We start from the raw sequence: 121896 nt of genomic DNA, 5'->3' as shown, positions 1-121896 counted from the left end.
ATATTTTATGTTAATGTTTGAGTGTATGTAAATATAATACCAGTCCATTGACATTTATACACCGCAACATGTAAAGCTGATTGTCAATATTGCCGCCACATAGAAGAAAGCGCATCTCTCGCATATCCTCTATTAAATGCCAGAGGAACATGCCATATATCTTGTGGAACAAATAACATTTCCTTGTTAAGGCAATGAGAAAACAAAAACAAAAAAATGCTTTAAAATGGAGGAAAATATTGCGCATACGCCTCGTTATACTCGTGTTGGTATATTAAGCGTTAAGTAACAGAGAGAACGGAACTGTATTTTGTGTTTACATTAACAAAAGAGAAATGTAATGGAGAGTGAGTGGCCCAAACACATACCGAATGTTATTTTTTGTTGTTGTTTTTTTTTTCTTAAGTATTATGATGGCAAGCTAATGTATAAGCTAGTCAGTATACTCGGTGAGCAGCTGATTATTATACCAGTAGTGTATGCATGGGATGCTGTTGGGTGGGATGCGCATTGTGTGAGAATTTGTTGGCGTAGGTTAGGGGTTTGGGGTAGTGTTAAAATGGCGATAGCAATGACTGCTGCCGCTAATGTTAAAGTTCGGGAGAGCCATGATGAGGTAACGGGATAACAAGTATTTGTTTGGTATAAATAGCATAGATATTTGGGCGGAGCGCGTACTAATATTTGAAGATTGCGACGGAGCATAGCTGTGCAAGGCAAGCGAGCGAGAAAATTGAAAACAAAATATCAAAATAAATTAAAAGAAAAAATGTGAATAATATGATAAGAAAAAAAGTGTCAGAAGTTTATTGAAGAAACGTGCAATATTTTTTTGTTTTTAGTGCCAAAAAATTTGTAAAGGCAAAAAGTGTAGCAGAAATTGGTTGAGAGATGCGGCTTTTTAAGTTCAAAGATAATAACAAAATACAAAAATAAATAATACTACCAGGCAGTATAAATGTAAAAGCCTTAACTGGAAGAAAATTCTTGAGCAGTCAGCTGTATATACTGCGCCTTAAAATAGGCAACTACTAAGGATTAGCTACACAAAACAAAAACAAAAAAAAAAAACAAAGCGCCTTTTATAAATACACACACGCAGTGTACACACTTGCTTTTGAATGTAATCAGCATGGAGGGCTATCAGGACATGAGCGAGTTGGAAAAGTCGGTAAATGCTGCATTAAGTTATTGACACTGCTACGGCTTATTCAAAATTTATAAATACTTGCTGACCTACTTCTCAACCGCTTCAATGCGATTTACTAATATACAGTCTTATGCTCTTTTATTTCTTTTTTTTTTGACACACTCACACAATGAACATAATTTCATGCTTTCTTACTTACTTTCACAAAACCTACAATCCGTGCCGCTTAAATATTTAATGCCGTCATTGTTGTTGCGACAAAAATCTACACATACACTCGTACACATATCTTTTCACATCTACCTTCATATTCACTCACCCCCACCCCATACTCTCCTGCTCTCCACATACTTTCAATAACACGAAAAGGTCGCTCACGCGGGTACCCAACTCTATACGGTGGCGCACAAATTGCACGAAGTCGAAACGACATTGGACCACACCAGCAGCCTAGACGATGTGGATGGCGTTTGTGTCATGGAACTGCTTGAGTCAATGGAAGAGGTCAAGGCAGAATATCATCATCTGGTGCAGAATTTACGTGAGGTGCACCAGTTGCAGCGTGACGTCACCACATCGATACGCTTTCAAATGCGTAGCATGCAGCAGACATTCGAATCGCTTAAGAAACGCATCGAGTTGCGTGTCACACAGAATTAAGTTGGAAAACCAATTTTGATGACTATTGAAGTGCTGAATTCACGCTGAATACGTAAGGCAAAAAATTAGGGACATAAATATGTAATATTTTGGTAAATTTAAGATAATATGTTAGACAGGCATTGCCGCTGAATAAGATAATTTAGGAAAAATATAATTGTTTTTATTTATACTCACGAATCAGTAGCATCGGTAATTCTTTCGCAGAAAAGGAGGCTGAATAAGGTATTTAGTTTCTTATATTCCTAAAGTTGTTTCACAAGTCATGAAATGTGCTTTCTTCATTAGAAAAAACTCTTTCTTAGCATAAAAAAGGCGCTGAATTAGCGCTGAATACGATAATTTTGACATATTTCTGATTTGTGTTATCTATAAACATAAGACATTAAATATACTTTAAGTCATATGTACATAAATAGGTATTTCTGATCTAGAAAATAGTCTAAAACCTATATAAAAACGTTTTATTAAAACCAAGTAAAAAATTAATGCCTAATTATCCATAAGAAATTGTTAAGAAACCAAGGTATCAAAAATTATTATATATCAGATATGATTTGTGCATATTTATTTTTTATTTTATTTCATGCCAGAAATTTGTTGAATTGTTCCCAAAAAACCAAAAATTAAATCAACTAGGATTTCTTTCTTTTTTAATTAAAAATTTGTGAGTATTTATAATTTGCTGAATTTTCTTAATGAACAGTTTTTGAGTATATCTAATTTTTCAAATCATTATAGCACGTGGTAGAGCCCAACGACTAATATTTGTTTTATATTTGTTTTTATTGATGTTTTTAAGAGCTGAATTTGAGCTGAATTGAGTTGCGTGAAGATAACCAAAATGAACAGAATATTGAATAATATTATATTTGCTCTTATTGACGATTTTACAAGCTGAATATGCACTGAATGCAGTTTCATGAAGGCAAAAATTATGATTTATATTTAAGTTGGCAGTTGTATTCAAATTGTACTTATGATTAAGCCCGATTGCTAAAAACTAAGTAGCTGAATTGAGCTGAATTAATGTTCATGGAGTTAAAAATAATCGATCGAAGGATGTACAATTTGTGGTTTTATATTTGTTTTTATTGATAATTTCGAAAGCTGAAAAAGGACTGAATAAAGTTTAGTGGAGATAAAAACAATCAACCGAACGTTGCACAATTTTTGATTTTAATTCCATTTTAAGTTAATCGATGGTTTCACGAGCTGAATATGCGCTGAAATGAGTCAAATGAACGCTAAATAACCACTTTAAACACGCATTTCTTACACAAAAGTAAACAATTTAAATTTTTTCTCGAAGTTGAAAACTGTCTGCCAAAGAACTCCTCTAATTTAAAATTTGGTTTTATACTAATCCAGCGCTGAATGTGCTATCGAGTGTTGTAAGGCTAAATATACTTTTAAAAACTATTTTTTATCGAATAAAAAAACAAATAAAAATTTAATGTGAAAGGCGTTTATGCATTGAAGTTTTTTTTTTGAAATTTGCATTTTATTTTTTGAAAAAAAAAAACTGCTGAATAGTACTAATGAGTACTCTTAACTTGCACTAATTTTATATTTGATTTAATTTTTTTCTTTTTTTTTCATATTTTATAGATTAACGCTTTTCAAGTCTCGCAGGGTCATATTTCAACGTCACTGAATCCATGTAAAATTAACATGCTTTCTCATATATGTATGTACATATCTATGTATTGTACACACTTAGATTTCCGAGCAAAGTTGCAGACGTCATTCCAAGCAGAACAAATGTTAGAACACTGCATATTTAGTTCCACCAGAATTGGCTAATTTTTCTTTTGTACCAAATATAACATACGACACATAAACACTTACTATGAACACTACTACTTATATAAGAAAATAAAAGTAAACGGTTAATTAATGCGTGTCGCCCATTTTAAGGAGAGTTAATAGTTATTGCTTTGAAACGTTAGGTATGTTATGCTGAGAAATCGAGAACAAAATTGCTTGCAATTTCTCAATTGAATTAGGTACTGATATGGTGCTGTTAAAATGAATCTCATGTAAGAAGCGTAAGGAGAAGTTAACATACAGAATCACATATAAAAGAAACTGTTCAAATCCCGAATAGTTGTTGCTCTTAGTGTAAAGTGAAAAAGCGCAACGAGGCATTAGCATACAGAGCCGCATACATGTGCAGCTGTTCAAATCAAAAATAGTTGTTGCTCTTAGTGCAAAGTGGAAAGGCATTAATTAATAAAATGGATTCCATAAGCGAATTGCTAAATTAGGAGAGTTATTTTGTTGAATAACTTGCAAGACTAGAGTATAACTGTTTTCAGGAATCGTAAGATCGACCGATGACCGTATGATATGATCGATCGTATGATATGACCGATCGATTTGACCTTGATATTTTTCTGCCAATGTTAATATTATTAGAATTGTGAACTGATGGGAACATAAAACTATGGTACATTTGTATGACACATTAAAAACAACTCGAGTTTAAGTAGAAAGGTATGTTCGCTTACCTTGAAGGAGAAATTTGTATATCGTCCCCTTAGTATTAAAATAGCCTATAAATTTTTTGATGTTTTGAGAAAATGAATTTCAAACTTTTTGTCGAAAGTAGCTCTCCCTCAAATCTCGCTATGTCTGTAAATATTTATTATTTTTTGACTGACGTTTTGACCCACTTTGTGGAACTAGAATTTGACAAAATGTTGACCACATATGAAATCGACGATGGAGAATCCAAAAATTCAATAAAAAAATAATAGCCTATGAGCACATAGGCTATTGTTATACTAAGGGGACGATATACTGTATCGTTTTGCTTTTCAATCCGAATACTCGTAGTATGCAAAACTAGCCAGAATACAAATCAGCAATACTTTTGCAGCATTTTACTTAATTTTTTGAGCATTTCGTGCAAATCACAATAAATTAAACTATGAAAGTATGAAAATCAGTTGATTTCGAAACTTCAAAACTGCGTAATTTTTTTCAATTAAACCTACTTATATCTGAGTTCACAATTGTTAGGAGGAACAGAGCACGGAAATATTTCGATTTTTGAAAAAATAAGAACTTTGAAGCATGTCTTATAATTCGATTTAACAGGCTGTACGCACGAAAAAATGTGTCGTTACCTTGCTCATTTGTCGTTACCTTGCTCATTGCCGTTACCTTGAATGAACTGCAAGCGAAAGCGCGGAACGAACGACAAAGCAAACAAAGCAAACGAACGGGAACGTTCGACATCTTGCTCTCTCCTACTTAAGTGAGCGTATATGTATATGTATATGCGCATATGTACATATATAAATTCACGTATTTGTATTTGCATATGCCTTCTTATTGATTATTATTAATTTGATTTACTTGAAGAATTTAAAATAAAACCAAGTTTGTTAATAATACCTGTTTTTTTAATGTTATTATTATTTTTTGACGTGATAACGTCTTATAATTCTATGTACCCGGCTGCACGCACCAAAAAATGCGTCGTTACCTTGCTTGAACAGCATGTTATGTTATGTTATGATATGTTATGTTATGTTATGTTATGTTATGTTATGTTATGTTATGTTATGTTATGTTATGTTATGTTATGTTATGTTATGTTATGTTATGTTATGTTATGTTATGTTATGTTATGTTATGTTATGTTATGTTATGTTATGTTATGTTATGTTATGTTATGTTATGTTATGTTATGTTATGTTATGTTATGTTATGTTATGTTATGTTATGTTATGTTATGTTATGTTATGTTATGTTATGTTATGTTATGTTATGTTATGTTATGTTATGTCTATATCCATACAAAATATCTATCAAACAAATAAAATTAAAATTTTCTTTTGAAAAATGCAACCATTCAATCAGTATTTTCTTATGACGTTATCACGTTAAACTATCGTTAGTAAACCGACTTTACAGACAACCTCTCTTTTTATTTAGTATTTGTGTTAAACACATTTTGATCCAATAAGTCATATATTGGGTAATAAAAACCGAGACTTTTAAATTTGTGTAAGTGCTTAGAAAAATTAAACGATTTATTTGAAATAAGTAGAAAACAAGGAAATTTAAAGGACTTAGTCACTTACCACTTAAACTGCGCACTCTATATTTTTATAAAAAATTAACGTATAAAATATTTAATAAAATAATAATAATAATTAAATTTAATTAAGTAAAATAATAATAATAATTAAATAGATATAAAATATTAAAAGAAAAAAAAAACAAATAGAAAAGAAAAAAAATTTTATTATAATATATAAATAGAAAAATACAAAAACTTAAATAAACAAAATAAAATGATATAAAATAAGACCAAAATAAATCGAAATAAAAAAGAATTATGTATTTTAAACATGACTAAAAATTCAAAACTAATAGAAATACAAAAATTAAATAAAACAAAATAAAATTATATAAAATAGTAAATAAAAAAAATTTTAATATAAAATTTATATATAAAATCGTTTGGCGAAAAATTCAAAATTGAAATAAATATATAGAAAAATTAAATAAAACAAAATAAAATGATATAAAATAACAAAAAAAGTAAAAATAGAAAAAATTAAGTTTTTTAATATTTTTATTAAAATTTATATATTTTTTAATAGTTTGTTTTTAGTTTAAAATAGCAAAATTGAAATAAAAAAATACAAAAATTAAATAAAACAAAATAAAATGATAGCTTGATAAAAATTCAAAATTTTAAAATTTCAAATTCAAAATTTAAATAAAATACAAAAATTAAACAAAATGATTTAAAATAATAAAAAATTATGTATTTAAAATAGTTTTACCATAAAAAAATTTTTTTTTCAAGAAAGTTGACGAACAAAATATTATATAAAAAATAGTATATATAAAATAAAAAACTAAATATAATAGTAAAAAACAAGAATATTAAATTTTAAGAAGATGAAAGAAAAATAAATAAAATAAAATGGAATAAAAAAAATTTTACAATAATTTTTAAATTTATAAAAATAAAACAAGATTAAGTTAAATAAAGTAAAATAAAAAATGCAAAATCATCATCATCATTGTTTGCTGGAAAACCCTGGTCGAGTCTTCGCCTGCTGCAGCATATTCCACCAATTGTTCTGGTTTCGTGCCTGCGTCATCCCCCGAAATCCCAAAGAAACTTACGTTTTCATCTACCGGGGCCTGCGGCGATCGACACCTTCTTCTATGTCTGTGTTACTTTTTAAAGAGTATCTAAAGAGTATTTGTTCGGGTGGGTAAACGGTATCAGCCCGTAATATGTGACCTGCCCAACTCAGTCTGTTGATCATTTTTGAGGTTATTACGAGTACGGGTTGCACATACAGATTGCCGAGTTCATGATGGTAGTGCTTCCGCCATTCGCCTTTATCACATAACGTGCCCAAGATTTTTCACAAAACTCTCCTTTCAAATATTAGCAGCTTCTGTTTATCCGCATCTTTGAGTAATTAGGTTTCTCTACCGTGAAGCGGTTTGGGAATAATAATTGAGGGGAACCGTAAAATCTTCGTTCTCCTCTTTAGAAGCTGGCTCTATAAGTGATTGAACAAAGAGAAATAGCAGCGACTCGCCATAACTATTTTATTAGAAATTTCTGTAGGTACTTAAATTCCTTCACTATTTCCATCCATAACCGCCGATTTTGAGTATTTAATCCACATTCTGCCTGACATAGTTCGAAGAATTTGAAAAAAAAGTACTTCAGTTGTGGCTTCATTTGTTTCTAAGCCCATATTTTTGCTGCTCTTTGTATACTCTCGAAGGCTTCTCTCAAATTGGGCAGCGAATATGTAATAATGCAAAATAGATCAAATAAATTAAAAGATAAGAAAATAAAATTAAATAAATATTAATTAATAAACAAATTAAATAAATATTAATTAATAAACAAATTAAATAAATATTAATCAAGAAAGTACTGAGCGGGGATTTGCTAATTGTTGTAAAATTAAAAAGTTTTGACGTGATAACGTCTTATAATTCGATTTAGCCGGCTGCACGCACGAAAAACTGTGTCGTTATCTTGCTCATGCGTCGTTACCTTGCTTGAACTGCAAGCGAGAGCGCGGAAGGAACGACAAAGAGCACAATCGGCCCCCGTATTCGGCAACGTTCGACATCTGGCTCTCTCCTACTTGAGTGAGCATATGTGTATATATGTATGTATATACGCATATGTATATAAATTCACATATTTGTATTTGCATATGCCTTCTTCCTGTGTGCATGGTAATGAACCATTTCTCTGTTGAGAATAGGACGATGATAGGAAAAGTAGGAAGTGAAAGGGAGTGTTTCGAGTGTAATGTGTCTTGAAAAAAGCAAATCGATGATGTTGTCTCTTAGTGTTGTTGACTAATTAACGGCTGGTGCACAATCGAAATTGAACATATCTTTCATGAATTTGATAAATGTTTCGCAATTTTTCACGTTTGTGTAAATGTAACTTGACCTATTCCATTGCAATTCCATTTACCTTCTTCTCTATATCCATACAAAATATCTATCAAACAAATAAAATTCAAATTTTATTTTGAAAAATGCAACTATTCCATCAGTATTTTCTTATGACGTTGTCACGTTAAACTATCGTCAGTAAACCGACTTTACAGACAACCTCTTTTTTTTAATATTATAATAGGTCTATGAATAAGTTCGTGCGGTTTTTTTTCGAAATTTGAATTTCGGATCATTCCCATGGCTTTTAAACGTTTGGAAATGGTTGATTGATCAACTCCCAAAGTTTTTGCAACCTCTTCTTGCGTTTGAGCCGGATCTTGATCGAGCAATTCCTCCAATTCGGTATCCATGAACTTTGGCGGCGCGGCCAAAATCACCACTTTTAAAGCGTGCAAACCACTTCTGGCATGTTCGCTCAGCTAGAGCATGCTCACCATAAACTTCCACCAAGATACGATGACTTTCGGCTGCTTTTTTCTTCATATTAAAGAATTCCCCGCAAAAACACATTATTTGGCACGAAACTCGACATTTTCAAGTGTGGTAAAAATATTGTTGTTTACGCTTCAAATAAAAAACTTATACTGACGTTTGTGCCTTACGACAGTAGCTCTCCAATGAATGTTTGGAAATGTGGATCGATGGAATAATAATCAAGTTACGCCATCTGTTGTAAAACCGCACGAACTTATCTATTAATATATTTTATAACACAAATCTTCTATAATTTTTTTGAGAATGCTGCTGAAGCGACAGCTCTTGGCCAGATGTAAGCACATAAATGCGGTTCATTTCGGTAATATAATTCCACTGTGCTGGGAAGATCTACTAGAAATCAATATTTTTAGCAGATCAAAATTATTTACAAATTTTTTGAAAATAACCTTTATTTTCAGTTTAATGTAAGTGTATAAAATTTGCCTATTTACCTTTGCAGGAAAAACATTTTTATTTAAAATATATAATTTATAATGGAATAGGTATGTTCATGTACAAATTATCCAGTAACTTAATTTCCGAGAATTCTCTCTCAAAGAGAAAAAACTCAAAAAAAGTACGTGGACGCAGAACCACTAACAACTTGCAAGCTTTACGAACAGCTGATTAAATTGTTGGTAGGAAAAATCACAAAAACTAAAATTTTTTGCATTTTAGCTACCTCATTAAATTAAAAAATAATAATAAAGCAAATAAAATGCAAAATGGCGAGGTTCGATATCATATGATTTCATATGATTTGTGCACAATAATTTGTTCCATTTCATCATCGCTGTCAGATGAAGAACATTCCGCTAGTAATTGCATTGTTGTAGCAATCATATCATTTCGCTTTTTTTATTTCGCGTTTATTTTTACTTTGAGATCAGCTGTTTCTCACTCTCAAACTCTTACTAGTAAACATTTATCCAGTAAAAACTTGCAATCCCCTCAATGCCATTTTGCTCTCTCACTTTCCCCTACTTTGCAAGTTTTTTGGGTACATGAACACCAAAACGTGATAATTTGTACCAAACTATTTGCTTCATGAACAGACCTAATATAATTTAATTATAGTTAAAATATTTTCATTTTCGATATTTTATTTTCAGCTAAATTTATTAATTAAAAAACGAGTGCTATTTGAGAATTAAAAAGAATTAAATTAGAGAAAAAAATTGTAATACGCTAAAATTACTAAAGAATTTCCTTTCACAACTCGCAGGAAAATCAAAGAAGAAAAGTGAAGGGGTTTCAAAACGCAATTAATGTACATACAGAACTAATATTTTGATTTGCCTATAGAAACGAAAATCGATTGGTATAAATAAGACTAAATATACAAACTGGAAAAAAAACCAATTATAGATTAAACAGTATACAGTAAAATAAAATATTTAAAAACTCCCAAAATGGTACTTAATTTTATTTAATAGGCACTTAATGTAAGAGAAAATGTAATAATGCATAAAATGTAGAGTAAATTATTCTAAAACTACCTAAAAGGCAATTTCAATAAAACTCACACAAATTTCAACAAAACTAAAACCGAAAAGAGTAAGCCTCAAATTTGTTATATACATACATGTGTATGTGTATATATGTTAATGAGTAGGTATATATGCGTGTTCATGTATGTATGCATGTAAATTCGTTAATTTCATAGGCTACGGAACAAACGGGACAGTTGTTTTTGGGTTGTTGTTGGGTTTTCTAATAGGGAAGGATTAATGTTGAAACGTTTTTGGCGGCCATGTTGTTTTGGCGACATCTGCCAAATCTGTTATTTATTGGTCACTCTATTCATATCACAATTTAACAGCATATGTAAATGATAAAACGTATGAGAGATTTAGGTATGTTCATGAAGCAAATAGTTTGTTATAAATTATCACGTTTAGGTGTTCATGTAGCCAAAAAACATGCAAAGTAGGGGAAAGTGAGAGAGCAAAATGGCATTTCATTTTGAGGGGAAGTTGCAAGTTTTTACTGGATATATGTTTACTTGTAAGAGTTTGAGAGTGAGAAACAGCTGATCTCAAAGTAAAAATAAACGCGAAATAAAAAAAGCGAAATGATATGATTGCTACAACAATGAAATTACTAGCGGAATGTTCTTCATCTGACAGCGATGATGAAATGGAACAAATTATTGTGGACAAAATGAAATCATATGATTCTGAAGCTCGTTATTTTTCATTTTATTTGCTTAATTTTTTATTTTTAATCTAATACTAGGTAGCTCAAGTGAAAAAATTTTAATTTTTGTGATTTTTCCTACCAACAATTTAATCAGCTGTTCATAAAACTTGCAAATTGTTACTGGTTCTGCGTTCATGTAATTTGCTTTTTTGATATTTTTCTCTTTAAGAGGGAATTCTCGGAAATTAAGTTACTGGCAAGTTACTGGATAACTTACACATGAATTGACCACTGAGCTCGTTTGACTTTTTATTGTAGGGTTTTCCCCACCCGAGGTTTATGACTTGAAAGTAAACATAACCTAAAACTTAACTCAAATTCTGTTTGCTTTATGCAGTAAAGTAATTAAATATTTGACTGATCGGGTCTTTGCGACCATGCAAGGCCACGACATAAATTTGAACGAGTTCACATAAAATTGTAGTAATAATAATTGTGAAGCTTTTAAAAGTGTTTGCAGGTTTGATATGCGGGAAAATAAAGTAATCGATTTGGGTACAAATATATAAAGCACGTGTAATTTGATTGAATTTATTTAAGGGGTTACATACGTCCAACAGCGCCGAAAATGCGCTAAAAGAAAAACTGTTTTTAGAAGGCGTAACACCAGAAATAAATATTAAAAAATTTTATACATTGTTTATTAGTACTTAAACTTAACTTTAAACTTATAAAAAATGTATTTTAATATTTCTTTACAAAAAATAGTATAAAAAAAATCACGTAACCCAAAAGACAATGAAAAAAAAGTTGCTCAACGGTCAGCATCATTTCTCCTTGAGATGTTGATGGATCTGTAAAAAGTGAAACAATTCTTGTAAAATAAAGTTGTAGTTATAGTCTGTTGAGCTGAATTTTTGAATATCAAAAAATTTTGCAATTTACGGCATTTAAAAAAAAAGTATGCGTGTTACGTCCTAAATGTCATATTTTAATTATGTTTATAAATTTTTTTAATAAAAATATCAAAAATCAAATCTATAGAGAAAACACTTTCAAATTAAAAAAAAAACAACGCATAAAAGAATATTACAATCTGTATGAGTTATCATGCAGACCGTGCCGGAAAAAGTAGTTTCGAGAAAAAACGAGTTTGAAGTTTAAGGTATAGGAGCGCGCGGACCGCTCTCTACCTAGTTAATGGGCTGTAGAACCTATAATATTGGGAATTTCCGCATGAAAATTCCACAGTATATTCTTAAGATACTATAATTTCGAAATATCGATAATAGATTTTGTGAAAATTCTGTACGTATGTAACCCCTTAATAGAGAAAAAAGAGAGTAGAAAGATGATCAAATTGATGGCCAACAAAAAGTGCTGTCAACTGAACCAACATTTAGCTACATTTATTTAAGAGCTAATTACAAAGATTTCTTATTAGGCGCGAACAATAATAATAAATTAATTTCGTTAATACTTTAAACACCTCATTTGGAAAACCCTGTACAAATATATACATATGTATACGGGCGTGTGTGAGTAGTTAATCTTTTAGACGGTTGCCTGTTTTCTTGGACTATCAGAAAAATGTAAGATGTGTGGTATATTCCAACAAAGAGGGAGAGCGGCACGTGGCTGCAGGTAAGCGAACGACTGCTTTAGGATACTTACATAGACATATGCACATACATATTTATGTGTGTCTTAGAGAGTTATGTGTGCCGCAGTCTCAGACTTTCTGCTTGGAGCCCATGTCCTGACAAAGAAATGATGTGCCATATACACACATAAGCATGCATGAATACAAATACATACATAATACAAACTGCAAAAACAACTGAATCATTTGAATTATTCTACTACCTGGTGCAATATTGTCCCAAATGCCTTGCACGGATTTACGAATTCAACCAGATTTTTATAGCATTGCCCCTCTTTCTTTGTGTTTTGTACTTTGCATATGTATGCATATATGTATGTATGTACATGCGCATGTATGAGTATTTCGCTATTATAAATCGCAAATATCAAGAGCATACAGATGTGCTACACTCTCTTTTCTTTGATAACACAAAATTCAAAATATAATAAAATAGTTTAAAATATATGTACATTTTATCAAAATATATTTTTTTAATAAATAATATTATACTTTATGTGCACATTTGCGACAGAACGGCCAGTCTACCTTACATCCACAGTTCTGGCGCCACTGTAGAGCAAACATTTTGAAAGCCATAGTTAGTAAACAGCTGCCAGCCAGCGCCACCTGATTGAAGCCTAAAAGTTTAGTTGATATATGTAAGTCGAAACTGATATTAGGTTACCGAAGCTCTAATCAATAATTGTACATTATTTTGTATTCCATGTTAGCCAAAATAGTTAATTTTGGAAAAGCACGCTGCATAGGTGTATTGCATATTTGCGTATATTTTCCTTATCACACTTCCAAAACAGCTGGCAACGTTGCATTTCATTACGTTCCCCACACGCACTGGAAGTTTGCAAATTTCATTAAGGCCCACCAGAGCTAACGTTTGTGAAATTAAACCGGAAAGTAGTTTTATATAGTTTATAAATTGAATAAATCGCATAAATAATTTGTGAAAATTGTGTATTGCTGCAAATTTGTTTAACAAACGAATTCTAGCATTCTGAGTGCTCCTTTTCGGCAGGTAAGTTGTTATAGAACTGCTTTGTTAGTGTACATCGACAATGCTGCGCCGCTGTAATAAGCGTCGCTGCCGGCAGCAACACTTTTTCCTGCTTCTAGTTCCAAGTGTGCCGATTTGCACCAAAGCAATTTGCACTCTGTTTCGCAGTATCTCCACAAAATTTACTTCGTATCTGCACATAAATTTTATGTACTTTTAATGAATTTTCATTTTGCAGGAGCAGAATAGAGTGGCAAAAATCGAAATTTACCTGCACTGTGCATGAAAACGGCACGTACACATCTGTAAAAGCATACACTCAAACCGGAGCAGCTGCATTTCGTATCGGCAAGAGAAAATCTCTTGTCTACTTTGCGCCTGTTCCTCTTCCAGCAAGGGTCGCCGCTGCAACAACAAAAGCTATTGCAATAAGTTTCTTAACTCCAATTGCAAACTCGCGCAGCAAGTCAGCCAGTCAGCCAGTGTGAAGAGTTTGCAGCTGTAAACGCCGGGTAGTTACATATTTCGTATACATACACCTATTTGCCGGTTGTGGTACGTTGCGAGACGTCCTCTGCCTGCAAATTGTACGTCTGCTGTGCATAACCATCAGGGTTTTCATTATTGTGCGTTTTCGTTCAGTCTCTGAGCGCACATTCAGCAGTCATCATCGCACCGCATCACCAGCACGGAACGTAGATATTTTAAATTTCTAAAAAAAAGTTTTTTTTGTATGCACTACAGCTACCGCCCGTCGTGTTAGGAATTGTGGCCTTAGCCAAATTTAACGCCAACTCCATCATCATTGATAACGAGTAACTGCTTAACTGGAATTTTAGTCCCACTGAGGAGTTATTGCATCGTTCGCCAGCCGTTTGGCATCCACAAATCGCTTTCGGTTCAGTTTGGTTTGTGTGTGTGTGTGTGCATGTGTGTGCATTTTCGTCTGCCTATACGCGCCCGTGTACGATAGTTGTGCCTTGCCGTTTTTGTAGCTGTCGTGATCTTTGTCGTTGTCGTGTCCGTTGCCGGTTCCCGTGCCCGTGTATTCAGTCGGTATAGTCGCTATTATTGCTGTATTGGTGTATCTCTGGTCTCCGGAATTCACTGATTCGCATTTTCGTTTTGCAAATTTGCTGCTGTTTTTGCCACACATTTGCAAAAAAAAAAAAAAAAACAAGAAGCAACGTAAAAACCGAAACTCAACTTCGATCTACTACGCCAAGAGTAACTTCGTCATTGTGCAGCGAGAAGAGTAACGAAAATTTTAAAACATACATTGCCGGTTGCGAACGTCGTTGTTGGGTGTCTATACCATCATCAAATTTATAGTGGTGGCAAGAGCGAGCTAGCCAGCGCCACATTCACATTTACAGCCATCGCAGCCACAGCAGGAATACGACATATTGCGAAATTTAGTAATTTTTTTTTCATATTGAAAAAGGGGCAGCTAAAGCTAACGACGCACACCTAACTGAATTAACTCTCAGACAGTTTGTTGCATTCCAGTTTTCGTTTGGATACTAAGTATTAAATAGATGGTGAATATGGAAAACGCCGAGGAAGTCATGCAAATTCTGGAGCGTTTTACGCGTCTCAAGCAAAAGGAGATACCTAAAGAGCTGGATGATTACTTGCAGTATGTGGCGAAAACAGGCGACACAGTCTTCAAATGGGCAAGTCTGAAGTATTTATTCCGCGAGAAACTGCTGAATGTAATCAAGCATTTCCACGATACGTCGCCTCGTGTAGATGGTAAGTACTGCAATAACTAATAAGCACTTACAGTTTTCCTAGTACAATGGATATAATGAATAAATAAAGTTGGTAATGGTGGTGGTTGAAATTTATTGCCATGCCTGTAATTACTCTTTCTTTTTATGCTGGATACTTACTAACCGGCTTTTTAACCTTATACCCGTACAATACATGACGGTTGCTTCATTTCGAATTGCACCACACTCCTAAAATTACGGTGAAGTAAAATTTTCGTGTCACATTTTTTTGTTCGTATTTTTTATTCTTTACGCCCGTCGCCAAGTTGCAGCGACGAAAATTGTCTGCGTAAAAATGTTGTTTCTGTGTTGATGTAGGCAACTTTCTCCTTGATAAATTCCATAGTTGAAAGAAGAAAGCAAGCGATTTGCAACAAAAAATGCAACGCAGACAGCTAGGTAGAAGTGTGGGGAGTTGTGATATACATACACATCTACGTTTATTTAAATACTCGTATGTACATATGAAATGGAAATATTTCTGCTTTTGCAAAGTGGTAAACTAATTTCGTAGAAAATTGTTTAAGGGGGGACCCTCATTTATCGGGTCAAAAAATCGATTTTTTGGAAATAATTTTAATCTATTCTACAACTATTTAAGAATATACTTTCAAAATTTCAAGTCGATATCTGTATTTTTGAAGGAGTGACAAAATTTTTAACAGGACGCGACGGGTGGCCTGATCGCCTGTATCCAAAACTTTAAACGCGTTTTTCTCGAAACATCATTTTTCGATTTTGTGTACACAATTGAGAACGCTGTATTGAACCAATCAGGCTTTACAATAGCTCATTTTAAAGATAATTAAATTGTTTTCAATGTGACATTAAGTGTTTTTTTTTAAAAAAAGATTTTCATATTTTTTTGTAATTTTAAAGTCAATTTTTATGCATGAAAAATCACTTTTAACATAAAACTGGGTAAAAAATATCAATTTCGACATTTTTTTTTTAAATCAAAATGTCACATCGAAGGTATTATCCTAAAGTTTTAAAAAAAATTTGGTTTTTTTATTTCAGAAAAAAATTCAGAGCGCTAGAATGTACACAGATAGAATGAGGTGCCATGGACGAGGTGTATATTTCCATACTTAAAATGTTTTTTTTCTTCTCCGAAAATTTTTGTAGAGAGTCAAGACATTTATTAAAGTACTTTATGAATTACAAAACGTTTGAAGTTATTTTACCTGAGAAAAAAATTCCCAAAAATGATGCATTTTTCGACCGTCTAAATGAGGGTCCCCCCTTAAAAATGCAATGTTTAATTATTGTATAGTATTGAAAAAGAAGATGAATATCTACATACCTACATACATATATTATATAGGTACATACATTTACATATGTATACATGCATTTATATAACTTTTTTTTTCAAAAATTAATTTTTCAAATAAAATAATTAAACTCTATTTATATTTGTCTTGACCCATAAATGGCTACTTTACGTTCCCATAACAGTCGTTTCGACCCTCAGTTATAACCATCCAAGAACAGTCAATCCAACAGCATTCCCCGATAGGGGTATGGTATTAAAAAAAAAAAATAAAAATAACGGTTCCAGTGGTGACATTAAATCTATAACTTCACACCAAATTAGCGATATTTTGGCCTTCAACGTTTTGTTCGGCTATCATTTTCTAGCTGAATAAAGCGCTGAATGCTACAACAACACCCAGAATGCAAAATAAAAGTTTAATAAATAAATTAAATAAGTAAAGTGCATATTTAAAAGTGGTGTTATCAAATTTGGCCTCTTTTCGTTGTTTAGTCTCTCTCTCTCTCTCATACACTGACAACGTAAGTGCCGTCTAGCATTTCTGCGCATTTTTAATTTCGCACAGCCACAAAAATGCTGTATAAAAAATGCGGCGTTGTTGTTGTCAGCAAAACAGCAAAAATTAATTGCAAACAATTAAAAAAAGTTATCAAGGTCGTGCGTCAAGTAGTGATATTTTATTGGCAGAGGCACTCATGATGTGCAATTATTGCTGTGATACCTAAATGAAATTTTTCGAATTCAAAAAATGATTTTTTTTATTATGATTTTAAATTGCATTAAAAAATTAAAGTAATCACGAATTATATAATAAAAACTTTAAATGAATACAAAAGAGGTTAATTTAAAATTAATTAAAAGTGAAACAATTAATTGTAAATAGAAAAAAATGGACGGCATGACAAGCTTTCTAAAGCTTGTAAGCCGCCTATTGCTACATCCTGTTTTAATATAAAATCAACTTCTATCTTTTTGCTAGTGTCACCAAGCACTAAAGTTACATTTTTTTTTTTGCTCTTCTTTCTCTTCAACGACACCACTTGTTGACTTCTTCAACTGGTGGTACCTGCTCATGAAATCTTTAATTTATTTGTATTTAATGGCTCTTTTATTCTATGCGAATATCAACCAAACAAAACTCGAAACCTGCTCGCGTAAAAATAATAAAACCAAATTAAATTAATTAAAAAGAAAAGAACCAAGAAAGGGAGTGCAAAATATAAATATGCAGACATTTTTTTACATGTGTACTTGATTTGCGCTATATAGACTAAATTGAAGATATGTTTGCACACATGCATTTGTATATGTACATATGTACATACGTACATGACATGTATTTTGTTGTTTGTTTTTTACCAAATTTAGTGGGATGGTGGCTTGGCATGAAGAAATCTAGGTGTATAGCGCGTGCGAGCTATAATCTCTCTGCATATAAGCATACACACATATACATATGTAGTGTGCATGTGTACACTCCATGCGCATAGATACGGTTGTACACACCTACACGCATATATGCACAAGTTAATACTCTTTTTTGAGTTAACACCATCACTCAATTGTTTGTGCGATTTTTTGCGAAAACAGCAGCAAAAAAGGGGGGCGAAAAATTCAATTGTTATTCATCGTGCGGAAACCTTACTCCCATTGCACAAATTCTTACTTCCATGAATTATTATTTTGCTTTATTTATTTGGTTTATATTTGCTTAATTTCAACTTTAGCGTGCACATTTTTATTGGTTAGGCAATACAGGTATTAAGTATTATATGTTTTTTCGGCTATCTAATTTTGTAGCTATGCCACAAATGAAATTCTTTTGTAATTTTCGCCGTGCTTACTCGCAAGATAATAATTTACTACTACTGACTAATCGCTGAAAAGGCTTTCCTGTGCGTCACAAATGCTTTAGATAAAACAAATAATACGCCTTCATATGATAAATAGTATATTTTGGCAATTTTTTTACTAATGGGTACGTTTTTTTCGTTTGCTGGCAGAGCGTTATAACTGTAAATAAAGTAGAAAAGTAAATAAATTAAAATAAATGCATTTTTTAAACAGAAAAATAGCAGCTAACCACTTAGGCATACTCATTTTCAAATTTTTTTTTTGTTTTTGTTTTGGTTTTTTGTTTTTGGATTATGGCACTCTTGCAACAAATGAGCGATTTGCATTCTTATTCAATTCTTATTCTTATATACCATAGTGCTGCCATACTGCGTTAGAGTAGATTAATAGATTAAAAATAATAATCGAGAACTCGGCTCACAATTAAGGGGTAACACCACTGAAATTTCAAAAAAATGATTTTTTTTTATAAGCTTAAAAAATTCTTTGAACCTTTTAAAATACAGAACAAAAAGTTTTATACGTTACCGCAGTTTATTTCATAAATATTTGAAGCTTTTAACCAAGCGTTAGTGACTGCTACCTAACGACTTCTCCAAATTTCCGTACTTCAAATGCGTTTTTCTTAAAACACGTTTTCTGAAATTGGCACGCAGCATAACTCAAGCAATTTTTAATATTTTTAATCAGGTTTTTCACTAAGTCTGTATAATAACCTTCTTAAGAGAAGAGCGTAGGGGTTTTTCGATAGATTAATTTAAACGATTGTTATAATAATTTAAATGACGTTTTTTTAGTCCAAAATAGAGTTTTTTCCTTCAAATGCTTGCTAATTCCACAAAAATAAATATTTTTTAAATCCCCTACGTGTTTCTCTAGCTATTTTTATCTAGATTAAGAAAAAAAATGTTTCTTTGTTCCAGATTAAAATTTGCACCCTCTGTGCTGCGTGCCGCGGAGCTCCTTCAAGAGAAACCACATTACAAAAATGTCTCCAATGCCGCCATTTTGTAAAATTTTTCGATCAAACTTTGTAGTTTTGTATTTTAGTATATAAGTAATAACTTCTCAAATCAGAGTGATTCCTTTCCCTTTCCTTCTGTACAAAAAAATTCTTTAAAAATCGTGTTTATTTTACGCGTGTACAGTGGTGTTACCCCTTAAGAGAGGCTTCTCATGGTAAAATGAATTCAGAAAGTGTGACCCAGATCAGACCATTAGGTGGGGTGTCAGTGAATTTGAAAGAATCAACTGATTGGCTGACAAACTGGAGTCACGCAGCGGTTTATTTACGAAAAAATTGAGATTGTGTTAGTGATATATGAAAAACATCAACACTACGTCACTTCATTTCCGACTGAACAACGACAGATTGGACGAGTGTGTGAATACATTTGAAATGACCGTTCAAAATTCGGCTGCCGAATCCTTCGTAACGTGGTCGCCGAAGTTGCCCTTACAATTTTCTTTTTTTACCATAGTTAATGGCCCAACCTTGTAAATCCATCATCCTTGGGTCTCACCTATAAATATGTATTCATCATGGATTGGTCAATCCTGATAATATATCATCCTCTGCGGACACCAAAATCTAAGCTACACTTTTTGTAATCAACTGTCCAATATTCAAAAGAATCAGATATGGGTGTTTGGGGAATAACTTTTTAGAATCAAGAGAAATAATTGACGCATTAGATGGGGAAAGTCTAGTTAAGTTCAGATTTGGTTGTTTAGATTACAAGATGTAAGTTAATATGCAAAATGTAATAAATATAAATACCAAAATTGTTCTTTTTGTAACTTCTTTTAATTCGTTCTCTGTAAATTGCTAACCCTCTGGGTATTTTAGTGTTGTAATAAAATTCAAATTTTTTTTAGTTTACCAACACACGACCTTTGAGTCAATGTCCTATGTTCTTTAATTGAGTTATTTGCAGTGTTTAAAGTGTATAAATATTTTTGTTTTCATAAGGAACACTATCTATCTATCTATTATCCGTGGAAGCCTTTGAATAAAATTTGTGAACGTAACTATGGTGAATCTCTGAAAACAAACCTCGTAACCTAAAAATGTTACAATGAAGCATATGTGAGCTTCTTATTTTTTTACACTTAAAATTTAAAGTGTCATCATGGGGTTTTTAACGCATGCCTTAAATCTTTAAGAACACAAATTTTCATGTCTGAGACAAGGTAGTTTCCTATAAAAGAAATTTTCTATTATTTTCCTTACTCGAAATAAATGTCGCCTCATCGACAAATATTGTGGAACAACATCAAGACGCACTCCACAAATTGGAGCAGCAGCTCGGTCAAATACCCAAAAACGAAACACCTCTGCGAATAGGCTTCATGTTTCATATGAAAAATTCAATCTTCCACAATTTTTATTTTTGCATTTTGAATTTTAATATATATTTAACACTCGTATATAATAAATTTCCGCTATTGAACTTGTGGGCGCAGATAAACTAAAAACAGCTGGACAAAGCTCTACTTCTTCTTCTTGATTGGCAGACATCGCTTACCCTCACGCCTGCTACGTTTTTTCACCTTCGTTGTAGTGCTACTGAAGAATGTATCGAATTTTCTCCATTTTTCACGCCATTTTGAAACAACAAACAAATTGCTACACATAACTGGTTTCACCATACGCAAATCTGACAGAATTTTTTTTTAAGCGGAAATCCACCTTTAAATTGTGGATAGTGTGAGATGATGCAATTTAAATATAATACGTGAGATATGGCTCACTAAAGTATCCAGCGAAAACCTTCAGAGCTATAGGAAAATAAGAAATGAGGAGAGTATCCAAGCAATAAAACTCTCAGAAACCTTATTTTAAAAACAAAAATCAAAAAAAAAATCCCTTTAAGGTAATATATGTTAACTTTTTTTTAACCGGTATGTTGATATGAAGCTCAATTAGAGACAAATTTGCACAACTAAATTAATACCTCGATTGTTTTGTTTTTAATAGATATGCAGAAAAACGCGCCAATTGTCGTAGTCCTACGACGAAGTGCCGTTACAATTATGGTGAAAAGATTTTTAAATTTTTTTTTGGCAAATGAAAGCTTGGCTTAAGTGTTCAATTGTATTCAATTGTAATAAAAAGACTCGTCTACTGGAAATTGTACATTTTGCCGCTAGGCCCTTCTGGCGGTTAAGTTATATTAGCTTTAGAGTTCGAATTTTTTTTGTGTTTTTTGTTTTTTTTTTGTGGAATGTTTTTTGGTATTTTTTTGGAATTGCTTTTTTTTTGTGTTTGATTTGACGTTTTTTTGGTGGAGTCGGTACTTTTTCTGTTTTGGTTTGATTTAGTATTTTTTTATTTTTTTTTTATTTGGTTTTTTTTTTGTATGATTTGGTATTTGTTTTTTTGTTTGGTCTGGTATTTGCTTTAGTATTTGTTTTTGGATTTTTTTTTTTGGTATTTTGTTTTTTTTTTTGGTATTATTGTTTTTTTTTGGTATTTGTGTTTTTTTTTTTGTTAGTTTGTGTTTTTTTTGGGTCGGATTTGACTTTTTCTTGGTGAAGTTGGTATTTTTTCTGTTTTTGTTTGGTGTTGTTTCATTTGGTATTTTTGTGTCAGATTCTGTATTTCTTTTGTTTGGTCTGGTATTTTTTTTGTTTTGATTTAGTATTTTTTTTTTTAATTTGAGTTTTAATAATTTATCTTTTATTCGTTTCTGTTTTTTTTTGTTTGGAATTTTTATTAATTTTTTTATTTGTTTCATGTTTATAATTTTTTTTTTTGTTTTTTTTTATTTCTTATAATTTTTCGTTTTTTTATTTATTATTATTTTTTGTTTTTTTATTTATTATTGTATTATTTTTTTTTTGTTTTTTTATTTATTATTATTTTTTGTTTTTGTTTTTTTATTTATTTATTTTTTTTTTTGGTTTATTATTTATTATTTTTTTTTTGTTTTTTTATTTATTATTATTATTATTTTTTTTTTGTTTTTTATTTATTATTTTTTGTTTTGTTTTTTTATTTATTACAATATTATGTTTTTTTTTTTTTGTTTTTTACTCGTTTGGAACTCTCCTAAATATTTTTCATCACTGCTGCATGCAAATAAAAATAAACTCGGACGTGTTGTACTATATCTTTATCCATTGAAATTAGTCCGCAAAAATTCACCAATATTAAGGTGTGTTTTTTGCTATTGTAAAAACAGGCTGATAAATTAACAAAATTTGCTTGAGCTTCCGAATCAAGAATCATCCTACACTTTTCACTTTCAGTATAGCTCCGGCGCGTCAGAAAGTATAAAAGTAGGAAACACGATTTTGGGCTTTAAATGCAGTTATGTATCTACTATCTTCAGATATTAATTAAATTGTTTTTATAAGATCGTAACAACATCTTAAAGTATAACTCTTCACTTTCTAAAGCTATTTTGATGCATAAAACAATTTTTATTTGTCTCCCAACTTTCGCATATCAATTTCTTCAAAATTTTGGATCAGGGAGTTGTGTTTGGAGGCAAAGAAAATGTTTATGTTAGTTAAGTTTAATTCCCTTGGATGGGAATTTGCGTTTTCCAAAAACAGTAGGATTTTTCGTTTCTGAGCTTAGAGTAACTTCGGGTATTGTGATATGGGAGGGTAATGTGATATACCCGCTTATTTTCTGAACTATACATGTTTCAACAAGACATTTTTGTTGAAAATATGCATAGCGGAGAAAAACCGCTGCAGCAAAATACATGCTGACGAATGCTTCGTTTGATCTCATTGCGAAAAATTTCATTGAGTGATGCGGTCGTAATAATTTAAGTGCGTACTTTGCAAACCGATTGGTTAGAATTTAACACAAATTTTTTTAAAAGAATATTTACTTTTCCATTAACGCGAGTCTATTTGGCTATAGGTCAAGTAAGTTTTTAATAAAAACTAGCGGACCCGACAGACTTCGTTCTGTCAAATAGATTTTGAATGTGGCAGTTTATTTTTTTTTTTTTTTTGTTTTGTCGGGACAACTAGCAAGTGCAGCACTCAGACATTAATTAAGTCCATTGTACTACACTTGGATTCCCTTTTAATTTTCTTTAAATCTACCCGATCTCCGAAGAAATCTGAGTAGATCTTGTGGGTGCCAAGGAGCCAAGATGGTCGCTTCTTAACACATCAGTGCCAAAGACCTCAAACCTGATTCGAGCGAAGGCGGGGCAGAGACACAGGAAGTGGTCCGCCGTCTCATCCTCCTCTTCACAAGCTGGGCAGAGTGCACTGTCTGAGATGCCCAACCTTTCCATGTGCTTCGCCCACAGAAAGTGGCCCGTCATCAGTCCAACCAGCCGTCTGCACTCCCCTCTGCTTAATGACGGAAGGGTTTGCGACAGTCGATCGGACATGACAGGTAACATCAGTTTAGTCCATCTGCCGCCTCTCTCAGCCTGCCCAGCTCGCTTGTGGGTGGTAGTTACCCATTTGCTAACCGTGGCTGTGATGGCCGCAGAAGAGCAGTTTATACTTCGACCTTTACTCTGCTGACCCTCACACACCGCCTTATCATCATGGTGACGGTTCTGTTCAGGAGAATTGAAGAAAAGGGTCAGCTCGGGTGACCTAAGTATCTTCGCTTTCACGAACTTTGGCCACCGTTTTGGGACCCACTAAAAACCCCGACTGGGATGTTTGCCAGAGGGCTTCAAACTAAGAGGGGAACTTAAGGTTCAAACCTGATTGAAAAATAATCTAAAGAGATAGTGGGGAGCTAAAGGTGGCAAATATTTATAAAGTGGGTGCTTCAATGAAAAAACATAGAGATAATTAATTATTTATTGTATTATTATTATTATTAACATAGGGTTAATAACCGATATAATAAAGAATAATGAAATAAAACGTGTATAAGTATTTTCAGTAATCGCTTTATTGTAAATCATGCGTTGTTGAGTTATGCGCTTATCAACACATTTTGCGATTCATTTTTATATTTTAGAAGATGAAGCGGAATTTTTAAAAACAAATTCAATTTGAAAAAGTTAAATTCGGCTAATGTGATATAGCCTTTGTCGCCTAATGTGATATAGCCTTTGTCGCCTAATGTGATATACCATATTACATTAAATGTACAACTCATTGGCACCAAAAAAAAAAAATGATGTATCATACTTTGCTATGTTTTGTTAGGTCATGCCCAAGGAAGGCGATATTCGAAAGTGCGATGCCGAAAGTATGAGGAAAGCCTTTTTAGCTGTTAGAGGAGAAAAGATGGGCATACTCTTGGCTTCAAAAACATTTTGTGTGCCATTTGCAACATTGCAAAGAGCCGCTCGCAGTGACCGATCTATAGACGATATTTTGAACACGCCATTAGGACATAAACCCGTATTTAAACCAGATTTAGAAATGGAATCAGTAAACTATGTTAAGGATGTGGAGTCGCGGTTTTGGGCACTCACTTCCAGTGATATCCGCACTCTCGCGTTTCAAATAGCGAAGCGCAACCATATTGACAACCCCTTTTCTTGATGCACGGGTAAGGATTGGTTATATGGCTTTCTAAAAAGGCACAAGTCTGAAATAAGCCGACGAAGTGCGACAGGAACCTCAATGGCTAGGGTTAAAGGATTTAATGTGGAAAGTGTTAACAAATTGTATAGCTTATTGGAGAACGAGTACGAAAAGTATAATTTCGCTCCAACGCGAATATGGAACGTGGACGAGACCGGATGGATTGTCTATTGTTCAAAGTAGACAGCCAAAAATTTTGGCAGCGAAAGGAAAAAGGCAAATTGGATGTATGACATCAGCGGAAAGAGGATCGCTCATTATCGTGGTGAACTGTATGAGTGCAGGGGTGGCTTTTGTTTCACCCTTTTTTATTTTTCCCAGAAAAAAACCTTCTTCACTGTTAATGAGACATGTACCTCCCGGCTCCGATTTTTCTTGCCATATATCGGGCTGTATATTATACAAATACCAATAATCACTAAATGGTTTGATCATTTCCTACGGTTTACAAATCCTTCAAAAGAAAACCCAGTGCTGCTCATTTCAGACGGCCACTATAGTCATACGCGAAATACTGAGGTTCTTGACAAAGCTCATCTAAATGGTGTTGTAATTATATCTTTACCACCGCATTATACCCACAAGATGCAACCTCTCGATAAATCGTTTATGCGGCCGCTTTAAACGTATTATAATGACGAAGTAAGAAGACATATGAGAGTTGAGTTGAGTTGTTCCCAAAAGCATATATTAAGGTTCAAACAGCTCAGATAGCAATAAATGGGTTTAAGTGTACTGGAATTTATCCTTTTAATAAGCATATATTCCAAGAAGCCGACTTCATCGCTGAAAGAGAAGATCGATTTCAAGAAGAAGCTTCTATGCAAGCAAACTTAGAAGAACCGATCGCCAGTACTAGTAGCGCAGCTATGAGCAAATTTATAACACCTTGGGAGATCTCACCACCGCCGAAAATAAAACAGCCTAAACGATCTGCTGCGACGGTATTAACAACTTCGCCATACAAAGCATCTTTGGAGGAGAGTATAAGAAATGTCGAGAAGCGAAGGAATAAGAAACTTAAATCCCGTAGCGGTAAGAAGCGTAGAAAGCCAAATAGGGAAAGTTCTTCGAGCGAATCTAAAGAAAGTTTGCAGCTGCCGAGTTCAGATGAAGACCCTTGGATAGAGGCTCCACCTAGTAATGACACGGTGTGTGCTTTTTGTAATAAGGTATTTTAGATTGACGAAGGCAACCCAACATAGCTATCGTGTCTACAATGCGATTTAGTTTGGGCACACAATAAATGCCTCCCTAAACGGCAAGCTATTTTTGTATGCGAGTCTTGTAAGCCATCCTAGAAAATAAGAGCTCAAGATCTCTTCAAAATTTACTTATCTATCTATGTATTTTATTTGAAGTTTTTGTTCATTTAGCTAAAGAATTTTCATAAATTATTTAAAGATATAGGTACATCTGTACATATGAATAAAATATTTGTTTTTGTTTGAAGTTCTGAATAATAGATGAAACTATAAAGAAATTTCATGGGTCCTACTTTTGTACATGTTTGTTTGGGGCTTAACTCTTCCAGGAATATAGGCGTGTAATGTGATACTACAGGGTGAACGATATGAAGTGTTACCTATTCAAAACACCATAACTTTTTTGTGTGAAATTAGTTTTTATTGATTTCAAAGGCAAAATTGTTCAAAAATGATACCAACATATATTTACTTTAGCTCGATATGACCACCTTTTGCCTTGATTAGAGCCTTCAAACGGTCAAAAAATGAGTTGCATGCTGCACGAATGTGATCTTGAGGTATTTTGGGCCATTCTCGTATAATCGCTTTTTTCAGCGCATCCATACTGGCATATTTTTTAGTCCTCACCTTGCTCTCTAAAATGGACCAGATGGAATAGTCCATCGGATCTCCGTCTGGCGAATTCGAAAGCCAACGTGTGGACGAAATGAAGTGTGGAACATGATTTTTTAACCATTCTTGGTTCACACGAGCTTTATGAGACGGTGCCGAGTCCTGTTGGAACGTCCATGGTCTACGACCGAAACGTTTGCGTGTTCACGGCTCTAAAGCAGCTTCTAAAAAATTTTCCCGATAATAAGTCGCATTCACTTTGACACGAGGCTCGATAAAAACGATTGGAGAGCGTCCATCAGCGGTCACTGCGGCCCAAACCATTACTTGCGATGGGAAATTGCTTCGAGTGGCCATACGTAGGCTCGAATTCTCGTATGAGCGTTCGGTCAAGTAAACACGATCGTTTTGAGTGTTTATGAACTGCTCAATTGGGAAATTTTTTTCATCAGAAAAGACAACGTTCGTGTAAGCGCAACAACTCCTTTGCGCGAAAGAGCACCGAACTTTTTTTGCTGGGGTGAAAGATCGTCTGCTTTTTGGAACTTGTAGGCCTTGACCTTGAGCTTATTTTTCAATATGCGTCGAATGCTGTCTTGCGATATTTTCAGTTCTTTGGCCATTTTTTTTACACTTCGACGTGGATTTCGCTCAAGTCGAGCCTTCACTTTCCGAACCATTTCTGGCGTTGTTGCGGTTCTTTTTGGTCCACCTCCATAGCGTTTTGCAATGCTACCAGTATCATTGTAACGTTTTATAGTGCAATACACAAACATTTTATTCACTTTGAGGTGACTGAGCTCACGAACAATAGCTGGTTGTGATTTTCCAGCCAAATATAACGCAATTATACTATTACGTTTGAATTCCATCACAGAAAAAAAAATTCAACAAAAATGACGCAAATGCTTTTGATGGCTTATAAACAATATATTGAACTGTCATTAGAACAATTTTGACGTTGATGTCATGAGCTGTTTTACAGATACAAGCAGTTTGAAGTTGGTAACACTTCATATCGTTCACCCTGTATATATCACTTTACCCGAATAGACTATATCACATTATCCGCCAAATTTTACAAACCTCCCTTTTCGATTATTTTTGATTTCAGTAGAAAATCTGCCGGTTGGCTGAAAATAGAATACTCCAAATTCAAAATTAGCTACACAATACATCAATACACTGTATTTAGCAATAATAAGTTAATAAAAGTTTAAAATTATGGAGTAATAGCAGAAAAAGGATTACCCGAAGTTACTTTACAAATTTATTTCTTTCTTTCCTTTAAAAATGGTTTGAAACATAGTTGTTGTTGTAACAGTTGACTACACAGCTTGAAAAATAGAGTTCGTGTCTGGTTATTGAGACGATATTTATAGTGAGATGTTAATGGAAACATGCATCTGTGAATTTGCCCGGTTATAAGGGCCATCCGTAATGAGGAATTTTATTGTGCTTAATTTCGGACCCAGTAGGTAATAAACCTGGGGCAATGTGTGATATGGCTATTTGTTCCAAATTTTAATTGGCCTGTATACTTATTAGTGGAAAATACGTTTTCTGTCTTTTATTTACAAAATGTCTTTTACAGGTATCTTAAAAAATTATATTTTTTGGCCCCATTTTTTGCATGTAACATTTTTTTTACTTTTAATATAAAAAAGTTTCATACACATTTTTATAATTGTACATATTTTTCTACTTGCCAATACTTCTTTTTTTTTTAAATTAATCTCAGCTAAAAACAATTAAATAATGAGAGTGTAATACAACATTTAAACATTTTAAATCTTCTAAAGTGCGCATTCCGAATCATTAAAGGTATTTAACCTTTTTCGATTATTTTTTTTTACTCTTCATTAAATGAACACTTGTTGACATGCAATTATTTTCAATCTTTTTCGCACCTATTAAGTCATTACAAATGAACTATGTATAATTTTCTATAATGGTTTATTTCGCTTTTAACTGAATTGTTAAAGTAAATAAAAAAAATCTTAATTCTATACCAACAAAAATCTAATTTGCGGTATTCCACAGAATTTCGTATACATATGCATACATACTTATGCGCACAAGCACATACGCACATACATACATTTGCCAAATATTGTGAATCATGATTCATGAATATTTCACGAATTCGGTGTGTGAAAATTCCCAACTGAACAGAAGGTAGGACGTAAACTTTTAGCGAGCGTTTTGACTTCTGCGAGAGAGAGAGAAGAGTGTGAAGTGCGGCTTGTTTTGGAGCTCGATGCGTCTTTACGTATTCAAAATAAAGTGAAAAATCTATTGAATTTAAAATTAAAGAAAACAAATATATGCACATATAGGGTGGGCCATGTAAAATTTGCTTTTTGAATCGGTTTAAAAAAAAAACTAATCAATATTTTTTCAAACTTTTTTTTTTTATTTTGAAGATTGAACATTGTCATTTATGAATGAAAAATAATATCGTTCAAATGACTCAATGACGATCAACTCAATTTTTAAGCACATTTTCGATTGTGTGCGCTCCAATTTCATGAATGGCAACTTCGATTTCGTGTTTTTTGTTTCGTCTCTGGATGGTTCGCATAGCCCACAAAAAATAGTCAAACGGGCTTAAATGACAGCTCCGAGCCGGCCAATTGATATCGGAATTTCGGCTGATTATTCGGTTTTCAAAAACGGTAGCCAAAAGTTCGAGTGTAACTTTGGCAGTGTGATAAGTTGCACCGTCCTGTTAAAACCAAATGTCGTCCATGTCATCCTCTACAATTTTTGGAAACAACTCGTTGAGCATGTCACGGTAACGCTCGCCATTTACTGTAACCGCGGCTCCTCGCTCATTTTCGAAAAAAAGGCCCGATGATGCCGCCAGGCCAAAAACCGCACCAAACAGTGACTCGTTGTGGATGCATTTGCTTCTCTACAGTAACATGTGGATTTTCTGAGCCCCAAATCCGACAATTTTGCTTATTGACGTAGCCACAGATGTGAAAATCAGAAAAGAAGAAGAAGACTCACCACTTTGGAAAAAGGTTTTCAATATTTCCCAATTTTGTTCAAGCGTGTAGCGTCCCATTTCGTAAATGTCAAACCTTTAAGTAAATTACGAACACATTTGACATGTCATTTCTGTTACCATTCTCAAAAAAGTAGGGGGTTCAAAAAGCAAACGCTATATGGCCCACCCTGTAGTTACATATGTATTTCAAAATCAGAAATCGGAAATTTTGATTTCTAAAGGGATATTACTTTTTTAATTCAAAAACGCCTCTCCGGCAAGAATTCATTAAGTCTTGATATCTCATTTGCAATTAACAGTTCTTTGCCTTTTTTCGACTTATTTCATTCAATACCCAAATTATTCTGTACTTAAGTACATATTTTATTTACCAAAAAATTCTGGCTGGCTTTAAGGATGCAATGCCAATGAAAAACTCATTAATAATAATAATAAAAAAATGTTTCACTTCAAATACTTTTTAAGAAAACTTTGAATTTTTTTTTGTTTTTAGACACAGTTCTTGAAGTACACAATAATAGCAGCGGTAAATACTTGAAAGTTTTGACAATTTTTTTTATTAAAATATATGTAGTTTATGCTACAACAAATTCAAGGCGTATTCATTAAAGATGGCGGTACTAGATCAACAACAATGTTTTGTAGGTTTGTATTGGTCAAAGCAAAGAATTGGCGAAGTAGAAAGCAAGGAATGAATTCGCCTTGTTTGATTCTGGGCTGACAACCACATGGACACGGCGAAACAAAAAAAAAATGGCCATATAAAATTTTATACTTTATTTTCAAATATAAAAAATTCAACAAATTTTCAACTTTTTATCGGGATATATTTGAAAGTTTTGACTATTTATTTATTTTTCAATTTATTTTTTTGTTTTATAAAAATATATGTAGTTTATAGTTTAACAAAGGTTAAAATGCAAATTTTATAGAAAATTATAAAAAATTCAACAATTTTTTATCAAAATTTTCAACTTTTTAATAAGAATTTTCTAAATAAAAAAATGATCAAAAATCAATTCTTGAGCCACTTCAAACTGGTACAACATTATATGATACCATAATTGAATGGGCTACAAAACTGCAAGCCCAGAATTTTTCTAAAAATTGTTTTTTTTTTTAATTTGTTGAATTTTATTTGTCTACTGTTTGAAAGTTGGAGTTACACTGTTCTTGTTGTAGTATGAACTATATTAAAAAAAAATTAAAATAAAATAAATAAGAAAAATAAATACAAAATAAATAAAATTAAATTTGAAAAAATATTAAAACCGAGAAAAATTAAATAAAAATAAAAAATTGAACAAAAAATAAAAAATGAAATAAAAAATAACGAAAAATTAAATGGAAAAAATACAATAAACAAAAATGAAAAAAAAGTAAATAAATAAATAATAAAATAAAAAAATAAATAAGAAATTAAAAAATTAACGAAAAATTAAAAAATTAATGAAAAAATAAAAAGAATTACGGAAAAGAAATTAAAAATAAAATAAATAAAATTAAAAAAATAAAATGAAAAAAAAAAAAATGAAAAAAAAAATTAAATAAAAAGTAAGAAAAATTAAATAAAAAGTAAGAACAAATTAGACCAGTCAAATCTGGCCATCCTACAATCTGAAACAGACAAAAACCCTTATAAGTCTTTCGAAACACGAACTAAGGCATATAATATCTCTTATCACCGGCCACTGCCTTTTGGGCACTCACGCACGTCGGCTCGGGGTTCCTCAAAACGACCTGTGCAGATACTGCGAGGACGAAGATGAGGAAGTATCGAGCAGACATTTGCTGTGCAGTTGTCCCGGTCTAGCCAGAAGTCGACTCGCTCTTCTAGGCTCTCCAACAATTGACAATCTTTCAGTACTCTCGAACCTGAAAATCGAATCTCTCATCAAATTTTCGAAACGAATTAATATCTTTGACCAAAATCTACAATAAAAATCTCGGTTAGGTGGGGAAGTCATATAACATAATGAGCTCTAGGGCAACACAACGGACCCAACTTGCGGTCTATGTGGCACTCCGATGCGGGGTCACCCTTAAACCAACCAACCAAGAAAAAATTAATTAAAAAGTAGGAAAAAATTAAATTAAAAAAAAAAATGGAATAAAAAATAAAATCAAACATAAAATAAATAAAAAATAGATATAAAATATATAAAAAATAAATAAATATGAAATAAAAAAATTAAATAAATTTAAATAAAATGTAACACAAAATTAAATAAGAAATAAAAAAATAAATACAAAAAAAAAACATTAAATAAAAAAATGAAATACAAAAGACAAATTAGATAAAAAATTAAATAAAAAATAAAAAAAATTAAAAAGATTAAAATAAAAAATTAAGTAAAAAATAAGTGAGAAAATAACAAAAAAGTCAAATAAAAAAAAATTAAAAAATTTATAATAATAAAAAAAAATAAAATAAATAGTTAAAACTTTGCTATTTGCCGCGCTGCTATATTTTAAACACCGGTGTATAATGAAAAAAAAATAAATTAAAAAATTATTGAAGAAATTTTCAGAAGACCTTGCAAAAATGTTAAAATTTTCTGAATGTTAGTTACATTGAATGTTATGAATTTTTAGAATCAGTTCTGGGATTGCCCTTAAAAAGTTTAAGAAGTAAACGATTTAACCCTCAAAACAGGAAAAAGAATCAGAAATTAAAAATTAAAGCGCGAATTCCGCATTTTCAAAGATCTAGGTCAGGTTAGATTAGAGGGACTGGTCTTAAAAATAATTCACTCCGTGCATGTTGTTGTAAACGCCGAAAACATTCGCCATATGTTTTAATAGTCCAGTCAAAAGAGACGAAAAAAATAGCCAACTTCGTAATTTTAGGAGTATGCGAGTTTATGGTTTTATTATGTAAAACCCATCACTGTGAACTTAAATTTGAGTTTTCGGGGTCGGGGTCGGGGGTTGTGTCCCGCGGCCGCCATCTTGGAAATAAGGGTGCAACTGGTTTTTTGCGATTATCTCGTGAATTTCGAAAGTTACGAAAATTTTGTAAAATACTTTTTTGTAGATAATAATATTATCTACAACTTTCATTCAAAACGTTTTATTGTAAAATTAATAATAAAAAAGTTATAAACAAAATTACGCGAAAAATTAAGGGATGCATTGTTTTAAAGCGTAATATCTTTTTTTTATTGATTTTACGGAAAATATACATCAGAGCTTTTTTATAGAGCATTCTTTTGTGAACATTTTTGTCTAAAAGTTTTTTCTGCTATCTTTATTTAGTCGTATGATTTTGAGCTGCTAAGCGGAGCAACCAATACATTAGCGAAGCGCGTACATGATTACACAGGCCGACAAAATTTAACCAACATTCAGACCCAGAAACCAGACTATATATTTCCAAAGGTTTATGATGCGCTAAATCCAAATCCTGCCTCAGAATTGCTCTATCAGCTCTGGTTTTCGAGATATCCTAACCTAAAAGTGCAAAAAACACCATTTTTGCCCATATTTGAGGTTATGTAGCCTTGCAGATGTTTTCTTTCACCAAAATTAAAGGATGGCATCTTTAAATACAATCCTTCTTTTTTCAAATGGCGTTTTGTTTGCTCAAATATCATTTTTTTTCGCAGAGATATCGCATTTTGAAATTTTCATGTTTCGAAATTTTCCTACACCTGAAAATCGATTAAGATAACATAGACATGATATAGTCGCTTACTAATTTTCTTGGGTTTGAGGGCCTGAAATATATGGATTAATAGTATGTAAATTTGGAGTTTGTGGGAAAGCCTGCTCGCGGTATGATAGGGGTGGTTTCTAGGGGTTAGGGCTGTGTGTGACTCGGTACCCAAAGGTTAGATAGTGTAGGGATGTGGTGAGTCAGGACACTTATGGTGTGAGACAAAATTTTAAGAAAAATAAGACTCAATTCAAGAAAATTAGTAATCGAATATATCATGTCTATGTTATCTTAATCGATTTTCAGGTGTAGGAAAATTTCGAAACATGAAAATTTCAAAATGCGATATCTCTGCGAAAAAAAAATGATATTTGAGCAAACAAAACGCCATTTGAAAAAATAAGGATTGTATTTAAAGATGCCATCCTTTAATTTTGGTGAAAGAAAACATCTGCAAGGATACATAACCTCAAATATGGGCAAAAACGGTGTTTTTTGCACTTTTAGGTTAGGATATCTCGAAAACCAGAGCTGATAGAGCAATTCTGAGGCAGGATTTGGATTTAGCGCATCATAAACCTTTGGAAATATATAGTCTGGTTTCTGGGTCTGAATGTTGGTTAAATTTTGTCGGCCTGTGTAATCATGTACGCGCTTCGCTAATGTATTGGTTGCTCCGCTTAGCAGCTCAAAATCATACGACTAAATAAAGATAGCGGAAAAAACTTTTAGACAAAAATGTTCACAAAAGAATGCTCTATAAAAAAGCTCTGATGTATATTTTCCATAAAATCAATAAAAAAAAGATATTACGCTTTAAAACAATGCATCCCTTAATTTTTCGCGTAATTTTGTTTATAACTTTTTTATTATTAATTTTACAATAAAACGTTTTGAATGAAAGTTGTAGATAATATTATTATCTACAAAAAAGTATTTTACAAAATTTTCGTAACTTTCGAAATTCACGAGATAATCGCAAAAAACCAGTTGCACCCTTATTTCCAAGATGGCGGCCGCGGGACACAACCCCCGACCCCGACCCCGAAAACTCAAACTTAAGTTCACAGTGATGGGCTTTACATAATAAAACCATAAACTCGCATACTCCTAAAATTACGAAGTTAAATCCTCTTTTGACTGGACTATAAGAAGTGCTGCTTAAGTGGCTGTCCTTAGTCGGATATACAGGGTTGGCCATATTAAACTGACCCATTGAGTAACCCTATAACTTTTTACTGTAATTTGAAATCTAAGGTTTACGTCAACAAGCCAAAGACACTAGGCGCACTTAAGGCCAATATCCGACGGGAAATAGCCGCCATATCGGCCGAGACGCTGGCCAAAACTATGGAAAACGCCGAAAAACGGGCACATTACGCTATATGAGCTAAGGGCGACCACTTGCGCGATATCATATTCAAAAAGTGATGTAAACGAATCTCCTTGAACTAAATTAAATGTTTTTCACAATGAAACACAAAAAAATGTTTCTTTTTCCATATTTTTTTAATAATCACATGGGTCAGTTTAATATGGCCAACCCTGTATATAAATTCGAATTCATGGCTGCTGTACTGTCGTGAAAAAAATTTGTTCCACAACCGTCATGGAAGCAGCAGCATCGGTTCGGAATACACCTAAAATACTCCATGACGTGACTGATCTGAGTATATATTTTTCGATTTTAAAATGGAAAACTCTCAATAGTATATGCCCATTTCACGATGTACAAAATGCAGAGGACAACATCAGACCGTTAACCGGCTCTCAGTGGTTTTGCAGGAAACAGTTTGTATGCTGACGTAACCGGCGTTATTACAGTTTTTTGTTGACGAAAATCCTGAGATTGTGTTGGTGATATACAAAGAAGATCAACGCAGCACCCACTCATATTTCTTCGTTGTCGTCTGAACAACGATTGATTGGATGAGTATGTGAATAAGAGTGAAATGAACGGGTGAAATTCTGCTGCCGAGCCCCAATGGCGTGGCAGTCGAAGATACTCTCACTATTTTGCTGCGGAGAGTAATTTATCATCTTTGTATACAACTGGTATACTTTTTGCATGCCCGCTGGAACTTTATTTCTATAACGTATCTGGTCTTAATAGTCTTACATTACCGATATGTCTTATGGTCTGGTCTTATCGATAATAATACTTGATAGATTTGTAGTAGTTGCAATTCTGAAATATATTTTGGGGAAATCTGCGGAACATAATTAAAATGTGTCGGTGTCTCTCCTTTAAAAAAAACATTTTGTCTTCTATTTGACCTCGATGCGAACACTTCTCGGGGGCTTTGTAATGACTTTACAATAACAAAACGGCAGTTATTGTTCAGACAACTTGGAGATTGTTGGTTAGTAATCTTTCATGTTTCAAGTCTCTGCATGCAGTTCATATTTCGCTAGCATTGGATACGAAGATATTCAATAATATCCTCCGGTTTATTATTAGATCGAGTAGTTTCAAATAAGTCTCAGAGTGCAATGGACAGTTTGCAGCCTGAGTGGCATTTTCTACAATTCTTGCTTGTGGTTGTTGCAACATTAACAGCTGCCCGTCGTCATATTTCACCACTTGGTTCATCTCCTTCTTGATTACTTTACGGTTAATATTTCCACTAGCTTCATACACCATAAATCACAATGTCAAGTCCTGCTTCCATCATCTCTGAAAATTTTTAACTGGAAAAAATCAAAAAAGCCCAGTTACCATAAAAATAATAAAAAGAAACTAAGTACATACAATAAAATTAAAAAAAAAAAAAAAAAAACAAAGTAATAAAACTCAAAGCTAAGTGAGTACAATGAAAGAAACCCATAAAAGCAAAGTAGCAGCAAAGACTTTTAGTTGGCAAATTCCAAGTTTTTCAAGTCTGAATTCAAAGTCGTCCCATACCAGAGTCAGTGCTCGTAGTCGGCTCGTTTAAATGCGTTCATTCGCATCTTTTGTTAAACTTCAATTACTTATATATATTTTTTTTTTGTTAATTTTCATTTACACATTTTACCTTTTCTACTGCTCCTGCTTTTTGCTTTTTACTGCTGTTGAAAGCGCGACGGCTTAAAAATGCCAGAAGTTAAATGCTTAGCTAGTGAGCAAAATGAAAATTATAATAAAACGAGAACCGAAAATATAAAGAATCTTTGTTGAAAACGACTGCGCAGCAAGCAAAAAATAATAAGGAATAGGAATATGGAGGTGAAGTGAACTTTTTTCTGCTTTTGCTAAATTTTCTGCTTTGATCGTCAGCAACACTAATACAAATGGCAAAAAACTGGGTACTATTTTTAGGTCTTAATGCCAACAAGAACAACAAGAACACAACAGTACTCAACAAAAATAATAATCAAATAAAAAATATATACGACTGCATTAACCAAGCGCAGCAACTACAACACAAGCAGTAGTCAGCAGCCAGTAGCAGTCGTAGTGGTCGTTGTGAGGAGGCGCTTTCTCATACCAGCAGGCTCGCTTAGACGGACATTCGTAGAATACAAAGGATGATCAAATATAAGTTTTTGTTTGAAGAAAAGAAATTAATGAAAGAAAAAATAATTATTTTAAGAAATAAATTAGCAGAAATATTTTTTTTTTTCGGATTTGGCGGTATGGCAGCTTTTTGTTCTTGGCTCCTCCCAGGATTTCTAATTGACTGACAAATGCAAACATACGACCTCTCACGGAAAAACGAATGATGTACTGGATTATTGGTCACATGACCCGCCCCTCATAACATTTTCTGTTAGGAGCTGTAAAGAAGAGGAAGAGGTAGAGTGTATTTACCACTTTCTGTGTGAATGCTCGCACTTCAAAGAATGCGGTTCAGATTTCAGTGAGAAGACTCTTTGAAAATTTGGACACTCCAGCCACAGACTCGCTGAAGGGGCTCATTGATATCGCCAAAAACTCGGGATAGTTTAAGGAAATGTAAGAATAGTATTACGGTCGCCGTAGCCGAATGGTTGGCACGTGACTACCATTCGGGAGTGTGTAGGTGCGTATCTCCGTGCATGAAACAGCAAAATGTTAGAAAGAGTTTTTTTCTAGTAGCGGTCACCCCTCGACAGGGAATAGCAAACCTCCGAGCATATTTCTGTCATGAAAAAGCTCCCCTCGATTTAACTCTATTTAACTCTTTTTCGGTGCTATTTTAACTGTGGTGAATTTTTCAACCCAACTTAATCCTGCAAAAATGAGCGTTCAATCTTAGTTTACCTGGAAAGAAGAACTTGTTGAACTGAAAAACAGGCCCTAAATCTAACCTAAAAGAGCAAACAGTTTTTTTGGACTGAAATCGATTTCCTTATGTGTGGCTGGCAGTCGCAGTTGGCTTTGTAATCCTTTAAATCAAATTTTCCTTTCTTCGTTTCTGACCCTTCCTCATGCATAACTTGGTCCATTAAGCCTCAAAATCATGTCTAAAATATTAGCATAAAATCCATCCTTCAGTACATTTCACAAAAGAACATTTTAAATATAAAATTAAATAGCTCCTAAGTGGCTTATTGACATCGCCGAGACGGCTAAAAACATAATTATTTATACACTTATGACTAAACACAGTTTTTATTTGGACCACCCTGTATACATCGTCATATGTATGTTTAAGTATGCATGCATACAGCGATAACCACCGTGGACATTAAAAGCCAACAAGCGCAACAACAACAACAACAATTACGAAGCACATGCTCTGCATAGACTGCTTAATGAAAAAAAAGGCAAAAGCAGTAGGCAATCGCAGCACAGAAAAAAAAAACAGTGGGGTGGTAATACTACGGATTCATGCTCAGCAGGCCGATTGCCGGCTCTCAGCCACTGGAGTTGTGCTTGGTCTCGTTAGTTTTTGTTTTTTCTACTAAATTTTACCTTATCATTGTTGTTGTTCTTGCTGCTTGGTCTGCGAGCCTTACTTTGCTAACGTCGCCATGCGCCTTAATGGATTTGCACTTTTTTTGGTTCGCTGCTGCTGTTGCTGCGTTGCCAGTGATTTGATTGTTGGTATTGCTGCTGGTTGTTGTTGTTATAAGTTGACGTTTAGATTTTGCCGGTTTTCATTTTCAACTTAAATTGACTGAGCAAAGTAAATATGTAGGTAACTACTCGCAAGGTACATGGCTACGTACATATGCATATGTATGTACATACATCTTTATTTATGGATGTGTGAATGTATGTCTTTCCCATTGTATTTACGTGCTTCTCCTCCTTGAATGATTTTTCTTTTTGTTATAGTCATTGCAACTGTTGTTATAATTGGTACCGCTGCTGCTGCCGCCGCCGCTTTGACAGCCATTGTTGTTGGATTTATTTTTTGCTCTTCTTTTTTGAAAATTTTCGGTTACCGGCCTTTTAATGGATTTTGTGTGCCTTCAAACACACACATATGCGCAGCACCATGAGAACAATGCATGTATGTGCATGTTTATATGTGAATACCCCAATTTAACAGCAGCACAGGAATAAATGGCCAACAATGCGGCCGTCTCCTCAGACGTTTTGTACTCTACATATGGTATATATATAACATATATAATTTGATATTGTTGTTGTTGTTTTAATAATTATTTCTTTGCAACAGCCTTTATTGTTGGTGCATCTGAGCTCAAGCATAGCTTTTCTCACACTCTGGCGCATAGCAACAACAACATAATACTATTAAATGCATACACAGTGAAGTAAGCAAATATTGCTGTGTTTGTATTTACGTGGCGTAGATGTTGTCTGACGACAAGTACATACATATGTACATAAGTTATTACGTGCTTGCAGCTGGCCAAAACCGGCTGGAACTTCAATTTGTTTTGTTCATTTTGTGCCCTTAATCTCCCCATCTTCGCATGCATTTGTATGCCGAGTTGTATTCTCTTTTCGCAATGACACTCAATTCAGAAAAAATTGGAGGTGAGAGAATACCTAAAAGAGATGTAGATTTCTTTGAACTTTTCATAAAAATGAAGGAATTTGAAAATGTCGATGAATTAGTGTAACTCAAAATTAAATTTTTAATCATATCAATATGTAGGAGGTATGGCTATGAAATAACGTGACTGATGGTATATGTATAATATTTCATTTTGTTTTGATTGCATATTGACATATTTGTACATACATGCGCCGACCCATGGGAATTCTCCATGGTTTGAAATGGTCTTAAAAATCTTCTCAAATCAGCTCCTTTAGTTTAGTTGTTGGAACAGCATAAAAAATTCCCCAAAGACTTTTCGTTCGAAAAAATTGTAGATTCGAAACAAACAGTGGGGTAGAGTCACAAAATCGAAATTTTTGAAGTGAAAATTTCTTTAGAATCGTTGGGAGTGATTTGAGAAAAAGTGAAACGAAAAAAGCGACACTCTTGGCTACGAATATTACATATAAACGTAGCGACGAACTAAATAACTTTTAGGCCAGCGCCGACAGCATGGCGCGATAGCCGAGCGGCTAGCAATGTGAGCTTCCGATCCAAAATTCTTGGTTCGAATCACAAGAAAAAAAAATTTTTTTGTACAGTTATTTTATTTTATTTTATGATATGTTTATGAGGAGCTTTTTTTCATGGCAGAAATACACTCGGTGTTTTGCCATTGCCTGCTGAGGGGTGAGCGCTATTAGAAAAATAGTTTTCCTTAATTTTGATGTTTTCACCGAGATTCGAACTGACGTTCTCTCTGTGAATTCTGAATAGTAGTCACGCACCAACCCATTCGGCTACGGCGTTTGTTTAATTTTACTGATGCAAAAATGAGGAAAAATATATGAATAAAGTTTGCTTACTGTTTACACATTTTCCAAAGGTGACGGAGAACCAAAAAAAAGTCGATTTTCAAAAAAATACGAGTGCATATGTGTAATTGTGTTAGAGTTTCGGTCACGCCCCAGCAAAACCTGCGTGCATATGTGTTTGTAACATTCAAAAAAATGTAATTGTGTTAGAGTTTCGGTCACGCAGGTTTTGCTGGGGACGCTCATAATAGCAACCGCGTGTGTATTTTTATATTCGTAAATATTTTCATTTTTAAATATTTACCGCAATTATGCCGAAAAATAATACAGAAAAGTGTTGTGAATATCGACAGAAAAAAAATCAATAAATAGCATCACGGAATTCATTCACGAAAATTTAATAAAGTATACACCAGAAGTATCGCGGATACTTCGAAAAGATTACAATAAAGTTCCAATGATTTTAAGTGGCGATTTTAACGTAAATTTTGCATTGGACACAGCGGTTCCTTTAATTGACGTTCTCAATACAACATTCAATTTAAAAATGTGTAACAATCGCACTGAATCGACAACACGATCAAAAACAACAATTGACGCGGTATTTCAAAGACATGTTGACAACATCGAAACCAAAGCATTTGTATCATATTTTATATATCATAAGCCACTCGTATCATTTGTTGAAATTGAAAACATTGAGGATGAATAATAATAAAATGAAGAAAATAAAAGATGAACTTTATAGCAATATTATAATGAACCTATAATTATCCCGCTCCTAATGCTGCCTTCGTCTCATTCTCTCTCAGTTTGTTTTACGGAAGGTTTCACTTCTATCGCGTCTAACCGTTAGACTGGTATTTTTTTTTTCTTCACTCATCTTATAGTAAATCATTTGAAGAATGTTGTGTCAAAATTTTAAGTGGATCGGAGCAGAACTCTCAAAGTTATAGCCTTTGTAGGCACTCTACCTCGAATGCGGAGCATCGATAGATGCTTGGCAATTCCCAATGGCTCGGCTGTCGGCGTCATTTTTTCAAACGCGTTTTTCCCGAAACGACTTCTTAAAAGTCGGTGCCAATCACAACTCCGAAACTATTCAACCGATTCTTTTCAAATTTGGCACACGTTTTCTAAATCAAAAAAGTGTTTTTTTTTAGCAAATACAGGCTGTATTTTTGCGAAAGTTTAAAAAATTTATTACAAATTTATAGGCAATATTTTTACTAAAACACAAAATAGACTAAAAAGTAAGCTGAAAAAAATGTTTATAATAATGAATAAAAAGAAAATAATTAAAATTTCTTTAAATACAAATAAAATAATTCTATTAGTAGACTGAAAAAAATACATAATTAAAATTACAAACAAAAATATGCATCTATTGTAAACTTATTTTGAATTCTCTGATTTTGGTTAACAAAAAAAACTAAGAAATAGAAAATAAAATATTTAAATTTTTTAAATAGGTACAAATAAAATAATTTTTTAGTAGACTGTCAAATTACATAGTTAAATTAGAACAAAAGTGCGCTTTGTATTTTGAGTTCTTTAATTTTTGTTAACAAAAAATTAAACAAATCAAAGCATTAGGGAAAGATGTATCTTTTTTACTTGATTTTTTTTATTTTTAGAAAGAAAATACGTAAAAGAAATAGAGCCATTTTAGTTTTCTTACTTAAATTTAATCTTATCATTAAAAAAATAGATGTATGTTTTATTAAAATTTTTCCTTTAATACTATAAAACAAATATTGGTTAATACTGATGCGGGTAAAAGTATGACGATTTCTTGCTTACTTTAATTTAGAACAAAGAATTTTAATTGATTTTTAAATGTTTGCTTTACTCTTCCCACTTCGTGCGAATTTGTTTTTATTCTAGTGAAAAGGCTCAGGAATTCTATAGGTCTACTGTTTTTTTTTTTCTGTTTTTTGTGTGTCTAATTTCCGATGTATTTTTGTATTGCTGAATACGATTATGGGGTTTATGCCCATCACGGCATGGCTTAGAGAAAAAGCCCCATCACATGTTCTCCCGGGTATTTTACCTAACCCTCATTTTCTCAAAAACATGACGCACTAGACTTTAACCTATGCTAATGTACTGGCAAAGACGTTGATTCCTAAAGCATTCTCAATGGAGGCTCAAATTGAAAAGACTTCATATTTAAGGGCTTTAAATATTTATCAAGGCTTTGGGCAAAAAAATATTTGAATAAAGATTTCTCACATGGCGAATAAATTGAGCTTTACTAACCCAGCTGATAAAATCTTTCTTACTTTAAAGTATCCTTTAATGTTTTTCTTAAACTTTACGGCAAAGTGTCAAGGGCATATTAACTAACCTTCAAAAATATCGGTCCGAGACGTGAACAATTTTCTGAGAGAATCAAAATGTGTTTATCGGCATATTAAAGTGAGCTGTAACGTTAGAGATTAATTGAAAAAACATTTCAAGTATTATAAATTTCTTCCATATTGCAGAAATATTTTTTATGTTTTTTAGCCGTGAAACTGTATAGGCTCGGCCTCACTTCAGTATAAAACAATACGCTTGAATCATGTGGTAAATTTGTAATAGCAAACAAATAAAAAAACAAAAAACAACTAGAAAACAGCATTTAAAACTACTATCTTTTTGAACTTTGCACAATTGTTGCATGCATCTATGTAAAATTAAATAAAGTAAGAAGACACAGCAAAGCAGAAACTAGAAATAACGAAACCACTTAAAATCAGCACACTTATACGCCTCCAGCCACCAGTCATCATACATTTACATGAACTTACGTACAAATGTATAGTAGGTATGACTGGTCATTAAAAAAACAATATAAATAAAAATAATAAATACATATAGTAAAACAAAAGAAATATAATAAAATTTGCATGGAATTGCACGACGGCGCTATGAGTATCAACATCATTGCAAAAACGAGCTACAAGAACGAGACAAATTCATTCTTCATGCTCTATTATAATAAACGCCATGTAGGCGCTCTCACAAACCAAACATACCCGTATCCATACTCATACTCATATTTATTGTCATATATATATGTGCATTTGTTGTTGCCACATTTACCGGCTGCCTATGTGACGTGCTACCAATTGATGCTTATCGTCGGCGTTGTTGCTGCTGCTGCTGCTGGTTGCCTTGCCGGCAGTGTGCGCTCATTTGCTCTCGAGTATTTCCCCCTTCTGTGAGTGTCGTTTGCTTATTCGTGCTCTATGCGAATATATGTATGCATGCCCATGCTGCCAAAAACAATGCAAAACAAAAAAAAAAAAAAGCACCCAGCAGCCAGTCAACACACCGAACAAAGTTCCATCCATCCGGTCTGCTATCATTTAAGCTTTCATTTTATATGTCTCTCTGGCACCTTTTTGTTTTGTCATAACAGTCTTCTTGGCTAACTGGCTGACTGACTGGTTGGTTGGCTGCCGTTTAGTGCGTCTCGTCATTCGTTTTTTGCATGTGTTCGTTTTAATTTTGCGCATTTGCCGGTTTTGGTTTTTGGTGTTCGCTTCGGTTAAATACCTCGTGCACACGCGCAACGTTATGCCTTAAATCGCTCACTTCGAGTACAATAACCCCCCTGAGGCGTTTTTTTTTGTTGTACATACATGAAAATATGTATATAACTCAACAACATGAGATTTTATAGTAACTCTTTGGGTATCGGTTGACGCTTTTTGTCTTTTTTTTCAGGCTTTAATAATGGTTGTTGTTGTTGTAATTTTTGTACACACATGTTTGTGGTTTTATGCGATGTTCTTTCAGCTGTTCTTAATGGCATTCACTCCAGATCGACCAACCAACCAACCAACCTTTGATTTGTATTGGTGTGAGTGCTCTTACTATGGGTTGTGTGTTTGTGTGTATTTGCATTTAATCAGCTTTGACAAGAGCGAATTTTTTTTCAAGCTCACTCATTCTTTACTTCCTTCTCCTTTATTTATATTTTCATTTATGAAGTACAATCGAATTTATATCTTTTGTGCTTTTCTTTTAAGTAAGCGAGCGCTACTATTTATAAAAATAATGAATTAAAATTTCTCTCTCTTTTATTTTGCAGAGATTCCTCATTATCCGAACGTTGATCCTTTTAATTATGAGAGCATGAAATCGTCGCTGCTGGAGCGTCTGGAATTATTCAATGCTGCTCCATTTACCATTCAACGTTTGTGCGAGCTTTTGATTGATCCGCGTAAACAATACAGTCGTATTGATAAATTTATGCGCGCTCTCGAAAAGAACATTTTAGGTGAGTGTTCGTTTGACGTAAAAAAAAAAAAAAAATTAAATATTGAGTTGAGTGTAGTGTATAAATATTGGTGACTTGAATAAGTTATCTCGGTTTCGCGATAAGTGAAGTTCGTTTAGTCTTTTTCATAAGGCAACACAGCGGCTGACTTTGCTACGCAACTTCTGCGCGGATATATTATATTTGTATTTCTATTTTTTTTAAGTGTAAAAATTGCCTAAATTCGTGGTAAAAGAAATATTTTCTGGTGAGTTAGGTTAAGATGTTTGACACACTCGGAAGGACAAGAGAAAACCTTTTCTGTTTGTTTGTTCCTTATTGTCATTGTTTCTCAGTTCTCATGAAAGTATAGTAATTTTAAATAGTGAAGAGTGTCAAATAACCGATTTACAGCCAATCTCGTAGAGCGCCAGAAAAAATGTGCTTTTCAGGGCGTAAAGTACGTCCTTATTGCATCACTTGAAAAAGAGAAATCGACGGAATTAGTTAAAAAAAGAAAAACCATACTCTCTTAAACCGACGATGCGACTTTAGGAAAATTAAAATTGGATTTTTAAAATTTGTTGGCTCAAAGTAATTGTAATTTATTTCACTAAAAATCGTTAATTTTTCTATTCTAAAAGAAATGTACTACAAATTCCAAGTGAGCAACAAATTCACCACAAATATGTTTAAAACAAATTTATATAACGATCGGTTGGGCCGTTCGGTGATTTGTTACTCACCGGCTTCGGAAATATTGTTCAGTTAAAAATGCGCTGAAAGTGCTGAGAAACCTTCGGTTAACTCTACAATTCTCAAGCCACCCTTAGTTGAAAAAAAAAATTTGTCTGTTATTTTCTTTGTTCTTTGAATTCTTATTTAATGGTCAAAAGCAAATAAGAAAAAGTTTCTTTTTTTTTGGGAATTTAAAAAGTTATATTGTTTGTTTTAAAATAACTTTCATGACGTAAATAAAGGAAATAAGTGAAGTAAGTTTTGGCAAATTCGTCATCGAAAAAGTTTTACATACACACAAATACTACTTTTTTAGTAATATTTATTTAATATTTCCGGTCTTGGGCACTTTTAGTCTTGTCAGGCGCCATCTAGCGTTTCCATTGGAAAACTTGACACATTTTACCGTACATGAACTCAGAGCATTTTGATGTGTGCGCCACATTAGTGTTGTTTACAGTGGCTTTGAAAATATTTCTGGGCAAATAAATGGAACTAAACCGTGAACATTTTTGTAGGATTATTTTTCACCATTTTGGACATGGATTAGCCGGGCTAGAATACTTCGATGAACTGAAATCACTACACGGTTAGCAAGCACCATTCTTTAGCACCGTGAAAAGCTGGTACTATGAATTTTCTCGTGGTCGTTGTTCGCTCACTGATGAATTCCAGGAAGGTCGTTCAAAACCAGTTGTTTGTTGTGGCAGAAAATATCGGGGAAATATTTGAGTAAGACTCTTATGTCAATTGGGGCATTAGATTGATAGCAGCAATAAGATTTTATATGGTCACCTTGTGCTGATAAAAGTGTGTTCGTATTGTATCGCACACAAACGGAAACGCGACTGAACAAACTGCTACGAAACTTTGTTCGAACGAATGCAAAAGTGTATTGGTATTGGAGAATATTTTGAAAATCGATAAAATCGTTTTCGACCGCCAATGTTCATTTTTCCATTGCTAGGGCAGAAATACTATATAAATACCTACCTACGTACAATGGAAATAATCTTTCAAATAAATTTGGGCACCACTTTTTTTTATTGGAATTTAATGGGTATTTTTTCATTCATTGGGTAAAGGAACTTAGACTTTCATGAAATTTTGACAGATTAATTTTGAAATGTTGATCTACTTTTTGAAAGTGGCTGCTAAGAATTATATAAGCAGACACACATGGATCCGACAACGCTGGGACAGTAACTATCTTGCTCGATAACTTTGTTGTTGCTTTTACATGGACTTTTTTCGTCAAGTTAGTCGAGCAGAGAAGTTGCAAATAGAAGAGGTCTTATTTTTTAAAAGAGGTGACACATACAGATCTTCGGAGGATTTATTGCCGTAGATACTGGCTTAGATGATATAAAAATAAAATTATTTTGATGTTAAAAGTAAAGAAGCTAAAATTTCATAACGAGCAAATAAAAGCAATGTTGTTTTTGTTTTTATAACACCGATGTAAATTGCGCGTAACTTTTTTTTGAATATGCAGATCTTGGCCGAGTCAAAAGCCAAGGTCGTTATAGTAGACCCGAAAGTGGGGAAAACGAGAGCTTACGTATGGATTCAGAAGGCATTGTTTTACACGATTAAAATTTTTTCATATTCAAAGAAATAATCTGCTAAAGTTTAAAAACAATGTAATAAAAGCTTTGATTGATGGAGACCTTTGCTCGGATGCAAGCGGCAGTGGGGTAGGAAGTGTTTTACACAAAAAAAAACAATATTTAAGAATGGAAGATAATCGGAAGCGGAAGAAAATAAATACATTTTCAGGTTTATAAAGTACAACCGCATGTCCCAAAATTGCACAAAATTACCCGAGCATACTCTAATTGGGAAGACAAATGCCACCCAACTTATTTATCGGCAGTTTTTACTTCCGTTTACTGCTTCTTTTGACCGTCGTTACAAAATCTGGCTAGGTAGCATTATAACCTCAATATAGCAATATAACCTCGAAAAATTAGTCGTTCTTCCAATATAACCTCAAAAAATTAGTCGTTCCTTCAACATAACCTTAAAAAAGGCTGGCGAACAGTAAAGCTCTCAATTAAATAGCCGTAGATTTTTTTTTTATTTTTTTTTTATTTGGTAATGCATTGATTTCTATGGGGAATAAAAACGGAGAGAACTTAATCAAGTCCCCAATAGATACATTTTTTATTCAGCGAACTATATTATACTTCATTTTAGAAAAAAAAAATTTTGAGTTTAATTTATTTTCAATTTATTTTATTTGTTTGTGTATATTTCTTTTTTATGAAGAAAGTTGAAATTTAAATTTTTATTTCTTGCTTTTGCTTAGTTGACATTTAGTTATTTAATTTTATAGTTTTTACCATATTTTATTTTGGATTATTTCAATTAAAAAAAATAAGTTAATTTCATTTCAATTTACTTTATTTGTTTGTTTGTACTTCTTTTTTATGAAGAAAGTTGCATTTATTTTATTGTTTTATTTTTTTTTTTTAATAAATTTTTATTTTTTGTTTTTGCTTAGTTGACCTTTAGTTATTTAATTTTATAGTTTTTACTAATATATATTTTATTTTGGATTATTTCAATTAATTTTATTTTTATATTTTAGTTTAGTTTATTTTATTTTATTTGATTTTATCTTATTTAATACATTTTTTGTATTATAGTATTATATATTATTATTAAAAAAAAATTAAGTTAATTTAATTTCAATTTACTTTATTTGTTTTTTTGTCACTCTTTTTTGTTATATTTTATTTTATTTACTTTTCATATATTTACATTTTTATTTTTAGCTTTCTTTGTTGGCATTTTTATTCATTTAATTTTATAGGTTTTATTATAATATATTTTATTTTGGTTTATTTCAATTAATTTTATTTAATACATTTTTTGTATTATTTAAAAAAATTTAGTTTAATTTAAAAAAAATTTGGTTAATTTATTTTCAATTTACTTTATTTGTTTGTTTATACTTCTTTTTTGTTACACTTTATTTTATTTACTTTTAATATTATATATTTAAATTTTTATTTTTAGCTTTTTTTGTTGACATTTTTATTTATTTAATTTTATAGTTTTTATTATATTTAATTTAATTTTATAGTTTGTAATATATTTTATTTTAGTTTAATTCAATTAATTTTATTTTTATTTTTTAGTTTATTTTATTTAATCAATTTGTTGTATTTTATTAATTAAGTTATTTAAATTTATTTTTTTTTTTTAATTTTTATGTTTTTATTTTATTTTATTTTTTTAAATTTATCTTTCTTACTCCTTTATTTTTATTTTGGTTTATTTTTTTCACTTTATTTTAATTTATTTTATTTTGTATTTTATTAATATTTTGTATTGTGTTGTGTTTAATTTTTTTTTATTTTGACTTACTTTTTTTAATTTTATTATAATTTTTGTTTTAATTCATCTATCTTACTCTAGTTTTCATTTTGTTTTAATTTTTTACTTTATTTAATTTTGTATTTGTATCTTGTACTTTATTTTATTTATTTTTTTATATCACGAATTTTCAATATTTTATGTAGTTTTATTTCGTTTTACTTTCTTTTATTTTATTTTAATTTACTCGTATTTATATTTGCTTTTTACTTTTTTTCTACATTTGCTTCTTTTGCTTCTTCCTACTTTACATCAAATACTCAACAATGGTCTGCTTTTCTCTTCTATTTTATGAAATCCAGTAGTGAGCACCATCGAACCTGGCCGTAAACGCACTGAGAGTGAAAACGGTGATTCATTGGACTCGGTTGTTAACGGCGATTTATCCTTGGATGTCAATGTCGATATCGACATGGAGAATGAGTCGATGTTCAATATGGAGGGGCAAAACGGTAACGGTACTGGCAATGGCAATGGTACAGCAGCAGTAGCTGAGGGCGAGAAGTCACCAGAGTCTTCTGAGTCTAAGTCTGACAAGCCCGTTGTGACTGAGACGGTTGCCACCAAGCATGCCACAACCGATGATGACATTCTGCCGAATCCGAAGAAGGCTAAGCTGGATTTGGATGCGAAAGAAGAAAAAGTTGCCGAAAAGACTGAAGAAGAACAAAGTAGCTCGAAAGTGGCACAAGATGACGACAAATCGAAGATTGTCGATGGTAAGACCAAGGAAAGTGATAAAGTTGATGGTGAGCCGAAAGCAGAGGTGGTTAAGGCAGCCGTAGAGGATGCTGAAATGACGGAAATAGAGAGCAAAGAAGAAGAGTTGAAGGAAAAGAACGAAGAACCTAAGAAGGAAGAACAGGATGAAAAGAAAAAAGCTGTGCATAAGACGGACGAGAAAGAAATCAAGAAGAGCGTGGAGCAGGAGATTGAAGCTAAAGCGGAGCCTGAAACCAACAATAAGGAAGAAGTTGATGGCAAAGCTGAAGTCGAAGCAACTAATTCAAATGAGAAAACCGCTACCGAAGAAGTTGAAGCTGATAAGGTGAAAGAAGCAGCAGCAACGCCTGATTCTAAGTCGAAGGCAGCTGAAGACGAAGAGAAGATTATTGAAAAGCAAGAGATTGAGAAGGGCGAAAAGGAAGTGATTGTGGCAGCTGCCACTCCCACAAGCACTGAGTCTCTTGAAAAATCAGCTGAGCCCGAAGTCGAGAAAGTAGCTGTAACGCCAGAAGTTGCTGACGAACCGGTTGTTAGTGGTAGTGACAAAGACAGTGCTAAACCCACAGATAAAGTTGAAAAGGAGCCGGCGCCTGTTAAGGCAGATGAGACTGATACTGAAGCTAAGGCAGAAGTTTCTACAAGCACACCCGAAGAGGAAGAAGTTGCGCCACAGACAACGACTGCCGAGGCCGAAGCAGTCGCTGCTGAAAAGAAAGAGCCAGTTGATGAGCCAAAGCCCGCAGCTGAAGCCGCAGACGCCACTGCCACGACAACAAAAGAATCCGAAAAGACTGAGAGCACTGCTGAAGCCGCTGCAGAAGAAGTGGAAAAGAAGGTAGAAGAGAAAGCAGCTGCGATTGCTACAACTACAACCAACGAGGCAGAAGCTGTGATCACTGAGAAGTCCACTGCTGATGCCACCAGTAAACCCGCTGAAGAAGAAACGGTGAAAGCTGTCGCTTCACCTGCTAAAAACGAAACTCCCGCGGCTGATGAAGGTAATGCCGAACCTGCTAAAGCCGCCACTGATACCGCTAGCGAAAGTGAAGTTCCAACCACCACCGAAGCTGTACAGAGCTCAATTGCTGATAGTGCAACCGCAGCTGAGGACACCAACGCTACCGCTCCAGCTACAACTCCAATTCCGCCAACAACCGCGGACTCAGCTGAAGCCATTGCTGCAGTTCCTGTTGCTACACCGACGCCAACGCCAACGCCAACACCCACCCCAACACCGACCCTAGCACTCAACGATCAGCCAATGGAGGATGTGCCGATCGAAGAGGCCCAACCTGCGGTCAATGAAGTTGTTATGGCCGAGACAAATGCTGCCACTGAAATGGCCACTGATGCCAATGAGCCACCACCACCGTCCAAGGACGAACCGGCCGGAATGGAGGTGGACGACACCAGTCAAGAGGCAATGGATCAGTAATTTAGTGGCAACACAACAGACTACACAATAATATTTTCCACACGCATACAATACGACAAAAAAATATTTAATTGTGAAAGACGTCGACGTCAATGATGGCGCGACGCAAAGCGATTCTTCATACTTAACACTTTTTTGAATATGTAGCGTGTTTTTAGGCGCATAAGCAAAATTTACATGAATATGTACGAAATTAATGTAAGTTAATTTAAACTATGAAGAAGAAGAAATAATAATAATTAAAACTTAAAATATGAAAGAAATACAAAAACAAAATAAATATGGTTGGCAAGTAAAAACTAAATACACATACATATACATTAAACAATAAGCAGTGAAATGTGACGTACCGTACCATATGACGAGTGTATGCAACTCTCGCCATGGACGGTAAGCAGCACGAATTTGCTTTTAATTTAAAAGTATTGAGTTGGTATTAAAAATTGTTCATTTTATCTATTTTATTTGTTTAAACAAAGTGAGCCAACAATAGTAAATAAATAATTGAAAAATGCAAAAAGTAAAATAAATTTCTTAATTTTTTAACTTAGTGGTGCAACCGACACCGTTTTGAAAACGATTTCTTTTTATTTGCATTGCTTTGAATGAGAAACGTGCTAGCGGATATGTGAGAAAAGAACAGAGAAAAATAGTTTTTTGCTGAGGGTAAGGCGTGTTTATATGTATGTACGTATGTATGTTCATAACATTCAAATGTCAAATTCTTTGCTGTTGGTCTTTGGAGAGGGTTAAGATTATCTTTTGTTGTTGGAATAACGGCCATACTAAGCCCTCTTTCGGTTGGTAATCCACTTAATGTTGGTATCGAAGTCAATTAACATTAACGGTTGGTAATAGCAACTTGCCGCTTCGACTGACTGGGTAAGACAACAAATAGTGGGTAAGACATCACTGCGTTATGTACAAGCGATTGTGCCCATTTACACGAGGAGACATCTGGAAGGGAAACATTTTGTTCGGGGGTGAAGGACGGCCGCGGAAGAGAGAAGGGAATTTGTCTCCTGTACTGGCGACACGCTTTGCTCTTCTTATTCGTATTTCCAAATTATTTCGGTGGCAGGGTTAAACCTCTAAAATAGCAGTCTTCAGTCGAGTAAACGGCGAATCACTGCGCTATGTACAACCGATTGTCTTGGTAATGGGGTTTTGTTATTGAGTAGCGTCGTAATATTACAGATATTGAGGAACTTTTGAACCTCTAAAATTTTTTGTTGTTAGTTTTTCATTTTTTTTTGTGGGTTTAATGAATAAAAATTGCCTACGCCAAATTCGCGCAGCTAAAATTTGCTTAAATGACATAATAATAATTCTATGGCTCTTACAAGCATAAACAACTTCGTGCGATCTCCGATTATATTTTGTTTATGGCTTACAATTTCGATATTTTCAAAATATGGCGATAGTTTTTGTGCTCATCTGTATGAAAATGTAATTTTTAGGCTTAACAGCATTTTATTTTTCGGAGGTAATCACAAATTGAACCAATTCTTTTTTGTTTTTTTGGCCCTGAGGTTGGGTTAAAAATGCCTTCGCACCATATAGTAACCGTCGCTACTACGCGTGTGGTGATTCCACTAAAAATATCCCTCCTCTTCTCCTGGATCATTCCCTCCACCCCGGGATTGCTTTCGCATTGCTTCGAGGTAGAGGGCCAAGACGGCGTCCTAAGAAGGACACTACTTACTTACCCTGCATCCAGGGTCGCCTGTTTTGAGAAACCTATGCTCAATTCTCTTCAGCATAAGTTTCCATTTCACGCTTCTTTCTTCGGATAATATCCTCCACGAAATTTGCGACGTCGTTTCATTTTTCGTCGTCTATCATCATTTTCTGGATTATTTCTTCAGGTGTAAATGCACCAATAGCTCGTTGCAGAGCTTTTCTCTCTAGGTTCCACTTCTCGCATTTAAGGAATGGGAATGAAAGTCCTTGACCGATTTTATGTATATTCAGCTCATACTGGATTGAGTTGGGAAAATTTTAACTAAAAAAAAAAATAAAATAAATAACTGCTCTTTTAGTAGTGTTCGTTTTGATGTTGTTCCACATGTGGAGAGGGACCTACAGTTTAAAGCCGACTCCGAACGGCAAATTTATGAGGAGCTTTTTCATGGCAGAAATACACTCGGAGGAATTTTAACTGCTTCTCTTAAAAACCATCTAATGCTTCAAGGCGGCGTGAGCTCTGCATTTGCAGTTTGTGAAATTACTAATAATCAAATCGCAAAAGAAAGAAGCTTAAATTTCGGCACTGACAGTTTGATTATGACGGTTGTTTATGACGGATAGTCTCAATAATGCGTTCAGTGCTGTTTATGGCGAGAATGAAGTTCAAAGAGCTGGTTTCCTTATTTATTACTTTTCTTTTCTCAATATTTTATTATCAACGGAATTACCTTCTATGAACACTTCCAGCAAATATAACGAATAACTCGAACTACAAAACGCGTTGTCAACCTTTTCTCACGCCTAGCATTTCTTGCACAATTCTCAAGCATAAAGTTTTATATATTTTTGTTTTTGTATTCTGCTGACTTCCAATCGACGAAAGTTCCATATACGTACATATATAAAATAAAAATGCTTATAATAAATTGTGCCGGAGAATTACTCGAAATACAGTGATGCAACAAATTAAAAACCACATTATATAAAGTTTTTATATATTAATTACATATATAAATAAATAAACAACAAGTAGCGTTTTTATTATTTTTAATATCCATACCATTACAATTACAATTACTATTTACTATTACGTTAATATATATTTACTATTACGAATATATTAATAAATAGTTTTGTTTTGTGAAAGCAGGCCAATTTTCAAAAATGAAAAATAATTTGTTGGTGGATACACTAAAATATTTAAAAATAACGCTAAACAGCATTTTATACAGCGAATTAATAATTGTGAAGAAAAATGGGTTTCACCTGTATATCTAAAACAAAAACTAAAATATTTTCATTATCCTTAATTTATAAATTGTAAGAGCGCATGAAACGATTATTTTACCATATAAAGTATCTGAAATACGTTTCAATGAGGGATATTTTTAAGCCACTATTCATTTAGCAAAAAAAAACAAAAAAACCACATTTTTAATAAATTGCGAATAAAAACTCGAAAAAATACAATTTTTAAGTTTTCTGCACGAAGTTGAAAATGAATTAAAGCAACTACAGCGTTGAATCACTACATTAAAGTAATATAGTTAATTGTTGTTGTTCTCATAAGTTAAAGCATGCGCCGGCAACTCACTTATTTGAGAGCCATAACAGCATCTGGATATAATTTCTCTCACGGCAGTAAAGTAATATAGTCAATTGTTGTTGTTCTCATAAGTTAAAGCATGCGCCGGCAACTCGCTTATTTGAGAGCCATAACAGCATCTGGATATAATTTCTCACGGCAGTCGGATTTATGATACCGGTACGATGCGAAATTGTAACCAAAAAGAGCGCAATCGTCGTGAATGTGTGATGAAAATTTTATAATTTACAATAACAACAACAATAATAATTTCAGGCGCCCAGTTACGGTACCCGTGATACTATGTCAAAACTTTTGTTGCTCAAGCGTCTTAATTCGACGAGGATGTTTTTTTTTTTTCAATACGAAAGATAAAACGCAAAGTAAGTTAGAAAATAATGCAATTAAAAGCATCTGCCTTGATTTTCATGCAAGCATATAAACTTTGAGAATTTGAAACGATTAAGGGGGAGCCTGGTTTATAAGGTAAAAAAAAATAAATTTTTTTTTTTCGTTTTAAGCGATTCCTAATATATTTCAGAATATTCACACAAAGTTACAGAGCCTAATTCTCAATATTTCCGTAGATACAAAGCCAAAGGTAGGCGAGCGTTAGGTAGTTACGCTGTGACCGGACAGCTATAGTACGAGTACAAACTTTATCTTCTTTTCTCGACTTTTCATTTTTATGATTTCTTTGAATTGGCGTACATGAATAAAAAAAAATAATGAACCTTTTGAAATGAATCATAGCTTGTTCCCTTCAGTATTAAATTCTCTTCTATTTGAACTAACAAAGTACAGTAGAAGCCCGATAAGTGCACTACCGATAACTGCAATTTCGCGGAAAGTACAATTCGATTTTGAGTCCATAGAAAACTCGAAAAGAGCAATAAAAAATTGCATTTTCGGCCGCAAAAGAATTCTTGTTCGAAGAAATTTTTTGCTTAAGGGGTAACACCACTGTACACGCGTAAAATAAACACGATTTATAAAAAAAGAATTTTTTTGTACAGAAGGAAAGGGAAAGGAATCACTCTGATTTGAGAAGTTATTACTTATATACTAAAATACAAAACTACAAAGTTTGATCGAAAAATTTTACAAAATGGCGGCATTGGAGACATTTTTGTAATGTGGTTTCTCTTGAAGGAGTTCCGCGGCACGCAGTACAGAGGGTGCAAATTTTAATCTGGAACAAAGAAACATTTTTTTTCTTAATCTAGATAAGAATAGCTAGAGAAACACGTAGGGGATTTAAAAAATATTTATTTTTGTGGAATTAGCAAGCATTTGAAGGAAAAAACTCTATTTTGGACTAAAAAAACGGCATTTAAATAATTATAACAATCGTTTAAATTAATCTATCGAAAATCCCCTACGCTCTTCTCTTAAGAAGGTTATTATACAGACGTAGTGAAAAACCTGACTACAAATATTTAAAATTGTTTGAGTTATGCTGCGTGCCAATTTCAGAAAACGTGTTTTGAGAAAAACGCGTTTAAAGTTTGGAAATTTGGAGAAGTCGTTAGGTAGCAGTCACTAACGCTTGGTTAAAAGCTTAAAATATTTATGAAATAAACTTCGGTAACGTATAAAACTTTTTGTTCTGTATTTTAAAAGGTTCAAAGAATTTTTTAAGCTTATAAAAAAAAATCAATTTTTTTTAATTCCTACAGTGGTGTTACCCCTTAATACGGCAATGTATTTGCGTTCATCACGCGCGAAGACACAGCTTTATAGCTATGCACAGTTATGGTTCTCGGAATTATTGCGACCAAAAACACTGTTCTCACGCTTTGTGATTTTTGATTTTTACAAATAACTGTAAAATTGTAGCGCTTATATCATAAAATATGGCATCGAATCGTTTGTGACATTCAACACGCGTCAGTTTCAAGCTGGTTCTTGAGAGTAAAACAATCGTTCGGAGTTTGAATCAATTTTTTTGCTTTCATCAAATAAAATCATGGGAAAAGTGAAAAAGAATCTACATTTTGTTACATTGAAAGAAAGAGATGAGATTCTCCAAAAAATTGAAAAAGGCGTTAAACAACGAGATCTTGCATTCGAATACAAAGTTGATTGGGCAACGATTTGCCGAATAAAAAAACAATCCCGTTCATTAAAAGAAAATGCATACAATTCATTTTCACTTGGAAATAAACGGAAAACTTTGCGGTTTGGCAATCATCCAGAGCTCGAGAAGCGTTTGTACCAGTTTTTCATGAATCAGCGGCGACGAAATGCTCCTGTTTCTAGCTTGATAATGAAAAGCAAAGCATTAAAAATATTTGATGAAATAAAAAAGGATGGACACAATTCAATGCAAGTGATGGATGGTTTTCGCGATTCAAGAAACGCTTCGGACTTCGCTATTTGACTGTGACTGGTGAATCATTACCTTTTGATCCAGAAGCTATTGAGCCATTTAAGGAAAAATTGACGGCGAAAATCGCTGAAAAAGGATATGTAACATCACAAATATATAATGCTGATGAAACGGGGCTCTTTTGGAAACTTTTGCCAAATAAAACCTACGTTTCGAACGATGAAAAGAGTGCTCCAGGCAACAAAGTTTCAAAAAATCGAATCAGTGTTCTTTTGTGTGCAAATGGTGATGGCAGCCACAAAATAAAACCATTAACGATCGGCAAATCTATGAATCCGCGTTGTTTTAAAAAATTTCGTCTACCAGTGAATTATGATATTAGGTGATAGGATATTTTCAAAAAGTGGTTCTTTGATAATTTCGTCGAAGAAGTGAAAAAATTCGCCAAAGAAAATGATGTTCCACCCAAAGCATTACTCTTGCTGGATCAAGCCCCATCTCATCCGCCCGAAGAAGAATTAGTTTGTGGTGAGATCGAAGTGATGTATTTTCCGGCCAATTGCACAGCGAATTTACAGCCAATGGATCAAGGTGTTACTAACTTGACGAAAATTCAATACAAAACATTGCTAATGGAAACCATAATTAGTGAAAAAGATTCTTCATTACATGAACTATTGAAGAAAATTGATTTGAAAACCGCCGTGATCATGTTGAGCCAAGCATGGGGGAAATTGCTCCCTGAAACGATCGCTAAATGCTGGAAAAGCGTATTGGGTACAAGCCCAACAGTTGACGCGATTATTGAATCTAATTCAGACGATATGCCATTGGATATCGAAATTGACGGCCCCCTTCTTGTTGGAGGATTACAACGGTTAAATGAGATGGTCGAAAACTATGTGGGTGAAACAGACACAGATGAAATCCGCAATTGGGTTTTGGAATTAGGAATAGATGAAGGTGATAGTGAAGCCAATGAACCCGAAGATACTACTCAAGAAGAAACAACCGAAAAAGTCCAGCATGAATCGATTTTTGGCTGTGTCAATACAATTTTGAAATGGGGTAAACAGAACGATGTACTGTCATTCAATCAGATCGCTTGTTTGCATGATATCCGATCAAAAGCACTTAAAAAGTGTTACGAGAAAACGCAATCGAAAATAACAAAGTTTTTCTAAAAAAAATAATTGAATTTTGGAGCACACACTCATATTAATTTCAATAAATATGTGTTCATTTTTCTTGAATATCGATCTTTTGAGCTCATTAATTGCATTGAATAGAGTTAAAATATTTTTCCCTAGGTATTCCTCGATCCACAGGACAAATTCGCAAAAGTGCAATTTTTCGCTAAGTGCAATCATTGCTGAAATTTTCCAATTGTACTTATCGGGCTTATACTGTAGATAAAAAAATTTTTTAAAGATTTGTATACCAAGTTGAAGTGAATTTTTTTTTATAGAAAGGCATTTTTTTCTTTAAAACCTCCAAAAAGTTGAAATGTTGGAATTTCTCTCAGTTTTCTTAGTTCATCTAGAATAAAAAATCATGATAATTAGAAATCCATTTGAATTTTTTGCTTTAGATAATAATTACGAGCTGTTTCTGTACGCCAGTTGGAAACTCCAGCGTTGCAGCGCTCTACTAATTTCTATGTTAAACATTTTTTTCAATTTATTTTAACCAGTACAAAAATTTGTTATACTTTTTAAATGTTCATTAAAAGATAGAAAAAACTTTGCAGTGCTAAATTAATTTTTTCCTTAAAAAAAAAATCGCAAAGAAATGCAATTTTTAGACCTCATAAACCAGGATCCCCCCTTAACATATCTCGATTATTGTTTGAAATAGTGAATTTACAAGGCTTTTTAGCCGAAATATTTGTGTTTTTATTTATTCATGCAATTATTAACTATTGAAAAATAAATGCATATTAAATGGTGTTTGGTTCATGTCTTTTCAAGGTGTTTAACCTTTCAAAGGTGTTTAGTTCCAGCCTCTGCTCCAACCTTTGGTTTGACTGGCTGACTGTTTAGTGCTTCAATTTAATTGTGCGAACACTTTGATTTTTGAAGTGAAAACTTCTTTAGAATCGTTGGGAGTGATTTGAGAAAAAGTGAAACGAAAAAAGCGACCAGTTTCGCTACGAAGCGTTATATTATATGTTGATATAAACGTAGCGACGAAATAAATAAAAATAACTTTTATTTTTTCTTGTGATTCGAACCAAGGATTTTGGATCGGAAGCTCACATTGCTAGTCGCTCAGCTACCGCGCCATGCTGTCGGCGCTGGCCTAAAAGTTATTTAGTTATGAAGCGTTATATTATATGTTGATATAAACGTAGCAACTTAGCAAACCAAAGCATTTGTATCATATTTTATCTATCATAAGCCACTCGTATCATTTGTTGAAATTGAAAACATTGAGGATGAATAATAATAAAATGAAGAAAATAAAATATGAACTTTATAGCAATATTATAATGAACCTATAATTATCCCGCCCCTAATGCTGCTTTCGTCTCATTCTCTCTCAGTTTGTTTTACGGAAGGTTTCACTTCTATCGCGTCTAACCGTTAGACTGGTATTTTTTATTTAATTTTATCTTTGCATTTGTGAGAATGCAGAAGGTTGCGCATATTTCGCCTCTGCTATTCGGTTGTTAGTGAATTTGACAGAATCAGCTGTTGAGCAGACGAAAGCTTTGCTTAGCTTTGACTTTGTTTGCAAACAACTTTTTTCCGGGATGCACGGAATGCAGAGGTGTGGCCAACATAAGACTGTTAACCAGGGTCTCAGTAAAGAATCAGTTGATTGGGTGACGTCAACGGGGTCATGATAGCGGTTTGTTAACGAAAAAACTGAAATTGGGTTGGTGATATATGAAAAAATTTTACAGTGACTTCGGCTGCTGAGTGCCCAGTGACAACCAATTTTGCCTCGGAAGGCTAAACCTGGTAATCTATCGTGCTTGTGAATACGTGTGAAATGAGCGGGCCGAGTCCCCGGTGACGTGGCAGCCGTAGTTACTCTTACAATTTTGCTTCGGTTGGCCAAATCTGGTATTCTATCTATGCTCCTTTCTTGTATCTCCCTATTTACATTAACCTAACCTAACTTTTGATATTTTTGTTTACCAAAATTGACTATTCCTGATAATCTATCTATTCTTTTGACTCCCTTGTTTACATTAACCTAACCTAACTTTTGATATTTTTGTTTACCAAAGTTGACTATTCCTGATAATCTATCTATTCCTTGCCTCTCTTGTTTCCATTAACCTAACCCAACTTTTCAAAGTTGATCACGTTCTCTAAGCTCTCTCATACACATCTCATCTACAGTTACATCACAGCAAAGTTACGCTCATTTTTTCCACTTCTTCTGCATAATCTTTGTATTCTATCGTTCTTACCCATTTATAATAATAGTTTGGGGGAAAAATCCATTATTTTTGCTTAAGGGGTTAGGGGTAGTCAGAGGCCCGAAAAAATGATGATTTTCACGAATTTTTTTTTGCTACTTAATTAATTTATTTAACAAAAATAAAAACATAGCATAAAAACATCATGTTTTAACTTGACTTCACCAAAATTTCAAAAAAAAAAATTAATAATTGCAAAAGTTATCGCTGTTTGTGTGAAGCCCGTTTCTCCAGAAGTCCCTTGCGGTGAACATCACAAGTCCTTGCAGATTCATCTAAAACCAATCGGACAAGAAAAATTAGTTTTATTAATAGATAATCTTGTGCCTGATCGAAGCTTTTTTTTTTTTTTTCAAAATGAACAAAATGGCGGCCTCAGAAAATTTTTTCCAGATTTTAGAAGAAAAAACCAACAGTTAATTGTTAAAAAAAAATCGAAATTTTTGAAAAAAAAATCCTTCTATCAGGCACAAGTTTTTTATGTTTTTCAAAAGCTGTATAAATTTTATTGAAATCTACGTAGCGGTTTTTAAGTTACAGTGTTCACCAGTTTGAAAAACATAGTTTTGAGAAAAACGCATTTAAAGTTTTGCTATCGGCTCCGGAGCGGCCGAGCGCCCTTTGTTAATTGTTGAATAACTTGAAAAGTATTTGTCGGATTCACTTCAAATTTTTACACAATATTTTTAAAACATTATACTTTAAGAAAATGCAAAAAAAAAATCGATTTTTTGAAAATTCTGACTACCCCTAACCCCTTAAAATTATTGCGCAAATGGTTTAAAACTGTTTTATGGTCGATTCATATTTTATTCTTTGCTTGAAAACTTCGCGTAAATGAGTCAATGACTTACATTTAACCAAAATATATGCACTTTTGTTTGTAATTGAATTCGTTAAGCCGATGAATACTTATAAATATTTTTTTTATTCATAAATATATATATATTTTTTTTGAAAGCAGGCCAACTTTAAAAAATGAAAAATAATTCGTTGGTGGAGACTTTTTTAATATTTTTTTTTATTAAAAAATTAGGATAAAACGATAAATAAATTTTTAATACATCAAATTTTGTCTTCGTATTTAAAAACTAGGATAAGTTCGCGCCGCATATATTTATATTAAAAACACTAACGCATAATCCAATAAAATTTAGTAATAGTTTTATCATATACATACATATATGACGAGCAAAATTTAAAAGAGTGTAACAAAAACTATCAAATTCAAAATGCAGTGATTTAAAAAATCCAGAACAAAAACTTAAGAAAACGAATTATGCATTGATAATAAGTAATACATGTAATTAATAACCGTACCGAAAAAAAATTATATGGTGTTTTATTTATTATTGCACTGGTTTTTTTTTTTGCGCAATGTCTTCAAATAATTTTTTTATGCACTCACAGATGTATTTGCATTTCGACTACTTGTCCAATTGAGTGGTTTTTGTTGTTATACCAGCACTTTGTCCCCAAACTGGCTGCTTATTCATCAACCCTATGGAACAGCTCCAGCCTAAGTTGTAAAATTGTAGGAACCGTTCGAAGTTTTCATGCCAGAAATACACTCGGAGGTTTGCCATTGCCTGCCGAGGGGCGACCGCTATTAGAAAAAACGTTTTCTATCATTTTGGTGTTTTACGGAGATTTGAACCTACGCGCTTCTGAATGGTAATCACACATCCACTATTCGACTACTGCGACCGCAAATGCGTTTTTTAATTCTTAGACGATAGATAAAGTCTGTTAAATGTGGGGTATGCTAAATGAGGTGCTTGTATAAAGCAAAGTCAAAGCAAAATAAACAACGTAAAATACTTTTATGTTGGCGAAATACTTAGGCTAGCTTGGTATTTTTTTAATAGTCGATTTGATTACAGAACTACCTATGCTATTACTAGAGTGTTTACAAACACGGCTACAACTTTTTAACTTTGCGAAATTTAGAAAGTATTTATAAACTAATACAATATGCAAAATCTATATTACAACAGGTAACGTTGTGCGGGCTCATCGGCGCATACCGCCGCGTCCGAAATATTTTGAAGCAGGCCCATGCGTTGCATCTGGCGGTGGATGGAATATCGCGGTTGGATGATACGATTGTACATTCGAAATAACAGGAATTGTTCTTGCCGCCGGCAAAGGAGGCTGCTCTTGTGAATGCGGCGGCATTGCTGGCCATTGCTGTGGCGCTCGCTGCAGTGGGTGTGCTCGCATTGCTGGTCCTTGATGCAATCGATGATGTGGCGGTTGAGATGGGTGCCTTATATGCGTCTGCCTTAGCGCAGGGGGTTGTGGTGGTGGTGCTGCTGATTCCTGCAACATCATCATACGATCTCTGCGCGGATCGCGTGGAATATTTGGTCGCATTGACACTATTTGTGTTGGTTCTTGGGGGTGTGGCGCAAATGCCGAGGGTAGTTGTGAACATTTATAAATATCCATCATGCGTTGTCGCAGGCGATACATGTCCATAGCATTTGCGCCAGATGCGGGCGCAGGTTCGCTTAAGAGCTCGGCAAAATCACTTAAAGCCATTAATTGGCTTTCATTTAAGCTCTTGATTTGCTGCATTAGTGGCAGATCATCGTAACTGTTGTTGGCCGTTAAAGCAGCTCCTGCGGTCTGTGTGGCGATGCTGTTGCAAACTGGAATAGTTTGTACGGCTATGTCATGACCGGTTTTGCGACGCGCTTCTGCTGGTTCCAATACCGTAACGTTATGCGTTTGCGTGGAGACTGTAATGAGAAATGTGGGTTGTGGTTCTATTATTGCATTAGATTGCTGCTCCAAGTTTTCTCTTTCGATCTTTTGTAACCCCATTGGCAATTTGGCTGTTTGCAATTTCTCTTCTAGCGCATGCGCATCGAAACCTAAGATTTTCGCCACCTTCGCCGCATTTTTGGGCATTTCTTGTAGACCCCATTCGCGCAGATTAAACTGATTAGCATGCGAGTTGAATTTGTAAAGAACATTGTTGACATTGTGTAATGGCGAGCGATTCTCATGTATCTGCTGCGTAATATGCGAGTTGCTTTTGGGAAGTTTGAGCACAGTGGTCGTATAGAGAAATGGTGAGAGAAGTGCACTATTTTGCTTGTTTGCCTTCTTGAACTCCTCGATTGCGGCGATTGCTCGCTGCTTTGCTGAAATATGGAAGTGTATATAACAAGTTAAGAAGTGCTATATTGAAATTCTGGCTCAGCGCTTACCATGTTCAATTTTATCTTTTGGCAGCATGAAACTTTCAGCGGGGACAGTAGACTTCTCAATACTATTTTCTACTACAAAGACATAAAAATTATATTACACATATATACCAAATGCTTTTTGCTTTAATTTTGCTTACACTTAATGCGTTTGAAACCCAGTGGCGCCGCGAGGTCAATTATAAGCTCGTTCCTATTGTTTTTGATACGTCGCTGGAAGAGTTCTTTTTCATGCACTGGCAAGCACATATCCGAAGACTCGTCGATAGCAGTATCTGGAGAATTTGGTATTGGAAATGTTGCGAATTCAGACTTGACACGAATCGTACCGCACGATTTTTGTCGCATGTCTCTTTTGGCAGCTTCTGCACTAGTTTCCGGTTTTTCTGGATCTGAATTTGCAATGCCCATAGGGCCAAGCCGTGTCCAAATTGATTGCGCTGAATCGTGGGGAAAGAGAGAGCCACTGCGCTGCGGACTTGCTCGAGCCTCTAAAGGTTCATTTTTAATGTGTGTGCGCATTAGCTGCTGATCGGGACTCCTATTGCGACTTTGTATAAGCTGTGAGTGTGTTGTTGGACTTCTGCTGTGACTACGCGAATTGTTTTTCTTACGTTTATGACCACTTTCCTTGGGCTCCACCTCCTCGTCACTATGCGGGTGTGTACGTTTACGTGATTTCTTCTTTTTCTTTTTATGCTTTTTATGAGCTTTATTCGAAAACTGCTCAATAGATTCCAATTTTTGCAGTTCTTTGAGACGTTCTGAGTACTTTATCTCCAGGCCATGGTTTACTACGTCTTCTACACGCTCTGCTGCATGATCGACCAGTAAATCATCAAAGAAATTTTCTGGAATGGGTGCGGATTGTGTCACTTCCGAAACCGTGGGGTTATCAAGCGGTTCACTTTTTATTACAGGCGCATTTGTTTCTTTTCGTGCTGCTTCTGGCTCAGGAGATGTAGCAGTTGCTTGTAGAGCCGCTGCTGTAATATTGTCAGCATCTTGTAATAAGTCATCAAAAAAATTATCTGGTAAAACTTCATCGAGTTCTTGTTCAACGGCATCTGTATTTTTGTTTTCACTTAACACAGTCGGCGCGCTTTGTTCCGACGAATTCTGTGCAATCGTTTCGTTGTTTGCTGTTGCTTGGTTAGAAGACTGAATTGTACTGCCTTCTGAAGCCAAAATTGTACCTACAGGTTTTGATTTGTTTGTGGTTATCAGATCGCCTTGTGGGGGAAGTTCTGCACTGCCACCAAGCGTTTCTTTGCCCGCCTCTGTATTTTTATTTTCCTCAACCACAGCCCTTATGCTGTACATCGTCGCATCTTGTGTTGCCGACTGGTTCTTAGTTGATGCTTGGTTAGATGGCGGCATTGTATAGTCCTCTACAGTGGCAGTTTTATCCACAGGCTCTGATTTGATTCTGATTACCGCCTCGCCCTGTTGAATAGGTTGTGCCGGGCTACCGTCAGTTTCCTCATTTAAGCGGTTCTTATGTTTCTGTTTTGGAACCAAATCTACTTTCACTGCACTATCATCTTCTAATCTTTCCTGCTTAATTCGAATGTTTGGATCCAGTAGCACATTTTGGGTTGTTGGTGTTATAGATGCATTAGCTCGTAGTGACTCTGTGGCTGACGAGCATACTGCACCGCTGGCAGTTGCTTGAGTCTCATTTGTATTGCTTTCAATACCTCGTGTTGGAGTTGTGCTACTCGACAAATTCACATTCGATGTAACTTGAGAAGGCTCAGTTGTTGTCGTTGCACATGCAGTCAAATTATGCCCCGGTTCTTCTTTGATTAAAGGTGGAAGTATAATAGGTCTGTGAGGCAATTCCTTTATTTGTGAACAATACGAACTTGACTCAGTATTTGAAGAGTCCAATGCCTGCATTTCTCGCTCCAACGGATCTATAACGTCGTTGTTTTCCATTATTATAAATATAAAATTTTTTTTTCGGCGCGTACCAATAAGCGAAAACAATTCTGCTAAAATCGGTGTTATAAAGTGCTACAACAATATGTAAACAGGGTGACATGCAAAAAAATTGCTGATTATGGTAAATCAATTTGTAGCCATTCTAATTGGTCGTCTCCGCCTAGTTTTTAATCTCGTTTGCGTTCTATTTTATTTTTTCGAGTTTTGTTGACTGGGAATTTACCGGGGACTTTTTTATTTGTAACTTGGCGTCTAGCAAGAAGGTTCATGGCCAGCGCACTATTGCAGTGTGGGATGACGCTACAGTACAGGTTGTTGCCGCAATGAAAGATGACATGAAATGACGTTCCCACGGCAGTCGGTGCTACGTTACCGGAACGACCCGGGTTTAAGTTCGGCCAAGGACTGTCACTTCAGAAGCATTCCCCATATATGTACGGGGAATGTTTATGTTGCTACAACAACAGCATGACACGAAATGAAATAGCTGTCAAACTATAAAAATGAAAGTTCGCTTAGCGCGAAGTATATACTTTCCACTTTTAACCGACTTCACTTGTCAAACTATAAAAATGAAAGTTCGCTTAGCGCGAACTATATATATACTTTCCACTTTTAACCGACTTAACTTTCGACATCTCCGTTGCTTCATCAAGTCAGCGAGCATCTAAGAAGTTAAATGTTGACGATAAGCGCTAAAAAACGATGTTCAATGCCTTATGCCCATACAACTTATTCCGAGCATCCTACAATAATATTTTGTAACTTATTTTAAACAATTGGGATACCCTAATTGTATGGTATGTTTTATTAGAAATGCAGCAAATGCCTTACTACATGCTGCTTAAGTTTAACCGCCCTGTATCAGTTAACAGTTTGAGATGCGTTGTACATACTTGCCCTGTCAGCTGTTTTTGATTTTGTAAACAACATTAATGCTGCATTATTTGAGTCCATAAGTTAGATAAAAAAAAAACCAACAAAGACCGCCAATTGATGAAATACTGAATATTAGGGAAATATATATAGGGATTCATTACTAAAATGGAAAGTGAAGAGAAAAGTGAAGCAGTTATCAGCAATAACACAGAGTGTGCACTACCATGCTCCAAACAAGATATAACAACTGTCGTAGGTGATACTGGTTCCTCTGCCATTGAGGCGGCTGTTTCTGGCGCCGAGGCTTCGTCAAAGGATGAAGCAGCTGGATTTCAAAATGATGATGCCGAACTAGCTAATATAATGACTGCCGAGGAATATTTACAGCGAAAAGATGTTCAAATGCTCGCATATGAAAGGCAAATGTTTCTGGATATAGTGAATTCGGATGGTCTAATTGTTTGCGCAAAGTGAGTAAGAGCCTATGTCTGATTTTCAAGTAGTATTTTTAACTTGAATTCTATATTTTCTTAATTCTTCAGGGGTTTGCATTACGATCGCGTGCTTACAAATGTACTGAGGGTTTACAGTGATCCAGGCAACTTAATTCTGGTAATAAATTTTTCTGATTGGGAAGAGCTATATTACAAGTCGAAATTGGACAAGAAATATGTACACGAAGTAGCTACCACTGCCACAGAACGGTAAGTGCCATAGCATTATTCCGCAAGTCCTTCAATTGATAATTAATTACCGAAATTAGAGAACGCGTGTACTTGGAAGGTGGCATACAGTTTATAAGTACACGCATTTTAGTTGTGGATATGTTAAAAAAACGTATACCTATCGAGTTGATCACCGGTATTGTAGTTATGCGCGCCCACACTATTATCGAATCCTGCCAGGAAGCATTTGCGCTGCGGCTCTATCGAATGAGTAATAAAACTGGCTTCATTAAAGCATTTTCCAGCAGCGCTGAAGCATTTACAATCGGATATGGGCATATAGAGCGTACTATGCGTAACCTATTTGTTAAACAACTCTTCATTTGGCCACGTTTTCATGCCATCGTACAGCAGTCACTTAAACCCTATGAGGCCCAAACAGTAGAGCTGCATGTGCCAATGTCGACGAAAATGACGCTGATACAAACACATCTTCTGGATATAATGAATTATTTGGTGCGCGAAATAAAGCGTATTAATCGTCTTGTCGATTTGGATGAGATTACTGTTGAGAATTGCATTACTAAAAAGTTTCACAAAATTTTGCAAGCCCAGCTGGATTGTATTTGGCATCAATTGAACTCACAAACGAAACTGATTGTAGCAGATTTAAAAATCTTACGCAATCTAATGATGTAAGTAGTTGCGCAGGAAGATTGTGTTTTTTGTTTTCAAATATATTTGTAAACATTTTAGTTCGACAATATATAATGATGCTGTGGCCGCTTATGCGCTAACTAAACGCTACCGCACCACAGAGTATGCGTTAAGCAACTCAGGGTGGACACTGCTAGACTCAGCCGAGCAGATTTTCAAATTATCAAAAGAACGTGTCTACAATGCGCAAGGCGGTATGCGAATTTACAAATCTTTCAAATTTAAATTTAAACAATTCCTTTCATACAGAGTTCGATCCGGAACCTTGCCCGAAATGGAAATACTTGGTCGAAATACTCAAAGTTGAAATTCCGGGTGATATGAAACGTTCACATCCCGATTGCTTGGTGCCCCCAAAAGTGCTTATCCTCTGCCAAGACACACGCACTTGTTTCCAATTACGCCAGTTTCTCACACAAGGCGGTGAACGCTATCTGCTATACGCGGCCATGCAGCATGAAATACCAATTGGAAAGTTAGCTGATAACTATGACAAAGTGGAGAATGTCAAAGAAATTGAAAAGGTTTTAACACAACTACAGAATTCGGCTGCTGCCAATAAAATCAATACACAAAAGTGCAGTGGCACACAGAAAAGTAGGATTGAGGCCAGTAGCGATCACTCAGAAATGACAGACATTGATGCGAGCGTAACCAATGACGAACTGACACAGTTATTGATTGGCTCTGATGGCGAAGAACAGCACGCACCAACGTATTTTCAAGAAAGTTATATGTTGACAATGACACAACTGGGCGATGCCAATGATACATTGCCCACATTCGCTGAGCTTGACGCTGATGCAGATGTTAGTGGTGGTGGTGCTGCGGCGATTAATGTGAACACTTCAATTTTTGAGCCTTTTCCAGAGGTATTTTGTTTTTTTGTGCGCACTTTTGCTTCAATATTTGTATTTCTATTTGTTTGTGTGCTTGCAGCTGGAGAACTTGGATATGACTGCCGCTGTAGCTGCACGCAACCAACCTCTCATCTGCATACAAACATTCAAGACAGAGCGTGAAGGCGCTATGGCGCTGGATCGTACACTAGATGAAATACAGCCACAGTATGTGATTATGTATCATTGTAATGTGACGGCCATAAGACAATTAGAGATATTCGAAGCTAGTCAGCGGCGTGCTGCCAAAGATCGTATGCGTGTATTTTTCTTGTTGCATGCGCGTACCGTCGAAGAGCAATCTTATTTGACGAGCTTGCGCCGTGAAAAGCAGGCGTTCGAATTAATCATCGATACGAAACGTGTAAGTATAGCCAAATTGGAATTGATCAATACATTGGAGATGCTTATCTTAGTGATGAGCCTCTCCATGTTGAACAATACGGTCACCAGTCAGACAAGTCTTCCACTATGTGCACGCTCCCACGATAGTCGGTGCTACGTAATCGGAACGACCCGGATTTATATCCGGCCAAGGACTGTCTCTTCATGTCACATATGCTGCTACAACAACAACAAAAACTGAGACTGCTATGCATAGCCGATTGGCTGGTAAAGAAATTGCCCATCGTACATCGGTTGACATTACGGGGGCTTTGATAATGCTTCTCCCAGCTCTCTTGAGGAAGGTGCGCTTAGGAAGGAAATCGATAGACTAATCATAACCTAAGTTCTCCACATCCTAAAGAATAGGACAACAATCTTTGAAACTGGGTCGCAAAGATTAAGTGTCAAGTCAACCAAAGGATGTCCCCCGGTGTGAGGGTGTGAAGGTGTTTTATCACCCCTCCTTTGGGTATTGGTCATCGACGTATATGCACGGGGAATGTTTATGCTGCTACAACAACAACAACAACAACAACAACAACAACAATAACAATATCCAGGTACCAAAGGCTTTACGGTACGGTAAAACATGGGGTCTGCGGCCAAAGATGATGACATGGTCCTATAAGACAATAATAGTGCCAATGATCACCTACGCCTCTTTGACATGGTGTTAAAAAGTTGACCAAAAGAAGACTCAGATGACACCTGACTAGGTATATAGAATAGCCTGCCTGAGCGTAACGGAGCAATGCGAACTTGCTCCACAGCGGCTTTGGCAATGGTCACTGGGCTCATCTCACTCCACATTGTAGCCAAACGCTTGACAGCTAATGCAAGGTTTCCTAATATATTTCATCTTAAAAAAGGCAATCATACAAGGCCATAAAGAATTCTGGGTTCAATCCTGAACTCTTCGTGCCTGACGGTCTGTGACAAGATGGAAAAAAGTCTAGAATTCTCCAAGGTGGTTATCAGTGATTGCTCATCGTGAAGAAACAATGAAATAGATTTAAAACAGATCGCAAAGGTGTGGTTTACTGATGGGCCAAATAGGAAGGTGGTAGTGCTGCGGTTGGAATTGTCGGACCACATTTCAAGAAGGCAATTGCAATGGGAAAAACGACTTCCATTTTTCAGGCGGAGGTGCGCGCCTTAGAGCTATGTGCCAGGAAATGTCTTCGTAGAGGCACGCGTGGTGTCAATATCAACATTCTCTCTGACTGTCAAACAGCTCTAAAATCGCTCGATTGTTTCTCATTTCAATCAAGGTCGGTCTGGGAATGTTTTAAAATTCTCGAAACTCTAGCATTAAGAAACCTTGTTACTCTAAAGTGGGTACCGGGACATGAGGGGCACGAAGGAATGAAATTGCGGACAATGAAATTTGCGGTGCAAACATTCTCTCCGGGAACAACGAGGCTAATCGAGTACTGGATAACCCAAACTGGCTTGCGGCAATCGAAAATACTCATTGATCCAGAGCATATAAAGGTAGAGGCAATTCTTAATCTTATCGGAAAAGACAAAACTCTACACTGAACTACTAACTGTACTCTTAATTACAGCAGATAATGGCAGATGATGATTCTTGTAGACTCAGTAAAAAGGCAGAAGAAAAAAAAAACAACATATTCTAGGCGACTGCCCAGCAGTGGCAGGTCGCAGACTAAATTTCCCGAGAAGCGGGGTTATAGATCCAAGTCTCCTGGTAGAAATTAAGCCTACAGCAGTTTTAGGATTTGAAGGCGACGAAAAGATGGTGTGTGTCGATTCTCCTTTCAAGTTACCTATATGTCACGATGTTTGAATTTGGTATCGCCGCTAAAATAATACGGCTATACACGATGATGTTGCTCAATACCGGAAGGACCTTTCCGAGCCGTTTGATAACCGAATGTTGGAAAAGATCACGCAAGTCGCAGAACTTAATCGCTCAGGCACAATTGTTGGCGCATGCCGATGATATTGACATCATCGGCCTTAACAACCGCACTGTTAGTTCTGCCTTTTCCAAACTGGATAAACAGGCAAAGCGAATAGGTCTGGTGGTGAACGAGGACAAAACGAAGTGCTTCCTGTTATCAAACAAACAGTCGGCGCACTCGCGTATCGGCACTCACGTCACTGTGGACAGTTATGATTTCGAAGTTGTAAAAGACTTCGTTTATTTGGGAACCAGCATTAACACCGATAACAATGTCAGCCTGGAAATCCATCATAGAATCTCACTTGCGAACAAATACTGCTTTGGACTAAGTAGCCGATTGAGTAGTAAAGTCCCCTCTCGATGAACAAAACGAATACTCTAGAAAGGCTCTCATCATGCCCGTCCGTATGGCGCAGAAGCTTGGACGATGACAATATCCGATTAAGCATCGCTTGGAGTGTTTGAGAGAAAGATTCTGCGTAAGATTTTTGCACCTTTGCACGTTGCAAATATCGCAAGCGATGAAACGATGAGCTGTATGAGCTTTACAATGACATAGACATAGCGCAGCGAATTCCAGCGCCTTCGTTGGCTGGGTCATGTCGTCCGAATGGATTCAAATGTTTCGGCTCTAAAAGTATTCGATACGGTACCAGCTGGAGGTAGCAGCGGAAGAGAAAGGCCTCCTCTGCGTTGGAAAGATCGGGTGGAGAAGGACTTAGTTTCACTTGGTGTGTCCAACTGGCGCCGGTTAGCACGAAAAAGAAACGACGGGTGCGGATATTAGGATATAAAACTAGGACTTAATACTGTTTGAGTAGGCTACATGGCTGGATAATATATCTGTATAATATGTTGCACTCTGGTCAAAATACTGAGACACGTATTTTTTTGTTTGCCCGAAAAATTTTTTTTCAAGAGTTATCGGCAATTTTGTTTTTCGGCTCAAAATCGATTTTTTTTAATTATATAAGAAATTTTTTTTTTTAAATGCCCATAACTTAGTCGAAAATGAACCGATTTTAATGATTCTGGGTTCAAAATTATCGTCATTGCTTACACGAATGACTTCATGTAGAAACAATTGCAAAAAAGTAGTTGAACGTTTTTTATTTTCCAAAACACAAAAAGTGCGAAACAGGGTTTTTACTCAAAAATTCATTACTCAAAAATAACTCATTTTAGCTACTGGGCATTCAGCTCAATTGAAGTTTGAGGTGTCCTTTTGATTTGGAAAAAGTTATAAAAAAAAATAAACTTTTTGAAATAATGAATTTCGAAAAAATCTCAATTTTTTTTCTTTTTTGCTAAATAAAAAATTTTCAACTACTTGTTTCCAATTGTTTCTACATTAAGTCGCTCCTGTAAGTAATTACGATCATTTTGAACCCAGAATTATTAAAATCGGTTCATTTTTGACTAAGTTATGGGCATTTAAAAAAAAAAATTTCTTATATAATTAAAAAAAAATCGATTTTGAGCCGAAAAACAAAATTGCCGATAACTCTTGAAAAAAAATTTTTTCGGGCGAACAAAAAAATACGGGTCTCATTATTTTGACCAGAGAGCAACATATTTGAGTTACATCGAAATCGAAGAACATGACCCGAATAGCCCGGTTGAATTGAAATGGAAAGCATCAGTTTTATAATAATAAAATAGCCAAATTTTAAATAATCTATTGAACTTTTATAAAACTTTTTGATGAGGACAAACCTAAACTGACTTTCAAAACTTAATATGACTCTTATAGAGTAATTTTATTCGTATTTCTCTTGCAGGTCATGGTCATACCCGAGTATCAGGATGGTAAAACGGATGAAGCTTTTATACTCTACAAAACGTACGCGGAGACTGAGGGTTTAGAAGAAGCTAATGCTGTCAGTCGTGAAGCCGGCGGACAAGCCAGTCTTGTGCCGATTGCTGCGCCTAAAATTATTGTAGACATGCGTGAATTCCGTTCGGACTTGCCATGTTTAATACACAAACGTGGCATGGAAGTGCTGCCTGTTACTATAACGGTATACTGTAGTTTAAAAAAAAATTTATTCAAAACATTTTTTATGCGTAACTCGTAAGGGGGCGTCCATAAATTACGTGAGGTGTTTTTTTTCAATTATCTGTACCTCCCTCCCCCCCTGATGAGATGTCGTGAGATTTTATTCAACTCCCTCCCCCATCCGTCAATCTCACGTGAGATTTTTCAAAATGTGGGTTTCTTATGTAAACGCGTTAGATTGTTATTGTAAAAAGAAAAAAAAATGCTTCGTGCTTTTATTTACGACTAGTTAAGACTAGTAATCAATATTGCTGAGAGTTATAAGTCTAAAAAAAATTTAACAATACGAGTAGAAGACTTAAATCGTAACTACTGCGATTAAAAAAAGAATATCTACTCTAATTCAGTCCATGGAGAATTATGCGCGGTTTCAAGAGAGACTATTGGTACCAACATGTCCATATGATTTTCAGTAAAATCATCTGCTCCTTCAACTTCGTTCAGATCTAGCCACTCTAAGCCGTTGACGCTTGCGCACACTAACCCATTAGCTCGTCTTGCGATAATCCGTGAGGGTCGCACTTTGCGGTACATACGCGCTTGCTTAGCTGGTGCAATGAGAGCTGCTCGCCTGTGCTCTGCAGCTCTTGTGATAGATGCGAAGTAAATACCGCATGTACTGCAGCATCTTTTCTCTAAATCATCACGTATACTTGGGCAATAGAGATCATAAGGCGTGCTGATAAAGGCATTCAGCGGTTGAATCGGTAGGCGTATTAGAAATGGAGCAAATGACTTTCCGTTATGTTCTTTAAAGTCCGGAATTATGAAACGTCAATCAACCTAAGTGATAGGGTATGGAGGTGGCAGAAAACGGTCGTGAAGAATCATATGCAGATAACTCCGGCGTGGGCTGCAACAGTTCTGATCATCGCATTTCACAACCTAAAAAAAATTAAAAACAATTTCCCTTTGTAACTCTTAATAAAAATTTGTTGACATTCGCACTCGTTAAAAAACAAAACAAAAAAAAAATAGGCACGCATTAAAATTTGATATGAATCAACTGCAATGTACCTGGAGTAAATATTGGCTCTCTCTAAACAAAGAAGATTGGAACCTGTCCGTATGTCGCTGCCACTCAGCTTGTACGCTCTTGTTCATCGAGTCGCGCGTTCGGCTGATAGTGGCGCGAAAACAAACGACGTAAATTCAGATTTAATTGAGCTATTTGGTATAAAAGAAATATGGGGGTTTGACAGCAGTAATGTATAACGTCGAAGTATGAATGAAATTATTTTCTTTCGAACGAATTAGTGCATGATCTTAATCATACTACGATTACGCTTTAGACTAAATCTTAAGCATGTACAATCTGGATAATGGACCAAAATAGTATAATTTTTTTTGTTTCAATCAGAAAAAAAATTGCGTGATATTTGCCGAGACCGCCCCCTCTCTCCAACGTAAGATTTGATGAGATTTGACTTGACCCCCTCCCCCCTTAAACATCTCACGTAATTTATGGACGCCCCCTAAGTTGTCTAAAGTAAATTAAATCCTCAATCTTCCAGATAGGTGACTACATACTTACGCCAAACATTTGCGTTGAACGCAAATCGATTTCCGATTTAATCGGTTCTCTCAATTCGGGTCGTTTGTATAATCAGTGCATACAAATGCAGCGCTACTATGCCAAGCCGATATTACTAATAGAATTCGATCAGAATAAACCATTTCATCTGCAGGGCAAATATATGCTTTCACAAAATACAACCTCCACTCAGTCGGACATTGTGCAAAAGCTGCAGTTGCTCACAATACATTTTCCTAAACTACGTCTTATTTGGTCACCCAGTCCTTATGCCACCGCACAATTGTTTCAGGAGCTAAAGATGGACAAACCGCAGCCCGATCCAAAGCAGGCGGCCGCAGTAGGTTGTGATGAGTCCGGCGGTAGCAGTGAAGAGCTTAAATATAATCCAAATATTTACGATTTCCTGCTGCGTTTGCCTGGCGTAAATACGCGTAATGTGCACAAGCTAATGCGTAACGGTGGTTCCCTGAAGGAGTTGCTGAAGCGTACGCAGGTGTGTAGGGGTGTATTGATGCTTTTATATTTAAAATGTGCTAACTTTACTTTATTTTAATTGCAGGCTGAAATTAGTGAAATGCTTGATTCACAAGAGAATGGTCGCATGTTGTGGGATGCGCTGCATGTAGCACATTTACCCGAGAAGGATGAGGTGTCCGGTGCTGCTGTCTTAGCTGCTGGCAAGAGCTATGGTAGCCACTCACGTTTCCGACGTGGTGCAGCAGCTGCAGTGGCGGCGCGTGGCGCGCAGAGGCGATATAAAAAATAAAATTTTATAAAATTTTACATTATCATTTCTACCCTTAAGAGAAAAGCTGTTTTAGGCATTAAAATAAATATTAAAAAAAAAATTAAAAAAATAATTGGCGCGTACACTTCTGTTAGGTGTTTGGTAGAGTTCCTCCTCCTATTTGTGGCGTGCGTCTTGATGTTGTTCCACAAATGGAGGGGCCTACAGTTTTAAGACAACTACGAACGGCAAATGGTTTTTTATGAGGAGATTTTTCAAGACATACATAAAAAAAAGAAATCCATAAAATTATATAGGACTAAGTTGAAAATAAGAAATTCTGGAATACCCTTAACTGAGCCTAAGTCTTCCCAATTCTTCAGACACCGAATTTACAGTATCATAAAGGATAATCAAACAGGTGGATTATCCAAGAAGATCAGGGTAATAAAACTACTATAGCTTGTGCTCTTCTTTGCATTGGGCAACAACAAAGCAGAGCTCAGAAGAGCGAGGTGCACCACTACAGAATTAGATTTATTTGAGTGCCAGAGCTAGTGCCCTTACTAAACTTAAGATAGAGCTGGGTTGGACTGAACGTATGCGCCTTTCTTCGGGCTGCAAATGGCCAGGATGTCTCAACCTTCTCCGCGCTATAGTGCTGCATTCAAGAGAAAGTGCATTGGAGTCCGGGAAATGATTGCGTCAACCAGATCCATATCAATACTAATTAGAGATGATTTCCACATGGAAGCCTTCCGTCGCTCAACTGGTGATCTTTCGACAAAGCGCTTGAAGAAAATTAGGCTCGAAAGATACAAGCAGCTTCTTCGCGTGTCACGGTCACGGTCAACGGTCATGAAAATATTCTTTTCATAGATGAGAAAATTTTCACTGTGGAAGAAGTTTTAAAACCATTGATTCTATGCAAAAACTTCTAAAGACTCAAAAATTATTGTTGCAAAGTTTCAGAAGTCAAATTCTGAATCCATTGGGCTACAGTTTGTGGTCAGAATTAGAGAACATGGAAGGCCTCACAGAAATTTGGAGAGTCTCAAATAATTTGATTCGAGCAGCCTAATCGTTTGAAGACTTGTGTAAAAGCAAATGGTGACCATTTCGAATGAAAACGAAATTTTTTAAATAAAACTAACTTCAACTGCCGAATCGTTGAAAATGTTGCAGAAATTCTTCTTAATTGGCGCGATAACCGCTTACGCGATTTTGGCCGAGTTTAACAAAGCGCGCCAGTCGTTTCTTTCTCGTGCTAACCGGCGCCAATTGGACACACCAAGTGAAGCTAAGTCATTCTCCACCTGATCTTTCCAACGCAGAGGAGGCCTTCCTCTTCCTCTGCTACCACCAGCTGGTACCGCATCGAATACTTTCAAAGCCGGAGCGTTTGTATCCATTCGGACAACATGACCCTGCGAACGTAGCCGCTGGATCTTTATTCGCTGCGCTATGTCTATGTCGTCATAATGCTCATACATCGTTCCATCGTCTGCGATATTCGCCATTGGCAACGAGCAAAGGTCCAAAAATCTTACGCAGAATCTTTCTCTCGAACACTCCAAGCGTCGCTTCATCGGATGATGTCACCGTTCAAGCTTCTGCGCCATACGTTAGGACGGGCATGATGAGAGGCTTGTAGAGTGTTAGTTTTGTTCGTCGAGAGAGGACTTTACTGCTCGGTTGCCTACTTAGTCCACAGTAGTATTTGTTCGCAAGAGAGATTCTATGTTGGATTTCAAGGCTGACATTGTTATTGGTGTTAATGCTGGTTCCTAAATAAACGAAGTATTTTACAACCTCGAAATCATAACTGTCCACAGTGACGTGAGTGCCGATACGCGAGTGCGCCGACTGTTTGTTTGAAGACAGGGGGTACTTCGTTTTGTCTTCGTTCAGCACCAGACTCATTCGCTTTGCCTCCTTATCCAGTTTGGAGAAGGCAGAACTAACAGCGCGGTTGTTAAGACCGATGATGTCGATATTATCGGCATACGCCAGAAATTGTACGCTCTTATAAAAAATTGTGCCTGAGCGATTAAGTTTTGCGGCTCGTACGATCCTCTCCAATATCAGGTTAAAGAAGTCACACGACAGCGAGTCACCCTGTCTGAAACTTCGTTTGGTATTAAACGGGTCGGAGAGGTCCTTCCCAATTCAGACGGCGCTGCTGGTGTTGAGCAACGTCATCTTGCAAAGCCGTATTAGTTTTGTGGGGATACCAAATTCAGACATCGCGGCATAGAGATAACTCCTCTTCGTACTGTCGAATGCAGCTTTGAAATCGACGAGAAGATGGTGTGTGTCGATTCTCCTTTCGTGAGTCTTTTCCAAGATTTGGCGTATTGTAAATATTTGGTCGATGGTAGACTTTCCAGGTCTAAAGCCACACTTATAAGGTCCAATCAGTTGGTTGACGGTGGGCTTCAGCCTTTCACGCAATACGCTCGCTAGAACCTTATAGACGATATTTAGAAGGCTAATCCCGCGGTAATTGGCACAGATTGCAGGATCACCCTTCTAATGGATTGGGCAGAGCACACTTAAATTCCAATCAGCAGGCATGTTTTCATCCGACCATATTTTGCATAGAAGCTGATGCATGCACCTTACCAGCTGCTCGCCGCCATGTTTGAATAGCTCAGCCGGCAGTCCGTCGGCGCCCGCGGCTTTGTTGTTCTTTAGACGCGTTATCGCTATTCTCCCCTCATCATGGTCGGGTAGCGGAACGTCAATTCCGTCGTCGTCGATTGGGGTATCGGGATCTTCACATTCTTTGTGACATGCGCAGGTGTCACTATTTAACAGGTTCGAGAAGTGTTCCCTCCATAATTTAAGATTGGTCTGGATGTCAGTCACCAGTTCGGCATCTTTGTTCTTACAGGAAAACGCCCCGGTCTTAAAACCTTCTGTAAGCCGCCGAACTTTCTGATAGAATTTTCTGGCGTTGTTCCTGTTGGCCAGCATCTGAAGCTCCTCGCACTCACGTATTTCGGCCTCTCGTTTCTTCTTTCGGATAATACGTCTATATTCCTTTTTTAGTTTTCTGTAGCGAGCCCACATTGCTCGCGTTGGCAGAAAGCCTATGGCTCTCAAAAACACGAGTCTAGGAGTGGTATAAGGCTTTTGCAGAGAACCTAGTAGTCGTGGAAGATTTACCCGAACTGGTCGCCCATCAACGTCTTCAACGGATGAAAATGTCGACAAAGTCAAGAAAATGGTGCTGGAAAATCAGCATTTAAGTGTGAGGGAGGTAGCTCTTGACCTTAGCGTGTCTCACGAATCGATTCACAACATTTTACACCATCATTTGGGCATACGACGCGTGGCTGCCCGACTCGTTCCAAGAGAGTTGAATTTCTTTCAAAAAATTCATCGGAAGAAGGTGGCTGAAGACATGCTTGAGCAAATGAATTCGGACCCAACGTTTATCCAGCGCATCATAACATGAGACGTGGGTATATGAGTTTAACACGCAAACCGGCCAACAGGCAGTTGAATGGCGCTATCCACATGAGGCGAAACCCAAAAAACTACGTCAAAGTCGGTCAAAAGTGAAAGTCATGTTACTTGTTTTTTTGATTATCCTGGTGTTCATTCCAAATGGTTCTACGGTAAATAAAGAATATTAAAGAAAGAATGTGCGTAGGTAACGGCCCAATTTGTGGAAAGAAAATTCACGGATCTTGCACCATGATCACGCACCATCTCACAAGGCTCATATTGTGAACACTTTTTTGACCAAAAACTCGACAAATATCATTGAACAACCACCGTATTCACCGGATTTAGCCCCCTGTGACTTTTTCCTTTTCTCAAAACTTAAATTACCACTACGCGGACGCTCTGTGAGTCGATAGAGGCCATTAAAGAGAATTCGCTGAAGGAGCTGAAGAAGATATCTTCAAACGCGTTTAAAAGGTGCTTTGATGACTGGACTAATCGTTGGCATATGCGTATTACGACAAAATAAATTTTGATGATTAAACAATTATTTTGCGTTTTATTGAACAATTCCCGGTACTTTTTTGGCAGAATGTATGTATAGTAGTAGTAGTAGTAGTAATTCTTTATTTATTTATAAATATTTCATCTTACATTTCAATAATTTTTACAATAATTCGTTTAAATATATAAATACATAAAGAAAGAAATAATAAATTTGTGGCAATAACAATGTTGTCTGTCACAACTCAAAAATTAATCAAAAATTGAACTCTGCAATAAGAAAATTTCTATAGCGTAAGGCTGAATATAAAACAAGTTAGTCTTTTCCAATTATGGCCATTAAGTATATCTATTACTTCTGCTTCATTTACCTTCGCTGCGTTTAGGTATTTTATTCTGATCTCCTTCAGTACCGGACATCTTCCTAAGAAGTGCTGCATATTTTCTTCCTCGTTTAAATTGCAGAGGGTGCATATTTTCTGAGCATTTCCATACGTAGTTGCATTTAGCTTCAGTAAATCACATCTTGCTTTGAAAATTGTCGTAATATCAGCTAGCCGCATATCTTCTTTAATATATGATTCCCCTTTTGAGTAGTCTAAATGTTTATAAATTCGCTTCGCGCTTGACTGTTCTTTTTGCCTTGCCATGTTGATATCTTTTATTTTCATTTCGGTAAGAAGTAGCACACAGCGATCTTGCCAGTCTATAGAGGTGATGTTTTCTTCAAACTTCAGACCAAACTCCATTCCCATGTCGTTCAGATGTGTAAGCCAAAACACATTTTTACTTAAGGGGGGGGGGGGGTAGGGTCACAAAATCGAAATTTTTTTTCTTCACTCATCTTATAGTAAATCGTTTCAAGAATGTTGTGTCAAAATTTTAAGTGGATCGGAGCAGAACTCTCAAAGTTATAGCCTTTGTAGGCACTCTACCTCGAATGCGGAGCATCGATAATTTCTCAGAGTCATTTTTTCAAACGCGTTTTTCCCGAAACGACTTCTTAAAAGTCGGTGCCAATCACAACTCCGAAACTATTCAACCGATTCTTTTCAAATTTGGCACACGTTTTCTAAATCAAAAATACCACCCCCCTACACTGTTTTTTTTTTATTTTTTTTTTAAGGTTGTTTTTCACTAACAAATATGGCGAAATTTTTCGCCAAAAATGCTCGTTTTACGTTTTTTTGCCACCAAAACTACAAAAATGAAAAAAAAAAATTTTATTAATGTAGGGGGGAGCGTTACGTCATACTTTAACTGAAAAATTCGACTTTTTTAGTTTCAGATGATTCTACGACGAATGCCGATTGGCACCGCAGAGCACCTCTCGAAAAACATATCTCCAAAAAAACTCTGTCATGGGCTTATTTGTCAATATTTTATTATTAATATTTTTTAAAAACTTATTGGAAAGATGTACAATAACATGCAACTGATTTTATTAAAGTATCTTAAGCCATATTTCTGTAAAAAATTCAAAAAAAAAGTGTTTTTTTTTAGCACTAAACCCTACCACCCCCTTAAGATGCCTTGTGTTAGTTTGTGTGGGAGTCTGTTGCAATTACTTATATGTATTTATAAATAGTTTTCCAGATATACTTCATGTGTAATTCTAAAGAATACATGTGGCTATCTTCTATATTAGTTTCTAATGTTATTGCATAATTTGGAGTGAACTCGGGTAGTTTGAGGATTCTTTTAATAAAGTAACGTTCAAGTTTATTTACCTCATCGAATAAGGCATATCCCCAAACTTGCGCTGCGTAGGTTTGGATCGCTCTGCATACCGCTTGGAACAGCTTCCATTTTGATTTTAATGAAATGAATGGCTTCGCTAAAAAATCGTTCCATGTGCAATTAATACTAGCTTTTGCTGAAGTATTTCTGGCTTCTAAGTGCTTGCTGAATGCCATTTTGGGTGTGAGAATGACACCAAGATATTTATATTCGGCCACCAATTTAATTTCTTTACCTTGGTACCACCATTTTTCAGCCTGGGAAAGTCGTCCACCTCTTCTAAAGACCATCATCTCCGATTTATTTGGGTTTACTTCCATATTCCATTCAGCGCAGTATTTCTCCAGGTTATTAATCATGGATTGCATGACTTTAGGGTTATCCGCTAGGAGAACAATATCATCGGCATAAAGGAGAAGACGTATATTCATGCCCTCAACCAATAGTCCACCTTCTAAATAGTCGTGCAAATCGTTTAGATATAAAATGAATAATAATGGCGACAACAGACATCCTTGTTTCACACCAGTGCAGGTTTCAAAATAGTCGGATACTTCTTTTCCCATCCAAATCGCAGATCTAGTATTATCGTAAATATTTTCTATGAGGTTCGTTATTTTGCTAGATATTCTCATCTGTCGTAGTTTATAAATCATCGAACGCCGCCTTGAAATCAACAAAATATGTGTAAACTTTTTGATTTTCATGAAACTTTAGATGTACAATAGACGCAAGATTATAAATGTTATCTACAGTTGAATAGTTTCTTCTAAAGCCGGCTTGGAATTCTGTGAGCACGTTGTTTTTTTCTACCCAATTAGCAAGTCTTGCGTTTATCAATCCCATTAACACCTTTGCGATAGAATTCATAAACGATAATCCCCGATAGTTACTGGCTGCATTTACATCTCCCTGCTTACAAATTGGGAAAATTATCGTTTTTTCAAAAGTTTCATCGATTCTTCCGATCTCAAAAATTATGTTGTATACCTTTGTTAACTCCAACTTAAATTCTGGCGAAGCAAACTTTAGCAGCTCATAAGGTATTCTATCTTCTCCTGGCGCTTTATTGATTTTAGCATTTTCAATGGTTTTTTCAACTTCCATAAATGTTATATCTTTATCGAGATATTCATCTTTACATAGCGCAGCTGCGTAATAAATGTCTTTTGTTAATTGCGGTTGGTTTAGTAGGCTTTGAAAATGGTATTTAAAATCGTTCGCAGTGATATTTGTACCAACTTGAAATGACTTTCCTCTTATATCCTTCGCTAAACTCCACCATTCTTTTGCATTTGCAGTTTTGTTGATTCGTTTTTCAATTTTTTCGTAATATGCTTTCTTTGCTTTTTCACATGCGTTTCTATAAAATTGATTTGCTTTTAGATATTTGTTATGTTAGATTTTCTAAAGTCATTCAGATATTTGAAGGATAGCTCCCTAGCCTTAAAACATTTGAAATTGAACCATGCATTTTTAAAAGTGATTTTAATATTTCTGGCAGGTGACTGTGGCACTGACATTTTTATTACGTTGGCAAGCTTCTTCAGATCCATTATTTCTCCTGCATTTTTAAACTTATTTAGGTATTGGTTTAGTTTTAATTGATAATTTATCTTATCTTTTCCTTTAAGCACTACTTTCGGCAATAAGTTGATGTTTTCGAGTTCGTTTAGTACCATATTTGTTTTTAATATTAATTTAATTGGCATGTGGTCAGACCATACCTTTGATTCCACTTCGAATCTTTCAATGTATTTCAAACCTTCTTGGGAAACTGCGCATATATCGTTTACGGAATTACCAACTGCACTTATGTACGTCAAATTACCTTCCTCATCACCAGCTGTTCTGCCATTCAGTATAATTAGACCATAGTCTTCACAGAAATCCATAAAATTTTTGCCTCTATTATTTAATACCGCGTCTCTTGAGCTCCTTTTTCCAGTATCTGCTGAGAATGTAGCTGTGTACAAGTCTTCGATATTTTGTTGTATATTTCCAACTCTAACATTTAGATCTCCCATAACGACTGAAATCTTCTCTGTGTTTTCCTTGAAAAATTCCTTAACAACCTCAATTTCTTCGTGCCAAGCTGCTCCTCTTATATACAGTATGTATGTATAACGGACTTAAATTGTAACAGAACTTAAGGCGGGACTAAGTAGAATAAAGTGTCTGCCATTTTTGCGTGCGATGAAATGCCAGAGCACATCTTGTGCGAATGTGCAGGACTCACTAACGGGGTTTGCACAGTAGACCACATCAAAGGGTGTCACGGTTTTATTGCCTAATAAAACAAGAAACTCGCCAACTACTTTATTTTTCCTGCATATAAACTATTTAAAATTCAGCATTAATTTACATACATACACACATATATTTAGACAAATAGGATGCGTGCCCATAAATAACACTCAAGTTGATAATTGCTCCAATCTATCATATAATCGAAACAGGCGTCACTGCATGCGCCAAATATTTCCGTTAATTTGATTGATTTATTTTAACAATTTGCCACACAAATTAAAGGCAAATTGCGAATTCCGCACAAGTTTAATGGACCGCATACCAATAAATGCACACACATATCCTGTATAGTAGTAATTTCGACCATCTTTCGGATTAGCGTGGAACTAGTCCAATTTGGACTGGTACTAGTCCGCATTTAACACTCTATTTTTTCGTTATAAAGCAGCAATCATTATATTATACATTAATTCAAGTTGTTGTTGTTGTTGTTGTAGCAGTAATACAAGCCCTGTCAATGTAGGGTATATCACCGGTCGTCTTCGTCTGGCTCATGTAAAAGTAGGAACAGGAAATATGCTGTTTCGACAGGTTGGGTCCAGAGGGAGAGGGGTACTAGATGAGTGGTTTTAGAGGGACATGTGAAAAGGTGGTTAGTGTCGTGCAGGGTGCCTTTCAAATGCAGGACATATGTTTGGTATGTCGGGGTTGGTTCTGGATAAGTAGGAGTTTAATCTGCTACAATATCGAGAACATAATTGTGCCAGTGTTACGCGGGTCTCACGCGGAAGCTGGAGCTCTTCATCTGCTGTAAGTGGTGGTTGAACTCCAAATACGGCATTCGGTAGTCGGGAGCTTAATGTCGTTAATGATGGTCACCCGATGAATGCCGTTTATTGTCTGTCTAAACACTGTCTGGCCCAGTAAACGTCTTCTGACGTGCTTGGGAGGCGGCTCTGGCTCAAGCAGCTGTCTGCAAGGGTGAAACCTGCGATAGCACCCTAACAGGAACTGCTTGCTAAGCAGTTTATTGTGCTCCTTTATAGGGAGCAACTGTGCTTCGTTGTGAAGGCGTTGAAGAGGGGGCATCAGGAGGAAACCCGTCGCTATCCGAATAGTAGTGTTTTGGCATGTCTGAATCTTTATCCACTGCGTTTCACTAGTTCCACGCAACCAGACAGGTGCAGCGTAGTTTAGAACCGGCCGGCCAATTGCCTTAAATGTCGATAGCAACATTTCCTTGCCTTTACCCCAAGTGCTGTCGACAAGCGATTTGAGGACCTTTGGACTTTAGTGACAATTGCGGTTGTGTGCGCAGAGAAGGAGAACAAACTGTCGAAGGTTACTCCCAAAGTTTTGAGATTTCTTACAGTTGGAAATGGTGTGTCGTCGACTTTGACCGAGCTCATCGGCTCTCTCATTTCCTTTGCGTCCTGGTTTCCAGTAAATACTGTCCTGAGCATTGCCGCAGAGCTCATCCATTTCGGACCTGCATTGTTGAACAGATTCCGAGTTAGTCAAAGAAGTAAAACTTGCTTTAATAGCCGCTTGGTTACACTGTGCGACAGTGATATTATACTTTTATGGAGACCGAGCACAACCTGTGCGTATAGAAAAACTAAGAAAAATGGTATAGCAGAAATTTCCAATACATCCCCAAAAACCGTTTTTCAGTAGGTTGATGTGAACAATCACTCCTAACTTCGCCAATTTCCATCCGATTTCGAATTTGTTTTTTTAGTTCGAAAGAACAAAAACAAGCCAATTTTTCTGAAATGATAACTGACGAGGCTGTAGACGGAAGAATTTGGATTTTTTTTTATTTTTTCTCTATTTTTTCAACTTTGACATCATTTTTACGATATTATCCGATATTGAGGATGTTTTTAGTACACTACTGTTATAGTAAATTTAATTTTGCGTTTTATGAGCTATATTTGACTGTAATTGAATTAAAATTCATAGAGTTGTGTGAGTTTTAAATTTTTTTTGTTTTTACTAATTTGGTATGTATGTAAGTATAACTGAAGCTAAATCGGAATAAGGTCGTGTTTTGATGCGTTATTATATGATAGATACATACTATTTATTGGAGTATATATGTATACTTAAGAGTACTCTGTACTGCATACAACAGAACTGTTAGAACTTTCGAAAATATCTGACATATCACGCATTCCTTTCACAATAGAAATATGGAAAAGCTCCCAAGTGTACCAAAATTCACACTGTACATTAATTAACAAAAGAAGTTTGTTATTATAATTTAACCTTATTAAAACGTCAAAGTTTTATTGTTTGTTTCATTGAAATTCAAGAGATATAAATCAAAACGTTGCCAGAAAAGTCGAATTTCTCAATATTCTCCGATGATGTGGCATCATCAGCCTTATCATAAACCAGATGATTGTTATTTTTATAAAACGGACGTAAACGGTCATCATTATAAAACTCGAAAGCACATAAAGTATGCTGATGTTGCAATTGTTAAGAACCCCGTAGTCTTGGACGATATGATTGGCTCAACTGCAAGTTATGAACTGAAGGAAGTTCAACTCATTGCTGATGATGATCAAACTGATAACAATAAACCTGATGATGAAGAGTACTTTCCGTCTGGTTCTAAGTCTTCAGAACGACACATTGTATCCAATTCAGATTTTCAGGATCTTTCTCGGGATTTACTTCTATCGGGAAGACAATCTGAAACGCTCACTTCTCGATTAAAACAATGGAATTTAGTTGATGACGACTTCAGAATTACGTATTTCCGGAAAGATGATGATCGAATTTCTTACAGAGAAGTATTCAAAATTGATGAAGAGAATGACAAACTTGTTTATTGCTCGAATGTAAAAGAATTATTCTGCCTCTTGGACTATTATCACGAATCAAATGAGTGGCGACTTTTCATTGATGGAGCATGAGTAAGTGCTCTCCCAATATTCCTCACTTGCATTTTGAAATTAAAATTTGTATGATATTATTATTATTCTAGGTCTGAAAGTTGTGTTATTACCATTAGTTCCATTAGCATACGCAATTGACATGATGGAAACATATGAAAATTTGGAAAAAATACTTCGCCTTAGCAATCATAGTGCATATAAATGACAAATGGTAAATAGTAAAAGTATTGACAATTTTGTTCGGTATGCAAGGTGGATACACCAAGTACCCTTGCTATCTTTGTGAGTGGGATAGCCGTGCCCCGAATCGCTATGCAAAAACTGAATGACCAACACCTCAACTCTACAAAAAAAATTAGTAAAAAAAAAAATCTTAAAACTCACACAACTCTATGAATTTTAATTCATTTACAGTCAAATATAGCTCATAAAACGCAAAATTAAATTTACTATAACAGTAGTGTACTAAAAAAAATCCTCAATATTGAAAAAATAGAGAAAATATAAAAAAAATTCCAAATTCTTCCGTCTACAGCCTCGTCAGTTATCACTTCAGAAAAATTGTTAACACACTGTCAAAAAGGCTTGTTTTTGTTCTTTCGAACTAAAAAAACAAATTCGAAATCGGATGGAAATTGGCGAAGTTAGGAGTGATTGTTCACATCAACCTACTGAAAAACGATTTTTTGGCCATAAAATGAGATTTTGGGGGTGTATTGGAAATTTCTGCTATACCATTTTTTTTAGTTTTTCTATACGCACAGGTTGTGCTCGGTCTCCATAAAAGTATATTAAATTTTTTTTTTTTGTCACACAGTGTTATCAATCAAAATGTTTGTCCGACTATTAAGAAGGGTTAATTCCAAAGCCAATTCAGCTGCTTTTGTTGCGGCATAGAGATCAGCTTGAAATATACTATAGTAATTTGGAATTCTGAAAGACTTTTGGTGATCAAATTGCGCACAAAAGCCAGCCGCTTCTACTCCTTCCGCCATTTTGGGCCAGCCTGTAAAGAAATTGCTTGAATGGTGTATGCACTCTGCACCCTTCTGCCTTCCATTTTGCTCTATAATGACGCCAGGACTTTTGCCGAATTCAACTAGTGGAATTACGTAATTACAGTAAGAAAAGGCGTGGCTTAGAACCCACTCCTTTTATGGGACTGCCACAATTTCTACTGCTGGGTCTGCACTTCACACGAAGAAATCACAAATTGTGTATTGTTATTGCCCAATCATACACCCACACGTACACTTACGAGTATAAATGTTGAACCCTAAATTCATGGTAATATTTACACCAACATACATACAAACGCATACAATATATGGTGTTCCACATTCTTACTTTTGGCATATGTATGTATGTATGTATGTACGTGTATATGTATGCACATCTGTTTATACGCATATCTCAAACAAACTAAAATGTGTACAGAGACGCTTGAAGAGAGAGGCGCTGGGTTATGTCTGCTTTAGAGTACCGAATTTCGCTTGTACGGACAAATGCCTGCACCCGAATTTAAGATTTGGCCCTTAAATTTCTTTATTAAAAGTTGGAAAATTGAGGACCGTGACCTAAATAGTATTTCAATAATTTTATATGTTTCCTTGTTGTAATTTCTTTCACATTTCACAAGCTCCAGCTTGTACCAACCATTCGGGATCAAGGCCTTCGACATAAAGCCAATGTGCAAGAGATTCAAGAGACATCCAAACCATAGGCAGTTGTGGATCTACCATAAACGCAGCATAGGCAGGTGTCATGAGCGGTAAATTGCGTTCCCACGACAGTCGGTTCTACATTGCCGGAAGGATCAGGATTTATATCCTGCCAAGGACTTCTACTCCAGCAGCATTTCACATACATACATGTGCGGAGAATGTTTATGCTGCTACAACAACAACAACGAGTGGTAAATTTTCAGGGATGAACCCTTATACCTTCTACTCAAATATGAACGAGACGGTATCAATAAAACGGTCCGCGGATGACATATGGCAAAAATAAATTTTTGATTTTTTGGTAGAACTGTTATAAGCTTACATGGCAAATTTCAGCGTGATATGTCACATAGTTTGTTTTCTGTGCTACTGTAAACAAGTCAAGCTCGAGTGTGTTCTTCGAATTTAACGATGGAAATTCAAGTTGAACAAAGAATTTGTTTGAAATTTTGTTATTCAAACGAAATTTCGGCTTCAGACGCCTTAAAAATGTTGCAGACAACCTTTGGGGACTCTGCTCTATCGCGTGCACGTGTTTTCCAGTGGTACAAATCGTTCAAAGAGGGCCGTACATCAACCCAAAAAACCACGCCAAAGTCGCTCAAAAATTAAGGTTATGCTGACTGTTTTTTTCGATTACGAAGGTGTGGTGCACTCGGAGTTCCTTCCGCAAGGCCGATCGGTTAACGCTGAATACTATTTAGACGTTTTAAAGCGTTTGCGCGAGAACATTCGTCTTAAAAGGAAAGAATTGTGGGACAACAAGTCATGGTTCTTGCATCACGATAATGCACCAGCTCACACATCACGTCTTGTTCGCGATTATTTGAACAAAAATAATGTTAATATCGTTCCGCAGGCACCGTATTCGCCTGATATGGCTCCATGTGACTTTTTTCTGTTTCCCAAGCTCAAGTTGCCGCTCCGTGGAAAACATTTTGAGACAATTGAAGTCATAAAAGAGAATTCGAGGAACACACTCGAACTTGACTTGTTTACAGCAGCACAGAAAACAAACTATGTGACATATCACGCTGAAATTTGCCATGTAAGCTTATAACAGTCCTACCAAAAAACAAAAAAATTATTTTTGCCATATGTCATCCGCGGACCGTTTTATTGATACCGTCTCGTTCATATTTGAGTAGAAGGTATATAAGTACGAGGGGTGCCTTTTATATGTCGGGATTAGAGAACAAAAACAAATTTTAATCATCGAAAATCACTTTATTGTTTTTCAAAATATTGTCCATGAAGATCTGTACACTTTTGCATGCGTTTGAACCAATTGTCGAAGCACTTTTGCCAATCTGAATGAGGTACCTCCAAAACATGCATTCTGAATGCCGCAACCGCTTCTTCAGGTGTCGAAAAACATTGACCTCTAAGTTTGTTTTTTACGTACGGGAATAAAAAGAAGTCATTCGGTGCCAAGTCAGGACTATACGGCGGATGACCCATTAACTCGATGTTTTGGGTGCTCAAAAATGCAGTTGTTTGAGCCGATGTGTGACCATTTGCTTGGAAATGCTTCGTGCGCGAACAACTTTTGTTGGATTTGGCTCATCTTGAAACACCCATACAGTCGACTGCTGTTTACTTTCGGTCTCATACGCGTAAATCCATGATTCATCACCTGTCACGATGTCATAGACGTGTTTCACAGCCCCGCGATCGTATTTTTTGAGCATTTCCTTCGACCAATCGACACGAGCCTTTTTTTGAGCGATTGACAAATTGTGTGGGATCCAACGCGAACAAATTTTTTTGACAGTCAAATGTTTATGCAATAGTGAATGTATGCTGGTCCCACTAATGCCTAAGATTGTCTCAATCTCACGATAGGTCACACGACGATCTTGCAATATCAGTTCACGCACAGCATCAATGGTTTTCGGAACAACAACTGATTTTGGACGACCCTCACGAAATTCGTCTTGGAGTGAGCTACGACCACGATTGCATTCACCATACCATCGATAAACACTGGTCCTTGATGGAGCTTCATCGCCAAAAAATGAATTGAGTTCATCCATGCAATGTTGCTGAGTTAATCCACGTTGAAAGTTGTAAAAAATAATCGCACGAAAATGTTCACGATTTAATTCCATTTTTGGACCGAGATGAATCTTTTAAGTTACTGTAAACAACACAAATAGCACTGGTATTTCAAAACGTTCTGAGTACGTAAAAGCCAAAAAATGTCAAACTTTGCGATACAGCTGTCAGTTGCCAGATTGCAACACCAGGGTTGCCAAATCCCGAAATATAAAAGGCACACCTCGTATACATACCCAAAATGGCGCAAAATTAATCATCCAACTTATCTACAAAATAAAAGAAAAAATGATTTTGAGTGATGGAAAGATGTATTTGAACCTCTGAGTGCTCTATTGATTGTCTGTTGGTATAGTTCTAACATATGGTCTGAAAAGTCCCCGGCCTATCAAAGAAAACACGTTTTTTGTTTAGCTTTATTTAATTTAGATTTTTATTGATCAACGTAGTTTCCATCGAGAATAACGCAATCGTTCCAACGCTGCTCTAAAATTTCAATAAAACTTTTGTAGAACGAATTATTTTTTGCCTCAAAATAGGCCTCAGTTTCAGCGATAACCTCTTCATTCGAGCGATAGCCTCTCCCGCGGTCATTTTTTATTTAGGTCTGCGAACAACCAGTAGTTGTTGGGAGCCAAATATGACGAATGCGCTGGAGCTGCGAGCAATTCGAAGTGCAATTCACATAGTTTTGCCATTGTTCAGAATTCTGAACACGTTCTTGTTTTTGGTCTATAGTGAGCAAACGCGGCACCCACTTTGAACCGAGCTTTCTCATGGTCAAATGTCCATGCAATATAAAGCCAACACGTTCTTTTGATATCTTTACGACTTCAGCTAACTCACTCTTTTTCACTTTTCGTTCTTTAAAAACGATTTTGTGGATTTTTTTGATGTTTTCTGGAGTTACCGCCGCCTCATTTGGACGTCCACCGCGTTGCGCATCATCGGTGTCTTTACGGCCGCGTTTGAAGTTAGCAAATCATCGTTTTATTGTTGTTTCTGATGGAGCGGAGTCGCCACAACACTTTTCAAGCCATTGCTTAAAGGGTCTCATCAAGAAGTAGTGTAAAATTAAAACACGAAATTCTTTTTGATCCATTGTTTTGAAAATAACAAAAGTAGCGCCACTCTTAGCGCAATAACTCACAAACTAATGAATCGAATATGAATAAATTTTAACAGGTGTCTTTTTAAGGTTAGTAGTAACTGAAAAAGAGGTGAATGTAATAAAACTAGTGGCATCTATGTGTTTGGTGCGGAGCTTTTCAGCCCATGTGTTAGTTCACAAGTGTGAAATATGATACACGTATGACGCCATTAATAAAAATTATTAATCTTCTGACAATTTACATATATTTTTTGTGTGCGTCTTGTTGCTTTTCCATAAGGAGTTAGTAGTCAGAACTTTCAAAAAATTTTATTTTTTTGCATTTTCTTACAGTATAATATCTTAAAAATATTGTGTGAAAATTTGAAGGAAATCCGACAAATACTTTTGGAGTTATTCAACAAATAACAAAGGGGCTCGGGCTCTACATAAATTGATAGCAAAACTTTAAATGCGTTTTTCTCAGAACTATGTTTTTTGAACCGGTGATCACTGTAACTTAAAAACCGCTTGGTAGATTGCAATAAAATTTATACTGTTTTTGAAAAACATGAAACTCGTGCCTGATCGAAGAATTTTTGAAGTGAAACTTCTTTAGCGGCGGTCTGATATTTGAGCGAGAATGGAGAGTGAATAGGAAAAAATGTAACGTTTAGAGATTTCGTTACGCGAGAGAGAAAAAAAGATACAACGTAGAGAGAAGGAGAAAGAGAGCTATACATTTTCTATACCTAAGACATAGGCTTCGTTGTAAGACAGAGTATACAGATATATAACATAGAGAGAAAAAGAAGGAGAGCTATACATCATAATGTTACGCGAAAGTCCCGCTTAACAACAACAAAACGATTAACGCTAAACGATCATATTTACCATTAGTTTGTGCTTGTGCGACGACCATTCACAAGTCTCAGGGAAGCACGTATTCTGAAGTTGTTTACGAATATGATAAAAAACATTCGCAATCATTAGTTTACGTTGCTTTATCCCGAGTCACTTGTATTGAAGGCTTGTGGATTATAACGTACGGAAATGATTTTAGATTCTACTATAGTCGACGAGCATCAGTCCGTATGTCTCATTTACAAGATGAATTCCGGAGACTATCGTTAAATAGACTGGAAACTGTGGATAAACAAATAATCGATTTCATGACTCAGAGAAGAGGGCTGTATATACTCTTAATTGTCAGAGCCTACGAGCACATTCCGCAGATTTAACAGACTCTGTCATCCGCAAATCGAGTATAGTACTTTTGTCCGAAACTAGGTTAAACGATAACGAGGATATTAGTATACCAAATTTCAATTGCGTCATCAAATATAAGCGACTAAATGTTAGAGCTGGCGGTGTGGCAATCTACCACAATCAAGATGATAGCGTAAATATCGTCACACCAAACACGGAAATGACTGCAAGCCAGTCTCAGTCATATTCATCAACAGTCACACCAGTTGGCGATGTTTGCATTGCAGAATGTCAAACGCTGAATGGAGAAACTATTGGCATAGCCGCCATCTATATCTCACCGAACCAAAATCTTGATGACATAATATATTTCATTCACCGCTCACTACTGGTTTACAGCCACGCAGGTGCAAATCGACTTGGAAGAGGCGAAGACAAAATTCCATTGATTCTCAGGGGAGATTTCAACGTAAATTTCGGATCCAATGATTCTTTGCCGTTGATTCAATTTCTTCGAGAAACATTCGGTTTGCAGATAAACAATAACCCTAAAGAATCAACAACAAAATCCGGAACTACACTGGATGCAATTTTCACACGTTATCTAGAAAATATTGAATCACGTACATATATTTCATATTTCAGCTATCACAAACCAATTATATCAGTATTACCAATTGAACCACCAACAGATGATAGCATAATGCATATATAGTTAATAAAATCGAATTTTGGTTACACAAATTTTATACTGTTGTATTTCTTTTGAAATTATACCTGTCTCCTTCTCTTCCTCTCTCGCTCTTTCTCTCTCTCCCTCTCTTATTCACACTCATTCACACACAGAAGTTTCACTTCTACTACGTGTACGATGCTGCACATGATTTTTTTTTTTAATTTCGATTTTTTGTAAACAATTAATTGTCGGATTTTTCTCTGAAAAATATTTCCTGAGGCCGTCTTATTATTACTTTTGAAAAACAAAAAAAATCTTTGATCAGGCACAAGATTATCTATTAATAAAACTTATTTCACTTGTCCGATTGATTTTAGATGAATCTCCAAGGACTTGGGATGATCACCGCAAGGGGATTCTGGAGAAACGGGATCCACACAAACAGCGTAACTTTTACAATTATTAATTTTTTTTTTAAATTTTGCTAAAGTCTTGTCATGATGTTATCAAGTCAACATGATGTGTTGATGCTATGTTTTTACTTTTGTAAAATAAAGCAATTGACTAGCAAAAAAAATTATTGCAAATCATCATTTCTTCGGGCCACTGACTACCCCTAACCCTTTAAGAGCAACATATCGCAAAGTTCATAATTTTTTTGAGTGGAAATAATCACCCGAATGAGTCGACAATTCACACGTTGGTGAGGTAATTAAAAAAAAAATTGGATTTTATCTTCAGACATTTAAGGGGTCCCGGTGGTCTAGAGCTTGAAAATTTAGGGTATTTTCAGGAATTTTTTTTGTACAATAAAAAAGAAATGAAAAACGATATTGGAATTTTTATTGGCTTTTTATTTAACTTCTTTTACATAGAAAATGAAAACAAACAATGTTTTTTTTTAATTTTAATAATTTAAAAATTGCGTTGAAGTTGACCCTCCCGAAAAATTGGACCAGGACGGTGTTGTCCATTTTGGCTCATCTATTTATCTGAAACACGAAAACCCAAAAAAGTATTATTATAAACGGGGCATAGCAAAAGTCATATTAATTTTATGATTATACTCTTATTGCAATTATTTCCTTTTTTTTTATTAAATTATTATATTAGAGTGTCAAATTCGAAACCAAGCCATTTTGTCAACTTTTTTTTTTATTCTAGTACGGGACATAGCAAAAGTTATAAAATTAGTATGAAATAACAATATGATTCTATTACGGGCGATAGCCATTGATGTTGTGAACAACATATTAAAATTTCAGACGAGTCGGGCGAATCGTTTTTTTTTTACACACCAGGCCGAAAAAAGTCATTTCGAGATAAATGAGTTTAAAGTTTGAGGTATAGGAGCGCGCGGACCGCTCTCTACCTGGTTGATGGGCTGTAGAAGCTATAATATTGGGAATTTTCGCATGAAAATTTTCTCAGTATAGTCTTAAGATTCGAAATATCGAAAAAACAAAAAATCGATTTTTTCAAATTTCTAGACCACCTGGTCCCCTTAAATTATACAATATTATTTTTACAAATAACTGTTAAGAATATTTTGAATAAAAATAGTCAAACCTGAGAGAATCTAAATTTTAACATTTTTTATTTTAAAACAACATCTTGGCGCGTCTTTTGAAAAGTCCTTTATTTTGATATATTCTTAATGGCCAATTCTGGTCGTTTGCTTACTTTAGTATGAACAGTTTTGGATAACAGAGATCTGAATTAAGTGTTTAGTGCAAGTGAACAGCTCAGAGCAGATGATCCCAACAAACCCTTTTTAGCCGTTAATCCGCTCTGTTTTGGTTGTTGTTCTCATATGGAGTAATTTTTTTTTGCACCAGTTATCAATCCTTTCAAAAATTACTTCATCGAACGAAATGTGGTCGTCAAAGCGTTCTAATTAATGGGAATTTCAAACATCGGGATTCTTCTTGAGATTAGCCTCCAACAAATACTTCCAAACTTTTTTTTACTCTTTTGCTATCTTTTCATTTTAAAGTAAATACTCATCCTCTCATGCCACTCCGACTGCACAATTTTAATAATTTGTATACGAATAGCCTATAACAGCGTGCCTCATTTACGACACCCATATTATCAGCATGGAATCCTCGGAACCAACTGTATTGAATCCACAAACTGCACTTATTCCTCTGATTATAGTAGTATTGAATAATTTCTCGAAATTTGGGCTCCTTTTCTCCTGGCACGCTGTAACAAATATTTGGCTTCATCAACGAAATTTTTCTATGTTTGGTTCACTAAAAGCCGTAAATAGTCGCTTATCCTAAAAGCCACCACAATTTTGCAAAATTTGCCTTGACTGAAATATAAAAACGAACTTTCAAGCAAAAACCATTTCGGATACATAAAATGTCTTTGCCATTCAAGCTGACACACTAACCCAAATCACTTCAAATAGTATAAATGTTGTTTTTGTTTTACTTAGACACAAATCGTAATCAACACGCGGCAATCAGCAATACGCATGCAACTACGGTTAAATAGGTTCTGAGCGACATGCGTTGCTGCTGATAATTTGAATACATTTCCAAGGAATTATCGCCCAGTCAAATCGAAATGGGCGCGGCAGTAAAAGCATGCACTACAAAAACGTCAAAAGAAAAGAAGGAGATAAAAACACAGCAATCATTGCAAAGGTATAAATTGTACAGGATCGTCGAGGTAAATCCGGAAAATATTTAGGGAGACCTTAAGGAGTGGGTAGGTCCAAAACTACTGCACATTGATTTATAAGCTGACAACGAAAAAAGAGCACAAGAGTTAATTGGGTAAAAAAAAACGCATAAGTAAAATGGACGCTGGAGGAAAATAAGTATTTCAGCAGGACTCCGTACTAGCTTACAAGATAAGGAAGACCTAAGATTTGCTTTTCAGTAATCTTCCCTCGACATATTTGTAGTAATCCTTAAGCCCAGCCTGCACTCCCTTGAATTATTAGACGTTGTTGAAGTATAGGTAAACGTGAAGCCGGATAAAACTAAGGAAGCTCTGCAGATCATGGAAATAATGACCCCAATGGACAAATGAGAGTTGGCTGGTGCTTGTAGCAGCCCCAAATCGTGACTTGAGAAGCTCCAATGAATAATTTTCAACTGTATCATTTGCATTCCTCTGGTACCTACTTAGATGCGCGCTAATATAAATATTTTTACGCTTCAGCTAGTTTTATTTTTAAATTCAATATTCCGGACTTACGTCGACGTCTCTGTATGTATGTATGCCAGAGTTTATGAGAAAATCCCCAGTAACAATGTTAACAGCAATGCATTCGAAGAAGTTCCAACAAGCTGTATCGCGAAATGTCCTACACTGCGTATACGCAATCATCATTATCAACACGCGCGACAGGGAAATACCCAAATAAAATTGGGTGAAATATTGCAATGCTGCAAAACTTGATGAGGATAAAAGAAATCACATCAGAAGCAGGTGTGAATGCTTGGAACACGGAAGGCAAGTAAATGAAGTTTTGTTAAAGATGTGGAGATGTGCCGAAAAGCAGTGAATGGTAGACAAGGTAAGTATAGGAGTGACAAAAGTCAGATTGAAGCTGGTGCGTTGTGAGGGTAGAGGCAAGAAAATAAAAACGAACTAACCTCTAATTTTACTGATTATTATTTCTATTACTGATTTTACTTTATTATTATTAAAAAATAATTTGGTTTGATTTTATTTCACTTTATTTCGAGCTTGGCATTTGTTTAGTGTTTTTTTTTGCAAATTATTTATTATACTAGCAAACCCGGCCCCCTTCGCTGGGCACACTAAAATAGAATAGATATGGTTTAGAACAGAAAATATATGGTTTTCATATCATTTATTTCTTTATTCTTTATTCAAGCGCTTTGGCATAAACAATATTTTTTTGTTTTTCTATTTGTTTTTGAGTAAATATAAAATATAAATTGAAAATCAGGAAAAAAGAAGATTGTTTTTAAATTTCAAATCAACGCATATGAATAAACAATCGTCTTTTTTCCTGATCATCCATGAATTTTTCGTTTCAATTTATATGTTTTATTAAGCATTGGACCTTTTTTAACCATTATCCATTTATATTTAAAAAAAAAACGAAAAAAATTGTTTTTTCCACGAACACATAATTTCATTTGAATATTCGGATTTCACATTAAATTCTCAAATTTCGTAAGAAATTATTCACTGTTCCAAAATCCACTACAAAAAAATTCACAAACAATTTTTACATGTTGCACTTACGTTTTTTCCTTATGGCATCCAAATCAGAAAGAAATATTGACACATTGTAACTCACACTGTCAATTTGACAGTTCAGTTCCGCCCCAAGCGTTAAAAAAGTAAGCGACATTATGGCTAGCTCAAAAGAACGCTGTACCCGTTGCCACTGCTCCGAATTACAACCAAACTTTACGAAACCCATTTTCAATACTTACTTAACAATGTGCATAAGTTTGGTTTAATTCGGTGCAAAGACACGGCGGGTCCACGTTTTGGCATATATTTCGAGACCCTAGTCATCAATAGGTATGAAAATTACCCCGTATTAAAGCACTTATCAACAGCTTTCATTTGATACCCATATTGTACATACACAACCAAAGGTTACCCGAGTCCACGTTTTGACCTATATCTCGAGCCCTATCCACCAATAGGTATCCAAACTATACGGAAACCATCTTCAATACCTTCTTAACAATGTGTGTAAGTTTGGTTTAATTCGGTGCAGACACGGCCGGTTAGCGAACACACACAAAAAGTTGACTTTATTTTATATTACAATATAAGATTTTTTTCAGTTTGTGTCCGAAAAATCCAAATATCTTACGGAACCCTATTTTTTTCCAAAATAAAATGTAATCCATGTTACTCGTGGATAATGTAGCTTTCGAATGGTGAAAGAATTTTTAAAATCGGTCCAGTAGTTTTTGAGTCTATTCGTTACAAACAAACAAACAAACAAAGTTTTCCTCTTTATAATATTAGTATAGATTATACTTATATATTATATTTATCCGTTTTTTATAGACAAACAGTTGCAAATCTTGCAACTATATTAATTTAAATTAGAATCGACAAGGTGAGTCTTGTATTCTCACCTCGCTTTTCAGAAGGCTGGCACTTTTAAAACTTCATTTGAAAATGGAAGGGCTTCAATTAACAATTTTTAAAGGCTTCTCACTTTAGTTTTTTAGATCAATAATTTTATTGCCATAATTCGTAATTTAACATGAAGAGAGGCCAGAGTTGCAAAGTATTATGAAATTGAATCGTGTAAGTGAGAAAACCTTTTATTTGCTTTAAAGGGGAGTCTGCTTGAGAAAGTCTGAAAAAGGCATTTCTTATTGATTTTTTTTTGTTTTGTTGAGAGGGGAAAAATTGCTACGGCTTGGAAAATTTGTTTTAAATAAAATATCTCATAAGATTTAGTTAACATGGAAATTTGTAGCATACAACATCGCTTCAACTCTTTTCTTAAATTAAAAATTAGAAAAATTTTAATTGTTGATTTTTTTCCTCATATTTTTCTTTAAAGAAAAGCTTAAAAAAATCTTAAAAAAAGGGACGGGTGTGACCACTGAAAACACATAAAATAACATTATTGACATCACAATACTCTAGACCTGTATTTTTCAAGGAAATTTGTTTAAATTCAGATAAATATGAATAGGAAGCATACACAGAGACCCCATCTGCTTCTTTAAAGGCACGCATTTTTTGAAGGTTCTTTACCATTTTAACGCTTTCCCATCTTTCGTTTAAGAAAGAACTATTCTGATCGATGTCGTCTTTTGATGCGTAAAAAACCTTGATCTTATTCAATTTGTGTTTTGCAACAAGATATTTGAAACAGTCCAGCGGTGTTTTCATAATACATTCTCTAGCTTTAATGGCTGTCCATAATGCTCTTTTTACTGTTGCCCCTATACCATCTACTGCGCCTTTACCATGGCCTGTAGCGAAAGAATTCCATGTCACTTCTAACCCAAAATCCTTAGGAGCATGACATACCATATGTTGACAATGTTGTACCTATTTTTAAATTGAGATACACAACCATCTGAAAAAATGTGTGCAACTTTCAAATCAACCTTTTCCTTAAGGTCTTCTTCTTCTTCTTAATTGGCGCGATAACCGCTTACGCGATTTTGGCCGAGATTAACAAAGCGCGCCAGTCGTTTCTTTCTCGTGCTAGCCGGCGCCAGTTGGACACATCAAGTGAAGCCAAGTCCTTCTCCACCTGATCTTTCCAACGCAGAGGAGGCCTTCCTCTTCCTCTGCTACCACCAGCTGGTACCGCATCGAATACTTTCAAGGCCGGAGCGTTTGTATCCATTCGGACGACATGACCCAGCCAACGAAGCCGCTGGATCTTTATTCGCTGCGCTATGCCTATGTCGTCGTAAAGCTCATACAGCTCATCGTTCCATCGTCTGCGATATTCGCCGTTGCCAACGTGCAAAGGTCCAAAAATCTTACGCAGAATCTTTCTCTCGAACACTCCAAGCGTCGCTTCATCGGATGTTGTCATCGTCCAAGCTTCTGCGCCATACGTTAGGACGGGCATGATGAGAGTCTTGTAGAGTGTTAATTTTGTTCGTCGAGAGAGGACTTTACTGCCCAATTGCCTACTTAGTCCAAAGTAGCACTTATTGGCAAGAGAGATTCTACGTTGGATTTCAAGGCTGACATTGTTATCGGTGTTAATGCTGGTTCCTAAATACACGAAGTCTTTTACAACCTCAAAATTATAACTGTCTACAGTGACGTGGGTGCCGATACGCGAGTGCGCCGACTGTTTGTTTGAAGACAGGAGGTACTTCGTTTTGTCCTCGTTCACCACCAGACCCATTCGCTTTGCCTCTTTATCCAGTTTGGAGAAGGCAGAACTAACAGCGCGGTTGTTAAGGCCGATGATGTCAATATCATCGGCATACGCCAGCAATTGTACGCTCTTATAAAAAATTGTGCCTGAGCGATTAAGTTCTGCGGCTCGTACGATGCTCTCCAACATCAGGTTAAAGAAGTCACACGACAGCGAGTCACCCTGTCTGAAACCTCGTTTGGTATCAAACGGCTCGGAGAGGTCCTTCCCAATTCTGACGGCGCTGCTGGTGTTGAGCAACGTCATCTTACATAGCCGTATTAGTTTTGCGGGGATACCAAATTCAGACATAGCGGCATACAGGTAACTCCTTTCTGTACTGTCGAATGCAGCTTTGAAGTCGACGAAAAGATGGTGTGTGTCGATTCTCCTTTCATGGGTCTTTTCCAAGATTTGGCGTATTGTAAATATTTGGTCGATGGTAGACTTTCCAGGTCTGAAGCCACACTGATAAGGTCCAATCAGTTGGTTGACGGTGGGCTTCAGCCTTTCACACAATACGCTCGCTAGAACCTTATAGGCGATATTTAGAAGACTAATCCCGCGGTAATTGGCACAAATTGCAGGATCGCCCTTCTTATGGATTGGGCAGAGCACACTTAAATTCCAATCGGCAGGCATGCTTTCATCCGACCATATTCTGCATAGGAGCTGATGCATGCACCTTACCAGCTCCTCGCCGCCATGTTTGAATAGCTCAGCCGGCAGTCCGTCGGCACCCGCGGCTTTGTTGTTCTTTAGCCGCATTATCGCTATTCTCACCTCGTCATGATCGGGTAGCGGAACGACAATTCCGTCGTCAACGATTGGGGTATCGGGATCTTCACATTCTCTATGACATGCGCAGCTGTCACCGTTTAACAGGTTCGAGAAGTGTTCCCTCCATAATTTAAGATTGCTCTGTACGTCAGTCACCAGATCGCCGTCTTTGTTCTTACAGGACAACGCCCCGGTCTTAAAACCTTCTGTAAGCCGCCGAACTTTCTGGTAAAATTTTCGGGCGTTGTTCCTGTTGGCCAGCATCTCAAGCTCCTCGCACTCACGTATTTCGGCCTCTCGTTTCTTCTGTCGGATAATACGTCTCTCTTCCTTTTTTAGCTCTCTGTAACGATCCCACATGGCTCGCGTTGCGCCCGATCGCAGCGTGGCTCTATAGGCGGCATCTTTTCTTTCGGCGGCAGCATGACATTCCTCGTCGTACCAATTGTTTTTTCGGGCTCGCCGGAATCCGATTTCTTCTTCGGCGGCGGTACGTAGGGAACGAGAAATGTTGCTCCATTGCTCGCACATGCCGGTGTGTTGGGCAGTGCTCTCCGAGAGCAGGAGTGAGAGTCGAGTGGCGAATCTTCTGGCTGTCTGTTGTGATTGCAGCTTTTCGATGTCGAACATTCTTTGCGTAGGTAGATGTACGTTTTTTGCTGCACAGAGGCGTGTGCGCAGTTTGGCTGCAACAAGGTAATGATCCGAGTCGATGTTGGGTCCTCGGATCGTACGTACATCTAATACACTAGAAGCGTGTCTTCCATCTATCACAACATGATCGATCTGGTTTCGCGTTTTTCGATCTGGAGACAGCCAGGTAGCTTGGTGAATCTTCTTATGCTGGAATCTGGTGCTACAGACTACCATGTTTCGGGCCCCGGCGAAGTCGATCAGCCTCTGTCCGTTACCGGATGTTTCGTTGTGCAGGCTGAATTTTCCGACTGTGGGACCAAAAATTCCCTCCTTGCCCACCCTGGCGTTGAAGTCGCCAAGCACGATTTTTATGTCGTGGCGGGGGCAGCGCTCATAGGAACGTTCCAAGCGCTCATAGAAAGAATCCTTGGTCGCATCGTCCTTCTCTTCCGTCGGGGCGTGGGCGCAAATTAGCGAGATGTTAAAAAATCGCGCTTTGATGCGGATTGTTGCGAGACGCTCGTCCACCGGAGTGAACGACAGTACTTGGCGACGAAGTCTCTCTCCCACAACAAATCCGACACCGAATTTGCGCTCCTTTACATGGCAGCTGTAGTAGACGTCGCAAGGTCCTATGTTTTTCTTACCTTGCCCCGTCCATCGCATCTCTTGGATGGCAGTGATGTCAGCCTTTACTCTCACGAGGACATCAACCAGCCGGGCAGAGGCACCTTCCCCATTAAGGGACCGGACATTCCAGGTGCATGCCCTCAAATCGTGTTCCTTATTTCGTTTGCAGGGGTCGTCATCAGTAAAGGCAGTTCTCATCCGAGGCTTTGTTGCTGTTTTCATTGGGGGGGCTTTTTAAGTGGCGGGTCCCAAACCCAGCGCACAACCAGCTATGCTGGGATGCTTCGCCTTCTCACTTTAGCTCACTCCCGAACGGGTGTTCGGAAGCTAACCAGAGGATACGTGGGCTAATCCCGGACGTTGTGAGCTGCTTGAACCATATGTAGAAGAATCGTCCTGGCCACTCCCAAGTGAATGGCGATCAGTAACTTTCCCCACTTGCGTGGACTTCTACACATGGAACCATCCTCCAAGGTCACTTGTAATAATTTGAAGAATGCCCAAACACTGTGTTTGTTATGAGTTACATCATCACTGATAATAGCGTAGGATTATGTGGAAATACCGTCTTGATATCTAACCCAGGCGCATGCTGTAAAAATAGTCAATTGTGGATGCTTCCAATGTGCACTTTGTATTTCGTCTTGGAAAAATATTGAAAAGTTTTCAGCGAAATCTACTTGCAGAACCACTTCGTTTTCGTTGGGTATCGCTTTCCTGTCTTGGAAATATTGCGCTTGAATATTGTTGACATACCAATGTGTTTTAAATTGATATAGATTTAATTGAAAAAGCTTCAAAAATTCTCCTACAGCTGCTTCCTTAGCAGTTATATGGAAACGCCCTTCCTGACTTGTCCAATACTTCCACGACATTATCATATTTTCATTGTAGTTTAATGGTACCAGATCATATATATTATCACAATAGAGGCATTCGTTTCTCATACATTTCTCCCTATGAATATTGCAGCATGTTGACTGCAAAACTTTTGTAGGACTCTCCGGTATAGTGAAAAAAGTTTTATGAGCAACATCTGTCATAAACTTAATGTTTTCATGATAGATGCGAAGGCACATATTGAGGGGAGTTTCCGCCACTAGGCACACATTTAGCGGCCGATAATTATAAAATTGAGATTTACCAATTTTAATTGTTGGATTTTCTTCCTTAAATAAACTATAGCACTCGCCCACAGTCATGTTGAGGTATCGTTTTTGAACTTTTTGCTTAGCGCCTGTTGATGGATTTTTCACGATTTTTACGTCCCTTATTCCAGGTGTATGTCGACTGATATCATCCCGTAAATAAAAGCTTTTGATTTTGTCAATATCGTCAATCGGAGTTTTCACTCTTGTACTTACTGAGGGCATTATAGATTTTAAGGGAATGTCTTTAGCGAGTTGCTTAATAACAGCAATTCTTTTCGATGGACTACGAGGCAGGATTTTCTCAATTTTGGTGACTGTTTTTTTCAATGAACGACGTGATTTGAAGCTACCAATTTCAGATGTATTCAAAACACTTGATACTTTCTGCTCATCCTTTTTGCGTTGTCTACTCTTTCGCTTTCTTTCTTTATCTTTTCTCCTTTTTTCTTCCAACGTCGCTTCATTCATTGCAATTTTTTTGGCATCTCTTCTTTTTTTATCTCTTGTTCTCCCTAAAGCCAAATGCAGTTCATATCTTTCTTTATTGTTTTTAAGTTTTTTCCTTTGTTCTCGCTTTCTGGTTTTCGAATCCATTAAAAAAACAAGCACTTCGCGTTTATGTGACGGGTGTGACCAAGTATTTTATATTACTGAATTGCCAAAACGCGAATAAAAAATTAGTAAAATGTCACCAAACTATTTACTACGCATACTTTGTTATCATTGCAAAGTATCAAGTGATTATAATGTACAGTACCCATTTAATTGAACTTTTTCAATTTTTAGTGGGACGGGTGTGACCGAAAATTTTAAAGTTTTAAAAAATCGATAAAAATTTTATTTTACAATGTACCATGTCGAAACTTTGAAAGAATGGAAGTAATAGCATATTATATTCAAATATAACGGGGTTTTGTCAATAGTCATAAAAGAAGAACAAAAACAAGTAAAATAAACATCGTAAAATGAATGTAAACTCACTTTTCAATATAGGCGAAGTTCACAGTGTTGCCAAACTTATTAAACTTAAGGCAAATATATAGTTTTTGATTTTCCCATATATATTATTCTCTGGCAGACATTATTTGACTGAATTTAACTAAAAACAACTAAATTAATTTTTTTCCGCATGGGGCCGTTTTAGGTGGAATTTACCTGATGCACAATCAAAATTGAACATATCTTTCAAGAATTTGATAAATGTTTCGTAATTTTTCACCCAATTTTTTTGTGTAAATGTATATTAACTTGATCAATTCCATTGCGATTCCAATTCCTCCTTCTCTATATCCATACAAAATATCTATCAAACAAATAAAATTAAAATTTTCTTTTGAAAAATGCAACCATTCCATCAATATTTTCCTATGACGTTGTCACGTTAAACTATCGTCAGACAACCTCTTTTTTTCAAAAAATCTAGTCAGCTTAAGACTTAATTGCTTTAACTTGGTATAAAACTCGTTACAAATTTTTAGTTTTTTTTTTTCAAAAAAATTTAATGGAGTTTTAAAATTTCTGATTTTTTCTTTTAGGTAAACTAAAAAACGGAAGTAATTTATCACAAAAAAGGAACTAATTAGTCTAACTTGGTATAAAAATCCTAAATATTATTTTTTTATCTAATGGAGGCTTAAAAGTTATGATTTTGTTTTTTAGGTAAACTAAAATACTGAAGCAATTTGCCACTAAAAAGTGCTTGTTATAAAAATCGTTTAATATTTTTTTTTCAAGAAAAATCTTGTAAAGAAGAAAATTTTTTAAGTGTTTTATATATATATGTATATATTTTTTTTTAAATCTAGTAAAGTTTTGAAATTTAATTATGTTAACTTGGTATAAAATTCGGTAAAAATTGTTTTTCAAAAAAATCTAGTAAAGTTTTCAAATTTAACTATGTTAACTTGATATAAAAATCGTAAATAATTTTTTTTTTGTTAAATGTAATGGAGTTTTAAAAGTTCTGATATTTCTTTGTCAGAAAAAACAAAACAATTTCTTCGACTTGATATAAAAACCGTAAAATAAATTAAAGTTGTTTTATAATTTTTTAAATATTAATTAAAAAAATGTTTTTTGCTTTTGTAAACTGTTTTTGTTTTTGTAAGTTTTTCAATTTTGTAAATATAATTAAATTTTTTGTTTTATTTCTGTAAATTTTTAATTAACAAAATTTTTGTAAGTTTTTCAATTTTGTAAATATGATTAAAGTTTTTGTTTTGTTTTCGCAAAATTTTAATTTTTTAAACTTAAATAAAAATTTTACGTATTTTTGTATTTATTTTTGTTTTTGTAAATTTTTCAAATTTAATTTAAAAATTTTTTTAGTTTAAATTGAAAAGAATTTAGTACTGAAGAGAGCAATTTTTGACACATTCCAAAATAAGTTTTCTTTTTTTTTTCATTTAACCCGCCAAATCCGAGAAATCACAAAATTGAATATTCGAAAAATCGAGTTTCAACGTTTGTGATAAGTACAGTAAATACTTGAAAGTCGTCCGCCTTTGGCTTTGATCTACGGAAGTATTGAGATTTGACTCTTACTTACTTAACTTCGTACATAAATGCGCAAATATATTAGGTATTGATTGAATCCTCTAAAATTAGACTCCTCACTCAACTCCAACCAGTGGAATTTAAAAACCTAAACAGCTTCATTAACCCTTTAACGGCTACTCAAATTATAAAAAAGATTGGACCAAATATAATATTTATTAAGGCTTGCTGATATGTTGAATTCAAGTGAAATTCGCGAGTCCGATATTGCGATAGTTTCTCAAATTCGTTATTTCTGCCTGTGATCTGCCCATCTCATGCGTTCCGACTTGATAAATCTTACAATATCTTCGCCATTGCAGAGACTTAGCAGCTCTTTATTGTACCTGATTCTGTACTCGCGTATGTCAACACGGGTCGAATGAGCGATTTATAAATAGCGAGTTTGCACATTCTCCGCTCCGCCAAAAACCCAAAGAGGGTGTACGCGCCAATTATATATATATATAGGTATATATATATATATATATATACATGTTGACCTAGTACGCACGATTCGCCGCCATTATTGTGTCAGATATACAGTTCCGCATGATGTTGTCGTTACTTATTAGTACGCCCAGATATGTGAATTCGGACACGCTCTCAAAACTGAAGTCTTCGATGTTAATAATGCCAGACGCTTTTCTTTTCACTTTTGATATCCTCATATATTTATTAAGTTTTGTTTATGTTCATTGCCATCCTACCAATCTCACATTTTTTTCTATCGCTAGAAAGATGTCGCCTAGGTAGCATCTACTACTGGCGACAATGACTATAACGTCGGCGTATGCTATAGTCAGAGCGGACCTGGAAAATACCTGTAGATGCCCCGATCCCGTGAAATCTTAATAGCATAATGCAAAACTAGATTAGAGATGGTTGTTGAAAGGGCATCACCTTGTTTTACACTGCTGATGATATTAAGTGAGCCTGTCATAATTTGTTGTATAGAAACTCTTTCTTCCGGCGTGGCTTTCAGCTTAAGTATCGTCAAATGATGGGTCATTGATGGGATTCCCAATTCATGCATTGCGGTGGCGATGGATTCTCTATGGATGATGTCGAAGTCTTGTTTGAAGCCAATGAATAGGAAGTGAAAGTCAAGGCCGCTTCAAGGCATTTGTGGATATTTTGCTGAAGTTTGGTCCATTGTGGATCTGTTTGGTCTGAGATCACATTGATATTCACCCGGTATCTGCTCGGCTACGGCTATAATGCGCCCTGATAAGAGCGTTGAAAACAATTTGTAGTTTAGTCCCCTTTTTATCATCTCAACACCTTCTTCTCAGCTGCCCTGCTCTCGTCTGGCAAAGACTTAGACATCTGGGCTCTCACTTTTTCGCTACGCCTGCGGATATAGCCGGTGTAAATATCATAAATTTGGTGAAGTTCATTAGTAGCTTGTTACGGCTAACTACGAACGCAAATCAGCCCCCGTCGGCGTCGTCGTAAAATGTATGGTCATCATCGTCTCTAATCCCAAGGCTCCTTCTTCCTTCCCATCTCCTTTCTCCTCTCCCATGTATGGCACCACAACGGACGAATTTCTTAATATTTGTCCAAGTGAGCTCTTAGCTAGAGCAGCCTCTTTTTATTATTTTAGTCCCCTGCTCTTTTAGTCCTGCTCCCTTTCTTGTGAATCGGGATAATTAGCGCTGTGAGCTAAGCAGATGGTAATGTTTCTTTGGTATATGAATCTTTGGTATCGTATATCAGAACGCGCTCCATTATAGGTATGTGGATCAGAAAAAACGGTTGTATTGCGACGAATGCAGCCTAGAACTGAGTACGATTTTGAAAGAATAAAATTAATGTGACCTTTAAAAGAAAATTTTGTACCGAATAAAAAAATTACTAAATGCCTCGAGTAGTTTTTGTAAGCCTGTCGTTTGAAGGTTCATTCGCATGTGACCACAAATTGTAAAAACGGCGAAATCAAAAGTGTTGCTGATTTAATTTTCTCGAAATTCAAATTAAATTCCTTTGAATATACGCGAGCACTTGTGGTACGGCACTCATGTACGCTCGGTGAGTTATTATCAAGAATTAAGCTCCTTAAAGGTTCAACGAGGCAGTAAGATGAATTAATTCGCATTTAAATATCGATCCAGTTGCAATCGAAGCGTGTAATTAACCAGCGCAGTTTTTTTTTACAATGATTAGCTATGCCAGTGGTTTTCGCTATCTTCCTCCTTTACCGTTTACATGCTCTTCAAAATAAAAGAAGAAAATATCCATGCAGCAGAGTTTCTAAGCGAACAGAAGCACTCTAACCACAAAACTCGAAGCAAAATTGGCTTACTTGTGCGGTGGCAATGCATGTATGTGTGCCAACTATGTATATGTGTAGGTACTTCTATTAATATATACATACATATATGTGCATGTTTGCTCGTATGTGCGCGTGTACCCAAGGGAACTGCCGGAACTAAGTGTTGAAAGATGCATACTTGGAATTGCAAAAATGCATATACATACATACATACATATGTATATTATATATGTATAACCCCGAGTCGAAGGAGAAGAACACGAAAAAAAGATCGGGGAATAAAACAGTTACAATTAAGCAGGAGAATGAATGAATGTTTGTTTGTGGTTAAGTGACGGGTAGGCAGGTGGTTAAGCAGTGACGCAGACGTGTGCAACCGCTGACAAATACTTACCTACTTAAGTAGGTGAACATACAGGCGTGAATGCATAGAAATGTATGCAAAATATGCACATACATTTGTGAGTGCAGGACATGTAACAATGACAACAACAATTACAAATGCGGCATAGTGGAATAGCGGTGAATGGAGCGCGTTATAGTGCAAATAAATTAAGATGTTGTTGCTATACATACATACGCATGCATACATAGGCGCATATAAGCATGGGTATATGTGTATAAACACTTTGTTAGAGGACTCAAATTACAACACACTTGAACATGTTTCAGCACTTAAAGATTGCGTTGAGTGCAAACTTGGAGTGGGTCGGTTAGTCGCATGCCTGAATCCCGCATTAAAGTTAAGTAAAGTGGATCATCACATACAACCCGTACATAGTACATATAAACAGAGCAGGAATGCAATATGCAAAGAAAACCGGCTTCAATTCGCGAAAGAATACATGACGTGGACTATCCAATCTGACATTCGACTAAATGATTGGCGTTCAGTTGTATTTACTGATGAAAAACGTTTTAATTTAGATGGCACTGATGGATTTCAATATTATTATCACGATTTGCGGAAAGATGAGCTATATTTCAGTCGCCACAATAGCCGAGAAGGGGGAATAATGGTGTGGGGTGCTATCACGTTTTATGGAACAATTGACTTGATTTTTATCGATCAGAAGACGAACAGCGATCGCTTCAAAACATTGTTGGATTTCGTATTTCCAAAATTAAAAGATCTCTTTGGACCAATTTCTTGGATTTTTCAAGAAGACAATGCTCCTATTCATAACTGTCGAGTAGTAAAATCGTTTATTTCGAGTCAAAACGTTAATATCATGACCTGGCCACCATATTCTCCAGATCTTAACGTAATTGAAAATGTTTGGGGCTGGCAACACGGAAGGTATACGAAGGAGGAAAGCAATACGAAGATAAGGAAACTTTAACTGCAGATATTAAACGTGCTTGGAGCGAGATTTCCTTGAACTACATAAATTCCTTGTATCATTCTATGAAGGACCGTATTTATGAAGTTATTACTAACAAAGGAGGCAATACTCATTACTGAAATTATTATTTTTTTTGTTTCAAATAAATCAAATAGTAATTTAAGTTAAAATCCAAATACTTTTCTTATAAAAATTAAAAAGCCAAAGTGCGTCTATTCTAATGACCAAGAAAAATTCGCCTTATTTTGAGTAGCTTTAAGAAAATGTTTGAAAAACACAATTTTGTTAAATATGTATAATCATTTGAATATTATATTTAAAATATCATTAAATAAGAAATGTTTTTGAATATCAACTTCTTTTCTATCGTCCTTTAATAAATAAATATGAAGCAAAGTTGTATGCAACTAAACGTGCGTCTAACCTAAGACCAGCAGTGTATATATATGTACGTATGTGCATGTAACTACATATGTCAATTTATTATATTTACAGAGGTTGGTTTATTAAAAATACAACAAATGAAATATGAGACTAGGAGCGATGTAATATGAATTATGATGTTTTTCTAATATATAGTAGTTTGTTTATTTTCAATTGAGAATGTCATCTACATAAATGTATAATTTATCAAGGAATAAAAACAAAATATGAGACATAGCATTGCAATTTTTAAATATTATTCACTGTCAACGGTTAATGCTTCCAACAACGCCGACGGTAGAGAAAAAACCGCAATACAAGGCAATACAAAGCAAGTATGCACAAATATGTATGCGAGTGTGCTTACATTACTCAATGCTTAGTTTTAGGAGCATGTATGATACTGGAGAGGTGTCATATTAAGTGCTTAAATGCTGATTGGTCACTAACCAACGAATGCTGCAACAAAAAGTACAGTTCAATACCCCACCCAGTCCAATTCGCACCCGTGAGTGTATTTCACGAATTTTAATAAAAAAAGAGAACACAATCACCACACAGAAAATGATTACGAAATTGTGAAATATGCTCAGTGCTCAGTAGAAATGCAGTATTTTTTAATTAAAAACTAAATGCAGTCATTTCTTTACTAATTTTACTCAGCAATTTTTGCCTCATACATATTAGCTTGGGGAAAAATAAGTCCATTTTTTCGCGGCACATGACTGTAGTGATCGATATGTCGTAAAGTATCGATCAAACAATTTAAAGTTAAGGCTCGTTGTCAAGGTGACATTTCACACTAAAAAAAATTCTTTGTTGTGTTTTGTTGCTCCATTCAGTTGTGAGTTACAGGGTGTAACAATGGAAGTCAACAAAGAGAAGATTCGTTACATTTTAGAGTTTTTCTTTGATAGAGGAGAAAATGCAAGCCAGGCCAACGAAATTTTGAATGGTGCTGATACTGTAACAGCTAATTATGACCAATTTTGGTTTGGTTGATTCCGTTCAGGCATATTTGATGTTAAGGAAAATGTCGATAAAATCACAGAAATAATCGAATTTGATCGGCCTGTTAGTAGTCGTAGCATTACCCAGGAGCTAAAAATCGATCTTAAAACCACTTTAATAGTTTGCGCAAAAATTTTACGCCAAAATAATGGATTTCTTTTTGCCCAAACTAATATATCGGGTGTTTTCTTTAAGTGCCTGAGAACTATCGATATCGATAACTATGGTTTGATAGTTGAAAATGGCAAACTGTGTTGACATTTTTGTTCAGTAAGGTTCAGTTTCGTTTAACGTCAGAACAAAGCTTCCGAATTGTGGAAAATTACTTTGAAAAAAAAAAAAAAATCTGTTCGTGAAGTTCATAGAGCATTGGCGGTATCATCGGTCTTTCTTTCCTTTGACATGAGGAAGGAGCTGCCGTTACAGTAAATGGTTAGCACTATCGAGCCATGCCAACTGAATTTATGTTTCCCAAAATTAATCAGCTAAACATCAACGACATTTGATTTGAACAAGATGGCGCAACTTGACATATAGATCGGATACTATATTCAAAAAATAAATGCCATGAATTTATTTTATTTATAATAAAAAATATATTAATTTTAAAAGTAAATTAAAAACGAATTTATTTCATTTATAATAAAAAATAAATTTATTTTATTTATAATAAAAAAATAATTCATTCAAGCAATATTTCTGTTTTATGATAACATTTCAAATTCTGAACATCTTAAAAAACACCCGATAATTGGCGCGTACCCCCTCCGCTTCCATAGATGTTTGGTCGTATTTTTCTTCAATTTGTCGTGTATAGTACGTCATTATTTTGTGATACAAATAGAGGGGGACCTACATTTTTATCGATGACAATGGTTTTTACGAGAAACTATCTCATGGCAGAACTAAACTTTGTCACTGTTCACTGTCGAGCGCCAGCGACTATTAGCAAAAAGAAAATTTCCTATTATCTGGTGTTTCAGGCTCACAATGGGTTTCGAACTCGGACGCTGCCGACTGGTGGTCATGCGATACTTTACTTTACAGCGTCTACCGCGTTGCCAATTTCAAAAACTAAAGGCCTTGGCTGGTAAAAAAATATTTCGAAAAGATTTTTTAATCCACAGTAAACTATTTTGAAGCAAGAAAGACGTTGGCTACACCTTCTTTGCTCCTTTCTTATTAATCAACAAAATCTATTTGTAACAACATATCCTTAAAAAAAGTTAGATATAGATTTTTTGTTTTAAATTTGTTATTTATTTACTTTTTTGCCTTAAACAAGGAATTCAACTCGAAAACAAAAATGCTTCATTTCGACTCAGTTTTGGAAAGTAATTTTTAAATTACAACTAAAAACAAAAATAATGAGTTTCAAATACCTATATGTTTGCAATATTTCAAAATTATTAAAGCAATTTTTTTTTAATAATTATAATTCGTTTATTTTAAATCAAAGCCTAACCACAAAATTCATATAAAAATGGTTTTCTTAAATGAATCCAAATTTCAATTACATTCATATTTAACGTTTTATTTAGCTTTTGCATTGGATTTAAAAAGTTGTCCGTCCACATCACTCGCCTCCCGTGCCACCACCAGCAACTGCCCATTTATTTTCTCATTTAAATCCATAGCCTGCAGTGCGCGTACTTGCTGTTGTCTCTCATCAAAGACAAATACACTATAACTCACACCATACAGACCAAAGTTCAAGTCCACCTCAGCATATAATTCGGGCAGCGTAATAAATTCGCCCGTTGCGGTATTCTTCAAACCCACACTCGCACTTCTACTCCGCTCATAACGGGGTGAGAATACATCGGCGAGTATTATACGGGTATGAGAGTGCAGACGATTTTCCTCTGCTGTACAAATAGTCAGTTCTAAATCGATACCCTTCACATTAGCAATCTCATTGATAATGGGGTGCCTTTTGCATATATTTTCCTCACTATATTCCAATAGTTCCGATTTTATAGCAGCTTTAATCAAGCTTTTGTGCTTAACAACAATTTCTGTTAGCTCTTTAGCTGTTGTTTTGCTCGACTCATTGTTTTTCGTATTATTCGTTTCAATTGCGCGATAGAAAATCACCACCTCATCTGTCGGTATTAGCTTCGCTTTCTTCTTTAGCTTTTGTATACGATTTATGATTTCACGCGCTAATCCCTCCTCCAATAACTCCGCGGTTGGTGTCATATCCAATAGTACGAGTATATCATTTTCACTATGCGCTTCCAAGTTGGTTCCTACATTTTTCGAAACACAATAAATTAGCCGCACTTCCGAGAGTTCAATACGTTGATTGCATATAGTGAAGTAGCCGTTGGATACATGGGTTTGTATCTCCTCATCGGTAAGTGATTTTAAAGCAGCCATTATAGATTTGAAGTCGGCTTTTAGGCGTTGACCCAGTGTCTGAAATAAAAAGTAATGAAAATAAACAGGATTTATTTATTTTGTGGCACTAAAATAAATAAATAAAAAAGTAATAGAGTTAAGTTCACGGCATAAAGTATCTAAGGGGTAAATTCCTTTACAACTTTCAAATATCGTTGTTTTCTTTTGCTTAAACATTTTTTGTAGAAGAATAAATCCATTATTTTCTCTGCAGATGGCTGGAGTGATCGATATCTCGTAAAGTATCGATCAAACAATAGGTCTGCTCATGAAGTAAATAGTTTGCAACAAATTATCACGTTTTGATGTTCATGTACTGAAAAAACTTGCAAAGTAGGGGAAAGTGAGAGAGCAAAATTACATTTCATTTTAAGGGGAAGTTGCAAGTTCTTACTAAATAGATAAATTTTTACTTGTAAGAGTTTGAGAGTGAGAAAAACAGCTGATCGCAAAGTAAAAATAAACACGAATTAAATTTAGCGAATTGCAATTGTTGATGGATCGTTCTTCATCTGACAGCGATGATGATATGTAACAAATTATTGTGGAGAAAATAAAATCATGTGATTCCGAAGCTCGTTATTTTTCATTTTATTTCCTTTATTTATTTTTTGTTTTTTCATTTGTGAAGAAAATTTTTTTTCATTTTTTTTTATCTTCATAAAGTAAAACATAAAAATTTTGTGTTTATTGCGCTTCTGAATAAATAAATGAATAAAGAAAAAATAATATAAAAAAATTAAAATAATTTCCATAAAAAAAATTAAAAACAAATAATTTTCATAAAAAAAAGTAACATAAAGAAAAGAAAATATTTGAAAATTTTAGGTTTGTATTTTTATTTTATAAAATGTTTTAAACTTTGAGTAACATGAAAAGTGAAAAAAATTAAATTTCTGTGATTTTTTTGGCAAATAATTTAATCAGCTATTCGTAAAACATGCAAATTGTACTGGTTTTGCGTTCATGCACTTTTTTGATATTTTTTTCTCTTTGGGAGCGAATTCTGGGAAATTAAGGCCAGGTTACCCTTGATTTGTGTGCTTTTTTAAATAAACTTTATTCATAGTACAAAATATATTTATTAATCAATTTTTTTACATGTGAAAAAACAAATATTAAATTGCTTAAAAAAATTTTTTTTTTTTTTTTTTTTTCAAATGGTGGCTTTCAAAATGGCTGCTAAATTTTAGCTGATTCGTAGTTGGATGCCATCATATCTCGAAAACGAATTATCTGAAAGTAAAAAATCAAACGGTTTCATCTTCTGTATTGAATTGGTTATGACCGCAAGCAGAATCAAATATTTTTAATAAAAAAAAACAAAATGGCGGACTTTTGAATTTTTTGCCACTATTTTTTCACTTTTAATTGTTTATAACTTTTTTAAATAACAATAAATGTTTGTGATTCTGCTTGCGGCTATAACCAATTCAATACAGAAGATGAAACCGTTTGATTTTTTACTTTCAGATAATTCGTTTTCGAGATATGATGGCATCCAACTACGAATCAGCTAAAATTTAGCAGCCATTTTGAAAGCCACCATTTGAAAAAAAAAAAAAAAAATTTTTTTAAGCAATTTAATATTTGTTTTTTCACATGTAAAAAAATTGGTTAATAAATATATTTTGTACTATGAATAAAGTTTATTTAAAAAAGCACACAAATCAAGGGTAACCTGGCCTTAAATTACTGGCAAGCTACTCAATAATATTTACATGAACAGACCTAATTTAAAGTTAATGCTCGCTTTCAAGGTGACATTTCATACTAAAAAATTCGATTTTTGTTTGTTCCATTCTGAAGTGAGTTACAGGGTATTCGCAATGGAGGTCAACTTAGAGAAAATTCGCTACACTTTATAGTTTTTCTTTGATAAAAGCGAAAATGCATGCCAGGCCGCTGAAATTGTGAATGGTGTTTATAGTGTCAATACTGTAACAGCTAATTACGTGCATTTTCGTGGTTTTTGTCGATTCCGTTCAGGTATTTTTAATGCTAAAGAAAATTTCGGCAACGTCGATAAAATCACAGAAATAATCGAAGTTTACCGGTATGTTAGTAGTCGTAGGCATTGTACAAAAATGCAAGTAAAAATACTCTTCTTATTTTTTAACAGGCAGGCTTTTTGCTTGCGCGTTTTGGCGAGGACCACTTTTTATGCGTCGGCGTGGTCTTCGTTCGCTATAAAACTGGGTCGTTCCGGTTACGAAGAACCGGCTGTCGTGGGAACGCAAGCTTCAGGTCTTTGGCACTGCTGTTTAAGAAGCTACCATGGCTCCTTGGCTCCACACAAGATCTACTCAGATTTTTTCAGAGGCCGGGTAGATTTAACGAAAATTAAAAAGGGAACCCGAGTGCGGTACAATGGACTTAATGTTGTCTGAGTGCTGTACTTGCTAGTTGTCCCGACAAAAACAAAAGTATTGGCGGGGTTGCTATGGCAAATTAAAATTTGTATGGTAACATGAAAAACAATAGACTATCGACAAAAAAAAAAATAACATTAAAATCAATGAAAAATTTACAAAAACAAAAATAAAAAAATATATTAAAAACAGTAGAATATTAACAAAAAAAAAAAAGAAAATAATATTAAAAACAGTAGAATATTAACAACAAAAAAATAGAAAATAATATCTTTGACTAGGAAAATTTACAATAACAAATATTTTTAGTATATTTCTTAGTTATAATAATGCTTCTTATTGAGAAATATCTGAATTTTTACCTAATTTTTTAGGCTTTTTAATAGGATTTTCTAAGAAATTTAAGGGAACCCAATGGTCTAGAAATTTCAAAAAATCGATTTTTTGTTTTTTTCGATATTTCGAAAGTATATAAATACTTTATAATAATATAAATTTTCATGCGGAAATTCCCAATATTACAGCTTCTACAGCCCATTAACTAGGTAAAGTGCGGTCCGCGCGCTCCTGTACCTCAAACTTTAAACTCATTTATCTCGAAACGATTTTTTTTGGCTTGAACTGAAAAAAAACCCGATTTTAAGAGTGTCAAACTCAAAACCGCGCCATTTTGTAAATTTTTTTTCAAGTACGGGATATAGCTACACTCATACTAATTTTAATTAATTTATTTTTTTTTTCGGTTTTTGTATTTCAGTTAAATAGAAGAGCCAAAATGGACAACACCGTCCAGGTCTAATTTTTCGGGAGGGTCAACTTCAGCGCCATTTTTAAAATTATTAAAATTAAAAAAAAAAAACTTTTTGTATGTACAAGAAGTTAAATAAAAAGCCTAAAAATTTTAAATCTTGTTTTTAAGTTTTTTGTATTGTAAAAAAAATTCCTGGAAATACTCTAAATTTTCGAGCTCTAGACCACCGGGATCCCTTAATAATTTTTTATGCACCCTTGTTACATGCGCATTTTTTGACAACCAAGCCATTTTCGCAAAACAAAAATTAAAAATAATGGATTATTTAGATTTAGTGTAAAAGTTTTCAATTTTAATTAATTAATTAATTTTTTTTGGTTTTTGTATTTCAGTTAAGTAGAAGAGTCAAAATTGACAACACCGTCCAGGTCTAATTTTTCGGGAGGGTCAACTTCAGCGCCATTATTAAATTATTAAAATTAAAAAAAAAAAAAAAACTTTTTGTATGTAAAAGAAGTTTAATAAAAAGCATAAAAAATGTTTTTTGTATTGTAAAAAAAATTCCTGGAAATACTCTAAATTTTCGAGCTCTAGATCCCTTAATAATTTTTTATGCACCCTTGTTACAGCGCATTTTTTGACAACCAGCGGAGTGTGTTTACTTATGGATCTGCACAATGGTCGTAGCATTGCCCAGGAGCTAAAGATCGATCATAAAACATTTTCAAGCCATTTTAGCAAAACAAAAATTAAAAATAATGGATTATTTAGATTTAGTGTAAAAGTTTTCAAATTTAAAATCTTGAAAATCTCGCACAATTGACGGGACGTGTCACTTAAAACCTAATCAACCGATTTTTTTCCAAATTGACATAAATCGATTTTTATAACATTGCTTTTTATATCAGTCTACAGCTTTCAAATTTTCAAGTTTAAAGTAGTAATGTTTTAAGTTTAAAGTGGCAAAAACCAAAAAAAAGGTCAAAATAAAGATTTCGTTAAGTTTAAAATTTAGAGTTCTTCAATTTTTTAAATAAATTACATATTTTCAGAATCTTATAAAGTGAAATTTTAATATTCAATAATGGAATTTTTTTCGGCAAAACTTTCCTTTACTACCACGATATATTTGAATGGGGGGCGGAGGGGGAGGGGGCGTGGCACCACCCACCACGCCCATTAGAAAGAGCAAGGTCACACCATTATAACTGTGAAAGTCCCAACCTCCTAGGGTCCCTATAGAACCCCCAGGAGAAGTTTAAAAATTAGGTTTTATCCGACCACATTTGCAGTTTGTACTGAAATACAGTTGAAGAGAAGAGAATACAGCAGTCGGCAACCCAGCAAGCACTTATGAAAATGTTGTTTTATAGTAAAAGTTATGAGTGCCGATGGCGAAAATTTAGGCGATTTTTATTCCAAATTTTCAGCATTTGTAAAAATATTTGTTTTTGTAAAATATATGTATATTTGAAAGCAAAAAAGGGCCGCAGGCGAAAATTTGGACTAAAAATCGCGCGATTTTTATTCCAAATTTTCAGTATTTGTAAAAATATTTGTTTTTGTTATATATGTATATGTATATTTGAAATCAAAAAAGCGCCCCTATAAATAATAAAAATAATAATATAAGAGTTATTCCCTTTAGGTTGACTGGGTTTTTCTCATTTCGCTTTGTTCTTCTCTCTCTCATCGTTCGTAATAATAAAATTTGTAATAATAAAATTCTAATAGAATTTGTAGTATTATTTAGTGAAAATAACTTTAAATCAAATCTTCAATTAATAAAGAGTGTTTATAAGTGAATTCGTTACTTTTCTGTGTTTGTATTTAAGTGAAATAAGCTTCTGTAATAGGGCATTTTTTCAAGCTTATGCAAAAAAGGTGCATTTTTAACGTTGAATATTGCTATTAATTCTTAATTTTAATTTATAAAAAGTAATATAAATCAAAAGGCTGATATAGTGACTACATTTACGTGTTATAATTTTTAAATTCGGTCCACGCATTTAGACATTATAAGCAAATATATCGTGGTAGAAAAGGAAAGCTCAGCCTTTTTTTCCTTTCGAACCAACCAAAAAACTGTCAGAAGTCAATCCAAAAATAAGATCGTAACGCTATTTTTTGTTCTTATAGCCGTCAGCGGCGTTAATCGGGATTAACGACTAATTCGGCATTAGCTCAGGAGTTAAGTGCAACTTAACTTGATTCTCATAATTTAGGCGGATTATAGGAATTTTCGATGGTAACATTGCGGCAAAATGACAGTTAATATCTATTGTGAATGAAGAATAATCGAACTTTTAAAGAGAAGAACAAGAGAGTGGATGCAGTTTGTACGTTTGCACTAAAACGTTTGAAATTTCATTAATTGTTTGGTATTGCGGAGCAGCTTGAGAAATAGTAATTTAAGATTTTTTTTAAATAAACAATTATTTTCTAGTATTACGGCAGCTAACAAGCGTATTTGTCGACGAAGGGATAAAAATCGATTTTTTTTTTTGCATGTTATTGTAGTAAAACATTTCAAAAATACCGTGTTAAAATTTTAAGTCAATCCGAGCAAAACTTTTTAAGTTATAGAGCATAAAGCCGAGCCGCCTCAAACATCTGCCGAGACGCAGCAGTTGCGCGCGTAGTCCGTTACAAACTTTAAACGCGGTTTTCTCGAACCTTTTTTTTTTAAGTGCGTAGTCATTGGCATTTGAAAACTACTCAACCGATCCTTTTGAAATTTTGCACACATATTTTACATATAAAAAACCTCCCCGCAACGTTTTTTTTCGCCATTTTTTTTTTATATTAAGGTGGTTTTACACCTACAAAATGGCGGCATTTTTTCGTCAAAAATCACTTTTTACTTCAAACGACTACCAAATGGCTGAAAATGAAAATAAATCGTCAAAATAAACGTTGGGGGGAAGTTTAACTCATACTTTAACTAAATTATTCGATTTTTTTGATTTCAGATGATTCTACGCTAAGATATGCTGACTACTGCAAAATGTATTTTTGAAAAGACGTCTACGTAAATGTGCTCTCATTCGCTCATTTTGCAATATTTTTACATGAAAACTTTATCAAATATTCTTGAAATGTTCTTTTATAATATGCAACAACTTTTAATAAACTGACTTGAACCGTTTCGCTACAATAAATTCATGAAAAAAGTGTTTTTTTTAGCGTTTATCCCTTACTCCCCCCCCTTAATGTATTCATGCATATTCCTACCTTATGATCCGGTTCTGCACGCAACGTAACACCATATTTCTGCTTCTCAGAGCTGAGTGTCAATTTTCGAACATTCAACTCGCTAAGTATGAAATCTGACAGACTATCGATGGCTGCTAAACTATGTGGATCACTGTGAATTACGATGATTTCTGAGAGCGGACATTTCAGAGGCATTGTACGGCGATCACGCATGACACGACCCAATTCGATAACTGTCTGCATCAACGACACCGATTTCTCGATGTCAAGACGTATGGATTTCGAATTAACCTGTGGCATTAATTGGTGATGAACTGAAGTTGTGCCTGCAAAGGTGGCACTGTTCGGATCAAAAGGCAGAATGCGCTGGTAAATGTATTCGGAGAGAAATGGCGTAAAGGGTGCTAGCAGATGAACCAGTGCAAAGAGCACGGAATAGAGTGTATCCAAGGCTTGAAGACAATCGGTTTCACCTTGATCACCTCTGAGTCGGCGGCGATTCAAGCGAATGTACCTTGGAAGTGTAGGAAGAAAAAGTTTAGTTGTTGTTGTTGTTAAAAAACGAATAAATTGGAAACTCACCAGTTGGTTAACTGATCTATGAACTTAGTCAAACGAGGCACCACAGTATAGAGATGATATTGTTTCATCTCTTTGGCGAAGAATTCAACTAGAGACTCCTTCACAGAAACTATCCAAATATCCAGCAAGGTGGCGTGCTCCAGTGACTGCAAATGTCGTTCTTTGTCATATTGATAACGTGCCAGACCGCGCAGATCTTCCTTCTCGTAACGCGCAATATTTTGCAACAAGAAGCGATAAGTATTGTAGAGTGGCAGGAAAACGTCTTTAATGATCTCACGCACACCTTCCTCCTTGAAACGCAAGTTCTCGGCGCGCACCACTGGCGAGTTGATTAAGTACAGGCGTAGGGCATCAGCGCCATATTTTTTCACCACTTCCATGGGATCAGGATAGTTTTTCTTACGTTTTGACATTTTCTGACCATCAGCAGCCAGGACAAGTCCATTCGCAATTAAGTTCTTAAAGGGCACTTTATTGAAAAGCGCCGTGGAAATAACCAAGAGTGTGTAAAACCACCCACGTGTTTGATCAATGCCCTCGGCAATGAAATCAGCCGGAAAATTACGCATGAAACTATGGGAATTTTCGAAAGGAAAATGTTGTTGAGCAAATGGCATTGAACCGGACTCGAACCAGCAATCGAACACAGCGTTAATGCGACGAAGTGGTGGATGACCTGGTATGGCGGACGGGATTTCGATTTCATCGACCGTCTCACGGTGCAAATCTTCAATACGTTTGCCAGATAATTCCGCCAATTGCTCAATGCTGCCAACGCAAATGATTTCATCGCCACTGGCTGAGCGCCATATGGGGATGGGTGTGCCCCAATAGCGATTGCGACTTATCTGGAAATATGAATAATGAATATATAAAAGACATGCAGACAAATATGCTGAGTATTGAGGAAAAAAGTGGAATGAAGTTATCGAAAAAAAGCAACGGTAATAAATGTATACCACAAACAACAATGCAGCAAATAAACTTACCGCCCAATCGCGCGCTTCTTTCAGCCAATTACCAAACCGCCCATCTCGCACGTTCTCCGGCACCCAATGGCTTTGCGCGCTGCACTCGCGCAAGTTCTGCGACATATGCTCGACACGCACGAACCAAGAGGGCACTGCCTTATAAATCAAAGGTGTATCCGAACGCCAACAGTAGGGATAACTATGTTTAACTTGTCCTACTGAAAATAGTGTGCCGAGCTGCTTAAGTTTCGCTATTATCTGCTTATCAGCATCCTTAACATATAGACCAACGAAATCTGTGATTTCTGCCGTGAAACGTCCCACTTCGTCCAGTGGACAAATGGGCGTACTGGATTTCGTTATAATGCCCGCATTTAGGCATATGCGATAATCGTCTTCACCAAAATAGGGCGCATTGTGAACTATACCGGTACCGGAGTCTGAGGTCACATAGTCGTCGACAAGTACACGAAAAGCATTCACTGCTGCACCTTTTTCGAGGAAATAGGGAAATGGTGGTTTATATGAAGTGTTGGCTAATTTCTGACCGGGAAATTTATCCACAATCTCATAATCATCCTCGGTTTTGTAGACGGAACTTAAGCGAGACTCAGCCAAAATATAAAAGCGTTGACTCTTCTTATCGAGAACCTGAAAATAAAATTAATATTAATAGAAAGTTCAACAATACGCTTTAATAAAATATTTCTTTTAATTTCCTTAATAAATTAATATATATCGAACCGATGGTATTTATTATACAGTAGAAGCCCGATAAGTACAATTGGAAAATTTCAGCAATGATTGCACTTAGCGAAAAATTGCACTTTTGCGAATTTCTCCTGTGGATCGAGGAATACCTAGGGAAAAGTATTTTAACTCTATTCAATGCAATTAATGAGCTCAAAAGGTCGATATTCAAGAAAAATGAACACATATTTATTGAAATTAATACAAAGAGATCAATGCGGAAGGACATATGAGTGTGTGCTCCAAAATTCAATTATTTTTTTGGAAAAACTTTGTTATTTTCGATCGCGTTTTCTCGTAACTCTTTTCAAGTGCTTTTGATCGGATATCATGCAAACAAGCGATCTGATTGAATGACAGTACATCGTTCTGTTTACCCCATTTCAAAATTGTATTGACACAGCCAAAAATCGATTCATGCTGGACTTTTTAGGTTGTTTCTTCTTGAGTAGTATCTTCGGGTTCATTGGCTTCACTATCACCTTCATCTATTCCTAATTCCAAAACCCAATTGCGGATTTCATCTGTGTCTGCTCCACCCACATAGTTTTCGACCATCTCATTTAACCGTTGTAATCCTCCAACAAGAAGGGGGTCGTCAATTTCGATATCCAATGGCATATCGTCTGGATTAGATTCAATAATCACCTCAACTGTTGGGCTTGTACCCAATACGCTTTTCCAGCATTTAGCGATCGTTTCAGGGAGCAATTTCCCCCATGCTTGGCTCAACATGATCACGGCGGTTTTCAAATCAATTTTTTTCAATAGTTCATGTAATGAAGAATCTTTTTCACTAATTATGGTTTCCATTAGCA

At 35.3% G+C, this 121896-nt stretch overlaps 5 protein-coding genes across 6 annotated transcripts in view; 3 read left to right on the top strand and 2 right to left on the bottom strand.

Moving 5' to 3' along the window:
- The first annotated feature begins 612 nt into the window (after positions 1–612).
- On the top strand, positions 613–2387 carry LOC129236828 (uncharacterized). Its single transcript, XM_054871075.1, has 2 exons — positions 613–1171; positions 1520–2387. Exons 1-2 carry the CDS (start codon positions 1133–1135, stop codon positions 1808–1810), a joined length of 330 nt encoding a protein of 109 aa, XP_054727050.1. The 5' UTR covers positions 613–1132; the 3' UTR covers positions 1811–2387.
- Positions 2388–13327: 10940 nt separating this feature from the next.
- Positions 13328–51338, top strand: LOC129236822 (serine/threonine-protein phosphatase 4 regulatory subunit 2). 2 transcript variants are annotated; one of them, XM_054871067.1, is made up of 4 exons: positions 13328–13581; positions 13799–15315; positions 44311–44499; positions 48903–51338. In XM_054871067.1, exons 2-4 carry the CDS (start codon positions 15099–15101, stop codon positions 50759–50761), a joined length of 2265 nt encoding a protein of 754 aa, XP_054727042.1. In that variant the 5' UTR covers positions 13328–13581; positions 13799–15098; the 3' UTR covers positions 50762–51338. The 2 variants fall into 2 exon arrangements, with proteins under 2 accessions (XP_054727042.1, XP_054727043.1); XM_054871068.1 differs by having other exon boundaries at positions 13332–13581; positions 48906–51338.
- A 9584-nt stretch (positions 51339–60922) lies between these two features.
- LOC129238785 (uncharacterized) lies at positions 60923–65136 on the bottom strand. The gene is made up of 3 exons (XM_054873963.1): positions 63156–65136; positions 63019–63090; positions 60923–62952 (listed from the first exon to the last, which is right to left on the bottom strand). Exons 1-3 carry the CDS (start codon positions 64954–64956, stop codon positions 61814–61816), a joined length of 3012 nt encoding a protein of 1003 aa, XP_054729938.1. The 5' UTR covers positions 64957–65136; the 3' UTR covers positions 60923–61813.
- A 778-nt stretch (positions 65137–65914) lies between these two features.
- Positions 65915–74841, top strand: LOC129238851 (DNA repair endonuclease XPF). Its single transcript, XM_054874067.1, has 9 exons — positions 65915–66311; positions 66384–66545; positions 66605–67201; positions 67263–67417; positions 67473–68095; positions 68163–68486; positions 72221–72460; positions 74013–74528; positions 74595–74841. Exons 1-9 carry the CDS (start codon positions 66007–66009, stop codon positions 74799–74801), a joined length of 3129 nt encoding a protein of 1042 aa, XP_054730042.1. The 5' UTR covers positions 65915–66006; the 3' UTR covers positions 74802–74841.
- Positions 74842–111445: 36604 nt separating this feature from the next.
- Positions 111446–121896, bottom strand: part of LOC129237197 (isoleucine--tRNA ligase, cytoplasmic) — a 13297-nt gene continuing 2846 nt past the window's right edge. The window contains exons 3-6 of the mRNA XM_054871714.1: positions 120347–120979; positions 119355–120205; positions 118791–119286; positions 111446–112451 (exon numbers count right to left, since the gene is read on the bottom strand). Of these exons, the coding sequence (XP_054727689.1) occupies positions 111564–112451; positions 118791–119286; positions 119355–120205; positions 120347–120979 (2868 nt within the window). The 3' untranslated portion in view covers positions 111446–111563. The remainder of the gene's footprint in view (positions 112452–118790; positions 119287–119354; positions 120206–120346; positions 120980–121896) is intronic.

The sequence above is a fragment of the Anastrepha obliqua genome, chromosome 2, assembly GCF_027943255.1.
Source record: "Anastrepha obliqua isolate idAnaObli1 chromosome 2, idAnaObli1_1.0, whole genome shotgun sequence".
Lineage (NCBI taxonomy): Eukaryota > Metazoa > Arthropoda > Insecta > Diptera > Tephritidae > Anastrepha > Anastrepha obliqua.
Note: the sequence above shows the minus strand (reverse complement) of the source record. Positions and strands in the feature narration are given on the sequence as shown.

Excerpts from the sequence above, each read along its gene's own strand:
- LOC129238851 (XM_054874067.1), top strand. The coding sequence starts at position 66,007 with ATGGAAAGTGAAGAGAAAAGTGAAGCAGTTATCAGCAATAACACAGAG. Across the intron at positions 67,418-67,472 it reads TGTCTACAATGCGCAAGGCG|AGTTCGATCCGGAACCTTGC; the intron begins GTATGCGAATTT and ends CCTTTCATACAG. Across the intron at positions 68,487-72,220 it reads TAATCATCGATACGAAACGT|GTCATGGTCATACCCGAGTA; the intron begins GTAAGTATAGCC and ends TTTCTCTTGCAG.
- LOC129236822 (XM_054871067.1), top strand. The coding sequence starts at position 15,099 with ATGGTGAATATGGAAAACGCCGAGGAAGTCATGCAAATTCTGGAGCGT. Across the intron at positions 15,316-44,310 it reads TACGTCGCCTCGTGTAGATG|AGATTCCTCATTATCCGAAC; the intron begins GTAAGTACTGCA and ends TTTATTTTGCAG. Across the intron at positions 44,500-48,902 it reads TCTCGAAAAGAACATTTTAG|TAGTGAGCACCATCGAACCT; the intron begins GTGAGTGTTCGT and ends TATGAAATCCAG.
- LOC129236828 (XM_054871075.1), top strand. The coding sequence starts at position 1,133 with ATGGAGGGCTATCAGGACATGAGCGAGTTGGAAAAGTCG. Across the intron at positions 1,172-1,519 it reads TGAGCGAGTTGGAAAAGTCG|GTCGCTCACGCGGGTACCCA; the intron begins GTAAATGCTGCA and ends TAACACGAAAAG.
- LOC129238785 (XM_054873963.1), bottom strand. The coding sequence starts at position 64,956 with ATGGAAAACAACGACGTTATAGATCCGTTGGAGCGAGAAATGCAGGCA. Across the intron at positions 63,091-63,155 it reads GGGTTTCAAACGCATTAAGT|TAGAAAATAGTATTGAGAAG; the intron begins GTAAGCAAAATT and ends ATGTCTTTGTAG. Across the intron at positions 62,953-63,018 it reads AAAAGATAAAATTGAACATG|CAAAGCAGCGAGCAATCGCC; the intron begins GTAAGCGCTGAG and ends TCCATATTTCAG.